The sequence below is a fragment of the Neoarius graeffei genome, chromosome 18, assembly GCF_027579695.1.
Source record: "Neoarius graeffei isolate fNeoGra1 chromosome 18, fNeoGra1.pri, whole genome shotgun sequence".
NCBI classification, from domain to species: Eukaryota; Metazoa; Chordata; class Actinopteri; order Siluriformes; family Ariidae; genus Neoarius; species Neoarius graeffei.
Genome location: NC_083586.1, coordinates 50,033,676 through 50,135,903, shown reverse-complemented (window position 1 = coordinate 50,135,903; position 102,228 = coordinate 50,033,676). Strand labels below are relative to the sequence as shown.

Sequence of the window (102,228 nt, the reverse complement as noted above, 5' to 3'; positions counted from 1 at the left end):
TCCTGTTAGGACTAGGACTGTTTTGGCCTCTAGAGGCCGCTGTTATTTCCTTATCTTGTCTTGTTTGTTTTGGCCTCTAGAGGCCGCCACTGTTCCTGTGTTTTGTGTTTGTGTTGATTGCCTGTTTGTCCTCATTAGTGTCACCTGTTTCCCATTTAGTTTTGTGTATATATACTTCCTCAGTTTGGTCCCCAGTCACGGAGTCTTTGTGCTACCTATGGTTTATTTCGTCTTTCCCATGTACCTTGCTTATGCTCTTGTATTTTTTGGAATTTTGTTTTCTTTGGATTTGTTCTACCCTTTTGGATCTTCTGAGCGTTTTGCATTTTGCCTTTTCTTTTCGTTTCTTTGGACTTTGTACTACCTTTTTGGATCTTCTGAGCATTTTGCATTTGGCCTCCTTCTTTTCTCATTTTTTGGACTTTGAACCTTTGGATTATACTTTTTGTTTTTTGCCCTGGATTGTATATAGTGTATATCAGGGGTGTCCAAACTGATCCATAAAGGGCCGTGTGGCTGCAGGTTTTCATTCCAGCCATGCAGCAGCACACCTGACTTGGCTCATTCAATCAACTGAACTGTCTTCCCACAGTCAAATACTTGCAGCCACCTGGCTGCAAGTATTTGACTGTGTGAAGACAGTTCAGTTGATTGAATGAGCCAAGTCAGGTGTGCTGCTGCATGGCTGGAATGAAAACCTGCAGCCACACGGCCCTTTATGGATCAGTTTGGACACCCCTGGTGTATATATTGTAAATAAACTGTTTTTTGATACTCTACTTTCGCCTCACGCCTCTGCACTTGAGTCATTCCCCTGGTGGCCTAGTGGGGGTTTGCTGGATCACTACACCAGTTATCCGGGTTCATTTCCCAGCAAAACCCTAACACACATGAGCAAGGTCTGGAGTGGAGTCAACTATAATAGAAAAGTATTTGGACTCTTTAATCTTGCTGATAATTGCTTCCTTTGTTCTTTCTCCCATTAAGCGGATAAATTCCTCACGGATTCTTGATGAGAGATAGGACACAGAGCCTTTGCCCTTGCCTCCAAACCTTTGGAGATGGTTGGCTAGAAAAGGGTCAAATTTGGCCAACAGTTCGACAATGCCCAAGAAATTACCATTGTGAGGTGATCCCAGCTGCTCATCGTCTCCCCTGAAAGCAAGGCCCCTCTCCCCCAAAAACTGGATTACAGCAACAACTCTTTTCAAAACTTCCCGCCAGTATTGCCTCTCTGCATCCATTTGTTTGACAAGATCAGAATCAACTCTTCCTGTATTTTTGGAGTGATTGTGTAATGCTAGCATGCAAGCCCTATGCTCCTCACTCCTCTCATGCTCACTAATATGCTCAGAATGTTTCCAATCAGAAAACCCGTGGACAAACGCATTGTGCTTACTTGAAAATAGCTTGCAAGCAAAACAAAAGATGCAACCATTTGAAGGGGAGTAAAGTAGCCACTGCCTAGTCACAGATTGGCCATTAGGTAGAGAACATTTGAGTAAGGAATTTGTGAAACTCCTAGTCATGCCCCTCATTGTCCTATCCCTACTTGAGGCAGGGTATTTTTCACTTCGATTTTGAAAAGCAGCTGCTCCTCTACTAACCAGAATCGACTTGGCTTGTTCAGTAATGGAACTTGGCCATAAAGCAGGGTCATTATCTGTTTCACACCAGGAGTTTGAGCCCCCAGCTTCTGGTGTGATACTGGTCTCAGTGTTCCCCTTCTGACTTGACAAGACTTTCTCAGGCGATACCTGGTCTGACAGTGAGTCTCCTGTACTAACAAGAGTGCAGTCTTGGTCGGTTGTGGTATTTGGCCATAAAGCAGGGTCATTAAGTGTTTCACAACTGGAGTTGGAGTCCCAAGCTTCTGGTGTGAAACTGGGCTCCGTGCACTCCTCCTCACTTGGAAACACTTTCTCAGGCGATGCCTGGTCTGATTGTGGGCCTGAGGCCTGAGCCTAACAGGTCGGGTCTACGCTTGATTGGGTCTGTGAGGGCTCTTGTATGATCAAGCCAGTAGTGATCTCTTCATTGCTACAACTCGGGCCAGTGATGACATTATCAATACTTGAATCTTGAGGCTTGTCGAAAAAGTTAGAAATCAGAGGCACATTTTTAAAAAAAATCGGCCTGCTTTGCCTCCCTAATTTTTTTGGCTTTTCGTTTTGAAGCCCCACTTTTTTGTTTGCAATCCATATTACTGATGCCAAGTGTAATGTGGGAGTGTTATATCTATTGGATTTTCACTGGGACTTCCTAAATTTCTCACAACTGATTATAATAATAATATATATATATATATACACACACACACACGGGCGGCACGGTGGTGTAGTGGTTAGCACTGTCGCCTCACAGCAAGAAGGTCCTGGGTTCGAGCCCCGTGGCTGGCGAGGGCCTTTCTGTGCGGAGTTTGCATGTTCTCCCTGTGTCCGCGTGGGTTTCCTCTGGGTGCTCTGGTTTCCCCCACAGTCCAAAGACATGCAGGTTAGGTTAACTGGTGACTCTAAATTGACCGTAGGTGTGAATGTGAGTGTGAATGGTTGTCTGTGTCTATGTGTCAGCCCTGTGATGACCTGGCAACTTGTCCAGGGTGTACCCCGCCTTTCGCCCGTAGTCAGCTGGGATAGGCTCCAGCTTGCCTGCGACCCTGTAGAAGGATAAAGCGGCTAGAGATAATGAGATGAGATAATATAATATAATATAATATAATATAATATAATATAATATAATATAATATAATATAATATAATATATGAATATAAGCCTTTAAAAAGGCTGTTGGATGCTAAACTTCTGAACAAGTCTGGTTGAACAGGCTGAACACAGAGCAAGTTGTCAAGCTGAACAGTCAGAATGTTGTGAGGAGTACTGAAGCAGGGAGCCTATATATAGAGAGAGCCCAAGTCTCCACCCCTTCTGGTCAGTCCATTGGAAAATCGATATTAGATTTTCATTTAGACTTCTGAAATTTCTCACTGAAAATACATTAGTCCTTACAATGGCTTTGAGGTCATAGCAGCGAATCAAATCGATTAAAACATTTATGTTGTTGATTTGATTGGCCGCCGCAGGCGAAATTCGCTCCTCATTTGCATAATATTAAACTTGGCCAAATATTTTCACTTCGCTTCGCCCTGTTCACTTGCCTTCGCCCCACTTCGCTTCCCTCATAGGAATGAATGGCGAATTTCGCTTCGCTTTGCCAAATTCGCGTGTATGTGTCCCCGGCGTGAGGCACACAAGGCATGTTGTTATCTGCCTATGACATGACATGAAGTAAGGAATAAAAATGAACCCCAACACCAAAACTCTTGGTAAATCAGAGGCCCTTTGTAAGGACGTTTGTAATCAGAGGGCTCTCTTCAGGGGCGTCAAAGTAGGGGGGAAAGTGGGACTCAGTCACCAGGGCCCTAGGTATTGGGGGGCCCCATAGGGAGTCAGTTTTTTTTTGTGGGGGGGGTCCATTTGAGCTAGGTCCATAGGGCCCAGAATTTGGTGCTACTCTTAACAGTACGCTTTCCCATTAGGGCTCTCTCTAGGGCCCCCAGATAGCCAGAAGTCACGACCCTTAGCAAGGGCTTTCATAATTATAGGATCCTCTGAAAGCATTCCCCCTACTTCCTTGAACCCCTAGTTGGCAGACGTTATGGCCTCAGGAGTTTTCATGAGAGGCACTACAGCAGGGCCAGGGGCCCTCTGATTGCTGTCCCCCGCCACCCACCAACCCACCCCTTCCCTCTGTTTTCTTCAGATATGCCCTATAACAGTGTAAGTAGTCATAAGATCCTAGAGAATAGAGGCCCTCTGATGTCACAATTGGCATCAGCATCGCTATGGGCCCCCCCGGGCCCCTGGACCCCTTGGGCCCCTGGGCGCTGGCCCCACTGGCCCGGTCTGTAATCCGGCCCTGTTCGTCAGTAACGAGTGTGATGAGCGCCAGCAGGAACCCTGGTTTAGGGTCCTTGTGAGTTCATTACCTCCCCCAGGACAGAGTCCACCAGAGGGCGAGGTATTGTTTTCGGTCAGGTTTGTTTGTTTGTAAACGATATTCCGGGAAACGGCTGGATCAATTTTCATGAAACCTTCGGGATAGATGGTCATTGGTCTCAAATAGAACCTCCAACATTTTTGAGGGTCATCTGGTCAAGGTCAAGGTCACAATAACCAAAAAGGTAAAAAAAAAAAAAACAAACAAAAAAAACCCCCTCTGAGCTCAGACTGCAGGAGCGCTGCCTCGGAAAGACTCTTCCCACAAACACGCTGATTGGATCAATGCCTGCCTCATTTACATACACTGTACTGTCATTGGATTCATTTATATATGCAAAGGAAGGGGTTTTGGCCAAGCCCACTTTTAAACCCCATTGATAAATTTTCCTGCTCTGTTTTGTTTTATTATAAAAAATTATAAATAAATGGAATAGACTAAAGAAAGGGCGGCACGGTGGTGTAGTGGTTAGCACTGTCGCCTCACAGCAAGAAGGTCCTGAGTTCGAGCCCCGTGGCCAGCGAGGGCCTTTCTGTGTGGAGTTTGCTTCTCCCCGTGTCCGCGTGGGTTTCCTCCGGGTGCTCAGGTTTCCCCCACAGTCCAAAGACATGCAGGTTAGGTTAACTGGTGACTCTAAATTGACCTTAGGTGTGAATGTGAGTGTGAATGGTTGTCTGTGTCTATGTGTCAGCTCTGTGATGACCTGGCGACTTGTCCAGGGTGTACCCCACCTTTCGCCTGTAGTCAGCTGGGATAGGCTCCAGCTTGCCTGCGACCCTGTAGAACAGGATAAAGCGGCTAGAGATAATGAGATGAGATGAGATGAGATGAGACTAAAGAAATTGCTTTCAGACATGTTTGTGCTTATTACAGAGGGAACATGCGTTCCACTGAGCTCTAGCACCGGGTCATTTCCGGGAAATAAAAGTTTCAGTCATGGCGACAGTGCGTATATGTCAGCCTCATTTCGGATGTTTCAGTTTCGAAAATGGTAAGAGTAGAATAATATAAAGTACAGACACATGGTATGTTTTACTTCTGTTATTTTTAAATTGTTCATTTTTGGATTATGCTTCATTTTTGTGGCTACTGCCTCATAGAGGAAATATATATGCTATTTTTACTGTATGGACTGTATGGAAAACGGCTGGAGCAATCTTCATGAAATTTTCAGGATAGATGGGCATTGGTCTCAAATAGAACCTACAACATTTTGGAGGTTATCCGGTCAAGGTCAAGGTTTTTGTGGCTAGTGCTTCATATAGAGGCGGTAGCCACTATGTCATCATCCTGTAAGAACATAAGAGTATAACAATCGTGCAGTACTACAGTGTGAGAGTAGTATGGTGTGTTCTGATTGGCTAAGAGCAGCAGAGACTCAGAATCAGAACCATCCATGTCCAAAATCAGTCACTTGTTCACTACTACAGGTACAGGTTTATACAGATGCATCTAAAGATTCAGAGAGTAAAACAGGTATTGCAGTTTATATCCCTGATTACAAAATCTCTATTAAAAAGAGAACATCAGATCATCTGTCCATATTTGCAGCTGAAATGACCGCCATTATTATTGCATTACAGTGGATAGAAGAAGCTAGGCCCCCTAAAGCAGTTATTTGTTCTGGCTCTGTCATCTCTCATCATCATGCCGACAGGACTTATTGAATGAAATTAATAGTATCTTATTTGCAATCAGTCAACAGGGAATATCAATTCAGTTTGTATGGGTTCCAGCCCATAAAGGAGTTGGTGGCAATGAGGAAGCAGACAAGCTGGCAAAAGAGGCAACCAAAGAAGAGGAGGTTGAGTTAAGTATTCCACTCATTAAACATAAAGTTAACATAATATGGCAAGCTGAATGGGATAAGGAGAAGAAAGGCAAACACTTTTATATAATATACAAAAAGATATCTCAAGTAGCAAACCTAGGTACCCAAACAGATGAGAGGAGGTTTGTTTTACAAGACTGAGAATAGGCCATACTGGATTAAATAACAGCTAATACATTATAAACAAACATCCATCTGGAAAATGTGAACTTTGTGGAGTGAGAGAGGATGTAGATCGTGTTCTTTTAAGGTGCTTAAAATTCTACAGACAAAGAGAAAAACTGAAGGAAGTGAACGCAGTCAAGAAAGCCTTTTCTTTAGACACCTTATTAGGTGAGCCTAGATCAGAAAATATCACTTGTGCTATGATAACATTTATCAAAGAAACAAAATTAGCAAATAGGATTTAGTTATTGTTGTTGTTTTTTAAATTCATTCAATTTTCTTTGAAATGACATCCATTTGATTGCACCTCAGTCCAGTAGATGGGGGTAATACACTTTGCTTTTAAACTGCCATAAAACCTGACAGAAGAAGAAGAAGCCTGGAGGGAAGGACTAACAGTGCCATTGAGATGCCACTGGAGTGAGAGGCTAGTGGCGGCCTATCTGAAACACACTGATCCTGTGCAACTGGAGACAGCAGCAAAAGCAGAGAGGCAGCTGTCAAGTCAGGTCAAGTTTATTTGTATAGCGCTTTTAACAATAAACATTGTCACAAAGCAGCTTTACACAATTTGAACGACTTAAAACGTGAGCTAATTTTATCCCTAATCTATCCCCAATGAGCAAGCCTGTGGCGACGGTGGCAAGGAAAAACTCCCTCAGACGACATGAGGAAGAAACCTTGAGAGGAACCAAACTCACAAGGGAAGCCATCCTCATTTGGGCAACAACAGACAGCATGACTATAACATTAACAGTTTTAACAAGAAGTCAGTTTTGTTGATGTTATAAACTCTTCATTGATGGAAACTTGAGTGCAAAACTGTTCATGACAACTGCAGTCCTAAAGTTAGCAAGTCAACTGTAGTCCTCAGCCATAAAAGTGTTGCTGTAAGAGTCCAGAGCATCCTCCAGGTGTGACTTTCAACTGTCCTCATGGGGCCGTCCTCCACAGGAGCGATGCTATGAGCAGCACCGTCGCAAGAGGAGGGCGGGGCCCTGAGCAAACTTGACAGATGCGAGGCCCTTTTCAGGATAACCTATTTTACACGTACTGTCGGAATTAAGTAGTAGTAGTAGTAGTAGTAGCATTAATAATAATAATAATAATAATAATAATATGCCTTTAAGAGGGGAGGTAATATACAACAATTAGCAGACACATACATCGTTGGCCATAAGCCGTTTATTATCCGTCACAACAACAGGTGAACATTACATAAAGACAAGTATGAATTGCTGCTTGTCGAAATCGGGCACAAATGACATTAAAACTGAACTTTTGACATGTGCATAAAACTTTTGAAAAATTGCACAAATAAAGTTAATTAGATTGCCTCGCCATATAGCTTAGAAAAAAGCGACCTTTCTCGCTTTCTTTGCCGCAAACTCCGCGATTAAATCCTTATAATCCAACTTGCAGGCAACGTCATTTTCAATTGACAGAAGAGCGAGCCCACATAGTCTGTCCTGCGACGAGCCCACATAGTCTGTCCTGTGTGTGCTGAATTTCCCGCTACAAGCGTAGGCCTACGTAACGACGTCATGAAGCAAGATTTAAGGAATATTTTTATTTACTTTATTTTTTAATCTAAGAAACAATGTTTATGCATACTGAAATGAAATGCAGTCGTTTTATTTTAGAGACATGTTATAGCCTACAAAGGACCACATTAAATAACTATAGATAATCAAAATCTGCAATATCATTGGTCAGGCACGAGGCCCATCAGAGCGTGAGGCCATGGGCGACTGCTCATTTCGCCCACCCCTTACGACGGCCCTGGCGATGAGACTCCAACCAGATGCAGAACACCAGGATGGATCAAGCAGGTCCGAGGAGCAGAATAGGTCAGCATCTCGATCCCAGAACCAACATGTAACTCAAAGGGACAGATTTGGGGGGGGGGGGGGGGACACAGGTTGTTAGGTATGCCCAATGTCACCTGAATAAGTAGGAACAGTATACATATTGGACTGAGTACAAGCAGGGACTCCGGCAACTAACTACAACCCCGATTCCAAAAAAGTTGGGACAAAGTACAAATTGTAAATAAAAACAGAATGCAATGATGTGGAAGTTTCAAAATTCCATATTTTATTCAGAATAGAACATAGATGACATATCAAGTGTTTAAACTGAGAAAATGTATCATTTAAAGAGAAAAATTAGGTGATTTTAAATTTCATGACAACACCACATTTCAAAAAAGCTGGGACAAAGCCATGTTTACCACTGTGAGACATCCACTTTTCTCTTTACAACAGTCTGTAAACGTCTGGGGACTGAGGAGACAAGTTGCTCAAGTTTAGGGATAGGAATGTTAACCCACTCTTGTCTAATGTAGGATTCTAGTTGCTCAACTGTCTTAGGTCTTTTTTGTCATATCTTCCATTTTATGATGCGCCAAATGTTTTCTATGGGTGAAAGATCTGGACTGCAGGCTGGCCAGTTCAGTACCCTGACCCTTCTTCTACGCAGCCATGATGCTGTAATTGGTGCAGTATGTGGTTTGGCATTGTCATGTTGGAAAATGCAAGGTCTTCCCTGAAAGAGACGTCATCTGGATGGGAGCATATGTTGCTCTAGAACCTGGATATACCTTTCAGCATTGATGGTGTCTTTCCAGATGCGTAAGCTGCCCATGCCACACGCACTAATGCAACCCCATACCATCAGAGATGCAGGCTTCTGAACTGAGCGCTGATAACAACTTGGGTCGTCCTTCTCCTCTTTAGTCCGAATGACACGGCATCCCTGATTTCCATAAAGAACTTCAAATTTTGATTTGTCTGATCACAGAACAGTTTTCCACTTTGCCACAGTCCATTTTAAATGAGCCTTGGCCCAGAGAAGACATCTGTGCTTCTGGATCATGTTTAGATATGGCTTCTTTGAACTATAGAGTTTTAGCTGGCAACAGCGGATGGCACGGTGAATTGTGTTCACAGATAATGTTCTCTGGAAATATTCCTGAGCCCATTTTGTGATTTCCAATACAGAAGCATGCCTGTATGTGATGCAGTGCCGTCTAAGGGCCCGAAGATCATGGGCACCCAGTATGGTTTTCCGGCCTTGACCCTTACGCACAGAGATTCTTCCAGATTCTCTGAATCTTTTGATGATCTTATGCACTGTAGATGATGATATGTTCAAAATCTTTGCAATTTTACACTGTCAAACTCCTTTCTGATATTGCTCCACTATTTGTTGGTGCAGAATTATTGGTGATCCTCTTCCCATCTTTACTTCTGAGAGCCGCTGCCACTCCAAGATGCTCTTTTTATACCCAGTCATGTTAATGGCCTATTGCCAATTGACCTAATGAATTTGGTCCTCCAGCTGTTCCTTTTTTGTACCTTTAATTTTTCCAGCCTCTTATTGCCCCTGTCCCAACTTTTTTGAGATGTGTTGCTGTCATGAAATTTCAAATGAGCCAATATTTGGCATGAAATTTCAAAATGTCTCACTTTCGACATTTGATATGTTGTCTATGTTCTATTGTGAATACAATATCAGTTTTTGAGATTTGTACATTTTTGCATTCCGTTTTTATTTACAATTTGTACTTTGTCCCAGCTTTTTTGGAATCGGGGTTGTATGACAGCATAACTAAAAGGGAAGACTTGAAGTCATGGACTGTGTATTACTCAGTGCCAGTAGTCGTTAGCCACAGGGTCGGTCGGTCGCTCAGCAAAATGTGTCTCAGCCAGGGGCGTCAGAAGCATTTTTAATGTGGGGGGGAGAGACACACTGGCAGGGGTTCTGGGGGTCCTCCCCCAGAAAATGTTTAATTAATTAGATGCCATTTCCTGCATTCTGGTGTATTTTTAACAGGTTGTTAAACACCTAATTTTACCAACAAGTCACTTAATTCAATAACTATTTTCGAAACTCAACAATAAGTCCTCATTCAACTAGTCCATATATTCATCAGCCTGTTTTTAAATCCACTGCTCTGCCTAAGATAATGAGATGAATGTGACGCAGTTTATCACCAACAATGACTTTATGGGTGCATTTTACTTTTTATTTTGTGTTTCCTTTTTTATTTAGTTTTAGCTCATCAGGCTGGAAAAGGTTACAAAACCATCTCTAAAGAGTTTGGACTCCACCAATCCACAGTCAGACAGATTGTGTACAAATGGAGGAAATTCAAGACCATTGTTACCCTCCCCAGGAGTGGTCGACCAACAAAGATCACTCCAAGAGCAAGGCATGTAATAGTCGGCAAGGTCACAAAGGACCCCAGGGTAACTTCTAAGCAACTGAAAGCCTCTCTCACATTGGCTAATGTTAATGTTCATGAGTCCACCATCAGGAGAACACTGAACAACAACAGTGTGCATGGCAGGGTTACAAGGAGAAAGCCACTGCTCTCCAAAAAGAACATTGCTGCTCATCTGCAGTTTGCTAAAGATCACATGGACAAGCCAGAAGGCTATTGGAAAATTGTTTTGTGGATGGATGAGACCAAAATAGAACTTTTTGGTTTAAATGAGAAGCGTTATGTTTGGAGAAAGGAAAACACTGCATTCCAGCATAAGAACCTTATCCCATCTGTGAAACATGGTGGTGGTAGTATCATGGTTTGGGCCAGTTTTGCTGCATCTGGGCCAGGATGGCTTGCCATCATTGATGGAACAATGAATTCTGAATTATACCAGCAAATTCTAAAGGAAAATGTCAGGACATCTGTCCATGAACTGAATCTCAAGAGAAGGTGGGTCATGCAGCAAGACAATGACCCTAAGCACACAAGTCGTTCTAACAAAGAATGGTTAAAGAAGAATAAAGTTAATGTTTTGGAATGGCCAAGTCCAACAGTGACCTTAGATTTGTGTTTAGTCATGTTGGAAAAGTGCACAACGACCAAGGGCATGGAGGGATGGTAGCATCTTCTCTTTCAGTATAGAGCAATACATCTGTGAATTCATGATGCCATCAATGAAATGCAGCTCCCTGACACCAGCAGCACTCATGCAGCCCCACATAAGGACACTGCCACCACCATGTCTCACTGTAGGCGCCATGCATTTTTCTTTGTATTCCTCACCTTTGCGACACCATACAGTTTTGAAGCCATCAGTTCCAAAAACATTTATCTTGGTCTCATCACTCCAGAGTATAGAGTCCCAGTAGTCTTCATCTTTGTCAGCATGGTCCCTGACAAACTCTAGGTGGGCTTTTTGTGCCTGGGCTTTAGGAGAGGCTTCTTTCGTGGACAGCATCCATGCATGCCATCCCTCTGCAGTGTACGCCGTATTGTGTAACGGGAAATAGTCACCCCAGTTTGGCTTTCTACTTCTTTAGATAACTGCAGTGAACTTGCATGCCGATTTTCTTCAACCCTTCTCATCAGAAGACGCTCCTGTCGAGGTGTTAACTTCCATGGACGACCTGGACATCTCTGTGAGATGGTTGCAGTTCCATCTTTAAATTTTTGTACCACTTTTGCTACAGTATTCTGACGAAGTAAAGCTTTGCTGATCTTCTTGTAGTTTTCACTTTTGTGGTGTAAAGAAATTATTTTCTTTGGGGAATTCTGAAAAGACAAGTTGAGCATCACTCTCCATCCAGCATCCAGTCACTAAAAGAGGTCATTGTTGAAGAATGGAAAAAGATTCATCTCATCTCATTATCTCTAGCCGCTTTATCCTGTTCTACAGGGTCGCAGGCAAGCTGGAGCCTATCCCAGCTGACTACGGGCGAAAGGCGGGGTACACCCTGGACAAGTCGCCAGGTCATCACAGGGCTGACACATAGACACAGACAACCATTCACACTCACATTCACACCTACGGTCAATTTAGAGTCACCAGTTAACCTAACCTGCATGTCTTTGGACTGTGGGGGAAACCGGAACACCCGGAGGAAACCCACGCGGACACGGGGAGAACATGCAAACTCCGCACAGAAAGGCCCTCGCCAGCCACGGGGCTTGAACCCGGACCCTCTTGCTGTGAGGCGACAGCGCTAACCACTACACCACCGTGCCGCCTGGAAAAAGATTGGTGTTGCAAAATGTCACCAACTTGTTCATTCCATGCCTAGAAGACTTGGTGCTGTCATTAAAAATCATGGAGGCCATACAAAGTACGAGCTGTAGTAGTTTCTGTTGTGGGGTATACTCATTTTTGCACCACCCTAATTTGAGTAAAACTGAAAAAATGTGTAATCTAAGTTATATTATTAACCTTACTTTCACGTTATAAGTTAAACAGATGTTATATTAAACTTTGTCTTGTCAACATTTTGGAACTTGTTTGTGTTCATTGAGATATTGTTAAAAATGTTACTTTTCAAAGGGGGTGTACTAATTTACGCTGAGCACTGTATATAGCTTGGGGCAAAGTACAAAATGTCTTTTTAGGACTCTGACAATGTATAAATACAATGTATATTTTATGTACATTGTACATAAAAAAAATACAAAATGTACATTTTATACAATGTATAAAATGTCTTTATAGGACTCTGACAATCATAAATCTTCATCCAGTATTGATTAATCTTAGGACATGACCACATCACATGTATCATTGTACCTTCTTCCACACAACACTTCCAACAAGTATCTGAATCTTTTAACCCAAGTCTGAAGAGCCTACTAGGGGTCCAATAGAATCGGTGCAGAATCTTAAATTGAATAAGCCTTACCCTCAAGTCCCTTGACATTGTTCGAGAATTACCACAAACCGTAGCCCATTCCTGTTTATCATATGATACCTCCAAGTCTCTTTCCCAGGAAAGTCTCAGGGCCAAGATCCCTATCTCCCCCTCATATTCCATCAGCATCCTATAATATTTAGCTGCTTCATGACCTTTACCCAATACCTGGAGGATTTTGTCTAATTTATCTGCTGGTTTTGGGGGGTGTAAACTCGACCCATAAATCCCCTGTAGTGCATGGCGCAATTGAAGATATCTCCAGAATTGAGTTTTGGGTAGATTGTATTCTTGTTTAAGGCCATCAAATGTTTTAAATATATTAGTAATGTATAAATGTTCTAATACAAGGATGCCCCTTTCTACCCAGTCCTTCCAGGTAAATGCTTTTTTATTTATATTTAACTTAGGATTTAGCCATATACTAGCAACTTTGTTTCAATGAGGGTCGAAATCTATCAGCCCTGAGATCCTTCTCCATACACCTTGAAGGTGAGATATGATTGGATGAGCCCTTTTATGTTTAGATAATTTAGTGGACAGACAGTGGAGGAGAGGGAGGGGGGCTGACACAGACTGCTCTATGCTGTACCATGGGGGGGGGGGGGGCTCTATCTGGAGGTAAAGCCCAATGTGCCAAGTGCCTGATAGTCTAGGCAGGATTTCTAAAAAAGTGCTTATTTAAGGTCCTGGAGGCAAATCGTGTTAATTTTTGGTATACAACTGTTTTGGGGGTATTCAAGGGTGCTGAATCCAAATCTGCTGTATACCAGGCTCAAAAATGTCCCATAATGCCTCAAACCTGAAAAATCCAAGATGGCCACCGCAACCAGGTCAAAACCTCATAATCACTTATCTTTTTGACTAAACAAGGTATAAAATTGAATCTGACATCAATTTGTATGTTTTCATACATGAGGAACCCAATGCTGTCATCAGATTTAAGATTAAATTAGAGGAAAATGCTTATCTCATTGGCTAGTAGCCATTTTCAAAACTAGAAAGCTTCATATTGTCAACATGTTCTAGCATTTTGACTGCCTTTTTAAGATGTACAGAAAATAAGGTTCTATGCCTATGTCAACACTAATATTACCAAAATTAACCTTGCACAGTCTTCATTTACCCAAAAAAAGAAGTTTGTTTATACCACAGCCCAAAAGATGAACCTGTAATTGTAGTGTCAGGGGGGTTTGCCGAGGCAACCACTGCTATGTCATCCAATCCGAGTTTTGAAATCTCTTCTTTACAAGCTGAACATGAGGAAGCTGATACAAGACTTATTCTTCATTGCATACATGCAAAGGTGAAAACAATTAGTTGTGTCAGCACGAGATACAGATGTGCTTCTTCTACTTCTAGCACACTTTGACAAAATGACTTGTACATATCTTTATATGAAGGCTGGTACGTCCAAAGCGCCAAAGTATTTTCCAGTGCATGAAATTCATAAGTTGCTATCCGCGGACCAATTACATGCATTACTGGCTTTCCATGCTGTCACAGGGTGTGATAGTGTATCTCAGTTTAGTGGTCACAGCAAGAAAACAGCCTGGAAAGTGTTCCTTGATCATCATAAGGATCTTCTTGGCCTTGGAAAAGGACCTTTAACAGACAATATAATCAGATTGACTGAGACATTCATCTGTAGGATATATGGGGTTCCTGAAGTTCATACCCTTGACAAAGCAAGGGTGAAATTGTTTTGCAGTGGTCGGTCTCAGGAGTCTTTGCCATCTACTTCAGATGCAGCGCGATTCCACATTATGCGTGCACATCATCAAGCCAGCATATGGAATCAGGCCCACAGGCCCCATCCTGTTCTCCCACCAGTGACTGAAATGGGATGGGTGGAACTGAATGGGACTTTAGTTCCACGTCTTCTATCTCTCCCACCTATTCCTAAAGCGTGCAAAAACATAACGACTTGTGCTTGCCTCAAGGGGTGCCTGAGCCAAAGATGTAGCTGCAGGAGAAGCGGCATGCAGTGCATGGAATCATGCAGCGGCCACAAGCTAAGCTCCTGCCAAAACACTGGAGAGGAGGAGGAGGATGACTAGAAATAGGCTTAAGATAACATATAGTATATTGAGTAAATTCTTCACCATAATATTAATCTGTCTCTTGCTCCTTTTTACTCTATTTATTAATGCACAGAAGGTTTACATGGTTTCTAATCTTAAATGTAATCATAGCAATGAATTCTCTATGTATGAAAACATATAAATACATCATATATCTCTGAGTTCACCATGTTTAATCAAAGAGGCATGCACATAAATGGCTTTTTGTCTGGTGACGGCAGCCATCTTGGATTTCTTCCTTTTGAGGCCTAATGGGAAATTAGTGACCCTGGCATACAGTGAAATTAAATTCAGCACCCTTCAATACCTTTAAAAGTGGTGTATACCAATAATCACCACACCCAAATGTCGCTTGACATTACAACAAAAATATCAACAAAGAGAAATGTAGCCTTTCACATAAAGCCAGTTATTTGGTCAAAAACCTGTGATGCCAACCTATGTTCTACAGCTGATAACTCAAGAATGGAAAAAGGTATAAACAAACTTCTTTTTTTGGGTAAATGAAGACTGTGCAAGGTTAATTTTGGTAATATTAGTGTTGACATAGGCATAGAACCTTATTTTCTGTACATCTTAAAAAGGCAGTCAAAATGCTAGAAAAAGTTGACGATATGAAGCTTTCTAGTTTGAAAATGGCTACTAGCCAATGAGATAAGCATTTTCCTCTAATTTAATCTTAAATCTGATGACAGCATTGGGTTCCTCATGTATGAAAACATAAAAAATGATGTCAGATTCAATTTTATACCTTGTTTATGAGGTTTTGACCTGGTTGCGGCGGCCATCTTGGATTTTTCAGGTTTGAGGCATTATGGGACATTTTTGAGCCTGGTATACAGCGGATTTGGATTCAGCACCCTTGAATACCCCTAAAACAGTTGTATACCAAAAATTAACACGATTTGCCTCCAGGGTTCACTTTTTTGTAAAACTAACCCTGACTATGAGATTAAATGCATAATAGTAATATACTAAATTTGGGAGTCCTAATCCACCACTGTTGACCGGCCTTTGTAGTTTTTTCATATTCATACGTGCTCATTCCCCATTCCACAGAAATTCTTTAAATATATTGTTGAGTCGTTTGAAGTAACTGTCTGGGATATTTAATGGCAGCGAGTGAAGCAGATAGTTAATCCTGGGGATGCAGTTCATTTTAATGACATTAACTTTTCCCCATAAAGACAGATACAATGACAACCAACGTTTCGCATCAATGTCCAGTCCCTGTATCAAGGGGTCAAAGTTCACCTTAATAATATCTTCTAATTTAGGGGGGGAAAGGATATTTTAGCCCCTGCTTAGGCCATCTAAATCTTCCAGCTTGAAAGAGTGTGGATGGATAATACTTTGTTAAAGGAAGAGCCTCAGATTTATCCCAGTTGACCTTATATCCCGAGATTTTTGAAAAGGTGTTAATTGTGTTCAACACTGAGGGTATTGATACCACAGAGTCTGATACCAGTAGCAGAATATAGTCCACAAACATAATTAATTTGTGGGCAGAGCCGTTATACATCACCCCCGGAAAATTATCATCACCCCTAACTGCAGCCGCCAGAGGCTCCATCACCAAACAAAATAATAGAGGGCTAAGGGGTGAACCCTGGCGTGTACCTCTCCCCAACTCAAAATATGACGAGATGTATCCATTAGTTTGTACTGCTGCTTCTGGCCCATTATACAACAGGCGTATCCACTTTATAAAAATTTCTCCAAAACCAAAAATTTCTAAAGTCTTAAACAGAAATCCCCATTCCACCCTATCAAACGCCTTTTCAGCGTCAAGCGATACAGCAGCAACTGACGAATTAGAATCTGAGACTGCCCACATAATATTAATAAAGCGTCTAGTGTTTTCTGCAGAGCTACGTCCCCGAATGAACCCCACCTGATCTTTGTGCACTACAGAGGTCATTACCTTCTCCAGTCTGTTTGCAAGCACTTTGGACAAAATTTTGGCATCTAATGGAATAAGGGAAATCGGACGATAGTGCTTACAGTAACAAGGATCCTTCTCCTTTTTAAGAACCAGGGTTATCAACACTTTTGATAGAGTAGCTGGTAACTCCCCCTTTACAAATGCTTCATTATACATACTGAGTAATAGAGGTGTCAGTTCAGTGGCATAACATTTAAAAAATTCAGCTGTAAAGCCATCTGGTCCTGGGGCCTTTCCAGTTGGTAGTCCTTTAATTACCCCGATAATTTCTTCACTGGTTATTGGCCGATCAAGGTCTGTCTTTTGTGATTCGGATAATCTGGGTAGATCCAATCCTTGAAAAAACATTTCCATATCCTCTTCATTGCACTGGGTGTCTGCTGTATATAAATTCACATAGAAGTCTCTAAACATATTGTTAATATCTACTGTTTTAGTTTCTAATTCACCTTCTTATGTTCTAACTACCGAAATAATAGATGACAGTTCTTTCTGTTTTAAACAGTTTGCCAATAATTTGCCCGTTTTGTCACCTGATTCATAATATTTTTGTCTCATTCTGAAGAGCGAGAATTCCACTTTCTGTGACAATATGCAATTATAATCATATTTGAGTTGTGTAAGAGGGGCGGCACGGTGGTGTAGTGGTTAGCGCTGTCGCCTCACAGCAAGAAGGTCCGGGTTCGAGCCCCGGGGCCGGCGAGGGCCTTTCTGTGTGGAGTTTGCATGTTCTCCCCGTGTCCACGTGGGTTTCCTCCGGGTGCTCCGGTTTCCCCCACAGTCCAAAGACATGCAGGTTAGGTTAACTGGTGACTCTAAATTGACCGTAGGTGTGAATGTGAGTGTGAATGGTTGTCTGTGTCTATGTGTCAGCCCTGTGATGACCTGGTGACTTGTCCAGGGTGTACCCCGCCTTTCGCCCGTAGTCAGCTGGGATAGGCTCCAGCTTGCCTGCGACCCTGTAGAAGGATAAAGCGGTTAGAGATAATGAGATGAGTTGTGTAAGAGCTCTTAAATCTTCAAAATTATTATTTTTTTTTAAATTGGCCTCACATTTCACAATCTCAACCTGTTTTGCAATACTCTTCTTTTTTTTTTATAAGAGGCATGTTGGATGATATAGCCTCTCAATACAGCCTTTAGCGCCTCGCAGGCAATCCCTGCAGAGGGTGCTGTAGGTTCATTTAACTGAATATATATTTTAATTTGATTTCTTAATGCCTATCCCAGCAGACTAAAGGCGGGGTACACCCTGGACAAGTCGCCAGGTCATCACAGGGCTGACACATAGACACAGACAACCATTCACACTCACATTCACACCTACGGTCAATTTAGAGTCACCAGTTAACCTAACCTGCATGTCTTTGGACTGTGGGGGAAACCGGAGCACCCGGAGGAAACCCACACGGACACCATGCAAACTCCACACAGAAAGGCCCTCGCCGGCCACAGGGCTCGAACCCGGACCTTCTTGCTGTGAGGCGACAGTGCTAACCACTACACCACCGTGCTGCTCGCCTTTGATATAATCATGGTTATTAAGCCAGAAGGCTGAGGTGTGATATTATGGAGAAATTAAGTGAGAGGGTCAAGATTTTACGCAAATGGATTGAATCCCATTACATTTTGTTTGTTCAGGTGATAGTGAATAGCCTGGGATTCTGCACATTCAATCATCGTTTCCCAGTCGACAAAGTGACTACACTTGACATTAGGGGAGATGTCTTCATGAATACCTTTGGCGTTATTGATGTAGGTCATTTTTATCATTTTATCATGGTTACAATGAAGTAGTTTATCAAATCTGTGGTCATGTCATGGCACTGTTTCACTATTGTACTTTATGGTAACTGTTTTCACATATTGAACCATGATACCGTTCATGATTTACAACAGAGCTTTATGATACATATATTAAGAGGTTTTTAAGGCGGACTCGATACATTGAACTAAAAAAAAAGTGTCAACCTCAGAATAGCATGGACTCAATCATAAAGGCTTGGTAATGCAAGTTATTAACCAAGAACGATGTGTTTAGCTGTGTCCTACTCTTAATTGTCCATTTGGGGAAACCCATCTGTTGGACATACGTACTGTAAATGCAACTGTTATAAAATCTAGCAAGTCACAATTTACAAAATATATAATTTAAAAAAGTCGTATTTGTATCACAACAAGCAAGAACATTAAGCGATGTTTTCTTTTTTAATAGGTGGATGATGTTAATCTGGGGCGGCACAGTGGTGTAGTGGTTAGCGCTGTCGCCTCACAGCAAGAAGGTCCTGGGTTCGAGCCCTGGGGCCGGCGAGGGCCTTTCTGTGTGGAGTTTGCATGTTCTCCCCGTGTCCGCGTGGGTTTCCTCTGGGTGCTCTGGTTTCCCCCACAGTCCAAAGACATGCAGGTTAGGTTAACTGGTGACTCTAAATTGACCATAGGTGTGAATGTGAGTGTGGATGGTTGTCTGTGTCTATGTGTCAGCCCTGTGATGACCTGGCGACTTGTCCAGGGTGTACCCTGCCTTTCGCCCGTAGTCAGCTGGGATAGGCTCCAGCTTGCCTGCGACCCTGTAGAAGGATAAAGCGGCTAGAGATAATGAGATGAGATGTTAATCTGAAATTCACCATTCCTGCAAATATTTGAGGATTCAAATCTTCCCCAAAGGCATTGACAACATTCAAGAAATTATTTTTTTTGTTAGATTCTGCTCAAGTATGTCAGAATTACAACAGATCATGAATTTGGTGTATTTTTTATAAATCAGTTAGTTATTGTTTTTCCTCTTGAGCTGCCTTTGATTTTCTGAAATTTTTGTTGCTTATTATTGTTAGAAATTAATGCTATACTATATATTCTTTACAACAGTTTGATTGTATCTTAATGATAGAAAATGACTTGTGTTAGTCTATATATAGACACCTTTGAACCAGAAATTAGAGCAGTCCATGGCAAACACACACAGTGAATGTAGGTTTACTGTTTCAATGGATAAGCTGTGTATTCTGTCAAAAGACATCTTTTTAGATAAACCCATTTCCCAATAATAGAGGTTTCAGAAAAAAAATCCAGGACAGTCAAGGTCTGGTAATTAACTATTGTCACAAAACACGTGTTCACTAGTTCATTTTTTTATGGTTCTTTAAAAAAATGATTAAAAACCCTCATCAGTCACGAAAGTCTGCACTGTGCAAATGTGGCTAAACATACTGCCAAATCCAAACAAGTTTCTGCACATCCCTTCATACTAACACCAGAAACAAGGCTGAAGTTGACACTGATTCTTATTTAAGTTGTCAGTTCCATGTGAAATACTGATGCAAATACAATATTGCACCTGTAGAGAGCACTCATTGCTCATTTCTAAAAACATGATCCATGTGCAGTATTGTAATGCTTCACTGAATTGGCTCATTATTACTCTTGCACAAATGTGTGATGGTGGGATTTGTTCTTCTTGTTATACAAATTGGGAACTTTTTACTTCTTGATCACTATTTACTGATTTTAACTTTGAATAAATAATGATAGAAATAAGGTTTGACGCATTGTTTGAACTTTATTTTCTTGGCCAAAATAAATACATAATGTTTGATATTAAAAATTAACGTCTTCTCTCTTAAAGGTATCATAATTCATTGCATAAAATGCTGAGAGAGAGCAAATGAACTGAAAGCTGATCATGATCATACGGTTATACAGAAGTCAAATCAAACAGGAGAATTACCCAGACAGCAAACTGGTGCTGGTGCAAGAGTGAACTTGAGTCATTTAGCAATTCTTTGTCGAATCATTTTACTGTAGTACATACTGGAGTGTCTTTGAACCATGCTATAGTAAGTTTACTGTAATGTTCTATAGTATGCACAAATTATTATACTACAGTATACTATCATTATTGTATGGTAATATGATATATTATATACAAATGTGACATTTTACCAAAGGCAATGTTAGGCCTACAGTAAATTTAATGCTCTGTATCCGCAAGGGTATCAGTTCTGAGCTCTAACACGGATAGCCAAAACTGTGGATAGGAGTGAACTGTATATAAAGCTTGTTTTTCGTGGACATACATACCTATGATAAAGTTTCATTTATAAATTACACACCTGACATCAGGAACTAATCATAAATAAAACGATAATCGCAAAATACTGTAATAAAAGTTATGCAAATTCTCTCTCTCTCTCATGAACTGGTTCTGACATTTCCACTTAATATTTTATCATGGTTGAAGCACAGAGGCTGATGCAAATGCAGAAACATTTTATTTACACAGGATAGTGAAAGCAACAAAAAAAAAACATCAGGCATGAAAACACAACAGTAGAAGTGAGGAACACAGCCGGCATCAGCATGGAAAATAAAGAAAATGCAAGACGAAGAAACTAACAGAAGTTGGGGTAAATAAAACGAGTAATAAACGTCCAAATTGAAAGCAGGTGTGCACAGATACGATGATTCCCACTGTACATACTAAGTTACAGTCCCACTTTCTACAGTGGGGTTGTGCCAGTGTCTTGGGCAAAGGTAACTTACACTTCTGTGATGGCAGCATTAATGCACAAAAGTACACTGACATTCTGGAGCAACATATGCTGCCTTCAAGACGACATCTTTTCCAGGGATATTTCAACAAGACGATGCAAAACCACATTCTGTACACATTACAAAGGCATGGCTGTGGAAGAAGAGGGTGCCTGTCCCCTCTGTCCCCAATCGAGAATGTGTGGGGAATTTTTAAACAACCTTCTTCTTCTTCTTCTTCTTCTTCTTCTTCTTTCTTTTAAACAAAATATAATAATGATAACCCAGTACTGTTTCACACCTTAAGACAGGTTTTCAGGAAGAATGCTAAAATAAAATAACACATGACAAAATAACACCTGAAACACATCACTTGGTGTCTTCAGTCCCTGAACATCTTTTATGTGTTGTGAGAAAGAATGGCAACTGTAAAGTGGTAAATACTTTACCATGCCTCCTTTTTTAAAAAAATACAACCCCGATTCCAAAAAAGTTGGGACAAAGTACAAATTGTAAATAAAAACGGAATGCAATGATGTGGAAGTTTCAAAATTCCATATTTTATTCAGAATAGAACATAGATGACATATCAAATGTTTAAACTGAGAAAATGTATCATTTAAAGAGAAAAATTAGGTGATATTAAATTTCATGACAACAACACATCTCAAAAAAGTTGGGACAAGGCCATGTTTACCACTGTGAGACATCCCCTTTTCTCTTTACAACAGTCTGTAAATGTCTGGGGACTGAGGAGACAAGTTGCTCAAGTTTAGGGATAGGAATGTTAACCCATTCTTGTCTAATGTAGGATTCTAGTTGCTCAACTGCCTTAGGTCTTTTTTGTCGTATCTTCCGTTTTATGATGCACCAAATGTTTTCTATGGGTGAAAGATCTGGACTGCAGGCTGGCCAGTTCAGTACCCGGACCCTTCTTCAACGCAGCCATGATGCTGTAATTGATGCAGTATGTGGTTTGGCATTGTCATGTTGGAAAATGCAAGGTCTTCCCTGAAAGAGGCGTTGTCTGGATGGGAGCATATGTTGCTCTAGAACCTGGATATACCTTTCAGCATTGATGGTGTCTTTCCAGATGTGTAAGCTGCCCATGCCACACGCACTAATGCAACCCCATACCATCAGAGATGCAGGCTTCTGAACTGAGCGCTGATAACAACTCGGGTCGTCCTTCTCCTCTTTAGTCCGAATGACACGGCGTCCCTGATTTCCATAAAGAACTTCACATTTTGATTCGTCTGACCACAGAACAGTTTTACACTTTGCCACAGTCCATTTTAAATGAGTCTTGGCCCAGAGAAGACATCTGCACTTCTGGATCATGTTTAGATATGGCTTCTTCTTTGAACTATAGAGTTTTAGCTGGCAACGGCGGATGGCACGGTGAATTGTGTTCACAGATAATGTTCTCTGGAAATATTCCTGAGCCCATTTTGTGATTTCCAATACAGAAGCATGCCTGTATGTGATGCAGTGCCGTCTAAGGGCCTGAAGATCACGGGCACCCAGTATGGTTTTCCGGCCTTGACCCTTACGCACAGAGATTCTTCCAGATTCTCTGAATCTTTTGATGATATTATGCACTGTAGATGATGATATGTTCAAACTCTTTGCAATTTTACACTGTCGAACTCCTTTCTGATATTGCTCCACTATTTGTCGGTGCAGAATTAGGGGGATTGGTGATCCTCTTCCCATCTTTACTTCTGAGAGCCGCTGCCACTCCAAGATGCTCTTTTTATACCCAGTCATGTTAATGACCTATTGCCGTTGCAATTTGGTCCTCCAGCTGTTCCTTTTTTGTACCTTTAACTTTTCCAGCCTCTTATTGCCCCTGTCCCAACTTTTTTGAGAAAGTTGTCATGAAATTTCAAATGAGCCAATATTTGGCATGAAATTTCAAAATGTCTCACTTTCGACATTTTGATATGTTGTCTATGTTCTATTGTGAATACAATATCAGTTTTTGAGATTTGTAAATTATTGCATTCCGTTTTTATTTACAATTTGCACTTTGTCCCAACTTTTTTGGAATTGGGGTTGTACGTTGCAATACCATATAAAAACAATAAAATTCATGAGGCAAAACATCAAATAATGTGCTGCACGCAATGCAGGTCAAAGATTATTTTAGCACGGTCGCCTCACAGCAAGAAGGTTCCAGGTTTGAACCCAGCGGCCAGCAAGGGCCTTTCTGTGTGGAGTTTGCATGTTCTCCCCGTGTCTGCGTGGGTTTCCTCCATGTGCTCTGGTTTCCCCCACAGTCCAAAGACATGCAGTTAGGTTGACGTGGGGCGGCCTTGGGCTGAGGTGCCTTTTGAGCAAGGTACCGAACCCCTGACTGCTCCCCGGGCGCTGTAGTGTGGCTGCCCACCGCTCTGAGTGTGTGTGCGTGTGTTCACTGCTTCAGATGGGTTAAATGCAGAGGATGAATTTCACTGTGCTTGAAGTGTGCATGTGATGAATAAAGGTTTCTTCTTTCTTCTTCTTCTTCCAAATCATTGTTCTCAGTTTTATTTCAGGTTCAACATACTGTCCTGGCTTTTTCTGATTTGGGGTTGTACAAAATGTCATTCGTCAGTAAATACAAAAGTCAGTGCAACTTAAAAGCAAATTAATGTGGTCTAAGATGAATAAAACATTTTGGGACATGGTTTTATTGGTAAATAATCCAGTTTATGGTGATAACATAATTCTCACACCATGTGTTCGGGTCGTCACCGACCCGTTTTCAACTTTGACTTTGTAAACGAAGCCCTTGGGTTTAGATTCTTGCCTCAAGGCTTTCTGACTTTGTCAGCCACCTGTATTTTTACAAAATAAAACAAAAATTTTTTTTCCAAAATTCTGTTATGCTCTAATTAACAATATAGCACTTGTGGTGTTCGGGTCGTTTTCGACCCGGTTCTTAATAAGTAGTTTAAAGAGCAATTATTACAACCAAAACTGAACAAATAAATGAACTGCTAGCTAAAATTGATATAGCTAGCTCCTCTGCCAACCATTCAAGCTTATGAACTAGCATGACATCATGATATTGTGTATATAAATAGCTCACTAGTTTGAGGTTTTTGGGTTATGTTGACATATGTTTTGTGCCATTAGTTCAGCTTAGGGGTCCATTTGGTCAGGGCACAGGATAAAAATCTGGGCGGCCTGCGATGCAAAAAACAGTTATGCCTGGAATTTGCAGATATACACCGGCAAAGCTGCAAGTGGCATTCCTGAAAAGAATCAGGGAAAGCGTGTGGTCCTTGACATGACCGCTGGATTGCATGGTCACAATATTACCTGTGACAATTTCTTCACCAGCTATGAGCTTGGACAAGAGCTCCTGAGGAGAAAACTCACAATGGTGGGCACAGTGAAGAAAAATAAGCCTGAGCTGCCTCCTGAGATCTTGCAGTTGAAAGGCCGAGCTCCATTGTCCTCGTCGTTCATTTCCTCCTCAAGCAGCCCTGCCTCAGCACCAACCAGAGCGGCCACAGCCACAACCCCACCCAAGCCTCCTGACTCCAAAAGGAAGAGGTGTCAGGTTTGCCCAAGCAGTAAAGACAGAAAGACCAGTCTGTCATGCTTCACCTGCAAGAAGCCCCTCTGCAATGAGCACAGCACAAAAGTCACATTTTGCCATACATGCATCTAGACACACACACACACACAACACACACACACACACACACACACACACACACACACACACACACACACAGAGAGAGAGATTTTTAGGCACACAAATGAGTGTAGGCCTTATCGGTTTGATTTGGTGGATTATTAGGGGTTTGTTTGACCTTACAAATCTATATGTTGTGCCATGACTTGTTCATTTTCATTGTTCTTTGTTTCATGTTATGGTCACATTAAAGTTCATTCACTGAAAAAGATTCTGTTGTTCCTGTTTCTCAGTGGTAATTATATATGGGTCGAAAACGACCTGAACACCATAGATGTAACTATTGTAAATAAAATCAAAAATAAAAACACATGAAAAAAAATTGTTTTTCAAGATATGTTCTAATACCCCACAGTAACAGCCAGGTAACAATAAATCTTTTTAATTATTTGTATTACACTTAAGAGGTTAATTTTTTCCTGCTGAAATAAAGGCGTGTACACAGAAAACAATAACCTTAAACCCTTGACAAAAAAATAATAAAACTAATATTTCCATCTAAATGGAAGCCTAAAAGAGTAGTCAAGACATCAGGAAAAAAAATGGTGACAAATCATTGTTACTTGTGACTTTTTTAGCTGATTTAAAAGACGGGTCGAAACCGACCCATGAACACCGGGCATGGTGATAGAAAACGAACACAAGACGAGGGTTAACATTCGATAATTTGGGTCAAAGTGAAGACATAAGAGTCGTATTCAGACATAGATTACAGCAGGCCATCTGTATAACTGATGTGTAAAAGATGTTACAGACACCGTTGTTAATTCTTATTAAGTCAAACAAAATGTGTTTACACAATAATCCCAAAGAGTTGTAATAAAAGCAATATTTTCGAAAGACGTATGTAATTGGTTGCAGATTTTCTGCCTTCGCAATTTTATCTCATCAAAGATTTATAAGAAATTTAACCATCAAGTGTGATTTTTCACAAACAATAGTATGAATTTTCAGGAACCTGCAGTTACTAGATACCAGACTCTTAGTACAGCGTTTGAGTTCATACATAACAAACTGATCAGTCTTGAGAAGATGCTTGCACGAGTCAGTCATGAGAGGTGAAGGAGGAGGAGGAGGAGGAGGAGGAGCTGCACACAGGCTGGTCGTCTCCTTCTGTGAACCTGAATGCTGTGGAGACGGTACAATAAGCAACTTTTCACTTTTTCTCTGTTTGGAAATTTGCACATGCATTGCTATATGGCAGAGGAAGTTTTAATCGAGAAAGGCCGAGAAATTACAGGGGTAAGTCACTCATAATTTTTGAACGAATGTTTGTATCTATTATTGATTATATATACAAATATACAAAGTCAAAAATATTCACAAAGTCAAAGCAAATAATATTTTTTTCATTTAATATATCATTGTGTATTCCTGTTGAGTTCCTTTATGTGTGCTGAGAATTCCTGGTAAGTTTTGCCAGACAGTAAACACTTTTCAATGTTCTGTTCAATGTTCCAATGTATCAGAGTAAAACAGGACACTTTTTTTTTATAAAAAAAAAAGAAACTCTTAAAGTTCACTGTATTTGAATGATATTTATTTTGGCTCTGTAATCGTGTGCCTTTTTTCACTCTCATGCTGAAATTTCATTCGGCACTGGTGATATATCTCCAAGCAATTTCCACTTATCTGCTTCTTCTTCGTTTTTTCTTTAACAACCATGACTAATTGTTGGTGGTGTTCCTTACAAAATAAAATCTACAGCTCCTGATGCTGGCAGGTGTTAAGAGTGATTTAAGATTGAATCAAAGACTGACTCTGTTCCAAGACGTCTGTTAGCACACTCTCAGAAGTCTTGGCTATACCTCACATGTTTGCTAATGCAGTCATGTGCACAACAGTTAGATGGATTATTGTCAGAATCTAATCCATCGCTTGCAGCACACACTGTGCAAACCATGTGACATACACTCAGCAGCCACTTTATGAAATACTTCTACTCTATTATATAATCCATGACATTTTCAATTTGACAAATTACTGATGCTTGGCAGTGCTGGTATTTCAACCCATGACCTTCTGAGCTGTAGCTCAAAGGTGCTATTCTTATACCTAATAGGCTGCCATGCCATTTTCAGTCCCTTCATAATGTTGTTGTATTAGGAGTATTGGTAATTTGTTTTGAACTTTTAATAGAGCAAAGCCTTCTTGAAGAAATCAATAAACAAAAGCATCGTATGATCAATGCAATTAAATTGATAAGTGGGACATGCATTTGGTGCATTTTAGTTGGATGTCAGTGGTATTCACTATGTTGTGTTTCAGGTAACTTTGTTCCAGGTATTTCATTGTTTCTTTCCTGTTTCTACAGCATTTAACCTCAACCCTGCTCGCAGCAGCATTTCTCTCATCTTTTGGCAGCTCCATGCTTTTTGGTTACAACCTAGCTATAGTCAATTCTCCTGCTCAGGTGAGGAACATATTAAAATCATGACATTCACAGGTTACTGGATGAGTGAAACTATCCATTACTTGTTGGTGAATACAACAGCTACTGTTTGCTACATGCTTTGTTCTTTCCACTACTTCAATATAGCAGAAACAATTTAAGGAGCAGGAATCATTCACCAAGGAATGATGTCTTTAAAAAAGTTTTAATCCATGAATCCCACTCTTCACCCTCACCTTATCTGTTCCTAATTTTTCCTTTGGATTAAGTGGTGGTGCACATTCTTTGGAATTTGGATCTTAAATTGTTTTCCAATTCATGTAAAATCCTTCTGGTGAGAAGGTGGACTAATAGCACGTTCTGGAGCACTACATGCTAAGTCCATTAGTAAAGAAAAGGAGACTGTAAATTGTCGAACAAATAAAATATGTGTCCTTAAAGGGATAGTTCGGGATTTTTGACATGAATCTGTATGGCATCCCCATCAATAGTGTCATGCAAACACACTGACTTACCCCTGACAGCATCCTGTGAGTCCAGTTCTTGTCCAGTTTTGGTCCAGACGAAAGTAGTCCGGCAAGTTTGTTGGGGTCACGAAAGTAAAACGTTTTTCGTCTCAAAACAGTATGTGTTCAAAAGAGTGATATATTTGCATCACAAAACCGTTGCCAAATAAAAAGTCAGACCTCGAAATCGCTTAGCACTATTTTCTCTCCCTTCTTATCACTGCGCGCTGCCGCCAGGTGACAGCGAAATGCAGACCCACTAGCTGGTGGGAGACCAAGGCTGCACTCTATCCACGGCTTACACACGTGATGGCACGGAGGATGTGTATAGTGGCAGCATCTGTCCCCCCAGAGAGGATCTTTTCAAAAGCAGGACAGATTATAACTGAGAGGAGAAATAGAATCAGAATTAACTAGTTAATTGCAGCAATTAAAGGAATAGGTAGGAAAAGGAAGGCGCAAAGACACCGCGCAGCGCCTGAAAACGGGTTTTCAGGCGCTGCGCACCCGTTTTCAGGCGCTGCGCAGTGTCTTTGCGCCTGCAGCGGTGCTTTGCCTGTGCTGTGGCTGAAAATAGTTCCAGATATAAATTGGTCTAGTAAATCCCTTCATGTTAATTTGCATTGATATGTGTACTTGATGTGAATGTACAAGTCATGAGAAATAATTATAAAAAATCTTGAGTTATTTAATTCACTTTTGCAACGACAATGCTAGTTGGACACGCCGGATTACAGCGACTACGCTAAGCTAAGCTAACCTGGGCGTTTATAGATCAGGACAATGGCTGGGTCGGCTACAAAATGCTTTGGCTCACTCATCCAACTCTAGGGACTGCAGGGACTGACTCAATTTCATCTGGGGGTGGCGTATTCCTTTAAATCAAAAATAAAATCTCAGGAGCCGTTTGGGAGCCGAAAGAGCCGGCTCCTTATAGTAAGAAGAGCCAAAAGAGCCGGCTCCCGAAAAAGAGCTGAAATTCCCATCACTAGTAAACAATGAATGAAACAGCCGTGGCTGTCACCTGGCGGCAGCGCGCAGTGATACCGAGGGAGAGAAAATAGTGCCAAGCGATTTCGAGGTCTGACTTTTTATTTGGCAACGGTTTTGTGATGCAAATATATCACTCTTTTGAACACATACTGTTTTGAGACGAAAAACGTTTTACTTTCGTGACCCCAACAAACTTGCCGGACTACTTTCGTCTGGACCAAAACTGGACAAGAACTGGACTCACAGGATGCTGTCAGGGGTAAGTCAGTGTGTTTGCACGACACTATTGATGGGGATGCCATATAGATTCATGTCAAAAATCCCGAACTATCCTTTTAAACTATCAGTGAATGTGAGGATCCTGGATGTTAGTGTGGGAGAGCAGGGGGGTTAAAAGCACGTGTTCCCTTTGCATTTCCTCTGTGTTACCACCAGGACATAAGCTCGTTCTTCTGTTGTACTACTTTGAAGCTCCTTAATAAATTTAATCCTCAGGATTACCTTTGAACAGATGACAGAGTAATAATTGCAGTCTCTGGAGCATAAACTGAATAATTCAGTTTTGTCATGCCAAGGCCCAAAGCAGTTCAAGCAGAGTTATGTGAGTCATGTGTCCCAAATGTGGTTTTAAAAAAAAAAATCACAGTAAAAATAAACCTTATGTGAAAATAAGACAGGAAATGCACATGTACAAATCAGGTGTAAACATTCACAGTATGTATAAAAATCACATGGAAAAATAAAAAATATAATTGTAAAGAAAATCCCATGTGAAAATGAATCATGGGAGTAAAAAAAAAAAAATCACATGTGGAAATGAATAACGGAAAAACTCATTAAAAAAATCAATCATGCACTATAGTTGTTTTAAAAAAAGTGGTAATAAAAATCATTGACTAGAAGCTTTAAAAAATCATGTGAAAAATAATTTAATGATATGATAAATGTGAGTCACGTGAAAATAAAACACCTGTGTTACATACATACATAATTATGTGAAAAATAAATTACCTTACCTAATCTTAGTTTAATATACTTTTAAAATGTATCCTATAATTTAAAATTCATCTTTGATTATTTTGTATTCTTAATTCTTGGATTGAAAGTGCTCACATAATTCAGTTCATCAAATTGCATGTGTAAAAACTGACATGTGAACATGAATCATGTGAAAATAATCTCAGTAAAAACACGTGCATGATGTCAAAAATAATAATAAAGAGCAAAAAAAACCTCATGTAATATGATTACAACATGTTAAAAAAACACACAAATGTAAAACCAAATTTCTCATGTGAATTGTGTGAGTATACACATGGGAAATTTGTGTCAAATTTCAGTAATGATTCCTTTGTGCAGTCTGTTATCTTATTACCTCTGTCAGCTTTGCTGGAGGAGGTGATTGTCACGAGCCAGCAAGGAACATCTAGGTCCTGATCCAGTCTTTTATTCCACTTCCTGGTTTTCCCAGAACCTTCCCCGTGCTTCGGCCAGCACACTTGTATCTCATCAGCTCATCCATGGCTCTATATTATACCACTCGGAGTTACCCCTCCTAGAACTGCCACCCCCCTCCTAGAACTGCCACCTTATTGTGGTGGAGGGGTTTGTGTGCTTGAATGATCCTAGGAGCTATGTTGTCGGGGGCATTATGCCCCTGTTAGGGTTTCCCAAGGCAGACAGGTCCTAGGTGACAGGCCAGACCAAGAGCAGTTCACCAAAAAACCCCTATGGAGAAAAAAATCCAGGACCGTGACGTCGCCCGGTAGGACGCAGCCGGGGCCCCACCCTGGAGCCAGGCCCGGGGTTGGGGCTCGTATGCGAGCGCTTGGTGGTCGGGCCTTTGCCCATGGGGCCCGGCCGGGCTCAGCCCGAAGAGGCGACGTGGGCCCGACCTCCTGTGGGTTCACCACCCACAGAGGTAGCAGTAGGGGTTTGGTGCAGTGTGGATTGGGTGGCAGTCGAAGGCAGGGGCCTCGACGACCTGATCCCCGGACACAGCGGCTGGCTGTTGGGACATGGAATGTCACTTCGCTGGGGGGGAAGGAGCCTGAGCTTGTGCGGGAGGTTGAGAGGTACCGGCTAGAGATAGTCGGGCTCACCTCCACGCACAGCTTGGGCTCTGGAACCCAGCTCCTCGAGAGGGGCTGGACTTTCCACTTCTCTGGAGTCGCCCGTGGTGAGCGGCGGCGGGCTGGTGTGGGCTTCCTTATAGCTCCCCAGCTCAGCCGCCATGTGTTGGAGTTTACCCCAGTGAACGAGAGGGTCGCCTCTCTGCGCCTTCGGATTGGGGAGAGGGCTCTTGCTGTTGTTTGTGCCTACGGGCCAAATAGCAGTATAGAGTATCCGGCCTTCTTGGAGTCCCTGGGAGAGGTACTGAGGGGTGCTCAGACTGGGGACTCCATTGTGCTACTGGGGGACTTCAATGCTCACGTGGGCGATGACAGTGACACCTGGAGGGGCGTGGTTGGGAGGAACGGCCTCCCCGATCTGAACCCGAGTGGTGTTTTGTTATTGGACTTCTGTGCTAGTCACAGTTTGTCCATAACGAACACCATGTTCGAGCATAGGGGTGTCCATAAGTGCACGTGGCACCAGGACACCTTAGGTCGGAGGTCGATGATCGACTTTGTAGTCGTGTCATCTGATCTCCGACCCTATGTCTTGGACACTCGGGTGAAGAGAGGGGCTGAGTTGTCAACTGATCACCACCTGGTGGTGAGTTGGATCCGCTGGCGGAGGAGGAAGCTGGACAGACCTGGCAGGCCCAAACGTATGGTGAGGGTCTGCTGGGAACGTCTGGCCGAGCACTCTGTTGGGGAGGTCTTTAACTACCACCTCCGGGAGAGCTTTTCCCAGCTTCCGAGGGAGGCGGGGGACATTGAGTCTGAGTGGACCATGTTCTCTACCTCCATTGTGGACGCAGCTGTTCGGAGCTGTGGCCGCAAGGTCTCCGGTGCCTGTCGTGGCGGCAATCCCCGAACCCGGTGGTGGACACCGGAAGTAAGGGATGCCGTCAAGCTGAAGAAGGAGTCCTATCGGGCCATGTTGACCCCCGGGACTCCTGAGGCAGCCGACGGGTATCGGCAGGCCAGGCGTGCTGCAGCTCGGGCAGTTGCGGAGGCAAAAACTCGGAACTGGGAGGAGTTCGGGGAGGCCATGGAGAAGGACTATCGGTCGGCCTCGAAGAAATTCTGGCAAACCGTCCGGCGCCTCAGGAGGGGGAAGCAGTACTCTGCCAACACTGTTTACAGTGCGGGTGGGGAGCTGTTGACCTCAACTGGGGACATTGTCGGGCGGTGGAAGGAGTACTTTGAGGATCTCCTCAATCCCACCATCATGTCTTCCACTGAGGAGACTGAGGCTGATGACTCAGAGGTGGACTCGTCCATTACCCAAGCCGAAGTCACTGAGGTGGTTTGCAAGCTCCTCGGTGGCAAGGCACCGGGGGTGGATGAGATCCGCCCTGAGTATCTCAAGTCTCTGGATGTTGTGGGGCTGTCTTGGTTGACACGCCTCTGCAACATCGCGTGGCGGTCGGGGACAGTGCCTCTGGAGTGGCAGACTGGGGTGGTGGTCCCTCTTTTTAAGAAAGGGGACCGGAGAGTGTGCTCCAATTATAGGGGAATCACACTTCTCAGCCTCCCAGGGAAAGTTTACTCCAGGGTACTGGAGAGGAGAATTCGACCGATAGTCGAACCTCGGATCCAGGAGGAACAATGCGGTTTTCGTCCTGGTCGCGGAACACTGGACCAGCTCTATACCCTTCATAGGGTGCTCGAGGGTTCATGGGAGTTTGCCCAACCAGTCCACATGTGCTTTGTGGATCTGGAGAAGGCATTCGACCGTGTCCCCCGTGGTATTCTGTGGGGGGTGCTTCGGGAGTATGGGGTTCGGGGCTCTTTGCTAAGGGCTGTCCGGTCCCTGTACGAACGGAGCAGGAGTCTGGTTCGCATTGCCGGCAGTAAGTCAGACCTGTTCCCAGTGCATGTTGGACTCCGGCAGGGCTGCCCTTTGTCACCGGTTCTGTTCATAATTTTTATGGACAGAATTTCTAGGCGCAGCCAGGGGCCGGAAGGAATCCTGTTTGGGAACCACAGGATTTCATCTCTGCTTTTTGCGGATGATGTTGTCCTGTTGGCTTCTTCAAACCAGGACCTTCAGCATGCACTGGGGCGGTTTGCAGTCGAGTGTGAAGCGGCTGGGATGAGAATCAGCACCTCCAAGTCCGAGGCCATGGTTCTCGACCGGAAAAGGGTGGCTTGCCCTCTCCAGGTTGGTGGAGAAGTCCTGCCTCAAGTGGAGGAGTTTAAGTATCTCGGGATCTTGTTCACGAGTGAGGGAAGGATGGAGCGTGAGATCGACAGGCGGATCGGTGCAGCCTCCGCAGTGATGCGGTCGCTTTACCGGTCCGTCGTGGTGAAGAAGGAGCTGAGCCAAAAGGCGAAGCTCTCAATTTACCGGTCGATCTACGTTCCGACTCTCACCTATGGTCATGAGCTTTGGGTAATGACAGAAAGAACAAGATCGCGGATACAAGCGGCTGAAATGAGTTTCCTTCGCAGGGTGGCTGGGCGCTCCCTTAGAGATAGGGTGAGAAGCACAGCCACTCGGGAGGAGCTCGGAGTAGAGCCGCTGCTCCTCCACATCGAGAGGAACCAGCTGAGGTGGCTCGGGCATCTTTTTCGGATGCCTCCTGGACGCCTCCCTGGGGAGGTGTTCCAGGCATGTCCCCCCGGGAGGAGGCCCCGGGGAAGACCCAGGACACGCTGGAGGGACTATGTCTCTCGGCTGGCCTGGGAACGCCTCGGTGTTCTTCCCGAGGAGCTGGCCGAGGTGTCTGGGGAAAGGGAAGTTTGGGCTTCCATGCTTAGACTGCTGCCTCCGCGACCCGGTCCTGGATAAGCGGAAGAAGACGAGACGAGACGAGTTTCACTTGGCACAGGATCATCTTTGCCTCAGGATACATTATTTTGCCTTTTTTTCCTGTTTTCTATTCTGTTATTTTGCTACTTTGCTGTGCACTGTGGAATTACTTTGCTCATTCTGTGGGATTACTTCTTGCCTCTTGTTTTTTGGGAATGTGAGGGTATTTCTCCTGGCATGGAAGTGCTTTGAACTTTTGAACTTTTGTTTTAGCCCTGAGAGCTCTTTTCCTGCTGCAGAGTTGCGTCCTGGACTCAGTTACTTGTTTTTCTGCTTCTGTATTCATCTGACACTTCTTCTCTTCCAGTTTGACACTAGCCCCTGTTTCCCCTAATTCTCCATTCTGGAATTTCACCTGTCGGCTGCTCCTCTCTTCCAGTCCTTCACGATCAAGCCTTCTTCACTCCAGTGAGTCTACTTTTGAGTCTTGTCAGCACCGACTGCCATTTGACTCATGACAGAACAATCCTGCCAAACAGGAATGGACCTAGCAGACTTGGATGTGGTCAAAACAGCATTGACCAAACAAGGCTCTATTTTGGGCTACCATCAGCAGGAGATCGCAGCTGTCCATCAGCGTATGATGGCATCCCAGAGACATTGCAGAAACTCTCCTCTCAGATGGAGAGCCTTCAGAGTTCAATCTCCAGTCACCCAGCATCTGCACCTATTAGCTCACTCATTGCCCCTACCGTTGTTCCAACACTGCAACCCCACCGAGAGCTATGCCTGCCCTGCCCCACAACCTTACAATGGGGAGCCTGGGACCTGCCACTCATTCCTATCCCAGTGCTCCTTGTCAATGGAACTCCAGGCCTCTGCTTTCCCTTTCGAGAGCTCTAGAGTTTCCTATGTCATCACGCTTCTGACTAGAAAGTCTCAGGAGTGGGGAACAGTGGTTTGGGATGCAGAGACCCCCTATTCTAGCTACAAGGAATTCTCTGAAGAGATGCAGAAGGTTTTTGACCGGTCGCCCAAGGGCAAGAAGGCAGCTAGGCAACTAATGGGGCTCAAGCAAGGCAGCCGGGCAGTTTACGACTATGCCATTGAGTTTCATACCTTGGCTGCAGTCATGGATTGGAATGCCAGTGTCCTGTATGATTCATTTTTTCATGGACTTAACAGCTCTATATTGGATGAGATCAACCCTCACAACCTCTCCAAGACTCTGGATGGTCTCATGGACCTAGCTGGTCAGGTGGATACCCAGTTACGCCAACGGAACCTGACAAGGAGCCTCAGATTTGAACCCAAGGTCACTGTTTCCTCATCTGAGGCCACTGCTTCCCCTGAACCAGAGCCCATGCAGTTAGGCAGAACCCATGTCACCCCCAAGGAAAGAAAGCATCACTGTGAGACCAGATCCTGTTTTTATTGTGGCAAACCTGAACATTTCATCTCTCATTGCCCGTTAAAAAGGTCTGCCCACCAATAGCAGCAGGGATACAGGTGGGTATATCAACACAGTTTTCCCTTGCCAAGAAGCCAGTGCTTCCTGCTAAGATCATCTTTCAGAACAAGATGCTGGTGCATTAGTGAGCCCAAATGGTAAATACTTTGTCTTACCATTTGGGCTCACTAATGCACCAGCAGTCTTCCAAGCACTGGCCAATGATGTCGTGTGAGATTTCATCAACCAGTTCATCTTCATTTACCTCGATGACATCTTGATCTTTTCTCCCACACTCAAGATCCACCGGTCCCATGTCAGACAGGTTCTGCAGTGGCTACTAGAGAACCAACTTTTCACTAAGGTTGAGAAATGTGAGTTCCATAAGTGCACAATCTCATTTCTGGGTTTCATTATCTCCCCAGGTAAGGCCCAAGTGGACCTGGATAAGGTCAAGGCAGTCTCGGACTGGCCCATCCTCTCCTCTCGCAGGGAGCTGCAATGCTTCTTGGGGTTTGCTAAATTTTATCAGAGGTTTATCAGGAATTATAGCTCTATTGCTTCCCCTCTTACTGAGCTCACATCCTCCAAATGCCCCTTTCACTGAAACAACTGTGCAAAGAATGCATTCACATCTCTTAAGACCAAGTTTTCCACTGCACTGGTCCTTATCATCCCGGACCCTGTAGCTCAGTTTGTGCTAGAGGCAGATGCCTCAGTCATGGGGGTTGGAGCAGTCCTGTACCAAAGATCGTCTAAGGATGGCAAGATGCACCCCTGCATGTTTTTCTCACACCGCTTGACTCCAACTTAGCGCAACTATAGCATAGGTGATTGGGAACTGTTGGCCATCAGTTTGGCTCTGGAGGAGTGGAGACATTGGTTAGAGGGGACTGAGACTCCTTTCATCATAGGTATATATCTCCTTTGACTACAGAGCCATGCAGTTTTAATATGTGCAGAAAGTGGTTTGGCATTGTCTTGCTGAAAGAAGGAAGGCCTTCCCTGAAAAAGATTTTGTCTGGATGACAGCATGTTGCTCTGAAACATGTATATATCATTCAGCATTAATGATGCCTTCCCAGATGTACAAGCGACCCATGTCATGAGCATTAATGCACCCTCATACCATCACAGATGCTGGCTTTTGAACTGTGCACTGATAACAAGCCGGATGGTCCCTCTCCTCTTTAGCCTGGAGGACATGGTGTCCATGATTTCTAAAAAGAATTTCTACTTTTCATTTGTCTGATATTTGGGACAATTTTCCACTTCACCCCAGTCCATCATAAAAGAGCTCGGGCCCAGAGAAGGTGGCGATGTGTGGATGCAGTAATGAACTGTTTTCACAGATGATGGCTTTCTGAAGACCATACAGTGATTTCCACCACAGACACGTGCCTGCTTTTAATGCAGTGTTGCCTGGGGGCCTGAAGATCACAGGCATCCAATGTCAGTTTTCAACCTTGTCTTTTGCATACAGAGATTTCTCCAGATTATCTGAATCTTTTAATGAGATTATGTACCATAAATGATCCCCAAATTCTTTGCAATTTTACATTGAGGAACGTTATTCTTAAGTTGTTGTACTGCTTGCCCACACAATCTTTCATAGAGCGGTGAACCCCTCCCCATCTTTACTTCTGAAAGACAGCCTCTCTGGAATGCTCTTTTTATGCCCAATCATGCTACAGCTATGTTGCCAATTAAGCCAGTTAGGTGTTTTGTTTTTTGTTTGTTTTTTTGTTGTTGGTTTTTAGCATTACACAACTTTTTCAGTCTTTTGTTGCCCTTGTCCCAAGTTTTCTGAAATGTGTTGCTGACATCAAATTCAAAATTGTCAGAATGCAGGCACTTACGAATGTATGTGCAAGGGAGAGTGGGGTGCAAACTGGAAATGAAGCCAAATCACAAGACAGGAAGCATAGTCAGAGAGCAGGCAAGGGTTGGTCGATCAGTAAACAGGGCAATAGAGGCAAGACAGGTAACGTAAACAAAGAGATAAAGCGAGGGTCAGAAATACGAGAGGCAGGCAAAGAATGAAAGGCTTGGTATGGACTGGAGAAACACAGAATGCTACTTCACATTGAAGGTGTGTGAATGAGAAGCTTAAGTAGCATGATTGATGAGTAGTGAATGAACGACAGCTGATTTCAATAAGCCGGTGATGGGAGTGCTGTGCTTTCTGGGAGTTGTAGTTCTGAGTGTCCATGTTTGTAGTCTAGATATTGCTGTCATTCTCAATGGCTTTACTGACAGAACACCCCCCCCCCCCCCCCCCCCGAGGAGCTCCCTCTTGGAGCTAAACTCTTCCTGGGGTGACCTCTTCCTCTAGGTGCAGGTTTGTCAGGGTGTTGTACATGAAACTCCTTTTTGAGCAAAGGGTCCAGAATTTCCTTAGCTCCCACCCAGCTTTGTTCCTCAGGTCCATAGCCCTCCCAGTTTACCAGGTATTCAACTTGACCTCTTCTGCATCTGGAGTCAAGTATTCTGTTCACCTGGCAGTTGGGCTCACCTTCTAGGTTGAGTGCTGGATGTTCTTGGACTGGGGTGTTCTCGGCAATTGGGCCCAGAATAGCAGGTTTCAAACTGGAAACATGGAATATGGAGGATATCCTGCTGTGAGGGGGAAGTTCTAATCTGTATGAGACCTCGTTGATGCGTCAAAGTACCTTAAGTGGTCTGATGTAACTTGGCTGAAGTTTCCAACAGGTATTGGGTTCCCTGAGGTTCCTTGTGGACACCCAGGCCCGCCGACAGGGGGGGACAAACGGGTATGTTGTCCCAGGCCCAGGAATGGGGGGGGCCCAGAACTGGGCTGTCATGAAGTTGCGATTATTTTATTTCATTTCAAAATGTGTTGATTTGGGGGAGAAATGTGCTATATTTGCATTCAATAAATGATTTCTAGATCTTTTGCCTTTATTGTCTTTGAAAAAGGTGTCAAGAACCCTCTACCACCCCTAATGCAAAAATGGTTTGGTCTGACTCTTTCAGTCCATCCCTTCTGTGTGTGTGTGTGTGAGAGAGAGAGAGCAGCCCCTCCCCCAACCCGTGCGCTGCGATCAGAGTGTCACAGAATTTTCTCAGTGCGCTCCCTCCAAACAACTGGGATTTACATGAAAACGGAAGGAGATATTCACAAAATTCTTTCACAGTGAGTGCCACAAGGGTCTCCTGAACACACTGATGTAATTTTTTTTGTCTGTAGTGTAAAAAATGAGGTCACTAGAGCGAGTTAAAAACGAGTGACTTTTCTGCCAAGTTTTATAATGGCAGTCTATGGGGCTGCGCGCCTGTCCTCTCCTCACTTTCAGGCTTCTCATTCAAAAACTGCAAGTCCTATTGTGTAGGTAGACACATTGTGCAGTGGCGGTTCTAGACCAAAATTACTAGGGGGGCCGAGGTGGGGCCAGTGTTTTTTCAGGGGGGCACATATAAGGAAAAAACATGGCAATATTTAAGCGTTCAAAATGTTTTGTTTAGTTTATTTAAAACCAAAACAAAATAAATACATACAATGTATTTATTGAGCATAAATACAATGAGATAAACATTCTGTCTCAATAGCCTAAACATAAAATAAATCGTGCTCAATAAATCTTAAAACCATGTTTCTCTTTTTTGTAAAATAAGATTTCTATTTTTGCATACAATGAACCTTTTATCTGTCCAATGACACTTTTTAAATTCACAGCAGGGGCGGCACGGTGGTGTAGTGGTTAGCGCTGTCGCCTCACAGCAAGAAGGTCCTGGGTTCGAGCCCCGGGGCCGGCGAGGGCCTTTCTGTGTGGAGTTTGCATGTTCTCCCCGTGTCCGCGTGGGTTTCCTCCGGGTGCTCCGGTTTCCCCCACAGTCCAAAGACATGCAGGTTAGGTTAACTGGTGACTCTAAATTGACCGTAGGTGTGAATGTGAGTGTGAATGGTTGTCCGTGTCTATGTGTCAGCCCTGTGATGACCTGGCGACTTGTCCAGGGTGTACCCCGCCTTTCGCCCGTAGTCAGCTGGGATAGGCTCCAGCTTGCCTGCAACCCTGTAGAAGGATAAAGCGGCTAGAGATAATGAATGAATGAATGAAATTCACAGCATGAATTTTCTTTTTCACAGCATGAGACTTGAATGTACAATCACTATCTTTATCTAAATTACATTGTCATCTCACTCTTTATGTACAGCAGGGGGGAAAAATAGAAAGAAAAAATAAATTCACATACAGTGGTCTCAGAATCACCCTATAGCATTCACAGCAGGCTGAAACACTACAACAACAAGATTCTGCGATTGTGACTCCTTGAGAAACGGTCTACAAATGCATCAAGGTTCAAAGCCTTGGACCTTCTGGATTCAATGCTGAGCACACCAAGATTGCTTAGACGCTCCTCACTAATGGTGGATCGGAGGTAGGTCTTCACCAGTTTCAAAGTGGAGAAACTCCACTCACAAGAGGCAGAGCTCACTGGGAGTGCCACAGCTATTTTGCATAGTCTAAAGAGCGCAAAAAATACTTCTTTATATGGCTCAGTGAAACGTGTCAACGCTACTGTATCTGATGGCTTTTCAATCAAAAAACTTCGGACATGACAGCTGTTATCACTCACGTCCGAAGTTTACAATTCGCGCTGCTGCTGGTCTTTCTGCTGCAGGTACCAGTGTGCGTGTAGCGCTTTAAGGAATCCGTGTAGAACACTCCGTCATGTCAGTTCCAATCTTCGAGCCAGCGCACGTCGAAATTAATAGATTTATTAATTATTATCTGTTCAGCACAGGGGCCACAACAGGGGCCAGGAGCAATTTTACAGGGGCACTGGCCCCCTCTGGCCCCCGTTTAAAACCGCCTATGACATTGTGTGAATCAGGACAAGTGTGGCTACTACTTTTGAGAAAATTATGTGTGTGGAGTGAAAATTGGGGCTGGAAACACAGTTTAAATGAGAAAGTTTGAGCTATTTTTCCAAGCTCTCTACACTCTGCTCCACTGGTGTGTAACGCAATAGACACCCATTATAAAGGCTGATTTTCTCAGGCTTTATAAGGGGGAGGAGGGGTGGAGACGTGGGGGGTGGGAGCATGGCGAGGGCGGGCGTGTTTCTTTTCAAAATATGGCTTGCGGGAACCGTTATTCCAAAATCTCATACCCCACCTTTAAGGGGAAAAAAATGCTTCGACAATCAGCGTGCATGCCATTTGCCAACATGCACAAGTCAGGAGCACAGAAAAGAAAAGAGAAAAAGAGAGGAAGAAACCAAGAGACTCAGGGGCTCACTGCATAAATATTTTAAAAAAGATTCGGATGATGCAGCAGGTACTAGCAAAGGCAGTGGGGCAGCTGAGCCAGGTAAGACACAGCCAACTTTTTCCAGCCCCGTAAAGTAACCCCAACCAAGGCACGAACGGCACGCAATTAAATGTTACAAACGAGGGGAGAGAAAGTCACACTGAACACCATATCAAATGCACAGGGCATTGAATAATTTCATAACCACAACGGTTTAATAACATTGTGTTTCATATATCTGATTGAAGCTAAGAATATTCACCTTAGCCCGCAATCATATCCCGCCGTTTCTCGAGCGGTGTGTTCTTCTCTGCTTTTCACACTGGACAGTATGCACGCACAGTATACTATGTTCGCCCCCAGCCCTGCCACAAATCCCCCGTCCATCGCTGCTCCTTCAAGAGCACCCCAATCACGTGAGTAGAGACTGGGATAAGAGAGGTGTGTGTGTGTGTGTGTGTGTTGGCCCGGGGGGGGGGGGGGGGCCCATTCAGAGCATTTTGTCCCAGGCCCAGCCAAAGCTGTCAGCGGCCCTGTGGACACCCATACCCTGTCACTGGGGGAGAAATCTGGATTGTTACCTGTGTTTGTCTGCATACTCTTTATACTTAGCATTAACGGTTTCTATGCATTGGTGTACTTCTCATATTGCTTGGCTGCAAGAGAACCGATCCTCCACTGCTTGTACTTGTGCTGGTGAGTCATCCCAGGGAAACAGATGTGGCTGGTAGCTGAGTATGCACTGAAAAGGTGTTAGTTGATTCACGGAGTGTTTGAGTGAGTTTTCTGCATACTCAGCCCACAGGAGGAATCAGGACCAGTCCCCCTTAGTCTGGCTAACGCAACTTCAAAGCTCTGCGAGCATTGGTCTGGCATAAATATTAAGCCCAACCGTTTCCCAAAGTGCGTGGTTGACCCGCCTCCCTGAAATGCCTCAGTTTGCTACTGGTCAAAGCCAGAAAAGGCTGTGATGAAGCTTAAACCAATGACATCACTCTTTCCTCTGACATATGTGACGCGACGGAAACTGCTTGAGTAACAGAAAGAAGATAAATACCTCCAGGGCTGCTCTTTGCTCCGTTTTCAATGAGAACTTCCCATTGAATGCTTTCAATACAGCATCTACCGCTGTGTCAAAGGCTTGCCGCTGCTCCATGTTCGTAATGTTTCTAGTGAATGAAGCACTTCCGGCATAGATTCTGTAAACAATCTATGGCTTCCGGTCGCAGTTCTACTACGTCACTGCCTTGAACACGCCTCTACCCAGGGCCGTTGGAGATGCTCAAAGTTGATTGGCTCCCGATTTTTCGGGAGCTTGGAAGAGCTGGAGATAGCTTGCCTTGCCAGACTAAGTTCGCAACAGCCCCCTGTGTTGCGTCACACTTAGGATGGGCGGGCCCAGGCTAAGTCCCCCTGGTTCCTCATACTGAAGATTCTCAAAAAAAAATCTGATTTCTTGGTTGGCCCATTCCACTTGACCGTTGGATTGTGGGTGATAACCAGACATGAGACTTACTGACACCCCTAATCATTCCATAAAGCAAGCTCAAAAACGTGAGAAACTGGGGGCCCCAGTCACAGACTATGTCCTCAGGAATGCCATAGTACCTGAATACATGTTGGAATAGCAGTTCGGCTGTTTGGAATGCCATGGGGATGCCGGGCAATGGGATGAGTTTCAGTGCCTTGGAGAATCTGTCAGTGGTTACCATGATGATGGTGTTGCCTTGGGAGGGAGAGAGGTCTGTAATTAAGTCAATGGCTAGGTGGGACCACGGTCTTTGAGGTATCAGGAGTGGACACAGTTTGCCGGCAGGAGGGGTTCTTGGAATCTTTGCTTGGGCACACTCAGAGCAGGAGGTGATGAACTGGTTAATTTCTGTGAGCATGTTTTCCCACCAGTACTTGTTTTTGAGCATCTGATGTGTTCGTTGGCTGCCAGAATGTTCCATGGCAGGAGATGTGTGAGCCCAAGTGATGAGTAAACCCTGGAATGTTTTGGGACATAAAGAAGGCCTGGTGGAAGGTTAATGGGGCTTGTCCATGGTTGGGAGTTCTTTATTTCTTGGTCCAGGTCCCAAGTAATGGATTGGACAAAGCAACTGGACGGAAGAATGGGGTGAGTGACTGAATCTTGATGTGACGAGTCAAAGGTTCAGGATAGGGCGTCTGCCTTGGTGTTTTTTGAGCCAGGGTGGAACAAGATTATGAACTTAAAATCAGGGCTTTGAACCGGTTCAAGGAACGAAAACGAAAACCGGGAACTTTTTCTATTTCACATGGAACAGAAACGAAACCAGAAACTTTATTATTTTTTATGTTCCGGAACAGAAACGCTTATTAAAAATAATGGTAACCGGTTAATACCGGTTTTTATTTCGTTCCTCAAAGTTTCTGTAGCCTACAAATAGTCATTCTTCTCCTGCGGAAGTTTCTATGACCCGCTGGGGTTCACTACCTGTGTGACGTTCGCTGATTGAATGGAGAGAGCGGGAAGGTGGACTACTAGTGAATACTAGGTGAATTACTGAGTGTCTGAGCAAAGAAGAGTCTGAACGATGCAACCTCCCTATTGGCTGTTTGTAAAAATGTATCAGTTGTTGCCCTTCCCACGGGAATCATCGCGGACTCGAGAGACGAGACCTGACGAGTTAGTTCGTTGGTAGCAGAACAAAATGCCTGGACACAAATCGGGTTTTCAGAAAAGGAAAGAAAATAAACGGAGGGTCGAAAATACAAAAAAGGAGGCAGAAAATGCAAAACGAGTTTTAAGGTAGGACAAATGGTTACTTTTTAAGGCAGCCCGCCGTGGCTGCAGGCTTTCAGTTGTCATTGAATGGTTACTTTTCTGAGGCAGCCCGCCGTGGCTGCCTGCAGGCTTATTTATTATAGCCCATTTAGTTAAAATAGTTGATATAAAATGTTTATAGTTATGTGATGGTTGTCCTGATTTAGACTGTTTTTTTGGGGGGGGCGCGATGTTGCACCCGGGTCCAGATTAGGGGAGAACTGGCCCTGGCTACATTTCAGCTGTAGTTTGTTTTATGAATGTATGCACTTGCATAGATGTGTACTTCCAATATGGCGCCTAACAAAATCTCGCGGCGCGGTGACGTCATGCGGTAGCTCTCTATAGGGCCTGACTAGCCTTTGGTAACACTAAACGAATTATCTTTCATTTTTGGCACTTTTTCTGTTTGTGTAGCTGGGAAGACATACTGAGAATCCAAATCACCAACATTTGAAATAATAATTGTTTTGAATTATTTCTTGTCTTATTTAATGAAGGTTGTAATAGAATTAGCCTACATTTGGCTTAAGCTGGATGAGACAGAGACATAATTTTATAGCCATTTGTTAAACAGCTGACAGGGAACGTAATTAACCGTTCCGGGAACGAAATTTTTTTGTTCTAACCGGTTCGGGAACGTCTATTTAATGGTGGAACCCAAAACCGGAAACGTTAAAATTCCGTTTCTGTTCGGAACGAACCAATAGGAAAAAAATTCCGGTTCAAAGCCCTGCTTAAAATGAGTGAAGAAAAATGCCCATCTGGCTTGATATGGGTTTAAACTCTTTGCCTTCTTAAGATATTCAAGGTTCTTGTGATTGGTCAGAATCATGAAGGGATGTGTGGCTCCCTCCAGCCAGTGTCTCCACTCCTCAAGGGCTAGTTTAATGGCAAGTAGCTCTCTCTTCCCAATGTCATAATTCCTCTCTGCAGAGGTGAGTTTCTTTGAGAAGAAAGCCACTGGATGGAGCTTGTGTTTCTCACCAAAGTGCTGAGACAAGATTCCTCCTATCCCAGTGTCAGACGCATCAACCTCAACTGTGAATGGCTTGGTCAGGTCAGGGTGCTTTGGAACTGGGGCAGAGGTAAAGGCGTGCTTGAGTCAGTTGAATGCTTCTTCTGCCAAAGGGTTCCATTGAAGACTTTTGGGTCCCTTCTTGAGCAGGGCCATTAGAGGAGTGGCAATCATGCTGAAGCCTCTACTGAAATGGCGATAAAAGTTGGCAAAGTCTAAGAAACACTGAAGGTCCTTTACCGATGTGGGTGCTGGCCAGGACATGACGGCAGATACCTTGGCAGAATCCATGCTGACTTCTTCTGCACTGATGATACAGCCCAAAAAGGAGATTTGACTCTGATAGAATTCACATTTCTCTGCCTTTATGTAGAGATGGTTAGCCAGCAGGTGCTGGAGGACAGCTCAGACATGTTCCAGGTGGCTTCTCTCATCGGCATAGTAGATTAAGATGTCATCGATATAGGCAAACACGAACTTGCCTAGCATGTCCCTTAGCACATCATTCATTAGGCACTGGAACACACTAGGCACCAAAGAAAGACCAGAGGGCATTACCTGGTACTCAAAATGGCCGGCAGTTGTGCTGAAGGCGGTCTTCCATTCATCACCTTTCTTTATTCTGATGAGGTTGTAGGCACTACGTAGGTCGAGCTTAGAGAAGATCTTGGCAGATTAGAGCTGTTCTAGAGCTGAGGGAACAAGAGGAAGAGGATAGGGATACTTGACAGAGACTTGGTTCAATCCTCTATAGTCTATACATGGCCGGAGACCACCACCCTGTTTCTCCACAAAGAAGAAGCCGGCTGACGCAGGAGACTTTGAAGGATGGCTGTAACCCTGTTTGAGGGCCTCTTGGATATATTCCTCCTTCTAAGAAAGGGGATAGATGTGACCACATGGAGGTGACATGCCTGGTAGTAGATCGATGGTACAGTCATAAGGTCTTCCCTTGCTAAAAACTTCTTTCAAGTCCAGATAGCACTCAGGAACACTCTCCATGGAATCTGGCTGTGGACTCTCAACTGTGGAGGAGAGATTGATCTGGGGATATGAGAGACAATTCTGAATTGCAGGTGGATGACCACTGGATAATTTCTTTATTCTGCCAAGAGATAAGTGGATCATGAAGCTGTAACCAAGGGTAACCAAGAATGATGTTGTGGTTAATGGTTGTGGTCACATAGAGGGAGATGACTTCTGTTTGAAGTGCTCCCACCTGAATATGAATGGGAGCAGTACGAGTAGTGACAAGACCATCACCTATTAGTCCCCCTTCGATGGTTCTGATGCTGAGTGAACTTTGCAGAGGGGTTGTAGGCAGGTCAAACTTCTGGATGATCATGCTGTTGATGAAGTTCCCCTCTGCCCCTGAGTCAACAAAAGCAGACAGAACGTGTGTGGAGGATGCCAATTTTAACAACACTGGAACTTTAAAGGATTTTGTATTGAATTTTCTCACTAGACTCATTGCATGCGCTGGGCTTTCAGGTGGGCCGGCGCAGGACGGATAGGACACTGACTAATATGATGCTCAGAACTCCCGCAGTAGAAGCACAGGCCCTCCTTCCTCCATCTTTCCCGTTCAGCACATTTCAAATGGATGTGGGAAACCTCCATGGGTGTAGTGTCCTCAGAGGGTTGAACAGGTTTGGAGCTTTCCTTTATCAAGGGTCAGTGGGTCAATAAATGATCTAGTCATCTTGCTAGGTCAATGAGAGAGTCCAGTGTTAGTTGCTCATCTCTACATGCCATTTCACTTAGAATTTCTGGACGAAGACCTTGGCGAAACACAGCTTTTAATGCTGGATCATTCCATCTGCTGGCTGCTGCTAGCATTCTGAAGTCCAGGGCATATTCAGCAACTCCTCAGGATCCCTGTGATATTGTGAGCAAACTTTCGCCGACTTTGATTCCATCGGGTTTGTGGTTGAACACTCTCTTGAACAACTTGAGGAGACGTTCATACGAAGTCGTGTGCTCACTGCCATTTTTCCAAACAGCGCTCGCCCATTGTAACGCTTTGCCAGTGAGAAATTACAGAAATTTAGCGATCTCGTGCTCATCAGAGAGATTAGGCATAGTGGACAAGTGCATGGAGCGCTGAAGTAAGAATCCCTTACAAGCGAGAGCTTTCCCAGCATATTTCTCCAGAATGGGAAGTTGCAACGCAGGACTGGGAGAAGCCTCAGGATGCGTTAGCAAGGCCTGTAACATCACAGTTGTGAGCTGCGCCATTCAGGTGTTGAGGTCTGCAAGCATCTGTTGATGTTCTCCTAGAAGTCATCTTTGAGTGTTCAATGCAGTTTGCTTTGCCTTTTCTGCTACATCCATGATAGACAAAGTATCCTGTCAGAATGCAGGCAGTTATGGATGTATGTGCAGGAGAAAGCGGGGCGCAAACTGGAAATGAAGCCAAATCGCAAGACAGGAAGCATACTCAGAGAGCAGGCAAGGGTTGGTCGATCAATAAACAGGACAATAAAGGCAAAACAGGTAATGTAAACAAAGAGATAAAGCGAGGGTCAGAAATACGAGAGGCAGGCAGAGAATGAAAGGCTTGGTATGGACTAGAGAAACACAGAATGATACTTCACACTGAAGGTGTGTGAGTGAGAGGCTTAAGTAGTGTGACTGATGAGTAGTGAATGAACAACAGCTGATTTCAATAAACTGGTGACAGGGGGTGCTGTGCTTTCTGGGAGTTGTAGTTCTGAGTGTCCTTGTTTGTAGTCTGGCTATTGCTGTCGTTCTCAATGGCTTTACTGAGAAAAATGAGCATATATTTTTCAAAGAACAATAAAAATTTCTCAGTTTCAACATTTCTTATGTTGTCTTTGTACTATTTTCAAGGAAATGAATGAATGAACCCTTTATTATCACCAGTCACAAGTACCAGCGAAATTGACCATCAACCTGTCCTTACACACACACACATACACACAGGGTAAATATAGGGTGTCCATAATTTGCAAGTCTTCACATTCTGTTTTTATTTATGTTTTACACAGTGTCCCAAGATTTTTGAAATTGGGGTTGTAGAAGATATGAATATTTATATTTTTGAATTAAATTACAAAAAAAGAACTTTTTCACAATATTCTAATTGTTTGAGATGCACTACTATTTACATGCTTTAATCATATCCATGTAAACTGTGGAAAGCAAACTGATCTACACTTTTGCAGGTTACTTTAATTTTCTGAGTTAATAGGCTATAATTAATTTATACAAAGTAAAACCATGCTATGTAATATGATTGAAATGAAGAACAGTTTTTATTTCTTCATGTGTTATGTTTGCACATTCTCCCAGTACATAAAGGACTTTTATAACCGCACTGCAGTGAGGCGTCATGGGAGCGGTCTGAGCAGTGACAGCATCACAGTGCTTTACTCCATTACCGTGTCCATTTTTGCCATTGGTGGACTGGTAGGCTCCCTCACTGTGGGAATGCTGGTAACCAAATTTGGAAGGTATTGCACCAAGCCACAATGTTCTATAAGTTTGACACACATATGTATGATGTTTAAAGTTACAGTGGTGCTTGAAAGTTTGTGAACCCTTAGGAATTTTCTATATTTCTGCATAAATATGACCTAAAACATCATCAGATTTGCACACAAGTCCTAAAAGTAGATAAAGAGAACCCAGTTAAACAAATGAGACAAAAATATTATGCTTGGTCATTTATTTATTGAGGAAAATGATCTAATATTACATATCTGTGAGTGGCAAAAGTATGTGAACCTTTGCTTTCAGTATCTGGTGTGACCCCCTTGTGCAGCAATAACTGCAACTAAACGTTTGCAGTAACTGTTGATCAGTCCTGCACACCGGCTTGGGGGAATTTTAGCCCGTTCCTCTGTACAGAACAGCTTCAACTCTGGGATGTTGGTGGGTTTCCTTACATGAACTGCTTGCTTCAGGTCCTTCCACAACATTTCAATTGGATTAAGGTCAGGACTTTGACTTGGCCATTCCAAAACATTAACTTTATTCTTCTTTAACCATTCTTTGGTAGAACGACTTGTGTGCTTAGGGTCATTGTCTTGCTGCATGAACCACCTTCTCTTGAGATTCAGTTCATGGACAGATGTCCTGACGTTTTCCTTTAGATCACTTGTATAATTCAGAATTCATTGTTCCATCAATGACCATCGGCAAGCCATCCTAGCCCAGATGCAGCAAAACAGGCCCAAACCATGATACTACCACCACCATGTTTCACAGATGGGATAAGGTTCTTATGCTGGAATGCAGTGTTTTCCTTTCTCCAAACATAACATTTCTCATTTAAACCAAAAAGTTCTATTTTGGTCTCATCCACCCACAAAAAATTTTTCCAATAGCCTTCTGGCTTGTCCGTGTGATCTTTAGCAAACTGCAGACGAGCAGCAATGTTCTTTTTGGAGAGCAGTGGCTTTCTCCTTGCAACCCTGCCATGCACACCATTGTTGTTCAGTGTTCTCCTGATGGTGGACTCATGAACATTAACATTAGCCAATGTGAGAGAGGCCTTCAGTTGCTTAGAAGTTACCCTGGGGTCCTTTGTGACCTCGCCGACTATTACACACCTTGCTCTTGGAGTGATCTTTGTTGGTCGACCACTCCTGGGGAGGGTAACAATGGTCTTGAATTTCCTCCATTTGTATACAATCTGTCTGACTGTGGATTGGTGGAGTCCAAACTCTTTAGAGATGGTTTTGTAACCTTTTCCAGCCTGATGAGCATCAACAACGCTTTTTCTGAGGTCCTCAGAAATCTCCTTTGTTCATGCCATGATACACTTCCACAAACATGTGTTGTGAAGATCAGACTTTGATAGATCCCTGTTCTTTAAATAAACCAGGGTGCCCACTCACACCTGATTGTCATCCCATTGATTGAAAACACCTGACTCTAATTTCACCTTCAAATTAACTGCTAATCCTAGAGGTTCACATACTTTTGCCCCTCACAGATATGTAATATTGGATCATTTTCCTCAATAAATAAAATGACCAAGTATAATATTTTTTATCTCCTTTGTTTAACTGCGTTCTCTTTATCTACTTTTAGGACTTGTGTGCAAATCTGATGATGTTTTAAGTCATATTTATGCAGAAATATAGAAAATTCTAAAGGGTTCACAAACTTTCGAGCACCACTGTATATTTAACCCACATAAGAATTCCAGAAGAGATCTGAACTATACTGTAATGTTTTCTATGTCAGTTGTCAATGTATATTTTGTTGTTGCTCTCTGTGTTTTTGTGTAGAAGAGGGACACTGGTGAACAGCACAGTTCTAGTGTTTGTAGCTGGTGGCCTCATGGGCTTTAGCAGGCATACTGACATTCCTGAGTTGATCATCATCGGTCGCTTCATCACAGGAATACATTCAGGTACACTGATGTAGTGTGCTAGTATTGTAGTGGGCAAGTATGCAAGTACAACCCCAATTCCAAAAAAGTTGGGACAAAGTACAAATTGTAAATAAAAATGGAATGCAATGATTTGGAAGTTTCAAAATTCCATATTTTATTCAGAATAGAACATAGATGACATATCAAATGTTTAAACTGAGAAAATGTATCATTTAAAGAGAAAAATTAGGTGATTTTAAATTTCATGACAACAACACATCTCAAAAAAGTTGGGACAAGGCCATGTTTACCACTGTGAGACATCCCCTTTTCTCTTTACAACAGTCTGTAAACATCTGGGGACTGAGGAGACAAGTTGCTCAAGTTTAGGGATAGGGATGTTAACCCATTCTTGTCTAATGTAGGATTCTAGTTGCTCAACTGTCTTAGGTCTTTTTTGTCGTATCATCCATTTTATGATGCGCCAAATGTTTTCGATGGGTGAAAGATCTGGACTGCAGGCTGGCCAGTTCAGTACCCGGACCCTTCTTCTACGCAGCCATGATGCTGTAATTGATGCAGTATGTGGTTTGGCATTGTCATGTTGGAAAATGCAAGGTCTTCCCTGAAAGAGACGTCATCTGGATGGGAGCATATGTTGCTCTAGAACCTGGATATACCTTTCAGCATTGATGGTGTCTTTCCAGATGTGTAAGCTACCCATGCCACATGCACTAATGCAACCCCATACCCTCAGAGATCCAGGCTTCTGAACTGAGCGCTGATAACAACTTGGGTCGTCCTTCTCCTCTTTAGTCCGAATGATACGGCGTCCCTGATTTCCATAAAGAACTTCAAATTTTGATTCGTCTGACCACAGAACAGTTTTCCACTTTGCCACAGTCCATTTTAAATGAGCCTTGGCCCAGAGAAGACATCTGCACTTCTGGATCGTGCTTCTTCTTTGAACTATAGAGTTTTAGCTGGCAACGGCGGATGGCATGGTGAATTCTGTTCACAGATAATGTTCTCTGGAAATATTCCTGAGCCCATTTTGTGATTTCCAATACAGAAGCAAGGCCAGTATGGTTTTCCGGCCTTGACCCTTACGCACAGAGATTCTTCCAGATTCTCTGAATCTTTTGATGATATTATGCACTGTAGATGATGATATGTTCAAACTCTTTGCAATTTTACACTGTCGAACTCCTTTCTGATATTGCTCCACTATTTGTCGGTGCAGAATTAGGGGGATTGGTGATCCTCTTCCCATCTTTACTTCTGAGAGCCGCTGCCACTCCAAGATGCTCTTTTTATACCCAGTCATGTTAATGACCTATTGCCAATTGACCTAATGAGTTGCAATTTGGTCCTCCATCTGTTCCTGTTTTGTACCTTTAACTTTTCCAGCCTCTTATTGCCCCTGTCCCAACTTTTTTGAGATGTATTGCTGTCATGAAATTTCAAATGAGCCAATATTTGGCATTTTCTATTCTTTAAGTTCGTTTCTTAAGACACGTATTATTTTAGGATGTTACCTTGTTGACAGTTTCGGCGAACACTTCCGCCTTCTTCAAAACAGTCACCAGATGTCGGGTGGTGACGTGCCTTATCAGCTGATGTTACTCTATGGAGGCGTGAACGTCCCGCCCAATTTGGCAGGTAGTCCACGCCTCCTGCTGTCAGGTCGCTGCCCCAGGACTGCGCTCCAGGTGTGTGACAGCGCGTACGCTCCCTCATCCCGGTTCATCGTCCTCTGCGCCCGCTTGCGTATCTCCACCGCCTCCAAAATCCAACGCTGATATCTATTCTCTTCAGCGCGAATGACTCTGGCCTCTTCCCAATTCATAATATGATTTTGTCGTTTGCAGTGGTCTGAAATGGCTGATTTTAAGTTTTCTTGGTTTGCTTTTTCTTTTTCGGATCTTGTGAGTCTTTTTGTTGTTTCTTTTTCACATTCTAATTGGTGTTCTTTCCTGCGAGTGTGGAAGCATCTGCCCGTTTCACCAATATAGACTTTATTGCATGACCGGCAAGGGATTTCATATATGACGTTGCATTTATTGTCCAGTTGTATTTTGTCTTTGGGGTGAACTAGCAGCTGTCGGAGGTTCTTGTATGGTTTGACCGGGGTGTTGATGTGGTATTTCCTCATGGATCGTTGGATGCGTTCTGTGACTCCTTTTATGTATGGTAGTGTGACAAAGCCCCGGTTTATTTTTTTTCTGTGTTTTTTCTTGTTTGTTTGTTTTTTTCTTTTATTTGTGCCTGTAATTTTCCTTTTTGAATTGCCCACGGTGGATATTGGCAGTTTTTTAATGCCTGTTGGATGTGTTGTTCCTCCTCCTGTCTGTCTTTCTCCTCCGTGATGTTCTGTGTTCGGTCGTATAATGTTCTAATTACTGACATTTTGTGTGCGATGGGATGTTCAGATGTCCAGAGAAGATATTGATCGGTATGTGTAGGTTTTCTGTATGTTGTAATTCTGATATTACCTTCTTCTGTGTGGTGTATTTTTAAGTCCAGAAACGCTATTGTCTTGTCCGTTTCCTCTTCGTGTGTGAATTTGATGTTGCCTGTCTTGTCTATGGAGTTTAGATGTTCCGTGAGTTGTTGTGTGTGGCCTATTTTGATTATTTCAAGAATGTCATCAACGTATCTTTTCCAGAAGATAGGTTTGCATTCGTCCGGTGCTGTTTGGTCTGTGTATCATCCGATCATTTAAGTATTCCATTCAATCTGGAAAACGAAAAACAAAAAAAACCACTCAATATTTCGTTTTCCTGTTTTTCTGTATGACCAAAAAATGAGGGATTGGTGTTTGTTTTCCTTTTTCCAACTCAAAACAGAACAAATAATAAACAGGGAAACCAAAACGAAATAATAACTCTAATTTACGATTATTGATTTTCTCTATTCCCCACACTACATTAGCCTTCCCATGATCCTCAGCGACAGTCCATCATCATCTCTGCGTCTATGAAACAGAAAAATTGCATGTGCATGTATATATCAAGTAATGTATTCATACAGCCTATTCATTTAATATATTAAGCTGTTAATGTTAAGCTGATGATCTCTTAATTATTGTTATCTCAATATAATAGTAATCAGTACTCGAGTTGAGGGGGGATGGGGGGGATGCCATCCCCCCTGGAATAAAAAATGGTCAAAATCATCCCCCCTCTAAAACGGGCATCCCCCCTCCCTTCCCTTGAGCAATTTTATCAATAAATGTGGACATTACTTCTATTTAACATTGGAATTAGAAATGCCATTCCACGTAGCTTTGCTGAAACTGAGCATACAGTAAGCTACCGCGAGAGAGGACACGCGCAAGCGAAGCGTTTGAGGAGGTGACATTCAGTTGGGGTTCCGTTATTTTTGATTTCATTCGGCGTCAGTGACAGCAGCGGATTGCAGCATCATGGCCAAGCGGAGTGGACAGCAAGACCTAAGCAAGTTCGGATTTAAGATCGCAAGAAAAAAAACATTTCAGGAGGTAAGTCAAGAGTTACGAATATCAGTCACACTTTCTGTGAGCCCACTATCACGCTGTAAAGTTACCGATATTATTTACCAAATGATTTAAAAGGAGCCTACCATGACTAGTGCAATTTGAAGTGCAACTTCATAGTCATGGTAGGCTCCTTTTAAATCGTTTGGTAAATAATTTATTAAAACCTCAGCAGGCAATGTAAATGAACAACTGAATCTTTTCATATCAAGTCAATAGAATTTTTATTCAAAGCTGAACATTGTGAACATTGAATTAAATACAGAGGTAGGTAGGGAACCAATAAGCTAAAACAAGCAACAGTAAATTGTAAATCTTCAGCTCTTCAGCTGTTGGTTCTCCTGCTTGCTCCTGCTCCTGTATTGTCTCGCACTCCGGGTCTTCCAGCTCCTGTCGCACTGTGTTGCAGTTGCTGCTGACTGTCATCTGGAATAAAGAGCAGTGGATAAGATAATTTAATTAAATATAATTATAATGTTATTTCTGATTTATTTATTATCTGAACGAGGATTTGAGCTTTGAAAAATGACTGGATTCTTTCTGTAACGTTGATTCCCGCTGTTATCTAGGTCACGTGACACCTTAACGTTGACGGTTACCAAGGAGCTGCCTTGGATACTTTGATACTTTGCTTCGATACATAGCAGCACTTTGATACATACTGGATACAAGCTAGCAAAATGAGTTAAAAGCAGGCATCTTTGGAAAGTTTCTTTGGAAAGGGGAAAAGGCCCATTGAGGAGACAGAAGAAGAGCCGATGACGAAGAAAAAGAAAGCTGCATTTTAGCAGACACTTTGTCGAGTCCTACACCAATCCTGCTCTGCCTTACATGCTGTGACCGGCTCTCTAATGAGGCAATGAAGCCTTCAAAACTGCTAGTGTCGTTAATTTTAGCCTTCCTGTCTTGAATAACACTTTTTGTTGCCTGAAGAATAACAAACGAACGTCCAGGCTGATTAAATTAATGGCCTTATACAAGAAATGAAAGCTAAGATGAACCTGAGTAAGCTATCGATAGCTGGCTGGACTCCAAACTAACATTCATTATGATAGCTGTGTTGTTATCCGCCGCCCACAAATTAGGCTCCATATCGGGAACTTTACAGCATGATAGTGGGCTCACAGAAAGTGGGACTGATATTCGTAACTCTTGACTTACCTCCGGAAATGTTTTTTTTCTTGCGATCTTAAATCCGAACTTGCTTAGGTCTTGCTGTCCACTCCGCTTGGCCATGATGCTGCAATCCGCTGCTGTCACTGACGCCGAATGAAGTAAAAAATAACGGAACCCCAACTGAATGTCACCTCCTCAAACGCTTCGCTTGCACGCGCCCTCTCTCGCGGTAGCTTACTGTATGCTCAGTTTCAGCAAAGCTACGTGGAATGGCATTTCTAATTCCAATGTTAAATAGAAGTAATGTCCACATTTATTGATAAAATTGCTCAAGGGAAGGGAGGGGGGATGCCCGTTTTAGAGGGGGGATGATTTTGACCATTTTTTATTCCAGGGGGGATGGCATCCCCCCCATCCCCCCTCAACTCAAGTACTGATTACTATTATATTGAGATAATAATAATTAAGAGATCATCAACTTAATATATTAAATGAATAGGATGTATGAATAAATTACTTGATATATACATGTACATGCAATTTTTCTGTTTCATAGACGCAGAGATGATGATGGACTGTCGCTGAGGATCATGGGAAGGCTAATGTAGTGTGGGGAATAGAGAAAATCAATAATCGTAAATTAGAGTTATTATTTCGTTTTGGTTTCCCTGTTTATTATTTGTTCTGTTTTGAGTTGGAAAAAGGAAAACAAACACCAATACCTCATTTTTTGGTCATACAGAAAAACAGGAAAACGAAATATTGAGTGTTTTTTTTTTGTTTTTCGTTTTCCAGATTGAATGGAATACTTGAATGATCGGATGATACACGGACCGTTTAGACAGGTTGCATATCCATTTTTCAATTATTTGCTTGTCCTTGCATTTATTTTGTTTCTTTTTGATAAGCCTATTTAGTTTTTTTAATATGGCGTGTTTTTGTTTTTGAGAATTCTTGTTCTTGTATTGCATTCAGATGTTCTTCCATACTTTTTTCCATGTCACTGCTGAGTTTGAACCGGCGTTTGAAATCTTGTGTTCTTTGTATTATTTCTGTATTTAAATTGTTGATTTTATTTGTCGTGCATCTAATTCTTTCTCTTACCAGAGTCATTCGCGCTCTTTCGATGGTCTTTTCCGCGTTTCTTGTTGGAATCGGATTTTTTATGTGGAGGCTTGCTGGAATGATGCCTTCGTCCCGGCAGCGGAGATTGAAGCGGAGATGGTTTCTTTGTCGCGCCAGTTTTTTCTTTAGTTTCTCCAGGTAGCGTACCTCTTTGGCACAATCTTCTCCATAACTTATTTTTAATATGTAGTGGAAAGGCGGAAGTGTTCGCCGAAACTGTCAACAAGGTAACATCCTAAAATAATACGTGTCTTAAGAAACGAACTTAAAGAATAGTTATAATAGTGAGACATAATGAACTTTCACTAAATATTTGGCATGAAATTTCAAAATGTCTCACTTTCGACATTTGATATGTTGTCTATGTTCTATTGTGAATACAATATCAGTTTTTGAGATTTGTAAATTATTGCATTCCGTTTTTATTTACAATTTGTACTTTGTCTCAACTTTTTTGGAATCGGGGTTGTACAAAGATGTTTTGAGTTTGTAGCAGCTTGAATGCAATTTGAGGTTGCAAACCAAATGGTAGTGAACATGTGACAGGTAAATGTGAAGTTATGCAGTTATGCTAGTTTGGTAGTGTGTTAAGTATATTGCGTTCATATGCTTGGATGTAAGGTTCCTACTGTTTAAGTCTCACTCACAACCCGCCATACGTGCTGATACGGGCGGTCTACCATAAAAAATTTGGCAAAACCGTGCTTGAGATTTGCGCGACACTTGCATGTGTTCAGTGCCGTAGAAGGTCGCAGACTGCCCGTGGAGACTTTAGATCCTGCACATGCAAATTCTACGGGTCTTGCGACAAATCAAGAATGCACACCAGGCCCGGCTCCAGGAACAGTTTACTAAGGGGGCAATTAGAAATCGCAAGGGGGCAAATATTTTTTCATATAGTGTGTAGTAGTGATGGCGGTCTGACAACGTGTTTCAAACAATTAACTGCGCCAACCACAAACACGGCCCCGAAGATTGCTTTAGTACGGGAAAATCTCATCTCATCTCATCTCATTATCTCTAGCCGCTTTATCCTTCTACAGGGTCGCAGGCAAGCTGGAGCCTATCCCAGCTGACTACGGGCGAAAGGCGGGGTACACCCTGGACAAGTCGCCAGGTCATCACAGGGCTGACACATAGACACAGACAACCATTCACACTCACATTCACACCTACGGTCAATTTAGAGTCACCAGTTAACCTAACCTGCATGTCTTTGGACTGTGGGGGAAACCGGAGCACCCGGAGGAAACCCACGCGGACACGGGGAGAACATGCAAACTCCACACAGAAAGGCCCTCGCCGGCCACGGGGCTCGAACCCGGACCTTCTTGCTGTGAGGCGACAGCGCTAACCACTACACCACCGTGCCGCCCTACGGGAAAATCATGTGGCATATTACCAGGGCAGTTGCGCTTTATCAACTCCCGTGCCCACCTGTTAACCCTCCCCTCCAATTTTCTCACAGACAACCGGAAAGATGCCAAACATAAAACAACACACACAAACCTACAGGCAAGTCCTTTACATTTAAAATACATACAAATAGCTCCGCGGCATGAAAACAAAACGTCAATGCAAGTCTAAGGTACTACTTGGCTCGGCGGCCAAAATCATAATTTAAAAAAAATCAACAGACCCCGCGGCTGCACCAGTAATAGCCTTCCTGGCACGCACCGAGTCAACGCTAACCACTTAATCCACGATCCCAGTTTAGGCGTGTAGGGGACTAAACACTCTGAAGTGATGAATTTTCACCCCCGCTGCATGGGGTGTGACGTCAACGACACATATTCTTACGCTATTTGCGCACAAAGCGGACCATATATGAACACATACACCAACATAAACGGAGATAAACTTAGCCTACAAAGAAAGAAAATGGATTCACAATATTGTGATTGAATTCGTTTAATTCGGTGGGGGAAAGACTACTCCCGTAAACTGACTGCATATTGCAGGATATTGCAGAGACAGTGCACTTGTAAGTGTACATGTAAAACCCCCGCCCGCACGACCCTTGTCCTTATCACAGGTCTGTGTGTGCGCGGCTGTGTTAGCATTTCACACATACACCCACAATAACTAGTAGTCCCCAGTAGTTAGGATTGATACATATGTCTAAAACAGGGTTAATATTAAATTCAGGCTTTTTGAAATAATCCTACCTTAATACAGTTGAATTCTACGATTGCAACGTAAGAATCATAACAACCAATCAGATTTGTTCTACCGTGCCAGTTTTAGTAGTGATTTATGTGAAATGTATTTTTGTGCAATGCGCAACCACTTAATATTTCGTAATTGAAAATGCAAATTATTAATACGTCTATAATACATTATATTTTCATAAGAAAACAATTAAGTGATCTGAGTCTCCGTTGAGGGAGCGGGGCTGTAGCCACGAGGGGGCGACGCCCCCTTTCGCCCCCCCCCATGGCGCCGGGCCTGATGCACACACTACGTACGGGACCCGTATTCCTTTTGTACACCTGAACCAAGTCAGCAGCACGGCTAGTAGGGGCTTTTTGCAATGACAGTAAGACGCATGAGTGACGCACGGTCATTGTATGAGTAGCGTGCCTCAGAAGTACTACACAAGTATTCCACACTTGCTATTTGTGTGGCGCGCAAGACAGAAGTGCATCTCACTTTCTACCCCATGTGTGGTGTGCACGCAGCGCACGCGACCTACACGCAGTGCACGTGACCCGCACGCAACATGAGGGGCAAGACTCTGGGTATATATCCTGGGGAGGAACCAAGGAACCGATCATGTAGCATGTAGCATTGTAGAAAGGAAGAAGACCACCTCATTTGCTGTTTTTATTTGAGTATATGTTAATTTACCATGCAAACGTCAAATAATAAAACATGAGTTTTATTATTTTGAATTTTATTACATTGTAAAAAAAATCCCAACTAAATAGCCCAACAGTTTGAGCACTGAAACACACTTTGACTCCGAGCTACTGTCCTGCTCCTACTCCTGCTGAGTGGTGGGACAGGCTGTTGCGATGTCCTTGTCCTCATCACTGAGCATGGCACAATGGCCTGGCAGCGATGATGGGATTACAATGTCCTCACTTTTGGGTGTCGTTAGCTGAAACATACATGAAAATCAGCATATATAATAATAATTACATAAGAATATAGATACTGAAATGAATGTTTAAAGCATGTGTATTTACCTGTGAAAATCCATCTGGCGGGGTGCTGTGCCTTCTGCCGCCTTGAAAGCATACTTCTCCCTGTCCCTGAAGAGCTCGCCGGTGCTGCTACCATCATCATCAAATTCTTCCTCCTCCTCCCCCTCTGCTGTTTCAGGCTGGGTTACTTCACTTTTGCTCACTTCTTCTTGGGTCCTATTTTCTAAACTTTAAATTGAAAATTTAAAAATTTTCCCACAAAATATCCAATGTTCTTCAGTCGAAAGACAGATGCAGAATGCTGCAGACATGCTGGTTTTATACCCACTCCTGGCTTGCATCATACGCTAGTTATGAGTGATTGTAACGTGCTAATCACATGCGTCAAGCATGCTTCACAAGTGCGGCCTGAACTCGTAGCACAGGAAACTGGTAAAATGCAAGTCTCACACACTCCACACTCACTGAACACACACTGATCACGTGCATCAGACATATGCTTTCCACAGGTAACGGCGCAATTTTTCCCACGCCTCGAGGAAGTCAGGTGTGCAACCTGTACTTGACAAGTACTTTGCCCGTACTCCTCCCCCCAACTTTCCCCCGGGTTCATCACAACCCTGCGGCATGGCTGCGAGCTACCAAACCCTGCGACCCGTGCATGTCCAAAACACTTACAACGGGTTGTGAGTGAGGCTTTAGGTATCCTACTCTGCAAGTATGATAGTATAATGGTACTAGTTTGCCAGTATGCTTATGTGCAATATTCTAGTATGACAATTTGCAGTAGTCTGCAAGTATGTTAGTATGGAAGGGTGCAGTAGTTTGCAAATGTGTAAGTACACAGTTTTGCGAGTACACTATATCGCCAAATGTTTGTGGACACCTGACCATCACAGTCATTAGTGCTTATTGAACATCAAATTCCAGATTTAGTCTCCTTTTGCTGTTATAATAACCTCCACTCTTCTGGGAAGGCTTTCCACTAGATTTTGGATTGTAGCTGTGGGGATTTGTGCTCATTCATCCACAAGAGCATTAGTGAAGTCAGACATTGATGTAAGGTGATGAGGCCTGGGATGCAGTAAGTGTTTCAGTTAATCCTAAAGGTGTTCAGTGGGGTTGAGTTCAGCGCTCTGTGCAGGCCACTCAAGTTCTTCCACTCCAACTCTGCCAAACCATGTCTTCATGGAGCTCACTTTGTGCACAAGGGCATTATCATGATGGAACAGGACTCCTTGGTTCCCATATAGTCAGGTGTTTAGATACATTTGGCCATATAGTGTACAGTGGTGCTTGAAAGTTTGTGAACCCTTTAGAATTTTCTATATTTCTGCATAAATATGACCTAAAACATCATCAGATTTTCACACAAGTCCTAAAAGTAGATAAAGAGAACCTAGTTAAACAAATGAGACAAAAATATTATACTTGGTCATTTATTTATTGAAGAAAATGATCCAATATTACACATCTGTGAGTGGCAAAAGTATGTGAACCTTTGCTTTCAGTATCTGGTGTGACCCCCTTGTGCAGCAATAACTGCAACTAAACGTTTCTTGTAACTGTTGATCAGTTCTGCACACCGGCTTGGAGGAATTTTAGCCCATTCCTCCGTACAGAACAGCTTCAACTCTGGGATGTTGGTGGGTTTCCTCACATGAACTGCTCGCTTCAGGTCCTTCCACAACATTTCGATTGGATTAAGGTCAGGACTTTGAATTGGCCATTCCAAAACATTAACTTTATTTTTTTTTACCCATTCTTTGGTAGAATGACTTGTGTGCTTCGGGTTGTTGTCTTGCTGCATGACCCACCTTCTCTTGAGATTCAGTTCATGGACAGATGTCCTGACATTTTCCTTTAGAATTCGCTGGTATAATTCAGAGTTCATTGTTCCATCAATGAGGGCAAGCTGTCCTGGCCCAGATGCAGCAAAACAGGCCCAAACCATGATGCTAACACCACCATGTTTCACAGATGGGATAAGGTTCTTATGCTGGAATGCAATGTTTTCCTTTCTCCAAACATAATGCTTCTCATTTAAACCAAAAAGTTCTATTTTTGTCTCATCTGTCCATAAAACATTTTTCCAATAGCCTTCTGGCTTGTCCACGTGATCTTTAGCAAACTGCAGATGAGCAGCGATGTTCTTTTTGGAGAGCAGTGGCTTTCTCCTTGCAACCCTGCCATGCACACCATTGTTGTTCAGTGTTCTCCTGATGGTGGACTCATGAACATTAACATTAGCCAATGTGAGAGAGGCCTTCAGTTGCTTAGAAGTTACCCTGGGGTCCTTTGTGACCTCGCCAACTATTACACACCTTGCTCTTGGAGTGATCTTTGTTGGTCAACCACTCCTGGGGAGGGTAACAATGGTCTTGAATTTCCTCCATTTGTACACAAGCTGTCTGACTATGGATTGGTGGAGTCCAAACTCTTTAGAGATGGTTTTGTAACCTTTTCCAGCCTGATGAGCATCAACAACGCTTTTTCTGAGGTCCTCAGAAATCTCCTTTGTTCGTGCCATGATACACTTCCACAAACATGTGTTGTGAAGATCAGACTTTGATAGATCCCTGTTCTTTAAATAAAACAGGGTGCCCACTCACACCTGATTGTCATCCCATTAATTGAAAACACCTGACTCTAATTTCACCTTCAAATTAACTGCTAATCCTAGAGGTTCACATACTTTTGCCACTCACAGATATGTAATATTGGATCATTTTCCTCAATAAATAAATGACCAAATATAATATTTTTGTCTCATTTGTTTAACTGGGTTCTCTTTATCTACTTTTAGGACTTGTGTGAAAATCTGATGATGTTTTGGGTCATATTTATGCAGAAATGTAGACTATTCTAAAGGGTTCACAAACTTTCAAGCACCACTGTATGTTAGTGTACAATTATGTGGAATGATAGTGTGCATGCTAGTGTGAAGGACGAAGCAAATGTGCTCATATGCTAGTGTGCTAATATTATACTCTGGAAATATTCAAGTAAGCTCGCACAGATAATCTAGCAAACACATTTATTATTCTAGTGGGGAAAGTATGCCACTGGGTGGGGAACCTGCAGCTTGCCTCCTCCTGTGTGGTTCAGGGGTGTTCTATTGGTGTTCTTGGTTGACTTTTTTTCTTTTTTGTAAACATTTTAAAAATATTTCTGATAAATCAAAATGCGTTTGAATATTTGACAATACTGCCAATAAATCTGCCTATATATTTTTTTAAATAAAAATTATTTTGTTGTCATGTGATTGATAGGGTTCTCCTACAAGTCATGCGTGTACCTTCTCTTGCCCAAATATAAAACATCCTTGTGCAGATGCAGATGTTTGTTAGTCAGGCTAGTACTTCTGACTGAATCATCATGGTAGAGTCAGGCCCGTTTCAAGCTATTTGGGGGCCCTAGGCAAAGGGGGATCTGGGGCCCATAATTATCCCCCCCTCGACGAAAGGCCTTATGGCCGCCTACCCACTGAAGACTTAATAAATAAACATCACACATATTATAATCATTCTTACGATTTTTACTTAATAAATGAACTCTTTACATTATAAATAATTATCAAACCCAATTAAACACAAGAATAGACTAAACACACACACACACACATACATTTATATATATATATATATATATATATATATATATATATATATATATATATATATATATATATATATCAAATATGAAAATAAGACAAAGTAATATAAAATGTGCAAATAACACAACACTAAATACAGTATATACACAAGTAGAAATAACTTCAAATGGTGATTAAATGATTACAAACATGAATAAGAATCTTATTTTCTCTTCTGGCTCCCTGAGGGGTAATTTCGCTTCATATGTGATTTTGGTTTTTTTTGCCGCGGAGCTCTGCAACCACTTGACTGGACGGAGATGGGCATTGAGGGGTTGACAACAGACTGTCATTGCACTTTTCGGCCAAAGCATGTAGGGAGGCGCTGTTGTGCATTAGGGGGCCCCCCTTGGAACTAGGGTATTTCAACAAGTGTCATTAGGCGCTGCGCTGCCGCGCTCAAAAAGTTGTCATTGCTATTGAATACATAACCAGTCGTTCAGCAGCGGGGGCCCTTCAAGGGCTGGGGCCCTAGGCAATTGCCAAGTCTGCCTAACTTGTTGCAACGGGTCTGGGTAGAGTCAAGAAAAAGTAAAGCTACACACAAATATGAAAAGGAGCAGAGGGCATTCTTATCTGCATGGGAGGAACTGGGTTTTTTTTTTCCCTAAAACAAAATGGAAAACTTTCTGCTTGATATGTCAGAATTCACTGTTATATTTTAAAGCTTCAGACCTGGTGCATCATTTCAGATTGCTTGCACTCAAAATCCATAGAGTGAATAGAAAAAAACTGAGTTGATGTAATATGGTGATAGATGTTAAATTCACCAAAGGTTCCCCAACAATATTCAAAAGGATCCAGAGGACAAGTGAATGAGAGTAGAAAAAAATATATTTTATTTTTCTTCAATAGAAGAAAATATATAAAAAAAGAAATTGCACAAAACTTCACTATCGTCCCCTATAGTGAAGGCAAAACAAATACATAATATACAAAAAAACGCAATTAACTTGAGGCTGACTAAGCCGCAGTACTGTGTCAATGGCTTTGAAAATCTAAACCCACAGCAGGTATAACCATCACACATCTATAAGAAAGGCACCACAATCACACATGGGAACCTCACGGCAAACAGTAGTTAAGGTGGCTTGTAGTACACGAAATGAGCCACAACAAATCGAGCACACATCTAACGCACACCCCAATACCTAATAAAAACCGATGGTGAACACTGCTGTAAGTAGCTTCAAGCCAATTGACACAGACACCGTATGCTGGATTATGGCCTCAGTCAAACAAAACAACAGACATAAAATCAAAATAAATCTGGGCCTGACTAAGTTAATACACTAAACGGCTTGGAGGTTATTACAAGAGGGAGAGAAAGCGGCACAACCACCCCCTGAGCACTGAGCCACTGAAACATACCAAAAATATACATAAGTACAAACACATTAAATTTAAAATCACATTTCTAGCTACACAAATCCCATTCCCACTCTTACTCTCCCATAAATGTTACATACCCATTGTTTGCATATGTGTGTGGAACAGAAAGATGGAGTGTGAGAAATTACTCAGCCAATTAAATACGCTAGGCACCCTCAACCCAAATCTTCCCCCCAATTAATTTAACAGTAATATGGACGTTAGCTACCTACCACAGTGGGTCCTAGGTGTGAATCCGCAGGAAAATGGCGAGCCCACCAGTCTGCTCACGCAGACGCCGCTCCTGTTATTAAAATGTAACCATTCCAGAACATGAGCACTGATAATTGTTTGTCATAGCAGCCTAACAAACATAACGAGGCTAAAGACAACAAGACAATGGCAGCTACCTGGTACGCTGGTGGTCCTCCGAGGCTACTCCTTGATGGCGTGATGTTTACAAAGGCCAATACGCGAGCCTATCCCCGATTCTCTCGGTTATTCCCTCGCGATAAGGCGCCAGTTGAGTACGGATTCACTTAATGTTCGCCTCTTTGCAGTCAAAACACACCCAGTGACCAAGGAGCTACACATATGAGCTATGCCAGGAGTTAGCTTGGCCTGAAATTAGCCTTAAGCTGCCAGCAAAACAACTCCCCACACGCTCCGTCTAAAAAGAATTTTTTTTTTTGTTGTTAGATGTTTTTTTTTCTAGTCCCTTTTATCCCCTCCCCTGCTTATGGCTTCCGCTCCCGATCTAGAAGTCCAAGCTCCACTTAAACATCAATGCTCCCCCCACTGGGAGGGAGTATGTGTGTATCAATAAGTGAGTTTATGTGCGTTGGAATAAACAAAATTCATCAATATTACACCCGGTCACATTAAGAACAGACGTATGAAAACTATTCGGCTATGTTTTACATCATTAGGCCTTTAAGGCACTGTTGCTGTTGTGGTCATGCATGTGTTATGTGGCTTGAGATGTTTTTTTGTTTTGTTTTGTTTTTTTGGCTTTTTATGCTAGACTAGTTGGCCACCACTGGTGTAGATCTACAAGTAGATAGTACTATGTACAGTGGTGCTTGAAAGTTTGTGAACCCTTGAGAATTTTCTATATTTCTGCATAAATATGACCTAAGCCCTGTGATGACCTGGCGACTTGTCCAGGGTGTACCCCGCCTTTCACCCGTAGTCAGCTGGGATAGGCTCCAGCTTGCCTGCGACCCTGTAGAACAGGATAAAGCGGCTAGAGATAATGAGATGAGATGAGAAATATGACCTAAAACTTCATCAGATTTTCACACAAGTCCTAAAAATAGATAAAGAGAACCCAGTTAAACAAATGAGACAAAAATGTTATACTTGGTCATTTATTTTTTGATGAAAATGATCCAATATTACATATCTGTGAGTGGCAAAAGTATGTGAACCTTTGCTTTCAGTATCTGGTGTGACCCCCTTGTACATTAACCCTTAAATTCTAAAGGGTTCACAAACTTTCAAGCACCACTGTACAATGTAGTCCTCCATGGCTGAGCAGTCTAGCGCACTGTCCTGGAATGGAACAGATTTTTTTCATGGGTGGTATGGTCGTGTAATGGTTAGCACTGTCTCCTCACAGCAAGAAGGTTCTGGGTTTGAGCCCAGCAGCTAACGGGGGCCTTTCTGTGTGGAGTTTGTATGTTTTCCTTATATCTGCATGGGTTTCCTCCAGGTGCTCAGATTTCCCCCACAGTTCAAAGACATGTGGTTAGATTAACATGGGGAGGCCTTGGGCTGAAGTGCCCTTGAGTAAGGCACCTCACCCCTACGTAACTGCTCCCTGGGCATTGTAGCATGGCTGCCCACTGCTCTGGGTATGTGTGTGTGCTCATTGCTCACTTGTGTGTCTTCACTTCTTCAGATGTGTTAAATGCAGAGAATGAATTTCACTGTGCTTGAGTGTGCATATGATAAAGGCTTCTTCTTCTTACTACTAGTGAGGAGTACTACAGTATATATTTCCTAAAATGCTAAAATGACCTTATTCAAGCATTTAAATATGCATATGTACAAATGTTACCTATCATGGATGCAATAAACTATTAATAGTAATAGTTTATTGCATACATGATAAGTAACATTTACTGTATTTGAAAGACATTTAAGGAGCAGTAGTGCTTCTTAAATGTCTTTCAAATAATTAAATACATAATTTGTCTTTTAGACCACTAATGACAATATTTTGCCAATATAAGGTAAGAGATATATTCTCTTTTATATTTGAAAATAATTCTCTCTCCTTTTCTACTTGAGCAGGGATCTCTCTTAGTGTAGTGCCCATGTTCCTGGGAGAAATTGCCCCAAAGAACCTGCGTGGTTTCCTGGGCCTTGTGCCAAGCATCTTCATCTGTATTGGAGTTTTCATTGCTCAAGTTCTGGGACTTCATGAAGTCCTTGGAAAGGTGAAGTAAGATTACAGACAATCTTATATCTGATTACATGGAATACACTCTGAGAAAAGGGGCTTCTCGATGGTTGATTGGTTGGTGTTTGTAGCTTTCTACAGTGGTTCTAGTTGGAACTTTAATTGTGAACAGGTAAGGATAATAGTGTGCAGGTTTGTTCATATGGAACTATGCAGTCATCTGATATAGTATGCTAGTGTTCAAGTATGCTAGTTTGTTAGTGATATGCTAGTATTAAAGTATGTTAGCATGCCAGCAAGCACTTAAGTATGTTTCTCATGATTGTGGTGTGCCACTGTGGAAAAAGGTAAATACGCATGTGTGTGTGCGAGTATGCCAGTAAACTTACATAATTGCAGCTTTCTATAGTGGTTACAGCTGGAGTTTTAACTCTAAAGAAAACCCCCTGTTGCAATATTCTGCATAGAAAACCTTTAGGGTTTCCCACCAAGACACTCAAGAATGTCATGTCTTTTCTCCACAGGAAGAGCACTGGCCTCTTTCCTTTTCTCTGGTTGTGGTTCCAACCTTTATTCAACTAATGCTATTGCCATGGTTTCCTGAGAGTCCTCGTTACTTGTTGATTGAGAAACACAACATTCATGCCACTCTCAATGGTAATTTTCTATTTATTCACAATGCAAAATTTGATATGTGTTTCTGACAATGCCCAGATTCCCCTTTGTTGAAGCAATACTCCCAGCAAAATAGAAATGTAGCAAGTTTTCCTCTTAATCCAAATGTAGCTTGGGGGAAGGGGACAGGAGGGGGGAGTGTCCTAGTATGTATGTTTGTAAATACAACCCCGATTCCAAAAAAGTTGGGACAAAGTACAAATTGTAAATAAAAACGGAATGCAATGATGTGGAAGTTTCAAAATTCCATATTTTATTCAGAATAGAACATAGATGACATTTCAGATGTTTAAACTGAGAAAATGTATCATTTAAAGAGAAAAATTAGGTGATTTTAAATTTCATGACAACAACACATCTCAAAAAAGTTGGGACAAGGCCATGTTTCCCACTGTGAGACATCCCCTTTTCTCTTTACAACAGTCTGTAAATGTCTGGGGACTGAGGAGACAAGTTGCTCAGGTTTAGGGATAGGAATGTTAACCCATTCTTGTCTAATGTAGGATTCTAGTTGCTCAACTGTCTTAGGTCTTTTTTGTCGTATCTTCCGTTTTATGATGTGCCAAATGTTTTCTATGGGTGAAAAAGCTGGACTGCAGGCTGGCCAGTTCAGTACCCGGACCCTTCTTCTACGCAGCTATGATGCTGTAATTGATGCAGTATGTGGTTTGGCATTGTCATGTTGGAAAATGCAAGGTCTTCCCTGAAAGAGACATTGTCTGGGTGGGAGCATATGTTGCTCTAGAACCTGGATATACCTTTCAGCATTGATGGTGTCTTTCCAGATGTGTAAGCTGCCCATGCCACATGCACTAATGCAACCCCATACCATCAGAGATGCAGGCTTCTGAACTGAGCGCTGATAACAACTTGGCTCGTCCTTCTCCTCTTTAGTCCGAATGACACGGCATCCCTGATTTCCACAAAGAGCTTCAAATTTTGATTCGTCTGACCACAGAACAGTTTTCCACTTTGCCACAGTCCATTTTAAATGAGCCTTGGCCCAGAGAAGACGTCTGCGCTTCTGGATCATGTTTAGATACGGCTTCTTCTTTGAACTATAGAGTTTTAGCTGGCAACGGCGGATGGCACAGTGAATTGTATTCACAGATGCATGCCTGTATGTGATACAGTGCCATCTAAGGGCCCGAAGATCACGGGCACCCAGTATGGTTTTCTGGCCTTGACCCTTACACACAGAGATTCTTCCAGATTCTCTGAATCTTTTGATGATCTTATGCACTGTAAATGATGATATGTTCAAACTCTTTGCAATTTTACACTGTCAAACTCCTTTCTGATATTGCTCCACTATTTGTCGATGCAGAATTAGGGGGACTGGTGATCCTCTTCCCATCTTTACTTCTGAGAGCCGCTGCCACTCCAAGATGCTTTTTTTATACCCAGTCATGTTAATGACCTATTGCCAATTGACCTAATGAGTTGCAATTTGGTCCTCCATCTGTTCCTTTTTTGTACCTTTAACTTTTCCAGCCTCTTATTGCCCCGTCCCAACTTTTTTGAGATGTGTTGCTGTCATGAAATTTCAAATGAGCCAATATTTGGCATGAAATTTCAAAATGTCTCACTTTCGACATTTGATATGTTGTCTATGTTCTATTGTGAATACAATATCAGTTTTTGAGATTTGTAAATTATTGCATTCCGTTTTTATTTACAATTTGTACTTTGTCCCAACTTTTTTGGAATTGGGTTTGTATACAAATACATAGGCATGGTAGTATGCAGCGGCACGGTGGTGTAGTGGTTAGCGCTGTTGCCTCACAGCAAGAAGGTCCGGGTTTGAGCCTCGTGGCCAGTGAGGGCCTTTCTGTGCGGAGTTTGCATGTTCTCCCTGTGTCCGCATGGGTGTGTATATTAGTGTGAAAGTATGCAAGCATTTGTAGGATGCTACTGTGCACATAATAACGAGATCATACTGTGCTGGGGTTTGAATCATGATCTCCAGGGAGCAGAGGTGAGAACGCAACCCAGTGACCCACCCACAGAGTAAGTCAAAAGCCCAAAGATAAACAGAGTGTGCAGGCCCATGAAAAGTCTGGGTCAAGATGACATTAGAGAGAGAGAGAGAGAGAATCTTGAATTGGGTCATGGTGAAGCAGGAAAAAATAGCAGACAATTTAGGGCCATGTGGCCCTAAATTCATTAATTGTTCTATTTTAAAGAGGCAGCACAGTGGTGTAGTGGTTAGCGCTGTCGCCTCACAGCAAGAAGGTCCGGGTTCGAGCCCCGTGGCCAGCGAGGGCCTTTCTGTGCGGAGTTTGCATATTCTCCCCGTGTCTGCGTGGGTTTCCTCTGGATGCTCCGGTTTCCCCCACAGTCCAAAGACATGCAGGTTAGGTTAACTGGTGACTCTAAATTGACTGTAGGTGTGAGTGTGAATGGTTGTCTATGTGTCAGCCCTGTGATGACCTGGCGACTTGTCCAGGGTGTACCCCGCCTTTTGCCCGTAGTCAGCTGGGATAGGTGCCAGCTTGCCTGTGACCCTGTAGAACAGGATAAAGCGGCTAGAAATAATGAGATGAGATTTTAAAGAAAAGCCTAATAAAATTGGAAGTCTGTGATTCAAATACAGTAGTTTTCAGTCCACTAAACAAAAATAGTTGGGTGTCAGGGAAAATTCTTTTTATGACCTAAACTTGAAAAATCTGAAAGGCAGTCTATCTTTAAGCATGTGAATCCGCTGTGGGCTGGCCAAAACTATAAATTTGACAAATGAAGCACGTGAAGCATGATATTCTTTCTACTGTTTTTAGAGCCATCACTGTATTTTATAATATAGTATAGTACCCTGAAGTCATGTTTTCACTGTTTGGATCAGCTATATAATTTTGGGTTTGGCTTAACTTTAGGTCCATGACACAAAATCCTCTAAATAAAAACCTAAAGACAATAAAAGCGGCATTTTTGTGTAATAAGTAATGCTGATTCGAAACATTTGGGGTTTCTAAGCATCATCCTTTTGTTCATTGTGTGATGATGTTTTGGTAGCTCTGAGGTGGTATAGGACAAAAGCTAATATCCAGGCAGAGGTGGAGGAGATGCAGAAGGAGCAACGCTCACTCTCTTCAGTGAGGACTATCTCAGTGTTTGAGCTGCTTAAAGACAGAGCTGTACGCTGGCAGGTCATATCTGTCATGGTCATCAACGTGGGCATGCAGCTGTCTGGCATTGATGCAGTGAGTCAGACTTTGTGGTTTAGTTATTTATGATATGCCTAATGGATACTTAGATAAAAATATAATAAGTTATGTAGTATAAAGTATAAAAAGCCAAATTACAATAATATGCTTGGATCACTCTGATCATTCCTAATCTATTTTAATTTCCTGCTTAATACTTTTTAAAACCTTGCTGCCTCTTATATACCTTTAATCTTTTTACACCATTAGATGTCACTTACATCTTCCAAGTGGTCCCCAAATTTAGATTGTTCAGAGTCAATCCATGGAACTCTTCCATCTCCTCCTAACAGTGCACTTTAATTTTTATGTACTTCTGTACTGTCAAGCGAAAGAAGGTTGAGAATAATACTCTATGTAAAGATATTTAATTTACCTACCTGTCTTTCAGATTTGGTTCTACACAAACGCCATCTTTGAGAATGCAGGAATCTCTGCCTCGCAGATTCAGTACACAACAGTGGGCACAGGTGCCATTGAGGTCATTGCTGGACTCATTGGGGTAAGAAAACATTCTCACTCTTACTCCCATTTGCACTGAGGTGTCTGATGACCATGCATATGGATCAAACTTCTTCAAAAAAATCTATAGATAGCGTAAAATATCCATTAAAGTGGAGTCTGAAAGTATTCAGAATGCTTATCTGTGTGCACATACTATTGTATGATATTTTAATTTTAAAATGGATTAAATTTACTTTTTTGGTCACTAATCTATACACCGTCTATACACAATAATCCATAATGACAAAGTAAAAGCATGTTATTAGAAATTGGTGCCAACTTATTAAAATCCAAAACTGAAATATCTAATTTCACTAAGTATTCACAGCAGGTGTGTTTTGAGATCAGGTGTGTTCTGATTACCTTGAGATGAATCTGGAGCATCACTGGACTCCACCTGTGTCAAACGGAGTTGACTGGACATGTTTTGGAAAAACACACACCTGTATGTGTAAGGTCCCACAATTCACAGTGCATTACAGACCAAAAACCAAGGCATGATGTCCAAGGAATGCTCTGTTGACCACTGTGGTCAAACTGTATAGAGACATAGCTCTGGGCAAGAGTATAAAACCATTTCTACAGCTTTGAATGTTCCAAGGAGCACATTGAAAGAAAGAAAGAAAGAAAGAAAGAAAGAAAGAAAGAAAGAAAGAAAGAAAGAAAGAAAGAAAGAATAACTTTATTCATTACACACTTGTGAAATTTCCTCTCTGCATTTAACCCATCTGAAGCAGTGAACACACACATGCACAATGAGCACACACACATACCCAGAGCAGTGGGCAGCCATGCTAACAGCGTCCAAGGAGTAGTTGGGAGTTAGGTGCCTCACTCAAGGGCACCTCAGCCCAAGGCCGTCCTATATTAACCTAACCTGCATGTCTTTGGATTGTGGGGGAAACCGGAGCACCCGGAGGAAACCCACGCAGACATGGGGAGAACATGCAAACTCCACACAGAAAGGCCCTTGCTAGCCGCTGGGTTCAAACCCAGAACCTTCTTGCTGTGAGGCAACCGTGCTAACCACTACACCACCGTGCACCATTATTGTGAAATGGAAGACATTTGGGACCAGTAGGACTCTTCTTACAGCTTACTGTCCAGCCAAACTCAGCAGGCCATTCTAGAAGTGGTTCAGAAGTCCTTTGCAGAGATGGGAGTTGTCCTTCCTGGATGTTCTATCTCAGAAATGTTCCATTAATCAGGCCTGTATGGTAGGCTAGATGGAAGCCAATCTTGAGTCAAAGGCATATAGCAGACAAAGATTATCTGGTCTGTCAAGACAGAACCCAGAACCTTTTTGGGGAAATTCTAAGCACTATATCTGGGGGGGAGACAGGTGCTGATTATCAACTGGCTAATACCATCCCATAGGCTGAAGCATGGTGATGACAGCATGATATTGGCCAGAATTGTGGGAAAGGTGAATTCAACCAAAAAGAGAGGTTCTTGAATAAAAATTGATCCAGAATGCACCTACCTCAGACTGGGGTGAAGGTTCAACTTTCAGTACAATGACCTGAAGCACACAGCTTCAGGATCACTCACTTCTTCCATCTTGTGCCTCTTACATGTGTGGGGTCACTGCCATGTGGAGCCTATTGATCCACATGTCATATTAATTTGAGCATAGTTTTATGCCAAATGGCCTTCCTGCCACAATCCTCCCATTTCCAGGCTTGGGAAACAACCATTCACACCTATGGACAATTTAGAGTAGCCAGTTAACCTAACTGCATGTCTTTAGACTGTGGGGGAAACTAGAGCACCCAGCGTCGAACATGCAAACGCCACACAGAAAGTCCCCCACCACTGGGATCAAACCCAGAACCTGCTTACTGTGAGGCGACAGTGCTAACCACTGCACCACCATGCCACCCAAAGCACACGGCTTCAGGATATGTCTCTAAATGTTCTCAAGTGACCCAGCCAAAGCCCAGACTTGAAACTGATAGAACATTGTGTAGAAATCTGAAGGTGGCAGATCAGATTATTTGATTGTGTTTAAGAGGATCTCCCAGGAAGAATGGGGGAAACTCCCAAAATCCAGATGTGCAATTCTGAATACTTGTCTAAATGAGAGATTTCAGTTTTTTGATTTTCAATAAATTTGCAACAATTTCTTCAAGCTTTTACTCTGTCATTATGGCTTATTGTGTGTAGATTAACAGCCAAAAGATTCCACTTAATTAAGCAGTCTGCATATCCTCCAAAACCACTGTATTTTACACAAGCCTAAAATTTAATTATGAAATGATAAACCACTGGTTTAACCTTAAACAAATGATCAAATACATTTAAATTATGCTACCATGATATGCTTGCCAGAGGACTGCCCCCCACCCCCACCCCACCCCCAGCTATGTAATAGGTGAGAGGCTGAGGGCGACAGAAACGGAGATCGGCGCTGTCCAATGCACCTTGAAGGGCCTTGTTAGTACTAGGACAGGAGACTGCCTGGGAAGACCAGATCCTGACACAGGAGGGACTTTGACCATGATATGCTAATATGATATCATCACAGTTTAATCAGTGAACCAAATACTGTACATAAAATAGCCTAAAAAAACTTCTTTTACTTTTTGGTTTTGGTCTTGTCTTTGTCCATTTTGAGTTTCTCCTTTAAAATATATACAATACTGTATATAGTAATGCATTCAGAAAGCCTATATCTTTCTCTGCCCTTTTAAAAGAGTGAGCTATTCATGAAGTTTGTAGCTCTCCCCTTCCCTTCCTTTTCCTTCTCTTCCTCGACAGAAGCCTTTTGAAGCCTTTGAGGCACATTGTCCCCACGTGCCTCAAAGCCACCACCATCATCCCGGTCCCGAAGAAGCCGTCTCCCTCCTGCTTCAATGACTACTGCCCTGTCACACTCACTCCCATCCTCATGAAGTGCTTCGAGCGGCTAGTCATGCAGCATATCAAGTCTGCCCTCCCCCCTCCCTGGACCCTTTCCAGTTTGCATATCAGTCCAACCGTTCGACCGATGACGCCATCTCCACTGCCCTCCACTCAGCCCTCACCCACCTGGAGACAAAAGACTCGTATGTCAGAATGCTGTTCATAGACTTTAGCTCAGCATTCAACACAATCATTCCTCAGCAGCTCATTCATAAACTGGACCAGCTGGGACTCAACACCTCCCTGTGCAACTGACTACTGGACTTCCTGAAGGGGAGACCACAGGCTGTACAGATCAGCAGCAACTCCTCCAGCACCATCACATTGAACATGGGGGCCCCCCAAGGATGTGTGCTGAGCCCCCTCCTCTTCACTCTGCTGACCCACGACTGCATACCAACATCCAGCTCTAATCTCTTCATTAAGTTTGTGGATGACACGACTGTGGTGGGTCTCATCAACAATGGCGATGAGACAATCTACAGGAGTGAGGTGAGCCGCTTGGCCATGTGGTGCAAGGACAACAATCTCTGCCTGAACGTGGAGAAGACGAAGGAGATTGTTGTGGACTTCAGGAGAGCGCACACCAAGCATGCTCCACTATCTATTGACGGTGCTGCAGTGGAGAGGGTGAGCAGCACCAAGTTTCTGGGTGTGCACATCTCTGAAGACCTGTCCTGGACCAACAACACCGCATCATTGGCCAAAAAAGCCCAACAGCGTCTGTACTTCCTCCACAAACTGAGGAGAGCAAGAGTCCTGGCCCCCATCATGCACACATTCTACAGAGGCACCATCAAGAACATCCTGACCAGCTGCATCACCATGTGGTACGGCGCCTGCACCGTGTCCTGCTGCAAGACTCTGCAGCGCATCGTGAGAACAGCTGAGAGGATCATTGGTGTCTCTCTCACTTCTCTAATGGATATCTATCACTCCCGCCTCACCCGCAAAGCCATCAGGATTGCAGGTGACCCCACCCACCCATCTCATAGCCTCTTCAGTCTGCTGCCATCGGCGAGGAGACTGCGGAGTCTCCGGGCCAAAATCAGCAGGCTCAAGGCCAGTTTCTTTCACCAGGCGGTCAGGAGGCTCAACTCCCTCCCTGTTCTGCCCCTCCTCCCCCCTCTGCCCCCTGCCACAGATTCTGCCTGCACACCCCCCTGCCCCCCTTCAGCATCTGACATGTCACCCTCACAGTTCCCCCCAACACACACACACATACTCTCAATGTTCATTAACACACTGAACTCAGGGACTGCACATTTCACTTTACCTCGCTCATTTGCACTATTCCACACTACCTCACCTTAACAGCTATTAGTTTATTGTTTATACTGCTTATTTCAAGTTTACCTGCTATACCTCAAGTGCCCTTGACTGTTTATTTGCTCCAATTTATATATATATATATATATATATATATATATATATATCAGTTGCCCCCTAAAAATGAAAAGTTCCTCCGATCATGATGCATTTTTGTTTTTATGTTCCTTTTGGTAAGAAAATACACTGGGTGAAATATTTTGACAAAATTCAAAAGTTTAATGGTGGCACCAGGAGCTCAAAGTTATGGAAAAAGCTGCTATTTTATTACTTTTATGACAAAATTTCGATCACTTTTCATGAAAAATGATGGCACCTTATAGAGTATACCAAATATCTTAGATACACATTTTTAGTACATATTCTAAATATATTATCAAGCACAGTTTGAGTTTTAGCTGTTCATTGAATCATTGTTCAACTACTTTTAAACAATACAAATGTATTATGAATCACATTAATGCTTCTCAATCCCTTGCAGAGGTTCTTAACATGATCTCTGGGTCACAAGAAATCAATAAATGGAGTCCAACATTGTGATTCAAACCTTACGCAAAAACATAAAATAAGCTTTTTTTTGGCAAAAAATGAACCTCATGGTGCCACCATTAGACTTTTGAATATGGTCAAAAAATTTTACAGGATGTCTTTATTGGTGAAAAGGAACACCCAAACAAAAATGCATCAGATTTTATGAAAGTGAGGGCAACTGATGCACCCTAATATATATATATTAGTGCTGTCAAGCGATTAAAATATTTAATCGCGATTAATGTCGCGACTGTCATAGTTAACTCGCGATTAATCGCAATTTAATCGCACATTTTTGTCACATGAAAAACTATTGTAATTCTCTTATCAGCATAAAAAAGTGAATGGGCTTGCTCACCGTTCGAACTACGGGGGTACTCGGGGGATCCGAGATCCCCTGAAACAGACATGAGATCCCTTGAAAACATGATTTGGGAAATGTTGGGGGGGTCTCTAAAATATTGGCAAAATGATGTTTATTGACATAGCAATCGTGTGTAATGGGAAGCATTTGCATATCCGAAGTGAGCGCGCGATGGAGATCCGTGCTCTGAGACAAGCGCAAGCACCCCCCCAAGGGAAAAAAAAGGGACCCCCCGAAAATATCAGCATAGTTTGAACACTGGTTGTACCAATGTTTTTTTTTTTTTTTATTGCAGAGCATAACACGTCTTGTCACAGCCACTGCAAAGTGGGGCTGGAGCCGCCGATGGGAAAACGAAACCTAAGCCGAGCACCGTGGCTCTTCGGGGGAGGGCAGAGGACTCTGGCTGTGCGGGGCGTGGCATCATGTCACAGAGCGTTAATCTCGCGATAAAAAAATTATCGCCGTTAAAATTGAGTCAAGTTAACGCGTTAATAATGCAACATTTTTGACAGCACTAATATATATATATATATATATATATATATATATATATATATATATATATATATATATATATGTGTGTGTGTGTGTGTGTATATATATGTGTATGTGTGTGTATATATATATATATATATATATATATATATATATACACACACACACACACACACACACACACGAGTGTTCAGTCTATGTCTAGTTCTTATCTAGAGTGTTTATACGTTTATACTGTTTATATTGTTTATTTCAATTATTCTATTTTTATTTATTGCATTGCCTGTTTGCACCGTGGGTCAGAGAGGACTAAAATTTCATCTGTGCTGAATGTTGAGCATGTATAGCATATTTGACAATAAAGTTTACTTGACTTGACTACTTCTCTTGGTTTGATTTTGATCCGTCCTTTTTTTATTTCTCTGCAGTGTTTTATTATTGAGCGAGTAGGTCGCAAGCCTCTGATGATTGGTGGATTCAGCATTATGGGCATGTGCTGTGCAGGCATCACCCTTTCCCTTATTCTGCAGGTAACAGCTTTACCTCAGTCTTTTAGAAATCTGTCAAAAGTTCAGCATTTTTTACAGCTGGAACATCCATTATATAGTGATGTGCATTTATTCATTTTGAGTAATGTTTATCAAATGAGCCCATTTCCTTTATACCAGCAACGTAAATGTTAGACAAAATGACTACTGTGTATTTAGACAGAAACCTTTTGTCCATGTCCCCACTTGATCAGTCAGATTGAATATGACCTTGGATTAAACTGCAGGGTCCTGTGTTTGAGTGGAGGCTAAATGCCGGTTGTTCATTTTGCTCTACTTTTTTTCTGATACCAGGCTCACGTGCCCTTCATGCACTATGTCAGCGTGACCTGCGTGGTGGGCATCATTGCAGGATTCTGCATTGGGCCTGGTGAGACAATTAGCAAGGATTTATTTCTTTTCAGATTTCCTGTTTGTTTGTTTGTTTGTTTGTTTGGGGGGGGGGGGCATTTCCCCTCTCCATGTATGGCCAGTGGCCTTGGCCTTGAATAACACTGCTGTTATAGTCTTGTGTTTTCAAGAAAACAAGTTTTCTCTTTGGTTACATCACTTAGAGCCTCAATATGTGTTTGTTTGTTTCTTCCTTTCTTTCTTTGAACGTTATGAAGTCATTGAGGTGACCATGGTGGTTGTTTTTTAGTAAGGCTTGGTCAAAAATGAACATATTGTAGCCACAAGATACCTGCCACATCAGCCCCAGGTTTGGATGCCTTGAACTTCAATTCCCATCAGCCTCGCAGACTACAAGAGCTCCTATGACCCTGTCACATGTCTTCTTGATCAGTCTCACCTGTTTTGTGTTTCCACCTAATTAACATCCTAATTTAAGTCCTTCGAGTTCTTTATTTAGCTGCTGAGTTTTTGTTGTCAGTAGCCTTGTGCATACTCTATCACTTGTTTTATTCAACTTATGAGCTCTTTTTGTTCCTTTTATTTAATAAAAGGTCTGCACTGGCATCCATCTCCCAATGCCAAAGAAATGGCAATGAATTGTGCAACTTAGGCCCGTGACGTACAGTACAAGTTAAAAGTTTGGACACAGCTTTTAATGCAATGGGTTTTTTTCTTTAATTTTATTAATTATAAGTGTCTTCATGTCTTTCTCTTTACTTAGTTGAGCGGTTCTTGATATAATATGGATTACTACAATTGTGGTGTTGTGGGCTATTTACTGTGGGTTGTGGGCTATTTACTGTATTTTTATTATTTACTGTTTGATCTCAAAAGCAGTGAGAAGGCAAGAAACTAGTCCACTAATTAACTTTTGACAAGGCATGCCTGTTAATTGAAAAGCATTCCGGTGACTACCTCATGAAGCTGGTTAAGATAATATCAGTAGTGTGTAAAGCGTCATCAAGGTAAACGCTGAATACTCTGAAGGATCTAAAATATGAAACATTTTTTGTTTGTTTGTTTTTCATATAATTCTATATATGTTCCATATGGGGCGGCACGGTGGTGTAGTGGTTAGCGCTGTCGCCTCACAGCAAGAAGGTCCTGGGTTCGAGCCCCGTGGCCGGCGAGGGCCTTTCTGTGTGGAGTTTGCATGTTCTCCCCGTGTCCGCGTGGGTTTCCTCCGGGTGCTCCGGTTTCCCCCACAGTCCAAAGACATGCAGGTTAGGTTAACTGGTGACTCTAAATTGACCGTAGGTGTGAATGTGAGTGTGAATGGTTGTCTGTGTCTATGTGTCAGCCCTGTGATGACCTGGCGACTTGTCCAGGGTGTACCCTGCCTTTCGCCCGTAGTCAGCTGGGATAGGCTCCAGCTTGCCTGCGACCCTGTAAAAGGATAAAGCGGCTAGAGATAATGAGATGAGATGAGATGTTCCATATGTTATTTTATAGTTTTGATGTCTTCAGTATTGTTCTACAATGTAAAAAATAGTCAAAATACAGAAAAGCCTATGAATGAGTAGAGTAGGGGTGTACAAACATTTGACTGGTACTGTATGGTGTGGTAATGTCATAATACATAACCTATAAAGTAATTATCATACAGGAATGGTCAAACAAGTCTATTTGTATTCGTATATCATGTTACAACACCAGTGACATTCCAACATTGAAGTAAAGCGTAATATCGAGTCATCTCCATACTTCACTCATTTTAACATGCTATAGTTTTCACGAGTTGCATAATCGGATACAAAATAGATCTCTAGAAATGTAACTCGTGGCCTTTTAATTTATTCATGCTCACAGCTTATTAAAAATGAACCACCATGTCACCTGTGCAACTAAGTAGTATGATTCTTACATTTACGCAGACTTTGGCACCAGAGGATTCATTGGTTTTGCTGTAAAAGAAATCCTGTCCCATCACTTTAAATGTCTGGCCCCTTGAATTGAATAGATGTAGCAATCATAAAGGGGTCCTTGGCTGCAAAATATTTGAGAACACCTGCCACAGATGATCAGCAGCATATCAGAACAGTTCACCTCTTCGAAGACCAACAACACCATACACTACAAACTAATCAGTGCCGCCCTCTGGTGTAGTATGAAGGAATTTATTCTGTTTGTAGTACACTCGCTGGCCACTTTAATAGCAACTTGTTCTTGATTGTGAGAGTCCTGTTCTTGGCTGGCAGGAGTGGAACCCAATGTGGTCTTCTGCTGTTGCATGCTGAGATGTTTTTTCTGCTCACCACGGTTGTAAAAAGTGATTATATGAGTTACTATAACCTTCCTGGCAGCTCAAACCATCTCATCTCATTATCTCTAGCCGCGTTATCCTGTCCTACAGGGTCGCAGGCAAGCTGGAGCCTATCCCAGCTGACTACGGGCGAAAGGTGGGGTACACCCTGGACAAGTCGCCAGGTCATCACAGGGCTGACACAGAGACACAGACAACCATTCACACTCACATTCACACCTACGGTCAATTTAGAGTCACCAGTTAACCTAACCTGCATGTCTTTGGACTGTGGGGGAAACCGGAGCACCCGGAGGAAACCCACGCGGACACAGGGAGAACATGCAAACTCCGCACAGAAGGGCCCTCGCCGGCCACGGGGCTCGAACCCGGACCTTCTTGCTGTGAGGCGACAGCGCTAACCACTATACCACCGTGCCGCCCAGCTCAAACCAATCTAGCCATTTTCCTCTGACCTCTCTTATCCACAAGGCTGTCGCTCACTCAGTGCTTTTTGTTTTTCGTACCATTCTGTGTAAACTCTAGAGATCAGGAGATCAGCAGTTTCTGAAATACTCAAACCAGTTCATTTGGCTCAAACCAATACCCATGCCACAGTGAAAGTTGCACTTTGAGATTGCAATTTTTCCCATTCTGATGTTTGAAGTGAATATTAACTGAAGCTCTTGATTTGTATCTGCGTGATTTTGCTGCTATCAAGGGATTGTCTGATTAGATAACACGGCATAAAACAGCAGGTTTATGGGTGTTCCTAATAAAGTGGCTGGTGACTGTAGTAATAGATATTGGTCTCTGCACAGCTGGAGTGTCCTTCCTCATGACAGCTGAGCTGTTTAAGCAGTCTCACAGATCTTCAGCTTACATCATTGGGGGTGCGCTCAACTGGTTATCTAACTTTGCTGTCGGATTTGTCTTCCCATTCCTACAGGTACAGTTGTCCCTCGAATGCATAATGTATTTCTGCTTGATTACTGCATGTCTTAAAGAAATGTAGGCTGTGATTTCAGCTCATGAAGTTTAATAAAATCAGATGGCACTTGGCATGTACCGATACATCGTGCAATGATAAATCATGATACAAATTTATGGTGATCTGAATCGATTAATTTTAAAAAATGAATTGCGATTATTAGGGTGTGTAATCTTCATTTTTCCTGTCTATAATTATGTTTAGAATAATGTAAAATAGCAGGAATAAACATGACTTCACCCTAGGCGGAAGTAATACAGCGCAACAAACAGATTTAACAAGAAATCTGAACTATCTTTTTACAGATTGCCGAAAGCTAAAGAAAAGAGAAGAAAAGGAGGGGGTTTTTTTTCTGTTGAAGCTGATTACAGCCTTCACAAACGTTCAGAAATGTTTATTCAGAAAAGGCCTATTTGTTAATTTTTTCATTTTTAATAAAAGGAATATTTTACTTAACAGGCTATTATATTTTGCTCCAACCTTTACAAATGTGGATAAATACTTATTTTTGGTTATTAAGAAAATGAAACATTGGGGGGGTTATTTTACAAAAGGGATATTTAAGTTGATCAAAAATAGGAAAATAAATGTGGCAATTTTTTTGGTCATAAAATTTTCTTCATTATTATTTTTCAAAAATATCATGGGAAAATTGAATCATGAGCTCAATATCATGAATTGAGTGAATCGTTGCATGCCTAGTCACCATTAATGGAGAGGTGACAATATTTAGAGCAAAGGTTCTGTTTGGCAGTTCTGTGAGAGAAATCCTCATAATGTAGTCCTCCTCAAAAATCTGCCCAATACATCAAATCCTCTTTCCAGATGTCAGCAGGGGCTTTCTGTTACCTGGTGTTTTTCTGCGTTTGTGTGGGTGTGGCAGCCTATGTCTTCTTCATCATCCCTGAGACAAAGAACAGGACGTTTGTGGAGATCAGCCAGATGTTCGCATCTAAGAACAACTTTGAGCTTGAGGGTGAACAGCTGCCCATCACTAAGCATCTTGGCTTCAGGATGAACAGATATGGAGCAATGGAGAAGACGGGAATAGAGGAGATGTACACATGGAGTGACAACGAGTGAGTGGGCTTATCTAGAAATGAAAAATGGAGTTTTGTAATATGTTACTAATGTGAATTATTTGGTGCTGAACAATCCACACATTCTCATATTTTCTGTGAAAATACTGTGAACTAAGCAGATCCTGCGAGACCCATCATACTAGACTATACCATAACAACACCTCGGACCTGGCGTATTCCACAACAACTTTGATTGGGTAGTGAATCTGAGAAGATGCAGGTCATCTGAAAGGCCTCAAGACATCTGAGATAGATTTACCTGGACACGCAAGATTATTCAATGCCTATCTGCCATTCTTCATATTAGTTCACTACAGTACTGTATAAGGTTGCCTGACCAACAAAATAAATAAGAATTTTTTTAAATTTATTTCTGTCTAAAATCAGGCACATTGATTTAATATGTCCACTTTTCTCATTTAACTTAATTATAGTTCCAAGACCATTTTCACAAATATGGTGCTCTGAGTCTCCGATAGCTTAAATAGTCTCAGATTGTGGTTCGTAGCTTTCTCACAGTCCTGCAATTTGTACCCAATTTCATGAAGGGTGATGATATTAGTAGAAAAATCAACTACGAAACACATTAAATTAATTATGTCCATATTGAAAAATTTGTGATATGTTTAGGAATTCTGCCGCTTGTTAGTTGGTACTGTATTTTTATTATCCCCATTAAAAATTAGTCTTGATATTGCTGATGTCACGGGGGATATTGCTAGTCAAGCGTTTGTTAAATCAAAGTACAAATGTAAAAGGTTAGCTTGCAGTGTTTGCTCCTAAAAAGAAAAGAGCAAGAGCTTATTTTCTTACTCAGTATTTTCCAGTGACTAAAAGACTAAAGCACTGCTGCACTGTTCTCTTTATTTATGGGATAAATCCCACTTTCAGGAGGTAATCATACAGCATTGTGAGTAATCTTGGAAACTGTTAAAGTGAATATAGACCAAGATGTCGATAAAAGAAGTTTCAACGAAAAGTCAGCTCAGAATTTCATTCCAAAATAAATGTTTTGCACCAGTGAAGCTCATGTATTGATAAATATAGATAGCCAAGTCATTTTCTGTTGAATTTCTTCCTTTAAGGATTTTAATGCTTTTTCACTCTATTTAGTAATCTACCAGCAAACCAGCTGAATGTGTGAAGTTAATTTATAAGTTCACTCAGTGTTATGTATTTGTCTTCTACGCCAAGGCCAATTAATTGAAGTTTTCAGCTTTCCTCTATTATGCACAACTCCTTGATCCTGGACAGTGTGTGTAGTGCATTTTTATGTATGCCATTTTATTATTACGAAAAGACATGCAACCTGTATTTTTTATTTTTTTGTTTAGCTTTGAACTTTTCAGTACTAAGGACATTTTCACGCCTGGTCATAAAGCCTTATTTATCAAGTAGCAATGCAAGATGTTAAACTCTGACAGTTGGTATTTTATTCTTTTTTTTGGGGGGGGAGTACATTTTTGTGGCTACCCTGATTATCTTTGCATCTAGCACAACAACCTTTTAAAGACTTGAAACAATATATAGTTCTGTGCAAAAGTCTTAGGCACATGTAAAGAAATGCTGTCGACCAAAAATACCTTAAAATAATAAAATGAAATGTTTCAACATTTAACAGCAGTAAGCCATAATAAATGAAACAAAGTCGATATTTGGTGTGAGATGACCCTTTGCTTTAAAAAAAAAATAGTAGTCTCAGGTACAATGAGTGCAGTTCTCATCTCATCTCATTATCTCTAGCCGCTTTATCCTGTTCTACAGGGTCGCAGGCAAGCTGGAGCCTATCCCAGCTGACTACGGGCGAAAGGCGGGGTACACCCTGGACAAGTCGCCAGGTCATCACAGGGCTGACACATGGACACAGACAACCATTCACACTCACATTCACACCTACGCTCAATTTAGAGTCACCAGTTAACCTAACCTGCATGTCTTTGGACTGTGGGGGAAACCGGAGCACCCGGAGGAAACCCACACGGACAACATGCAAACTCCACACAGAAAGGCCCTTGCCGGCCACGGGGCTCGAACCCGGACCTTCTTGCTGTGAGGTGACAGTGCTAACCACTACACCACCGTGCCGCCTGAGTGCAGTTTGACAAGGAAATGAGCTGTAGGTTTTACTGAGCATCTTACAGAAGCAGCCGCAGTTCTTCTGAACACTTTGACTGTCACACTCGCGTCTTCATTTTGGATTAGATTAGATTAGATTAGATTAGATTAGATTAGATTAGATTGGATTGGATTGGATTAGATTAGATTAGATTAGATTAGATTAGATTAGATTAGATTAGATTAGATTAGATTAGATTAGATTAGATTAGAACTTTATTAATCCCTTTGGGAAGGTTCCCTCAGGGAAATTAAAATTCCAGCAGCATCATTACAGGATAAACAGAGAATAGAAAATAGAGAAAAACTTCTAGATAAATTAAATTAAGTAGTTACATATATATAAAGAATAAGATATGGGGGGGAAAAAAGGCCAGCAGGAGAGGTATTGCACATTGTCTAGTGTTGCTTTTTGTCAGGCTAGGCTTCTGGGTTTTGCACCAAAATCCAGTAGCCTTCATTATGTTTTCTTTTTTAATCTGAAAAGTGCATCTCACTGGGCTGCGACAGCTTGCGACAAATTGCGAACGTCATTCGTGAGAGTTTCAAAAGTGTCTTGAAACATTTGCGGGGCTTCTCAATTTTCTCGCATGAGTCGCAAAGTGTCGTTCCTTCGTTGCTGAAATTTTGAACATGTTCAAAAAATTCGTGCGACAAAATTTCTCTCAAAATAGCCGTAAATGCGTCGCTGGTGTCGCAAAGCCGTCACGAACCTTTCTCAAGTCAGTTTCCGTGAGACAGGAAGTGTAACTTCAGCCAGTATCTCACTGAGCTGCGACAGCCTGCGACTAGTTGGAGACACAACAATTGCGATAAAATATACGAATATCAATTCAGTATGATTCCAAGTGAAAATTGTCACTAATTCGCATATTTTATCGCAAATGTTGTCTCCAACTAGTCACAGGCTGTCGCAGCCCAGTGAGATACTGGCTTTATGGAATATGCTGATCAGATACAAACTTTTTTCCTGTAACATTAAATTTTGTGCTGAAAAATAATGAACGTTTGGAACTCTAAAATGTTTTTGTCATGTTTTGACTCAATGTAGAAGTCATAAAATAGAAATCTATAGCAAAGTGTGGATGAAATAATATCAGGTGCCTAAGATTTCTGCACAGTACTGTATATTCTGGATATGTATAGTATTTCTACGTATAAATTTGCTTTTTTTAATGGTAATACTTTACATTGGGTTCCTCATTATTATGTTATATTATTTACAGCATTACTTAACATGAACAAACCATGAATGTCAACATTATTAAACCCTATGTCATATAATGCATGTATTAATTAACATAGGTTTAAATTTTAATGAAATACATCTGCACTTACTCATGTTTATTCAGTCCACGACTAAAAACAAGCCCACATAAATTAGCAAAAAATGTAATGAAAGCAAGACTAAATATTGATTACTTACTGAACTCTGGGCTCCAGAGCAAATATTAAAACTTGCTTTTCAGACTAAATTTTGAAATCAATTAATAGTACAGTATTAGTTAATTTTAGTGACATGTTAGCTACCTTGTTTATTTTACTGATGGTATACTAATACTAATGTTAATTGTGGTTCATGTTAACTAATATGTATCAGTTAAGGGAACCTTATAGCGTTACGATACCTCATCTCATCTCATTATCTCTAGCCGCTTTATCCTTCTACAGGGTCGCAGGCAAGCTGGAGCCTATCCCAGCTGACTATGGGCGAAAGGCGGGGTACACCCTGGACAAGTCGCCAGGTCATCACAGGGCTGACACATAGACACAGACAACCATTCACACTCACACCTACGCTCAATTTAGAGTCACCAGTTAACCTAACCTGCATGTCTTTGGACTGTGGAGGAAACCGGAGCACCCGGAGGAAACCCACGCAGACACGGGGAGAACATGCAAACTCCACACAGAAAGGCCCTCGCCAGCCCCGGGGCTCGAACCCAGGACCTTCTTGCTGTGAGGCGACAGCGCTAACCACTACACCACCGTGCCGCCCCGTTACGATACCTTTTTAACTAAATAATTATTGACTGAAAGCACAACATAGAGGATCATAGTACTTGAGTCAATGAAAAAAAATGCTTGTGTTGCTGTCCTTACACATACAGCTATGGATTAAATTAAGACGCCACTTATAATGGTGGTCAAAGTTAAAAGTGGTCTTTAAAATGTTTTCGATAGCTGTACTAACTATATTTATAGTATTCTTAGACCCTAACCTATACTGGCATGAGAATTTGTTTTTGATGGAGACTACAAAGCATGTTTGTAAGTTGCATTGGACAAGAGCCTCTGCTAAATGCTGTCAACGTAAAATGTAAATGTTTGTTGGTGTACTCGGGTTTTGTTTGAATGAAATATACAGTCTTACAATAAGACAAATGCTGTGACAAACTCTATTCAGAATATTTTAAATTTCATACAACGTCTAGAGCAAATACACAAATATTGTCTTGTTTTAAATGATTCTCGATATGAAATGTGAGAAACAGTGTATTAGTAAAATGCATGTGATACTGTACATGTGTAGACTGGTACTGTAAATCCTGAAATGTATTATGTTATTGTATTTTAAATACAGTTATAAATTGGTTGCCATGTGTTTAAAATGGTAGGTTGTCATATTCTATGTAACTTCAGTTTATCTAGGAGCTTGCATGTGACATAGAACCTAATCGGTAGGTGATGCTGAGTATAAAATTTAGGCTAATAGTTAAATTTTCTTAATTATCAAAAGCAAAACTTATAGCTCGATGGTATCTGTGTCTATTTTGGTAGAATTGAATAGATTATTTGCATCTTCTAAGAACTGCTGCTGTAATAATAACTTTCCTGTGCCCATCCTAGGAGAGTGATTCACAACCTGCTCATTTTGAACGTCATTTTAATTCAGTACTTTTTGTTTCACGCATTTGCCCACCTTGCAAATAATTGTCATTAGGTTCCCTTTATGATAAAATGGGATCAGGACATTTGCATCAAACTGCATTAATGCATAATTAATGCATACATCTATATGCATTAAAACAATCTACATTAATACAAATAAAAATAATAATTATATAAATATGCCATACATTTTGTGATTTAGTGACCGACCACTGTACATAGGAGCTATGGAGAACTAATAGCTGAATATCAAGACACCAGAATAAACATTGGACATACTGATTTTTTACAAGAACATTCAATATTTCTTCAGTGGGCTGCTACAGAGACTGAACAGAAAAGAGTTTATCCCTGTACAATTAAAATTTACATCTGCAAAATATTTTTCTTGATTGAGGTGCTGAGTTTAAACCTGTAGATTACACCACTAGATGGCAGAATATATATATATATATATATATATATATATATATATATATATATATATATATATATATATATATATATATATGTGTGTGTGTGTGTGTGTATATATATATATATATATATATATATGTGTGTGTGTATATATATATATATATATATATATATATATATATATATATATATGTGTGTGTGTGTGTATATATGTATATACTAGTGCATCTCAAAAAATTAGAATATTGTGAAAAAAGTTCAATATTTTCCATCAGTTATTTAAGAAAGAAAGTGAAAATGTTATATATTATAGACTCATTACACATAAACTAAAATGTTTCAAGCATTTTTCTATTTTAATTTTAATCAGTATAGCATACAGTACAAAAACAAAAAAAAATCTCAAAATATTAGAATATTTCATTTCGAGTTTGAGTAAAACAGTATGAACACAGTGTATCTCTCGGTCTAGTTCAGTACACACAACCACAATCACGGGGAAGACTGCTGACTTGACTGTTGTCCAGAAGATGATCACTGATGCCCTCCACAAGGAGGGTAAGCCACAAAAGGTCATTGCTGAAAAGGGTGGCTGGAAAAGGTGCACAAGCAACAGGGATGGCCGCAGTCTTGAGAGGATTGTCAAGAAAAGTTGATTCAAGAACTTGGGAGAGCTTCACAAGGAGTGGACTGAGGCTGGTGTCAGTGTATCAAGACCCATCACGAACAGACATCTTCAAGAAAGGGGATACAACTTTTGCATTCCTAATATCAAGCTACTCCTGAGCCAGAGACAATGTCAGAAGTGTCTTATCTGGGCTAAGGAGAGAAAGAAATGGACTGTTGCTCAGTGGTCCAAAGTCCTCTTTTCAGATGAAAGTACATTTTGCATTTAATTTGGAAATCACGGTTCTAGAGTCTGGAGGAAGAGTGGAGAGGCACAGAATCCAAGGTGTTTGAAGCCCAGTGTGAAGTTTCCACAGTCTGTGATGATTTGGGGTGCCATGTCATCTGCTGGTGTTGGTCCACTGTATTTTATCAAGTCCAAAGACCACACAGCCATCTACCAGGAGATTTTAGAGCACTTCATGCTTCCATCTGCTGATGAGCTTTTTGGAGATGCTGATTTCCTTTTCCAGCAGGACTTAGCACCTACCCACAGTGCCAAAACTACTACCAAATGGTTTGCTGACCATGATATTACTGTGTTTGATTGGCCAGCCAACTTGCCTGACCTGAACCCCATGGAGACTCTATGGGGTATTGTCAAGAGGAAGATGAGAAACACCCGACCCAAAAATACAGATACGCTGAAGGCCACTATCAAAGCAACCTGGGCTTCAATAACACCTCAGCAGTGCCACAGACTGATCACCTCCATGCCACACCGCATTGATACAGTAATTCATGGTAAAGGAGCCCCAACCAAGTATTGAGTGTATAAATGAATATACTTTTCAGAAGTTGGGCATTTCTGTATTGTAAATCCTTTTTTTGATTGATCTTAGGGAATATTCTAATAATTTGAGATACTGGATTTCTGATTTTCATGAGCTATAAGCCATAATCATCAAAATTAAAACAAAAAAGGCTTTAAATATTTCACTTTACATGTAATGAATATAGAATATATGAAAGTTTACCTTTTTGAATTAAATTATGAAAAAAGGAATGTTTTCATGGTATTCTAATTTTTTGAGATGCACTAGTATATGTGGTTACTCCACCAAATCGAGTTGTACGTGAGTTGATCGCTGATGAGGCACATAGCACCGAGTAGGTGATAAGCCATGTATGATGAGATTGAGTAGAATAACTGTTTTATTCTAACCACATTCACTGGATTTTGAGAAATGGAGCATTTTTTTTTTTTTGCAAACTCAATAAATAAAAACTTTATACAAAATGTCTGACAAAATCATTTCCACTTAGAATGTAAACAAACCAGTGAAATGACAGTAGAAATTTGTGAAAAATGCTATAATAATATCCATCCATCCATTATCTGTAGCCGCTTATCCTGTCCTACAGGGTCACAGGCAAGCTGGAGCCTATCCCAACTGACTATGGGTGAGAGGTGGGGTACACCCTGGACAAGTCACCAGGTCATCGCAGGGCCGACACATACAGACAACCATTCACACTCACGGTCAATTTAGAGTCACCAGTTAACCTAACCTGCATGTCTTTGGACTGTGGGGGAAAACGGAGCACCCAGAGGAAACCCACACGGACACGGGGAGAACATGCAAACTCCACACAGAAAGGCCCTCGCCGGCCACGGGGGCTTGAACCCGGACCTTCTTGCTGTGAGGCGACAGCACTAACCACTACACCACCGTGCTGCCCTGGAATAAAACCATTTGTGGGCACATTATGGAAAAAAAATTATTTATTTATTTATTTATTTATTTATTTAGTCAATATAAACTCAAGCACAGCGCAATTCCTCCTCTGCATTTAACCCATCTGAAGTGGTGAATGTGCGTGAGAGAGAGAGAGAGAGAGAGCAGTGTGCAGAATAAATAAATAAATACATTTGTGGGTAAATTATATGGATCTGTGATGCCTACATGTTTCAGCTTTTGAATGCAACGCAATCTACTGGTATGAAATATATTTTTAATTGTTTTTGAGAGATTGTACTGAATGGAGTTGTCTAGATAGATGCTATTGCCAAATATGCCATCTGCACTATTGCCAAAATTTAATGATCAGTATTTTGAACAGCTTGTGCCATATTGCATCACCATTCACTTTGATGTAAAATAAACTGCAGTCTCCTTTGGAACAGTACACTGCTTGTGAAGTGGGTATTATATTGACTTGGGGGGGGGGGGGGGGGGGGGGTCTGTTTTTTGGGTGGGAATTCAATAAAATGATCAGTAAAATATAGCCTTTTCCCCAACATGTTGAACTGTCAAAAATCAGCTCTAGGTGTCATCAGAAGTCATGAAATGAACCCTTATATTTCAAAATGTTCTGAGAGAGCATGCTCCATGCTTGCTACACTCGGTGGAGCGGGGGGTTGGGCCACTACGCTTTCCAGTTTTTCTAGGGGAAACCCTAATATATATAAACATTCACCAATCAATCATACCATTTAAAACCACTGATAGGTGACGTGAATAACAGGAATATGTTTCCTCTTTACAGTGATACCTGTCAAGGGGTGGAATATATTAGGCAGCCAGTGAGCACTCAGTTCTCAAAGTATTGTTAGCAGGAAAAATTGGATAACCATAAGAATCTGAGCAGCTGTAACAAGGGCCAAATTGTGATGGCTAGACAGAGCATGGGTCAGAGCATCTCCAAATGGTAAGTCTTGTGAAGTGTTCCTGATAGTTAGTACCTAGCAAAAGTGATCCAAGGAAGGACAACTGGTGAACCAGAACTCATGAACTGGCAACAGCTTGCCCAAGTCTCACTGATGCATGTGGGGAGTGAAGGCCAGCCCATCTCGTCTGACTCCACAAAAGAGGTATTATAGCACAACTCACTAAAAAAAGTTAATACTGGATATGATAGAAAGGTGTCAGCACACACAGCGCATTGCGGTTTGCTGCATATGGGGCTGCGTATCTGCAGAATGGTCAGAGAGCTCATGCTGACCCCTGTCTACCACTGAAAGCACCTACAGTGGACATCAGAACTGGACCATGGAACAACGGAAAAAGGTGGCCTGGTCTGATGAATCACATTTTCTTTTACATCATGTGGACAGCCAGTTGCATGTTCGTTCAGTGTCTTCCACCACAATATAGACATTGATTGCCAGATATTGATTTTCTTTCTTTTTTGTTTTTTTACTATTTAAAATGGGTAAAAATCTTGTTTCATTGTAGAGCTGCACACAGCGCACTGATTCACTCAGTCTCTCCTTGCCATGCTCAAAACATGAGCTATGTTCCAATTTGGCAACAGTCCAGGCAAATGAGTTTTCTTTGAACTTTTAAATTTGAACATTTTTGTGTAAATATTCCAAATTGTTTGAATAAAATACCTAAAGCTTTAGCTGTCTGTGATGTATGCGAGTTAGTCTAAACTAACAACCACAGAGAGCAGTACAATCACTTAGCTAATGCAAAGGCTCAATAATGATAGCATACAGTGTCTTGCAAAAGTATTCATCCCCCTTGGTGTTTGTCCTATTTTGTCGCATTACAAGCTGGGCTTAAAATGGATTTTTGGAGGGCTAGCACCATTTGATTTACGTAAAAGGTGTATACCACTTTAAAGGTGCACATTGTTTTATTGTGACACAAACAATAATTAAGATGAAAAAACAGAAATCTGTCATATACATAGATATTCACCTCCCAAAGTCAATACTTTGTAGAGCCATCTTTTGCTGCAATTACAGCTGCAAGTCTCTTGGGGTATGTCTCTATTAGCTTAGCACATCTCGCCCCTTGGATTTTTGCCCATTCCTCAAGGTAAAACTGCTCCAACTCTTTCAAGTTAGATGGATTGCGTTGGTGTGCAGCAATCTTCAAGTTATGCCACAGATTCTCAATTGGATTGAGGTCTGGGCTTTGATTAGGCCATTCCAAGACATTTAAATGTTTCCCTTTAAACCACTTCAGTGTAGCTTTAGCAGTATGTTTAGGGTCATTGTCCTGCTGGAATGTGAACCTTTGTCCCAGTCTCAAACCTCTGGCTGACTCAAATAGGTTTTCCTCCAGAATTGCCTTGTATTCAGTGCCATCCATCTTTCCTTCAATCCTGACCAGCTTTTCTGTCACTGCAGATGAAAAATATCCCCACTGCATGATGCTACCACCACCATGCTTCACTGTAGCAATGGTGTTCTCAGGGTGATGGGAAATGTTGGGTTTATGCCACACATGGAGTTTCCCATGATGGCCAAAAAGATCAATTTCAGACTCATCTGACTGGAAAGTCTTCTTCCATGTGTTTGGGGAGTCTGCCACATGCTGTTGGGCAAACTCCACATGCGTTTCTCTTTTTTTTTTTTCTTTAAGCAATGGCTTTTTTCTGGCCACTCTTCCATAAAGCCCCACTCTGTGTAGTGTACGGATTAAACTGGTCCTATGGACAGATACTCCCATCTCCACTGTGGATCTTTGCAGCCCCTTCAGTGTTCTCTTTGGTATCTTTGTTACATCTCTGATTAATGCTATCCTTGCCCAGTTTGTGAGTTTTGATGGGCAACCATCTTGTCAGGTTTGTAGTGGTGCCATATCCTTTCCATTTTGCGTTAATGGACTTAATGGTGCTCTGTGGGATATTCAAAGTTTGGGATATTTTTTATAACCCAACTCTGATCTATACTTCTCCACAACGTTGTCTCTGACCTGTTTGGAGTGCTCCTTGTGTAGCACCTTTAGTCCTGACTTTGAGGTTAAAGAGATACTCACATCATTCTAGGTCCGGTAGGAGTTGCACCAGGAAGTGACTCACAAAAAGGAGTGGGTGTTGGCATTTGAACAGGTGATATTTTAATACAAATGCAAAACAAATAATAAAACATCAACAGCTTGGCTGTATTTTTATTTACCAAAATAAGGTGCCACAAAATAAACCAAAAAAAAAAAAAAAGAGTCCACAGAACTCAAGCTCTCCTGCTCGATATTCTGGTAGTTTCAGTTCAAGAAGAAGGATCCAATGTGTGTGTATGTGTTCAGTGTATCAATGTCCATTCAGTTTCTTTGTCCTCAATTCCTATAAACTACTACCCGGGTAGGTGAGGAGTGTGTGTGTCTTATCTGCTTATCTGTTCTCAGAGTGTGAGATTCAGATGATCTGGAGTTGTCAAGCTAGGTTCTGCAGCTGGCCACACTGCATCTCCAACTCTCTCTCTCTCTCTCTCTCTCTCTCTCTCTCTCTCTCTCAGAATCGCTGGGCTGGGCTCGCCATCTTGATTGTTTCTCTCTATTTCTCGGACAGTAGATCAGACTAGCAAAAAAAACAACAACAGGAATATCAAGCATTTACTCTCACAAAGGGGGTTTTTCTCCTCGGCTCACAGCTTATCAGGATGAAACCTGGATTTGCCTGTGACCACCAGGTCTGCCTGCGGACTTCTCTGCCTTTATCCGCGGCTGTTTGCTACACTTTGCCTCGTGTTTTCTTTGTTTTTTTTCTGCTACCGACACTCTCGGTACGGTCTGCTCTGCTGCTGTCTGCCTCGTGTCTGAGAGAAAAATGGCATCTGCTCACAGGTGCAGACTTCACGCGATACCTGACCTAGGTTCACGGGGAAAACACTAGCGGGGGGAACACTGCCCCCTACTGGAGGTTTACCGTAACTGTCTAAATGACAAATACAGGATTAGATGCTGGTTACACTTGGTTTTCATTTTGCTTGCTTAGTAGTGTTGCAGAGTCAGGGTCCTTCCAGAACAGGTTGATTTATACAGACATCATTTGACAGATCATGTGACATTTTGATTGCACACAGGTGGATCTTGATCAACTTATGTGACTTATGAAGTGAATTGGTTGGACCAGGTTTTACTTAGGGGTTTCATGCAAAAGGGGGTGAATACTTATGCACACTCCAGATTTCTGTTTTTTCATCTTAATTATTGTTTGCATCACTGTAATGTCTTCCTATTATAGTGGACACTGAAACAAGCAGGCAGGATCACGTTCACTTTCGGTTTTTATTTTATAAACCAGTAATTAAAACAAAACATGCTTTTCAGTGGACTTGGCGAATTTTCACTGTCCCAACGCATGGGCATGATTTCAGCCAGGGGAAGAGATCCTCACACTTCGCTTCTCTCCCCTTTTATCTGCTCCCTCTCCCTGCACACAAACACACACAGACAGCACATTAATTCACAACAGGTGCTTCTACTTTGCCACTCACCTTCCCCAGCCTCACTCTCCATTCACAAACCAGCGCTTGACCACACCCCCGCTGCCACATACCCCCACCACCCAGGAGACATCCGGTCTGCAGCTGACCCCCCCGCCCCTGACTGGGAGAGGTAGTCCGCTAGCACCATCTGTGCCCCCGGCCTGTGGACCACTCCAGATTTAAAGGCTGCATAGCCAGATACCAACAGGTGATCTGGGAATTGACATCCTTCATGCAGCGGAGCCACTGGAGCGGGGCGTGATCTGAGCAGAGGGTGAGAGGGCATCCCAGCAGGTAATAATGGAGGGTGAGGACCACCCACTCGATGGCCAAGCACACCTTCTCAATGATGCTGTACTTCATCTCCCGCATAGAGAGCTTATGGCTGATGTACAGCATGGGGCACTCCTCCCCCTCCACCATTTGGGACAAAACAGCCCCCAGCCTTCTGTCTGACATGTCTGCAACACAAAAGGGAGAGAGAAGTCAGGGGAGTATAAAAGTGGCCCCACACACAGTACAGCTTTTACCTGGTTAAAGGCTTGTTGGCATGGCTCCGTCCATTAATAATAGATAATAGAGTCAAGGAGATATGCCAATATCCCTTTATTAAATCCAGTGTTGAGCAGTTCATCAATGTGAGGCATCAGATATGCATCACATTTAGACACCACATTGACTTTTCTATTGTCTACACAGAACCGGACCGACCCATCAGTCTTGGAAACCAAGACCACCGGGCTGCTCCAGTCACTGTGTGACTCCTCAATTACCCCTATCTTCAGCATAGCCTGGAGTTCATCCCAAACCACATTTTTTTGTGCTCGGGGAGCCAATACGGGCAGCTGCACACCACCACGCCTGAGAGTCTCAGTGTGATGTTCTATGAGGTCAGTGTGACCAGGGAGGGGTGAGAACACATCACAGAACTCCTCCTGCAACCTAGTGGCTTGTGCTCTCTGGGACGGTGAGAGGTGGTCTCCACAGGGGACCGGGGTGAATTGGGCCACACTTTTTAGACTTGCGTCTGGTCCCAGCTCCACCCTCTCTGGAACTACTGTCACCAGAGCCACAGGAACCTCCTCTCTCCATGGTTTCAGGAGATTGAGGTGGAAAATTTGACATGTGTCACCCCTATCTGGACGCTTGACCTCATAGTCAACCTCCCCAATTCGCCATGTGACCTCAAAGGGCCCTTGCCAATTGGCAAGCAATTTTGAACTTGAAGTGGGCAGTAAAATGAGGACTTTATCTCCTGGTGCAGATTCCCTTAGCCATGCCCCTCTGTTGTACAGGTGAGATTGATGTTCTTGGGCCTGTAGCAAATTCTCCTGGGTCATGTGACTCAGTGCGTGGAGTTTTGCTCTCAGGTCAAGAACGTATTGAATTTTGGTTTTGCTTGGAGAAGGCACCTCCTCCCAATTTTCTTGAATGATGTCTAGGACACCACGGGGCTTGTGCCCATACAGCAATTCAAATGGGGAAAACCCAGTGGAGGCTTGTGGGACCTCATGCACTGCAGAGGATCTAGCCACCTGTCCCAATTTTTACCATCCCTGTGAACAAACTTACAAATCATATTTTTAAGTGTTTGGTTAAATTGTTCGACCATCCTGTCTGTTTGCGGATGATAAACACTAGTACAGATTGATTTAATCCCCAATAATTTGTACAATTCATGCAGTGTGTGTGACATGAAAGTAGTGCCTTGATCAGTCTGAATTTCTTTCGGAATCCCGACTTGGGAGATAATGCAGAAGAGTTCCTCCGCAACACTATATGCTGAGATATTGCAGAGAGGCATTGCTTCCAGGTATCACATTGCATAATCCACTATGACTAATACAAAGCGATACCCACATGAAGATCAATCTAATGGCTCGATGAGATTCATGCCAATTCTTTCGAAGGGGATCTCAATCAATGGGAGAGGGCACAATGGCGCTTTTGGCATGGCTGCTGGATTTACCAGCTGGCGTTCGCAGCATGCCACACACCACCTGTGGACATCGGCGCAAATCCCTGGCCAATAGAAATGGGCCATGAGATGATTTAGTGTTTTATCCTGCCCCAAATGTCCAGCCATAGGATTATGATGAGCCGCATGGAATAAAAGTTCTCTCCAGCTCTTGGAGACCAACAACTGTGTCATCTTTTCTTTCGTTTGAGTGTCCTGTGTCACTTGATAGAGCCTATCCTTAATAATAGAAAAGTAATAATAGGGAAGGACAGTGCAATGTTAGGCTGGAGAATTTAGCCATCAATTACTTTCGCTTGGTCAAAAGTGCAAAAGTGTGTCTCAAAGACTCGTCACTTGCCTGCTCCAATGGGAAATCCCCTAAGGGGGTCCCCCAGAGAGAGAGGAGAACTCTCCCCACTCTGTGTCATCATGACATGGAGCTGACATAGACAAAGACTGCCTCTCCAGCCAACATTGCGACAGGATTCCCCTGTGACATGCTATTGCAGGACCCACCCACTATTATCTGTTTCATTAATGTTTTAAACCCTGGCCAATCATTCCCCGAGATCAGCAGATGGGTGAGGCTTGGACTAACCACTGCCTCTACATTATGTTTTCTCTCTGGAAATGAATAGTGATGGGCATTAGGGGATATTTGTGTATATCACCGTGCACACACTTAACCTTTGCCAAACATGCACTACCCAATGCCCTGCACTGAATCAGGCTTTGATGTATGGAGGTCTGATTACAACCCAAATCCACCAATGCCTGATGTGTACCCCCTTGAATACTTACCAGTATGCAGTACATTCCAGCTCAATCGGGGGTGGCTTTTGGTGCATCAGGGACCCAGACCACTGCCCCCACCTCCATCACCTGGCACTGGTCCTGAAAGTGCCCAGGCTCCCCGCAGCACCGGCCCAGGCCTCACCTCTGCACTGCTGGGGTGAGGAGCACTCACCTGTGGGGAAGACACAGAAACATAAGGGGAAGGGGGAACCATGGGCTCGGGGAGCTGGCTGCAGGGGAATCAACCCCCACTTCTGCGGTGCGGAGAGGGGATGGGAGGGAGGGGAGGAACAAGAAGAAGGGGGTACAGAACGAGAGAGAGAAAGAGAGAGAGAAAGAGAGAAGAAGGTGGATGTCCGCCTGCCACTGGAACCGCTGCCAGATGGTCCTCCGCCAGCTCAATGGCCCAATCCAGCAATGGCGGGTAGTGGCACTGGACCCATTCCGCTGTCACCCTCAACAGCTGAGCGATTAATTGCTCCAGCGCCACTGCGTCGATGATTCCCTTGATGTCGCTGTCCTCTGCTCTCAGCCACCGTCGGCAGGTGTCCCACAGCTGCTGGTCATAGGTGAAGGGCTGGCTGACTTCCTCCAGCGTCAGGTCACAGAAGCACTGCCGATGTTGCTCTGGGGAGCAGCCAACTCGCTGGAGGATTGTGCACTTCAAGTCTGCGTACACCAGCCGGTTCTCCACGGGTAGTTGCTGAGCTGTGAGCTGCACTTCGCTGGTCAGGACCAGTAATGGGCGGGCCTCTCGCTGCTTGTCTGGCCACTTCCATGCCTCCGCGGATCACTCGAACAAATCCATAAATGCCTCTGGGTCATCATGTGGCCCCATTTTTGTAAGGTTGATGTGTGGGAATCCTGCGGACTCTGGGGCTGGTGCACCTGCGGGGGTGATGAGACACAGGAGCACCTTGTTGGGCCTGCAGCAGAGCCTCAAAGCACCACTCCTGCTCCGTACTCATTGCGATCAGTGCCTGGTGCTGGTTTTGTTGGGCGGCAGCATGGATCAGCTCACTGAATGGGGAGGACTCCATGGCCAAGGCTCTTTTCCAGCGTCTCAGCTTTTGACACCAGTGTAATGTTTCCCTAGTACAGTGGACACTGGAACAGGCAGGTGGGATCAAGTTCAAGTTCAGTTTTTATTTTATCAACTAGCAATAAAAAAAACATGCTTTTCAGCGGACTTGATGAATTTTCACTGTCCCAATGCATGGGCATGGTTTCATCCAGGGTCAAGATCTTCACTCTCTGCTCCTCTCCCGTTTTATCTGCTCCCTCTCACTGCACACAAACACACACAGACAGCACATTAATTCACAACAGGTGATTCCACTTTGCTACTCACCTTCCCCATTCTTACTCTCCATTCATAAACCAGTGTTCGACCATGTCCCCGCTACCACAGTCACAATAAAAAAAAATTAAATTGCACCTTTAAAGTGGTAGGTATGTTGTGTAAATCAAATGGTGCTAACTCCCCCCAAAAATCCATTTTAATTCCAGCTTGTAATGCAGCAAAACAGCACAAACACCAAGGGGGATAAATACTTTTGCAAGACACTGTAGTACCCTCATTCAGCAGGGTAATGCACCAGGAATGGTTTGAGGAACATGAAAAAGAGTTACTTTACATTAATGGCATTTAGTAGACACTCTTATCCAGAGCAACATCCAACATACCCAGAGCAGCCTGGGGAACAGTTGGAAGTTAGGTGCCTTGCTCAATGGCACTTCAGCCATTCATGTTGGTCTAGGGAATCAAACTAGTGACCATTTGATCCCAAAGCTGCTTTCTCTAACCATTAGGCCATGGCTTCCCATGTTAGTGCCCATGGAGCTCCAGGTGTTGACTTGGCCACCAGATTCCCCAGATCTCAATCCGATCAAGCATATGTGGGATGTGTTGGACAAACAAGTCTGATTCACAGAGGCCCCACCTCACAACTTACAGGACTTGTCCTCTAATGCCAACGTCTTGGTGCGAGATACAACAGAACACATTTAGAGGTCTTGTGGAGTCCACTGCTCAACAGGTCAGAGCTGTTTTGGTGGCATAAGACGGACCTACACAATTTTAGGCAGGTGGTTTTAATGTTAGGGCTGATCGGTATATGGGTTCTGGATCAATAGTTCCTTTACTATTGGAAATTATCTGAATTATACTGAGCTAGAACCTATCCAGCAGATCAGCTCGAAGAAGGTAGACTGAAATCTGTGTATCTTTTTCAAACAATATAATCTTTCCAGATATATGTATCATGGTATGGTAATTATTGAAATAATTGTCAGCATAAAAACATGTTCTTAACAGAATTAATATTTAGTATCTAATCACTGTTCTTTACTAAGTCCTATGCAGTACATACAATATGCATACACACACAGCACAACTGACAGACAGATCCTGTCAAGTGTCCATTGAACCCCATATCAAATGCATCAGCCCCCTCCCCTGAAAGGCACACATGCACAGTCTCTCTGACTGTCTGTCTCTCTCACTCACTCACTCACTCACTCACTCAGAGAGAGAGAGAGAGAGAGTGTGTGTGTGTGTGTCCTTGTCAAAAACATCATCTGAACATGTGAGAGAGCACTGGCATATACCACTGAGGTGCTTTCAGCACCCTCGCAGCATGCAACAGAAACCTGGCCTGCTGCTATCGTCACTGTACAGATGAAGATGTTTGGAATATTTTCCAAAGCTTCCAATGGCTTCAGAAATCTCTACTTCAAATCTCAACTCCAGCTATATGGGGTCTGAGTGCACAACCAAGAACTATTTTTATTTCATGATGTATCAGTATTTTACTGTGGTCAACCAAAATTAATTTGTTTCAACAATAACAAACCAGAGCCATTGGTCATTTATTCATCTTCAATATGTTCAGTCAGTGGTGTGAGGTAGGAATACACCCTGGATGGGACCCTAATCCATGACAAGAAACACACAGCACAACTGCACACTCATTCAGATCTAGGTGCAGACCTGGGTCCCTGGGGGACGTGAGGTGGTACTATGCCTTATTGTCCCACTATAAGGTCCTAAGCAGTTTTTCTAAAAATTTTGACATGCCACCAAGACTCTGCTGTAAAATAGTCTCCACAATCATGGTGCTACCGCCACCATGCTTCATTGTAAGGATGGAATGACAGGCAATGAGTAGCCTGTCATGGGATCTGTCATTTGCCTTTCACTGAAGGCTTCCATTTTGCCAAAATCTACCAAAATCTTCCAATACAAGTCTACCTAATTGGTGGAATGGTGCACAGATGGTTGTCTTTCCAGAAAGTTCTATCAAAGTGACCATCATGTTCTTGTTCATCACCCTGACTAAAGCCCTTCTTTCCTGTTCCTTTAGTTTGGCTTAATGGCCAGCTCTAGGAATAGCCTTGGGGGTTGAAAGTAGTTTTTTGTTTCCCATCCATCCATTCATTATCTGTAACCGCTTATCCTGTGCAGCATCGCAGGCAAGCTGGAGCCTATCCCAACTGACTATGGGCAAGAGGTGGGGTACACCCTGAACAAGTCATCAAATCATCACAGGGCTGACACATAGAGACAAACAACAATTCACATTTACGGTCAATTTAGAGCCACCAATTAGCCTAACCTGCATGTCTTTGTACTGTGGGGGAAACCGGAGCACCCAGAGGAAACCCACGTGGACACAGGGAGAACAAACTCCACACAGAAAGGCCCCCGTCAGATACTGGGCTCAAACCCAGAACCTTCTTGCTGCGAGGCAACAGTGCTAACCACTGTGCCACCCATTTTTTGTTTGTTTGTTTTTTGGTTGTTGTTGTTTGTTTGTTTATTTAAAACTGTTGGGTGCCACTATGTTCTTCAGGACCTTCACAACTACAAAAGCTTTTCTATAGACTTGCTCAGATCTGTGCCTCAATTCTGCCTTGGAGGTCTATTAACAATTCTTTTGACTATATGGCTGTTTGGGTTTGTTTTGTTTGCTCTGACATGCCTGTCACTCTTAGCATTAGTGATGTCTTCAATGATCTCACAAATAATGGGTGATATGATGCAAGTTGGGCGGCATGGTGGTGTAGTGGTTAGCGCTGTCGCCTCACAGCAAGAAGGTCCTGGGTTCGAGCCCCGGGGCTGGCGAGGGCCTTTCTGTGTGGAGTTTGCATGTTCTCCCCGTGTCCGCGTGGGTTTCCTCCGGGTGCTCCGGTTTCCCCCACAGTCCAAAGACATGCAGGTTAGGTTAACTGGTGACTCTAAATTGACCGTAGGTGTGAGTGTGAATGGTTGTCTGTGTCTATGTGTCAGCCCTGTGATGACCTGGCGACTTGTCCAGGGTGTACCCCGCCTTTCGCCCGTAGTCAGCTGGGATAGGCTCCAGCTTGCCTGCGACCCTGTAGAAGCATAAAGCGGCTAGAGATAATGAATGATAATGATGCAAGTTGGCTGAAGAACAGTTTGTTCGGTTCACAATTTCCTTCGTGAATCCTTGAAAGGGCATCTGTTTTGTGTTCTTGTACATGTGATTAAACCTGAATTGAGAACACAGAGCTTGCCAGGGAGTTTACACTACTGTTCAAAAGTTTGGGGTCACCCAGACAATTTTGTGTTTTCCATGAAAAGTCACACTTTTATTTACCACCATAAGTTGTAAAATGAATAGAAAATATAGTCAAGACATTTTTCTGGCCATTTTGAGCATTTAATTGACCCCACAAATGTGATGCTCCAGAAACGCAATCTGCTCAAAGGAAGGTCAGTTTTATAGCTTCTCTAAAGAGCTCAACTGTTTTCAGCTGTGCTAACATGATTGTACAAGGGTTTTCTAATCATCCATTAGCCTTCTGAGGCAATGAGCAAACACATTGTACCATTAGAACACTGAAGTGATAGTTGCTGGAAATGGGCCTCTATACACCTATGTAGATATTGCACCAAAAACCAGACATTTGCAGCTAGAATAGTCATTTACCACATTAGCAATGTATAGAGTGGATTTCTGATTAGTTTAAAGTGATCTTCATTGAAAAGAACAGTGCTTTTCTTTCAAAAATAAGGAAATTTCAAAGTGACCCCAAACTTTTGAACAGTAGTGTAAATGTTTGACTGATTTCACGTCTTCAAGGTTTATGTGGTCAGTGAGAGAGAAAATCACTGCAATATATCTCCCACCCTCCAGAGGTCTCTCTCCCATACCCATATTCTCACCAACTTCCCACTAATCACAGACACATACAGCTCATCTGTAGTAATCTCGTTAGGATTGTTCTCTTGACTCTTGGGAATTTTAGATTTCTCTTGACCATGCGTTCTTCATGTACTTGTGTATTGATCTCTGCCTATTTCCCATTTATTGTTTTGTTATACATTGTTTTAGAGACCATTTGCATTGTGTTTTAATAAAATATCTGAACATGAATCAACAACTTCCTGTCATGTCAGCTATGTTAAAACTACAATGGTACACTGAGTACTATCTCTATGTGCACATTCTTTTGTGATTAACACATCGGCAGTCCCAAACTGTTCTTGCTGAATGACAGTGTGTGTGCATGTATGTGTGCGTGTGTGTGTGTGTGTGTGTGTGTGTGTGTGTGTGTGTGTGTGTGTGTGTGTGTGTGTACAGATAATGGGGATGACGGACATCTGAAGAGGGACAGAAATGCTCCTGGAATGTACTGATCTTGTGAGCTTCACATTCTAATATGTCCAACAGTACATCCCTAAAAGCATTCCAGGCATCTCTCTGAACCAGACAGTCGAACGTATTCAACACACTTCTGAATAGAATCATAATAATTCACTCTATAATGATTTACTAAACAATTTAGTGAAATAAAACCTTTCAGAAACATTTACAGAGAGTAATTGCAGTATACTTCATACTAAAGTAGATGTAGGACTTTTTCAGCATAGCACACAAAGTTTCTAGAGAAAGAGGATGCTTTAGATAAAAATCCTTCATGTACAAGCAAAGTGGTTCTGAAGCAGTAGGTGAACAAAGCTGAAATTTGAAATCAGCTGGGTTCAGTTTCAGTTTGTTTACTACGGTAAAATATATATTAAAGGGAAAATGAACATAAAGTAT

At 42.4% G+C, this 102,228-nt stretch overlaps 1 protein-coding gene across 1 annotated transcript; it reads left to right on the top strand.

Moving 5' to 3' along the window:
- Positions 1-26,106: 26,106 nt before the first annotated feature.
- Positions 26,107-81,456, top strand: slc2a15b (solute carrier family 2 member 15b). Its single transcript, XM_060898981.1, has 13 exons — positions 26,107-26,151; positions 27,224-27,322; positions 47,514-47,674; positions 49,460-49,584; positions 65,777-65,922; positions 66,410-66,542; positions 69,573-69,760; positions 70,155-70,265; positions 76,322-76,423; positions 76,736-76,811; positions 79,898-80,025; positions 80,893-81,146; positions 81,269-81,456. The coding sequence occupies exons 1-13, from the start codon at positions 26,107-26,109 to the stop codon at positions 81,348-81,350; spliced, it is 1,650 nt and encodes a 549-aa protein (XP_060754964.1). The 3' UTR covers positions 81,351-81,456.
- The last annotated feature ends 20,772 nt before the right edge of the window (positions 81,457-102,228 follow it).

Bases quoted from the DNA above. Each gene is read 5' to 3' on its own strand.
- slc2a15b (XM_060898981.1), top strand. From the start codon at position 26,107: ATGGCAGAGGAAGTTTTAATCGAGAAAGGCCGAGAAATTACAGGG. The intron at 47,675-49,459 runs GTATTGCACCAA...GTTTTTGTGTAG, and splicing joins CTGGTAACCAAATTTGGAAG to AAGAGGGACACTGGTGAACA. The intron at 65,923-66,409 runs GTGAAGTAAGAT...TTTTCTCCACAG, and splicing joins TTCATGAAGTCCTTGGAAAG to GAAGAGCACTGGCCTCTTTC.